This window comes from Cervus canadensis, chromosome 20, assembly GCF_019320065.1.
Source record: "Cervus canadensis isolate Bull #8, Minnesota chromosome 20, ASM1932006v1, whole genome shotgun sequence".
NCBI lineage: Eukaryota > Metazoa > Chordata > Mammalia > Artiodactyla > Cervidae > Cervus > Cervus canadensis.
The window spans coordinates 56298560-56442738 of record NC_057405.1 but is presented as its reverse complement, the minus strand read 5'-3'; the positions used below and the strand labels follow the sequence as shown (position 1 = coordinate 56442738).

The 144179-nt window shown below is 43.3% G+C and overlaps 2 protein-coding genes and 1 long non-coding RNA gene across 10 annotated transcripts in view; all 3 read left to right on the top strand.

The window, feature by feature from the left end:
- Positions 1 to 3509, top strand: part of SEC63 (SEC63 homolog, protein translocation regulator) — an 85831-nt gene extending 82322 nt beyond the window's left edge. For both annotated transcript variants that reach the window (XM_043439023.1, XM_043439022.1), the window contains one exon: positions 1 to 3509. This exon is cut by the window's left edge and continues 204 nt beyond it. The gene's annotated coding sequence lies outside the window, so the exon portion shown is untranslated.
- A 9747-nt stretch (positions 3510 to 13256) lies between these two features.
- Positions 13257 to 16637, top strand: LOC122422502. The gene is made up of 3 exons (XR_006263865.1): positions 13257 to 13641; positions 14124 to 14305; positions 16523 to 16637. It is a non-coding gene; the product is annotated as an uncharacterized LOC122422502 (long non-coding RNA).
- Positions 16638 to 37755: 21118 nt separating this feature from the next.
- On the top strand, positions 37756 to 142277 carry SCML4 (Scm polycomb group protein like 4). Of its 7 annotated transcripts, XM_043439512.1 has the most exons (9): positions 37761 to 37785; positions 38070 to 38162; positions 77512 to 77726; positions 96634 to 96763; positions 99703 to 99903; positions 104853 to 105047; positions 126435 to 126725; positions 133510 to 133655; positions 136152 to 142277. In XM_043439512.1, exons 3-9 carry the CDS (start codon positions 77571 to 77573, stop codon positions 136275 to 136277), a joined length of 1245 nt encoding a protein of 414 aa, XP_043295447.1. In that variant the 5' UTR covers positions 37761 to 37785; positions 38070 to 38162; positions 77512 to 77570; the 3' UTR covers positions 136278 to 142277. The 7 variants fall into 7 exon arrangements, with proteins under 7 accessions (XP_043295449.1, XP_043295447.1, XP_043295445.1 ...); XM_043439514.1 differs by lacking the exon at positions 77512 to 77726 and having other exon boundaries at positions 37756 to 37785; XM_043439510.1 differs by lacking the exons at positions 37761 to 37785; positions 38070 to 38162 and adding an exon at positions 37824 to 38005.
- Positions 142278 to 144179: the final 1902 nt, after the last annotated feature.

Genomic DNA, 144179 nt, shown 5'->3' with positions numbered 1-144179 from the left:
TGTATAATAAACCAAAAGCAGTGCAGAACTGATGTTGAGGGAAGTGTTACTAGAAATGGGCGTGTTACCAAGGCAGTGGTGGTGCCTTGGTACAGTCTGAAAAATGCTTAAGGTTTGTGAAAGCCTTTCAGGTATGGGATGGTGCATTTATTTCATCCGCAAATGATAATAAACCCTTTGTTACAACTGTCCAGAAGTGTGGGCTATGTATTATCTATCATCTATGGTCCCAGTAAAAGTAAAGGTACATGAAAAACAATCTATAAATGAGTGACCTTTCTTTGTTTAGCTTTAGTTTTAACAAACATTAAAGTGTGTATGATAAACACCACAAATGTTTTAAGTAACATCTGCTCAAGTTTTAATGTCTTTATAAGCTCTATTATTCATTTACTGATATTTTGCAGTGATATAAGACTATTTATAATAGCTCCATTCATAGCTTTAAACATTTTATTTTTGCCTATCTTGGTCATAAGTTGGCATTCTGTCACATTCCACATAATCTAGAGGGCTACATTTTGGGATTTTTCCTTTTCTTAATTGCCCAGAGTTACCAGATAGATTATAAAAATGGCTTTTAATGGCTTAAAACATTTTTAAGCCTCTATTTTAGCAGATCAATGCAGGATCTAATTCTTTTTATAAGCTATAGACCTAAAAATGATTGTGGGACCATACGTTCTCTGATGTTGGTGACTTATGTTACTAAACCTTTTTAAAAAGGTCACTATAAAAGCTGAAATACATTCTTAGCTTTTAATCTACCTGACTCTATCAGAAGCCTTTTAAGGTAAAATATAACATGCAAAGGAGGCATTTTTTTGTATTCATTTTGGACTCCTGTCAATAAAATAGAAGTTTGACTCATTTTATGTTTGTAATGGTGTGTCTTTTTACTCCCAGAAAGGGATAATAGGAGAACTCATTCTTTTATTTTTCAACTAAAAATTTAGTAATACTGTCCATGACTGCTAAAGTGACTGCTATTTCTGTGTACTATAGAAAAACCTGTGATTGGGGGGAACTTCCCCCTCACACTCTCCCACAGTACAGCCTGCAAGGATCATGCTTACAAAGAGTAGAAATGTGTACATGATGAAGTATTGAGGTAAAATGAATATTTTTGTTACTAAACACGGAGGAAACATAAGTTTATATTATAGTACTGATGGTAATAATCCTCCCGTATCAAAATCTCCATAGATCCAAGTGCTGTCAGAATACTAATTTGTGGCCTAAACTTGAAAGGTGGCCACTTCCCATGCAGAACTACCACTGGTATTTTGTTACTGCAGTAGTTGGAAATAAAATTTGAAACTTAACCAAAGCATGAATTCTTTTTTTTTTTTTTGGTTCTAAATTTGGGATGTAGTATTTCCTATAATATGGTCAAAGCAGATTTTTTCTCTGGAGCCTTCATTGTTTTTGTTTTAAAAGTGTTAGTGAGACCCTTCCTTGGCAAGCAGGAGTGCCACTGATTCGTTTGTGAGGATTTGTTTCATTTTTTAAGTAGAGGGTAGGTTTAATTTTCAAGTCAGGTTTTGCTGGGAAGCTGCTGGTCACCTAAGTGAGATGGAAGGGAGTGGGCCAGCCAGTAGCATCCAGGGAAAGGAGAGGTTAGAGAAAACTCAGGTGGTGTGAAGGCAAGGGAAATGAGCAAATGAAACAAAGTGTAGTGTGTGCAGTTCTGATTTTCTTGAAAGATACTTTTCAAGAAAAGTACTTATTCTAGTGGCTGTTTTGTCTTATAAAAGAGGTTTTACAAGTTATTCAAACTACTGGCTGCTTTCTCATTTTTAAGACTAGAGGATTTCACAACCTAGTAATTCACCACAATGCTTAAAAATAAAAATAGCATCACCTCATTAGGAAATCCTACTGGTCTGTGTTGCTTTGCCATTTGTGTGATATATATGTACTTGGCAACCAACAACACATTTTCCTCTAATGAGTGCTTTAAGTAAGCTCTTTCCATATTGCCATAGTGAAATGACTGAACTTTCATTTTATCATTCTCTTCTCTCCAGCAAGTCTCTGAACTCTGCATCCCCTCTTTACTTCTCTTGAGATGTAATAACTAATTTACCCTTGTGTGTATTTAATCAAATGAAACTTTCTTTAAGTGTAGTTTCAATTTGGTCCCATCAAGAAACACTGACATTTTGTCAACAGAATAGATGAAAACCATCAGTGTATGTATGTAAAGTGAAAGTGGTTTTTTATGAAATTAAGCCATTGTGTAGTATTTTTATCTTTTTGAATTGGTGAGGTACCTATTAAAAGGTACTCCCCCAGAGGAGACCATCAGTGAAAGTCTTTCAGTTATAAATTTTTGTTGCACAACTTGTTTGAAGCCCTATGTGCATATCTCAGTCTCAAAGTCAGGTGTTTATAGCCTTTAAAAATTAAAAATTTTTTTGTGAATTTTTTTTAAATTAAGGAGTACATGGAATAAGGTTTTCTGTGTAAAACATAACTGTGTTCTCTACCCCAGCTTGCACTGCGTGCTGGAGAAGGATGAGCCTGTCTGGCTGCAGGATCCCCTGCGAGAGGGGAAGCTCAAGTCCTAGGTAGAAGCAGAGCAGGTGGACACCAACCGGCTGATGTGGGAAAGGGGAGCAAGGGTGTGGAGGAATGTGAAGGGGCTCTGAGCATGTAATTCTTGACCACAACATTTATCCAGTCATTTGCTTCAGCCAAGCAAAGACAGATGCTGGAGTGGTCTTTAGCAACAATTGTAATTTCAAACGTAATTCCATGTCGCACATATTTTTCGAGGAGTTGTTCATTGTTCACCACCTGTTTACTGAATTTCAGTGTTTCCAGGTCTGTGATCAGACACCGGGGCTATTAAAAGAATTTATCTTCTTATGGCTCACAGGTGTTAAGTCAGGCAAATGTATAGCAAACTATTTTAATCCGTTTGCATTCTAATGGCCATTGTTTGGAATGCATTTTTTTTGTTTTTCCATTGTAGGCAGAGGAGGGTTTTTTATTTTTAGGTGCTAGCTGTTTGTTGGTTTTGAATGTTTCCTTAAAGCATTTCCTCCTCAAATATTAAACTTCATAGAATCCCCAGTTTAATCTGCCCTATGATAACTGAGACAGCTATCAGTGAACTGTAATGTGACATTTTACCAGCTGCGCAGTGATTAGTCCAATCATGTCTTAAAAAGTTAGCATCAAGCATCTTAACATTTAAACTTGATGCTCAGGCTATTTTGCAAAACTTAAAAAAGCTGTGATCTTGTACATTTTTCTGTAACTAGCTAAAAATTCAAATCTAGCAATCATTGGCATGCTTTAGGGCTGTGGTTTTAGGTGGGGATGTGTACCTCCCAGGAGTATGCAGTAATCAGTCTATTGGGAAAATGTTAAAGTGGTTGTTTGTATTTAATCTCAACCTTTTAAATTTCTATTTTTGTGTGTTTTATAATGTACATAATATATTGTACAATTGTACACTTCTATAATTTATAAATAAATACATTTATTGGCGTATTAGACATTCTTTTCTGATTTCAATGCTTGATCAAATATTTGGATATAATGCTTTAAAGTGTTGCTGTAGTGCCGTTTAACGTGTTGGTATAATGCCATTATTTAAAAATGAAGGTTTGGGGTTTTAGTACTTACCATTTGAGTTCGCAAGATGATGCTCCTTTGCTAGAGTCAAAAGGTCGGCATTCACTGTGTAGCAAAGTGGTTATTTTCTGAGGTGGAACTGAGTAGGTATGCTGACAGGGTTAATAGATGAGCAGAGGGTTCTAAGCAGCTGTCGTCCACAGAATGAATGTGGAACAGGTGAGGGCAGAAGTGCTAGGTGCGGCTTCCAGGGACTTCCAGCAGAGTCTGCAGCTCTGTTCGTGGTCCCTGCAGTCCGTGGCTGCTACAAATGGCAGGTGAGTGTGAGAAGGCTGTCCACTCTTTAGCACTAGATGGTCCAGCACTAACCTGGCAGGCTTGATATGCAAAGGCAGCTGGGTACCTTTTACCTTCGTGAACACCTGAAGTTTATGTTTTAAATTCTGCATAACTGCTGCAGTGGATACCACTTTGTTGTTAAGTTGCCACGTCGTGTCCTCGTCTTTGGGACCCCATGGTCTGTAATGCGCCAGGCTCCTCTGTCCATGGGATTTTCCAGGTAAGAATACTGGAGAGGGTTGCCTTTTCCTTCTCCAGGGGATCTTCCTCACCCAGATATCAAACCCATGTCTCCTGCATTGGCTGGAGGATTCTGTACCCCTGAGCCACCTGGGAAACCCCTGGATACCACAAAGGGTATGAGCAAATTTCAGAAAGAACTTTAAACCACTTTGCTGTAGTTTCTAGCTTGGTTCTGGTAGAGGGCGATAGGGCTATAATTTTCTTTAGCAAAAGAGTGGTTTAGTTTGTGAGACAACCAAAAGTAAAGACAGGCTGTGTAATTTATTTCTATCATCACCTTCTAGGCTTACCTCCTTCCCCCTTAGTGTTTTCTTTCTTATATATGTCTTTTAATATATTAAACTTCTCGGTTTTCTGGCTTGATTCATTGAGCCCCTTTGCAGCAAACTCCAGAAGACAATCCACATTTATTAATTGTGCTAGAATTGTATCAGGTTGTTTGCCTGAGAGAAGTGGGAAGTCGGGTAGGACAAAGAAATCCTTTTATTGTACGAAATTAGTTTTTGGATGGTAAGTGTCAAAAACCATGAAAGGGTCTGACTCTGTGCAAGCTAACACTCTCTGCAGTGTCATGGATGCTGGCAGAAGACAGGAGACCCCCAAGTCAGAGGCATCACAGACGGCTTCCTGTTGTCTAGTTACTCCTCTGTCCCCCAAGTTCCATGGGGCTGATGTGGAGCAGCCCAGGTGGAAGCTGCATATACTGAGGAATTCTGAGCTCAAGAAACCTTCTTTCTAAAGTGTATGCAAGCAAGCTGCCCAAGAGGGAGGTACTCTTTCTTCCAAGGCTGTTCCTTATGCAAATATAAAAGGATAGTTTGGAACAAAAGCAGTGTGCCTCTGCTCACAAGGTTTGCAGAAACATGAGATAGCTATAGAAAATTGTCTCTCAAAAGTTGGAATTCAGATTATATAGTATCTCTACAAAGACATGAGCTTCCCTGATGGTTCAACAGGTAAAGAATCCGCCTGCAATAAAGGAGACACAAGAGACTTGGGTTTGATCTATGGGTCGGGAAGATGCCCTGGATGAGGGGATGGCAACCCACTCCAGTATTCTTGCCTGGAGAATCCTATGGACAGAGGAGCCTAGTGGGCTACACTCCATGGGATCACAGCGTCAGACAGGACTGAAGCGACTGAGCACATGGGGTACTTACTTTCAAACAGAGTGAGTTCTATTTAGTGCAGATTAGGACCAGTGAGACCATCCTCCTTGACAATATACCTCTCACAAATGTTTTATTGTCAAAGATAATTTTATGTTACAGTTGAAGACAGTTTACTTAACATGTGTGCCAACTAAAAGTCCAGAATTTTCCAGATTGAATCCAGAGCAGTGTGACAGTGGAAAAAGAGTGTCTAAAAATGAACACTATAGTTGCTATATATTGTAACCATAAAATCTTCTGATAATTGCCTCTGTTCCTTTCCCCAAAATCTCAGCCCAAAACGTGTGCTCCGCTGACACCCATCCACCTTCTTTCTTAAATCGCACTCTTCGCAACAAACTGAAAGTGTGCCTCCAAGTGAATCTGGATCCTTGTAGAACTGCCATTCCTTTTTCCTAAGATGCTACCCAAGTTCAAGAAGTCTTTGGAGCGTCTTTGATTGAAATAATCGAGGGACCTCTGAAATATTCTTCTGAACAGTTGTGCCGGCATCTGATCATCCTTTGAAAGAATATTTATTTTTTTTTCCTGTGAAAAGTATTTAGAGATGATCCAAATAAATTGGGATGGTAGTCACATTTGCTGATTATTTTGATGAAAAATTAAGCATGAGACTATAATTCAATGAATGAATTTTAAAAATCATGATTTTTATTTAAAGTGCATCTGAGGACTCCCAAGGAGACATTCAGTATTATTACAGGGGTAACTATAGCCTCCCTCATTTTTAAGAATTAATCCACATCTATATCTTTGTAAAGTTAGTCTACTTTATAATCACATCCACAGTGTTTCCAGCTTTTAAATTTCTTGATTCTCTGCCACTTATCTTGCGACTTCAGTTGCCGACATCAGCTTTTCAAATTTTTCCCAAAGCCTACAGTTCCTCTTTTTGACATGACAACACATATATGAGTGAGAGAGAGAAAGGGGAACACTGAGAGGTGCCCCCATTTGAAGGGGAGCAGGGCATCCCTTCCAAGTATCGGAGTTGCAGCTCTCCCCACCAAGTCCCCGTTCAGAACTCCGCAGTTCCTTCACCATCCCAAGGAGGAGATCCTGCTCCACCTACTCCACCCCACTCACCAAGTGCTGATCTGGGTCTATTATCATGGAAATTATAAGGATTAATGCGATTTTCAGCAGGGTGCTCTTGAGAATTGGAGATGAAACTAGTGTTATGACTCACAGCATTATTTCTTTATACACTGAGCCCCCACATCTTTCAAGTCTTCTGACTTAATGACAGGATATCACGCTCAGTGTCAGGAATGACACCTCAGGAGCGGCACATTTCAGATGAGCTTCAGTTTGTATTTTGAGTAGAATTGTGACTGTCTCGGTATGTTGAAGGAATAATTTTTAGAACGAGAAAAAAAATTCATCTCCCTTGGTATGATTTGTAAAGTTTTCTTTGCATTTAGTACTAGGTACTTAACAATCTGATTGAACCAAGTGCCTGCCCACACCTCCCCTCCCTCAACCCCCTCCACAGCCTAATAAAAGAGCCTGGGATATAGGTATGGAAACAAAATCCATGGATTTTTAGTCTTGGCGCTACCTCCATTGGGTGGTATTACAGTGGGAAGTAATGAGTGTACATGCTGAGGCCCTCTGTCTGCAACTCTGCTTTGGAGTAAGTAGCACTCCCATCTGCACCCACCGAGGGCAGGGCATTGACCTGAGGGAGAGACATGGAAACGAAGATGTGGGTAAGAGAAGCGACCCGTCACAGTTGGTGACAGACCTGGAGCTGGGACCCAGGCGCCTTGCCTCACAGGGGCTACGTTGAACAATCCCCATGTCTCAACGCACACCGCTGCTTCCAATAGCAGGGCGTGACTGGAAGCCCATCATTGCCTAGAGGGGAGAGGCAGAGGACAAGCAAACAGTGGACTGTGGTTTACAGCTCTGGGTGCTTGGGATGCAAAGAGAGCAACACAGAGAAAAAGCAAAGATCCCTGGGGACATTCTAGAAGAGGAGAAAGAATGGACAATAAACATAATTGACAGATCATTTATATAGTATCACTGAAGGTGATAGGGCTTCCCAGGGGGCTCAGTGGTAAAGAATCTGCGGCCAGTGCAGGAGACTCAGGACACTCCCGTTCAACCCCTGGGTCAGGAAGATCCTCTGGAGAAGGGAATGGCAACCCACTCCAATATTCTTGCCTGGAGAATCCCCATGGACAGAGGAGCCTGGCGGGCCACAGTCCATGGGGTCACAAAGAGTTGGACATGACTGAGCATGCACGCACACATTGATGGTGATAAGAGTGATGGGAAAAAGAAAGTAGAGAAAAGCAAAGCAGGCAGATGGAAAACAGGTTTTGAATTTTGTGGTCAAGACGGGTCTCATCTCAAAGCTGACATTTGGGCCAAGGAGTGAAGAAGTTAGCCATGCAGATGTTTGCGTGAAGAGTGTTTTAGTCAGGGGGCAAAGCTGACACACAGGCTGTAAGACAGAAGCAGCTGGCAAGCGTGGGGAGCAGCAAAGAGGACATCAAAGTGGCTGGAGCAGAGTCAGGGGAGTAGAGCAGGAGATGAGCTCAGAGAGACGTGGAAGGTCAAGGGCACAGCAGGAAAGGCCTTGAAGGTCGTTTAAGGACTTTGGTTTCTACTTTGAGTGAAGAAAGAGCCACTGCTGGGTTTTGAACAGCGGAGTGACAGGATCTGGCTTATGTCTTCAAAGGATTCCTCTGACTATTGTGTTTAAAAAAAAAACAAATGAAGGAGAGAGGAGTTGAAGTAAGAAGACCAATCAGAAGGTTACTGAAGAGTTCTCCCTGGAATTTTCACATGTGTTATGAGGCAATGGGTAATATACAGACAGACCTCAGAGACTGCAGCCTCGCTCCAGATCACTGCAGCAAAGCAGGTATTGCAACAAAGTGAGTCACAAGGTTTTTTGTTTTTTTTTTTTTTGGTTTCCCAGTGCATATAAAACTTATATTTGCACGTGTGCAATAGCATTATGTCTAAAAAAACATATGTACTTTAATTAAAAATACTTTATTGCTAAAGCACCATCATTTGAGCCTTCAGCGAGTCAATCTTTTTGCAGTAGTAATATCAAAGATTACATTTACAAATCATCACAACAAATATTATAGAGAAAAAGCTTGAAATATGGTGAGAATTATCAAATTGTGACACAAAGACATGAAGTAGGCAAATTCTGTAGAAAAAGGGGCTTGATAGACTTTCTTGAAAGAGAGTTGTCAAAAACTTTCAATTTATAAAAAAAAAGTGCCCAATAAAACTAGGTACGCCTGTATGAAGAAACGGAAGTGTTGGTTGCTCAGTGATGTCCAACTCTTTATGACCTTATGGACTGTAGCCCCACACCTCTGCCCATGGGATTCTCCGGGCAAGAATACTGGCATGGGTGGCCATTCCCTTCTCCGGGGGCTTCCTGAGCCAGGGATTGAACCCGGGTCTCCTGCGTTGCAGGCAGATTCTTTACAGTCTGAGCCGCCAGAGAAGCCTCTATCCCTACGTAGCTCTCCCTTTGTCCAAGTTGGGGCTTCTGTGGGCTGGCAGCCATGTGGAGGTGGGCTGCAGTGTTTGGATTTGGGATGTGCATATTTTGAAGGTAGAAGGTGATCTCTACAAGAGCCGTTTCAGTGGAACAATTGGAGAGAAAAACCCTACTCCAAGCAGGCTTGAAATTCCAAATGGTAGTTATAACAGTGCAGTATTGGGACCAGAGCAGACAAGGAGGCCAATGACTCAGAGTTGGAATCCAGAAACAATCCCACACGTGTGGATAGACTCACACACTTAATATATGTGACAGTTTGGCACTGCAGACAATGGGGGAAAGGAAGGCATTTTCAAAATAGGGTGCTGGGACAATAGGAAATCCATTTGGTTAAAAAAAAAAAGATGCAAGGCTTCTGTCTCATGCTTTGTACAATAATTAATTCCAGGTTGCATGTAAGTCTAAAATTGAAAGGGAAAACAATGAATGCTTTTGAAATATAGGAGAATATATTCATGACCTTAGGGTAGGATACAATAAGCATGTCTAAAAAGGAAAGAAAATTGAGAAACTGAATTATATCCAAATAAAGGACTTCTGTTCAAAGACACAATAAAGAAATGAAGCAGCAAGCCCCATAGTGGGAGAGATATTTGCCACACATGTATTTGACAAAGGACTTGCATTCATATTAAATAAAAAATGCTGACAAAACTGGTAAGAAAAAAAGGCAGATAACTCAATAGGAAAATGGGCAATAGGCTTAAAAAGACACTTTGTGTCACAGACTGGGTTCTTCAGAAGCAGACCATGAGAAAGAGTTTGTGGTATGAGATGTTTATTAAGAATCAAGATGCTTATTGTGAACAAAAGGGAGAAGAAGCAGGTCTGGGAGGAGAAAGGAGCTGAACTTCGAGGCAGGCCCAGCAAAGCCCAGGCTAATCCAGTGGAGGTTGCTCATTGGCGTGTCCTGGGTCCCGTGTCAGGCTGATGCAGCTGTGACTTGCTCAGTCAGAGTGTGAGCTTCCCAGGAAAAGCATGACCTCTGACAAGGTGGTTCTCTGCTGTTGCGGCTGACCCTGAAGAAGCCGCTGGCTGGAGGCTGTCTGGGGACCACACTCCTTGCCGCTGGGCAGTAAGTCCTTCCTGAAGAAGGAGCTGAGTGCCATGTCTCCATATCTACTACAGTTCACAAAACACTGTATCCTAAAGTCCAAAAAGACACACAAAAATATGCTCAAACCCTTTAGCCATCAGGGAATGAAAATAAAAACTACAGTGTGATATCACTACAGACTCACAAGAATGGCAGAAGTTGAAGAGATTGACAATGCCAAGTGATATTGAGGACAACCAGAAATCTCATCTACTCCTGGTAGGCTTGCAACTTTGTAGATTACTATATAAAACAGTTTGCCATTTGTTATTAAACTTGATGGGGCTTCTCAGGTGGCTCAGTGGTAAAGAATCCACCTACCAATTCAGGAGATGCAGGAGACGCTGGTTCAGTCCCTGAGTGGTGAAGATCCCCTGGAGGAGGAAATGGCAACCCACTCTGGTATTCTTGTCTGGGAAATCCCATGGACAGAGGTGCCTGGCGGGCTACAGTCCATAGCGTCGCAAAGAGTGGGACACAACTGAATGATTGGGCATACCCCACTTCCCTCCACACACACTAAACTTGACATGCATAGTCAGTGACCTAGAAATTACACCTTTAGGAATTTATCCAGCAGAAATGCATGCACATATGCACCAGTAGGCATGTACAAGAATGTTCACAGAAGCCATATTCAGAACAGTCCCAAACTAGAAGTAACCTAAATATTGATTGATAATAGAATGGATAAATCAAATTTTCTATGTTTAGACAAAGGTTGAGGTGGGCAGCCTCCAAGATGACCCCCAGTGATGCCTGCTTCCTGGTGCTCACACCCTTGGTGGTCCCCTCCCAGACTGGACCAGGATGATCTGTGTGATCAACAGCTTACAGGAGCAGTGTGTCGCTTCTGAGATTAGGTCACACAAAACAGTGCCGCTTCCATCTTGGGAGCGCCTTCAATCAGTTTTTTTTTTCTCTTGGACTGTTTGCTCTGGGGAATCTATGTCATGAGCAGCCCTATGGAGAGGCCCATGTGGCAACACTCTTGTCAACAGACATGTTAGTGAAAGTGGAAGAGGATCTTCCAAGTCAGACTAAGTCTTCAGCGATTATAATCTCAGGCGACAGCTTAACTGCAGCTACACGAGACACCCAAAGCCAGAATACCCAGGTAAGCCACAAATGATCCCTGACTTTCAGGATGTAGGTGATATAATTAATGCTAGTTTCAACCCACTAAATCTTGGGGTAATTTGTTACACAGCAATAGATAACTAGTACAATGGGGTTTTATAAAGTAATGAAAATAAATGAAATGCAGTCACATTTGTCAACATGGGTGAATTTTACTAACATGATATTGCATGAAAAGAGCCAGGATCAGAATCCATTTTTAAAATTATCCTACTGTTAAAGTTAAAAAACCAGGTAAAACTACAGTGTTGAGGGATGCATGCCTAAAAGGCAAAACAATAAAATAAATCAAGCAAGTGTTGGTCATAAAAGTCAGGGTGGTGGCTACCTTTGGGGGCAGACAGGGAAGTGGGAGGGGGCCTGAGGAAGGCTTCGGTGCTATTTTAGCAAAGATGTTTGCTTCAAATAAATCATTAAGCAGTATGGTTCTATTTTTGCTTCCCCCCCCCCCCTTTTGTATATGTGTTGTATTTCAGGATAAAAAAGGCAAACAGAGAATGGGAGGAGAGAACTGGAGAAAGAGTGCTAACAACTCTTTAGAGGAATATTGTTACAAAAAGACCAAAGGGGAAAAAAAAAGACCAAAGAGAGTAGTGGCTGGAAGAGAAATGAAATAACAATGTGTTTTACGCAGAAGGAAATCATCTACTAGAGCAAAAACTTAAAAGACAAGAGAGGGGAATTGCTGAAGCCAGGTTCTGCAGTAGGCAAGAGGGATGAGCTGGACTGAGTCTGGACTGAGCTGGGTGCCAGCCAGATATAGACGTCTTTATATCTATGTATCTGAGAGAGAGAGGGAGACAGACAGGCATTTTAAGGAATTGGCTCAAACAAGTACAGGCTCAGTTCAGTCAGTTCAATTCAGTCGCTCAGTCATGTCCTACTCTTTGCAACCCCATGGACAGCAGCATGCCAGGCCTCCCTGTCCATCACCAACTCCCAGAGTATACTCAAACTCATGTCCATTGAGTCAATGATGCCATCCAACCATCTCATCCTCTGTACAGGCTGGGCAGGCCCAAAATCACTAGGGTGGCTGCTGGCAGCCTTAGAGACCAGGGAAGGGTTGATGCAGTCGAGTCCAAAGGCAGTGTGGAGGCAGGATTCCCACCTTCCTTGGGGGAAGTCAATCTTTTCCCTTTTGATCTCTTCAACAGATTGGATGAGACCCACTCACATTATGGAGGATAATCTACCTTACTCAGACTCTACTGATCAAACTGGCAATCCTCATTTAAAAACTACCTTTACTGCAACATCCAGACCCATGTTTGAAATATAAGAGTCCTTTGGCCCAGCCAAATTGACACATAAAATTACCACTCACTGTGAAGACTTTGACAGTATTTGTCAACTAACTTGCTTGGGGTGGAGAAGGAGGGAGACAGTCAGTCAGCTGCTAGGACCCCTTGCCTTCAGTTTTCACTAGAACGTCTGCCTCCTGATTTCTCTGTCCGCTTAGAGAACATGCACACAGCACTGTGGGAAGTGGAGAGGATGGAATCATTGTGAGAATTAGGTAAAACAAGGCCCAAGACCTTGATCTTTTTGCGTTTGCAGCAAGAGCCTGAGGATATTATTAATTCTGAGTGAGCAAGATGTCCACTTACATCTTTCTTACACTTTGGCAAGTCTTGTATTTGAAAAGATGGGTTCCTCATCACATTTAACTCAAGTTATTTCAAGTGGTGGGGCTAGCTGAGCATTAAGCTAATACATGCAGAAGTCACGAGCAAAAGTGCTCTCAGAAGTAGTGAGGTTGTTCCTGGGGACTTTTGACCAGGAGCTCAGTTATTCCCTTGCATCTGAAGACCCTGAAAGAGGTGCCTTCGGTTGAAAGGCTCCCTTTCTTCTGCCCTGTCCCGTGAAGCCCTGGCTGCCCCAGGACTCTCCCCCTTCAAGGCAGGCGCTCAGAGCTGGTGCTCCGATTCAGGCGGGAACGGACTCAGAGTGTGCCGCGTGTCCAGCTGCGGCCGCCAGGGGGCGCGAGGAGGCCGAGGAGGAGCCGGGACATCCGGGGCCCCTTCCCCGAGCCCGCGGCCCGAACCTCTGTGGCGGGAACGCCGCTACGGTCCGGCAGCTCCGCCGGCGCCTCACGGCCGCAGGGCAGGGCCCCGCCACGCCCGAGGTCCGGGCGGCCCGGCGGCCCGACCACGACCCCGCTTCCCACTCCCCGGACCGAGTTGCTTCTCCTCGGGCCTCTGGAGGCAAAAGGGAGTCACTGTCGCTTTGATTGTTGGTCTCTCGGATGGTGAGGGCTGGCGCCCTGCCCCGGGCGGTCTGCCCCGCTCCCCGCTGTCCCCAGGACCCAGCCCCTGACCCCTACCCCGAGGGCCGACAGCTTCCTACGGTCATCGCCTCGGAGGAGGGACCCAGTGAATTTTGGGGTCTCTTGCTAGAGCAGGGTTAAAATACAGCCATCCCCCGGGATAAATTCGTTCCTTCGGAGCTGTCAGGGGCCTGGCTTTGGGGCCAGGAACAGGGTTGGCAGACTTAGCACGCACACAAAAGAATGCCAGGTAAATTTGAATTTCTCATAGACAACAGATTATTTCTTTAGGGTGTGTGTCTCGTGCAATATTTGGTACACACTTATACTGAAATGCATTTAACTATATATTTTTATACTACATGTTTAGGAAAATATGCTAAATACATTACATAATATGTATAAACATTATTAATAAATATACATGTATCAGGAATATACATTTGGTATACTAAATGTATATGTGTGTATGTGGGTGTGTTTCTTGTTTCTCTGAAATTTGAATTTGACTGAATGTCCTATAATTTTTCTGGTAACTAGCCAAGAATTAATTTATGTGGAGGGAGGAAGGGAAAGGTGTGTGAAGAATGGAAGAATGTGTGAAGCTCTCAGCACTAGAGATACTCATTTCTGTTCTTTTGAGTGTCTTATCTGTATATTTTAAACTCCACTTGTAAAAACCTGGATAGTTTTTTTCTTTTTTTAATACAATTTCTCTCTGTTTTGTTTCAGGTAAACTCAAGTACAGTTTTGTCTGTGACTTTTCTCCCAAGCCATCAGCTTTCTTAACAGATTTTAAAAAGAAACAACCGATCACTTAGATCATGGAATTCAGCTAAAGCTGCTGCCCTTTATGTCTGTGGAACCTTTCCTTTCAAGAAGCTTAATGTTTTTATATTGTTGTTGTTCAGTTGGTAAGTGGTGTCTGACTCTGCGACCCCATGAACTGCAGTGCGCCAGGCTTCCCTGTCTTTTACTATCTCCCTGAGTTTGCTTAAACTCATGTCCACTGAGTCAGTGATGCTATCCAACCATCTCATCCTCTGTCGTCCCCTTTTCCTCTTGCCCTCAATCTTTCCCAACATCAGGATGTTTTCCAGTGAGTCAGCTCTTTGCATCAGGTGGACAAAGTAAACTTATCTTAATAGGCAAATTTGTGCTTTGTAATTTTGGCAGAGAGGTTTACTTTCTGACTGGAGACCAGACTGAATAGGAACTGTTGGGTGGGGCAGAAATATGGAATTCATGATACCACCTGTACACCACCTTGTACAAAGCCTGGTGGAAGCCTCCTGGAGACCTCACTTCTGGGTAACCATTTTACAACCACTATCCTGTAGGACACACACACATGCACAGTCTGTGTCTGTTACGTTTAGATTTTGGGTCAAAGGACTCAATCCCCTATGAGGGACCAGATCCCTTATGAAATTCCTAGTAACGCTGCTTGGCCCTTGTTGAGCTTATTTCCCTCACTCCGCTGTGGAATCCAGTCCAAAATAGGACTGACTTGGATCTAGATATGCTCTCCTTGGTCCTGACCTGCTTAGTCTGGAAGGAGAGGAAGTCAAGTGTATTTGTTTCCCAGGGTTGCTGTAACAAAGTACCACAAACTGAGTGGCTTCAACAACAGAAATGTATTGTCTCTGTTCTGGAGACTCAATTTTTGAAATCAAGCTGTCAGCAAAGTTGGTTCCTTCTGAGAGCTGTGAGGAAAGGATCACTCCAGGGTCTGTCCTTGGCTCGTAAATGGCATCTTTCCTTGGTGTCTCTTCACACTGTCTCCCCTCTATACACATTAGGGTGGGTTCTAATTCAATATGGACTGGCTGTGTCCAAAGTTTTTTTTTTTTTTCCATTTATTTTTATTAGTTGGAGGCTAATTACTTTACAATATTGTAGTGGTTTTTGTCATACATTGACACGAATCAGCCATGGATTTTTACATGTATTCCCCATCCCGATCCCCCCTCCCACCTCCCTCTCCACCCGATCCCTCTGGGTCTTCCCAGTGCACCAGCCCTAAGCATCTGTCTCATGCATCCAACCTGGGCTGGTGATCTGTTTCACCCTAGATAATATACATGTTTCGATGCTGTTCTCTCGAAATATCCCACCCTCGCCTTCTCCCACAGAGTCTAAAAGTCTGTTCTGTACATCTGTGTCTCTTTTTCTGTTTTGCTTATAGGGTTATCGTTACCATCTTTCTAAATTCCATATATATGTGTTAGTATACTGTATTGGTCTTTATCTTTCTGGCTTACTTCACTCTGTATAATGGGCTCCAGTTTCATCCATCTCATTAGAACTGATTCAAATGAATTCTTTTTAATGGCTGAGTAATATTCCATGGTGTATATGTACCACTGTCTGTGTCGAAAGTTTTTATAGGGATGCCAGTCCATATTGAATTAGAACCCACCCTAATGATGTCACTTTACCCTGATACCTCTATAAAGACCCTATCTCAAATAAGGTCATGTTCTGAGGAACTGGGGGCTAGGATTTCAATATATTTTGTTGTGAGGGACATGGTTCAACCTGTGTGTGTGTGTTAGTCATTCAGTCATGTCTGACTCTTTTTGACCCCATGGGCTGTAGCCCACCAGGCTTCTCTGTCCATGGAATTCTCCAGATAAGAATACTGGAGTAAAAAAAAAAAAAAAAAAAGAATACTGGAGTGAGTAGCCATTCTCTTCTCCAGAGGATCTTCCTGACCCAAGGATCAAACCCGGGTCTCCTGCTGCAGGCAGATTCTTTACCATCTGAGCCACCAGGGAAGCCTCAATTCAACCCATAACACCAAGAAAACCCTGATGAATGAAAGTGCAATTCATTGGTACCTGAAAGATGACTCTGGGGTAGGGGGTCCCATCTATACCTCGATAGCCAGAGTTTTGGCTGCCAGGCTGGAGCTCTGATCAGGAAGCTCCCAGAACCCAGGAAGTGCTGACTTCCTGGGAGAGCCCACTGTTCCCCTCAGATGCTTAAACTTGGTTGGAGAAACCAGCTGAGCTCCTGGCAGGAGAGACGCTTTCCTCTCCACAGTGAGTGTGGTGGAGATGCTCGATCCAGGGAGGGGGTCCTTGTCTTCCCCAGGGCAGAGGCCCACTTGTCTTCTCTCATTGCAGATGGAAACGGGACCCTGAGCAGAGCATCCTCCATGGATTTGTCAATGTGACACCCAAGTTCACTGAGGTGCTGGGAATTGGTCCAAGAAAGAAAAACCAGGGCAGGCATTCAGAGGATTGGAGGTAAAAATTTAATAATGTGTGGTAAATGTTTATCATAATTTGGGTCTCATAAAACCCTGCCTCCCTGGACTGTATCTTCTTACTTTGATGACAGACTCTAATGCAGTGCTGTGTTCTGTTACACAGTTGAAATCTGAAGACTCAAAACAATGCTTTGCCTAATTCTTTCTGAGTATAGTCACTATAGAGTTTCAAACTCAGACTTCGGTCACCTTATTGTTCCATAAGCTTTTAATATTCTAATTAGTAACAGGAAATCTTTCAGGTCAGTGAGAGAATCCCAGTTCCTCCACTGGTTTTTGGAGACAAAAAGAATCCAGTTAATCATTCTGTAGTTTCCAGAGAACTATTACCTGTCCAGTAACTGCTAAGTCCAGAGTGAAAACAGGCTAATAGCACATGAGGTCTCCCAGCATTATTGGTCCCCCTGGGAGTGTCTCCAGGCCCCACCAATGCTAACGTGGTAGTCAGGGCCATCAAGTCCTGCTACATTTGGAGAGATTTTTGCCAACCCCCCTCCCCTAGACCTAATTTTGAATGGTCCTTTTATCCAAAATGAGGTCCTTTGTCTCACTGTGTTGGGGATATGAATTTTCAATTTCCGTAAAATATTAACATATTGAAGGTGCAAAATTTGGCATGTGAACAAATGGGATGGAGAATGGCTTCAGGGAGGAAGTCCCCTTTTTGCGATGGCCAGTGCAATTTGGGGCTTTGGAGGTAGTTTGGAAAATGAATTGGATTCTGTCCTTAAAAATAAAGTTATTTGGCAAAGTGAGGAAGTCTTGATCCAGCAGGGAGCCTTTAATATCCTTCTGCACACCTTTAAAGATGTTAGAAGCTATGACTGCTAATTAGTACCTACAAATCATTTAAATCATCAGTTTCTTGATCCATTGTGAGCACATTAATAATTTCTTCTGTGCATTTTAGGTGAAAAGAGATTTTGGGTAGAAGACTAATTTAATCACTTGTAAACATGGGCACCAGCACCCTTTCTCCTGCCTTCCCTCTTTGGCCTCCTCCTTCAACAACATGTATCCCCATGCTTTTGTGAGTCAGCTCTGCTCCAGAGTACCCACTCACCTTCCCATGAACAACATATGCTTTCTTCCTGTCAGTTCTTCATTTCTTCTTTCTCCTCCTGACACACATTCACACCTGTGTCCCATCACTTAATTGTTCTGTGTCATGGTATACATTTTATTTTTCAATTTTCCTGTCTACCTCTTATCCGCCTGCAATGCAGGAGACCCCGGTCTCCCATCTTACATCTAGCTTTTCTTTAGCAAACACTTACTTGTTTTAGTCTGATACTGTGCTCTTGATTGTGTCTTCTACTCAGTTCGCTATTATTACAATTTTTCTTTTTTTCTGTTGCTTTGGTTTTTCTCTCCCAGGGGTGGAAGTGAAACTGAAAGTCACTCAGTCGTGCCTGGCTCTTTGTGTCCCCATGATCTGTACAGTCCATGGAATTCTCCAGGCCAGAATACTAGAGTGGGTTGCCATGCCCTGCTCCAGAGGATCTTCCCAACCCAGGGATCGATCCCAGGTCTCCCACATTGTGGGTAGATTCTTTACCAGCTGAGCTACAAGAGAAGCCCAAAATACTGGAGTGGGTCATCTATCCCTTCTCCAGCGGATCTTCCCAACCCAGGAATCGAACTGGGGTCTCCTGCATTGCAGGTGGATTCTTTACCAGCTGAGCTATGAGGGAAGCCCTCTCCCAGGGGTGTGGAAACTGAATCGCAGGTGCTGAAGCTGAGCAACATCACCAGCAGCCCTGGTACCAGCAGCCCTGTTGCCATACCTCCCGCGCTCTTCACCAGTGAGCTCTCTAGTTCTTGTGAGAGCAGGTGTGATCAATCCCCGTCCGGCCCCCTCCAGCCTGTTTCCAGAAATTTGGGTGGGTCATTCCCACCTGGCAATATGTTTGGTCTCCTTCCCTGAAGCTGAATGTGCCTACAGGCGTCCTGCTCTTCTCCAGTGCCCCTCTGTAGGGCTCGTGGGGGAACAGCGCAGAAGTCGCCTGCAGGGTTGGTGGGCAGAGCAGGCAGGTTGATGAAGAAACCGGTAAAAGAAGTGTATGGTGTGTGGGGAGTTGTTCTCTTGGATTATTTTGAATAAGACACTTCTCTAATGTCTTGTGCTCAAAAGGCATGTTATTAAAATTGTTAAAATTGCTGCAAAACAGATGCTCCAGGTTTGGTGAAGTCAATTCTGTTTTTTCCTTTTTAAAATTTTGGATTGATGATCTTCTAAAGAGGTACTGAAATGATATTTCTGACTACTCTTTGAGAGTCTCTAGTCTTCCCCAGGGAATGTAATATGCCTTTTCCCCCCTCTGACTGTCTTCAAGATTTCCTTTTCGTCTTTTATTTTCAGCAGTTTGAAAATGATATATCTAGGTATGTTTTTGTTTTCTGCTTGATATTTCTGAGCTTTTGGATTTGTGGTTTGGTGTCTGTTATGAATTTTGAAGAATTCTCAGTCCTTAGTTCTTCCAGTATTTCTTCTGCCTCGTTCTCTCTCTTCTCTTTCTTGTATTTCAATTGCTATATTAGACCACTTTACATTGTCTCATTTTAAATATAAAAACATAGATACATTGTGAGTAAAGGATGAAAAATAAATATGCAAACACTAAAGAAAGCTGGAATAGCTATATTATATTAATATCTGAAAATTTAGACTTTAATATAAGGTATATTGTCAGGGATAAATAGTGATGTTACATAGTGATAAAGGGATCAATCTTCTAAGAAGACATAGCAATCCTAAATATGTGTGTATCTAAGGTAGTGCTTAAAAAGACATGAGGAAAAGACCACTGGAACTGAAAGGAGAAAGAAAAAAAAAGAATGGAGAAAGAGACATCAACAATTGTAGATGGAGACTTCAAGGACTGATAAAAAAAGTAGACAGAAAACATTAGACAAAGAAGATCTGGATAATGTCAATATCGACCAAATTGATATTTATAGAATATTCAGCAAGGGCAGAAAACATTTTTTTTCCAACTGTGCACACAAAATATTCACCAAGGTAGACCATACGGTGGCTCATAAGGAAAACCTTAACAGGTTTAAAAATGGAAACCTCTTCTTGGTTCCTGGAGTTTGGGCCTGTGGGCAGGAGGTGGTGCTGCCTGCAGAGTGTGTATGGCACCCTTGCTGGGCCAGTGGGACGGAGGGCAGGCGGGCAGGTACAAACACATGAAAAGATGCTCAGCAGCACTCACTATCAGAGAAATGCAAATCAAAACCACAGTGAGGTACCATTACACGCCAGTCAGGATGGCTGCCATCCAAAAGTCTACAAGCAATCAATGCTGGAGAGGGTGTGGAGAAAAGGGAACCCTCTTACACTACTGGTGGGAATGCAAACTAGTACAGCCACTATGGAAAACAGTGTGGAGATTTCTTAAAAAACTGGAAATAGAACTGCCATATGACCCAGCAATACCACTTCTGGGCATACACACCGAGGAAACCAGATCTGAAAGAGACACGTGCACCCCAATGTTCATCGCAACACTGTTTATAATAGCCAGGACATGGAAGCAACCTAGATGCCCATCAGCAGACGAGTGGATAAGGAAGCTGTGGTACATATACACCGTGGAATATTACTCAGCCATTAAAAAGAATTCATTTGAATCAGTTCTAATGAGATGGATGAAACTGGAGCCCATTATACAGAGTGAAGTAAGCCAGAAAGATAAAGACCATTACAGTATACTAACACATATATATGGAATTTAGAAAGATGGTAACGATAACCCTATAAGCAAAACAGAAAAAGAGACACAGATGTACAGAACAGACTTTTGGACTCTGTGGGAGAAGGTGAGGGTGGGATGTTTTGAGAGAACAGTATCGAAACATGTATATTATCTGAGTGAAACAGATCACCAGCCCAGGTTGGATGCATGAGACAAGTGCTCAGGGCTGGTGCACTGGGAAGACCCAGAGGGATCGGGTGGAGAGGGAGGTGGGAGGGGGGATCGGGATGGGGAACATATGTAGATCCATGGCTGATTCATGTCAATGTGTGACAAAAACCACTACAATATTGTAAAGTAATTAGCCTCCAACTAATAAAAATAAATGAAAAAAAAAAAAAAAGGAAATCTCACAAAGTATGTCCTTGAAGTATACTAGAATTAAGCCTGTAATCAGTAACAGTAAGATATCTGGAAGATTCCCAAATATTTGGCAATTAAAACACTTCTTTATAATCTATAGGCCTCACAAGGCTAGAGATTTTGGTCTGTTTGTTAAGCTGAGTCGAGAATGGTGCCTGGCACACAGAAGGCACTCATTACATACTGTTGAATGGATGAAGGGAAACATTTCCTGTCATTTCACTTCCCATAAGTTAGGGGAAGGGCATTCCAAAATTAGGAATCTCTGAGCACCTGATATACCAGACAGCTCAAAAAGTGCCTATTTAGTATAAAATCCCTGTAAAAATAGGGGTGTACTAGACACAGAGTGGGTAACCTCAGTTTTTCCAGATCAGGACCCCAAAATAGATCCAACACTGTCTCTGCTTTCAAGGAACTCTTTCCTTCTCACTCAGAGGTAGGATTAGAGTCACTGAACTCTGAATCTAGAAAACTAGATGTTCACAAGTGTTTAATGAATTAGTATCTCTCATTCATTTATTCATCATTTAACAAACATTTATGGAGTACCCATTATGTGACAGGCACTGTTCTAGGCACTACACTGCTCATTGGATCTCTCCAAGAAAACTATTCCAGTGTCCAGCTAGAAAGCAGTGGTTGGTATTCTCCTAAAGAATCTATAATAACACAGAAATTTTTTATTATGTGTAAAAACACCCAATGTGATTGATTAGATTTACTTTAAAAATCTTAAAAAATTTTATTTTATGGTTGGATTTCATTACATATTTTTTTAAAATGCCAACTCTTCTTAGGTGAAAAAAATCGTGCTCCTAGTATTAAGTTCCTCCACTCTCAGAGGCAGAAGATCACTGATCTATTTTCTGTTTTAATGGGCAAGCTTAAAATTTTTTATTTAATGCTTTTTACAGTTAAACTTATGTATGTATGAATATATGTACCTATTGAGAAAGAAATGAAAAAGACAAGTAATTCTGTAAAATTAACATAAAGAATAGTTGTTTCCCGTCCCTGCTCTCCAGTGACAAGTGTTTTCAGCTGTTGTTTCTGATATTTGCCTGAGTTTCTAATTAAACTGCATATAATGCCCTTTCTTGATTATTTTTTTATTTTAGATATAGTCTGTTGATCTCTTTTGTCTGAAGGTGAAGGTTTAGCTTAAAGACCTCATCCCATCTTTTCCTCTTTCCATCCTCCCAGTAAAGTTATGGCATAATATTTAGTGAAATCAATACTTAGTGATAATATTGTTTTGAAAAACTATATATCATTTGAATTGAATCATGTAATGAATTACAGTTACATTTTCTTTGTCTTTCTCTGACTTAATAATTCTCTGTCTCTTTCTCTATTTTTTTAAATTTGTTTTCTTGGTTTTCTAAGTACCTATCACAAATTCATCCCCAAATGATCTGCCAGCACTGATCGTACCTACTGGACACGTGAGACCTGTATGGATGTTCCCAGGCTCTCTGAAGAAGGCGGGTGGGGAGGGCAGTCGAGACTGGTAGTCAACAACCCAGGATAAGCTCCAGAACAGCATTCGGATATACAGATCCCGACGTATGGAGGGACAAAGACCACCTGAGAGATTGGACATATATCACTGTAAGAGTGATGGCTCTGAGAAGTGTGGTGCTCCACAGCTTCCTGGCCCTGCTCATATCCCCACTGAAAATGGAAGAGCATGTGATATTGTGGGGAAGACTGTGCTGTTTGTATCCCAGCAACTCCCCAAACATCCAGGGTTTAGCAAGGCAGACATATAAAGAAATGGCTAATTTTAGGCAGATTTTTGAGTAAACCCTGGGATATGTATTGCTGATTAACATTTCCAGGGGGAAGGAGTGGGAGCTTATGTAGTACAATGTGTATCATGCTTTGTTTCATATGAATTGGTTGTACTAAAATACTGATTAACAGATGTCATCACCTGTCTGTGGAGTCACCACACCTATCTGGGTGATCAAAATTATTAGTGGGAGAGCCCCTCCCATCCCTGACTAAAGAGATGGCTGATGTATGCTGTGGCTGGGGTGGTGCTTGGGAGGTCCAGAGACAGTGAGGGTGCCCCCTGTTGTTGGGAAGTCCTGGGTGGAAAGTCCCTAGGTCTTGTGATATGGTTAGAAGTTTCAGTTCAGTTCATTTCAGTCACTCAGTCGTGTCCGACTCTTTGCGACCCCATGGACTGCAGCACATCAGGCCTCCCTGCCCATCACCAACTCCCAGAGTTTGCCCAAACTTATATCCATTGAGTCAGTGATGCTATCCAACCATCTCATTCTCTGTCGTCCCCTTCTCCCGCAGCCTTCAATCTTTCCCAGCATCAGGGTCTTTTCAAATGAGTCAGCTCTTCACATCAGGTGGCCAAAGTACTGGAGCTTCAGCTTCAACATCAGTCCTTCCAATGAACACCCAGGACTGATCTCCTTTAGGGTGGACTGGTTTGATCTTCTTGCTGTCCAAGAGACTCTCAAGAGTCTTCTCCAACACCACACTTCAAAAGCATCAATTCGTCAGCGCTCAGCTTTCTTCACAGTCCAACTCTCACATCCATACATGACTACTGGAAAAACCATGCCTTGACTAGACGGGCCTTTGTTGGCAAAGTAATGTCTCTGCTTTTTAATATGCTGTCTAGGTTGGTCATAACTTTCCCTCCAAGGAGTAAGCATCTTTTAATTTCATGGCTGCAGTCACCATCTGCAGTGATTTTGGAGCCCAGAAAAATAAAGTCTGACACTGTTTCCACTGTTTCCCCATCTATTTGCTATGAACTGATGAGACGGGATGCCATGATCTTAGTTTTCTGAATGTTGAGCTTGAAGTCAACTTTTTCACTCTCCTCTTTCACTTTCATCAAGAGGCTCTTTAGTTCTTTTTCACTTTCTGCCATAAGGGTGGTATCAACTGCATATCTGAGGTTATTGATATTTCTCCCGGCCATCTTGATTCCAGCTTGTGCTTCATCCAACCCAGTGTTTCTCATGATGCTTAGAAGTTTAGCATCTGAAAATTGGACTTTACCCAAAGTGGTACCTAAAATGCAGTTTTATCAGTTAAGATGTTGATGATGTGGCCTTTAGGTAGGTGAGGGATAAAACAGAATAAGGTGACAGGGCCCTCTTACCTATTGGATTCATTCCTGTGCCAGCTCCAAATCCATCTGTGTGTCTTTAGAGTACTTCTCCTGCTAAAGTATTTTCGAATGAGAGAGCAACAATATTCCGATTAACATATTTTCCAAAACAGCATGATTTCTTAAAAGGATGTATAAATCTTCCTTAAGAAATTTATTCTCTGCTTCTAAAATACATCTTAAGGCAGGGGAACAAAAATTGCTGCAATCAAACTTTACTTAAGATTATTCATGTCAGCAAAATGGTCTAGGAAGCTCCAAAACCCTTGTTTTCCCCAAATACATCCAAATGCAACTAAAAGCTGGCTAAAATAAACTTGCAGGAGAGTGAGGCCAGGAGGGGCGCGTATCTCACTTCTGTGGACCCCTCAAGGGGCATTAGCCTGCCATATTTCTCCTACACTGCCCCTAATTTCTTCTAGTTTCTTTTAGTTTTTTCTCTCTTGACAACATCCTTTGATCTTTCTATTTTCCATTTCTACTCTCATATTTTTAATTCCAAAGATCCTCTTTTATCCTTTTAATGTCTTTTTTTTTTTTTTTTTAAAAACAACCCATTCTCATGTTAGTGATGCAGTATGCTATATTATGTCATCCAGGACATTAATGATAGTTAAAAAAATTTTTTTTTCCTCTGAATTTTGCCTGTTTTCTCTAGATATCATTTCTTCTTGTTTGTTGGTTTTGGTCTCTGCCTTTTATGTTACAGACTCAAATTTAGTGCAGTTCTTATTTATTTTGGCTACACCACATAGCATGTGGGATCTTAGTTCACAGACCATGGATCAAACCTGTACTCCCTGCAGTGGAAGCGTGGAGTCCAAACCACTGGACCGCCAGGGAGTTCCCTAGTGGTCCTTAAAATGTGACTGGAAGCTTTCTGTATATGGGCAGCCTTGTCACTTGTGGGCTTCACTGAAGGGGGATCTTGCTGGGCCGTTCGCGTGAATACCACCTGTCAGGGTGTATAGATCTTTTCTCCCCACGATGTCCTGCCTGGGGGTCTAAGTCTCACTGCAAACGGTCTAATGGCTGAATAGAGTGGGCTCTGAGGGTCCACTGTTAAGAATATGAGTTTTTCTGGATGTGGTTTTGAGTACAGCATCTCTGCCCTCAGTTGGGCCATGTTGAGGGGCCATCACCAGCAGCATGGGAGTGGGGAAGGGGTCTGGTCTTATTCTTAGTCCTCCCTCACTTCCACTTTTGGAGATTCCCAAAGTCTCTAGTTTCAGAGACTTTCATGGTGTGAAGTGTGTACTTCATGGGATCCCTAACTTCAGAATAAACGTTCAGATTTTAGGAGTCCACCAGATCAGTTTCCTCTTGTCCGTTGGTCCATCTGCTTTGCAGCTTCTACAATTTTGTTACTTTTATCTCTTTTTCCTCCTGTTTCTCAAGTATGTTTGTGCCATTTAGATTCCCTTTTCCTTACTATAGCTGTGCATTCATTCTTTCATTCTAGACACTATTCTAACATCTTGATATTATATCAGTTCTAACTCATTTAATCCTCACAACAGTAGTACTATCCCCATTTTACAGATGAGGGAAGTTAAGTAAAGCACAGAGCAGTTGAGTTTCTTGCTGAGAGTGCATATGTGGTCAAGCCAGAATTCTTGTTCCAAGCCACTGAGCATCACATGAAAGTTATATGTTTCTTGTTAAGATTTCTTTTCATTTTAGTTTTTGCTATTCCCGTCTCTTTTAGTGTTCATATGAATATAACTCCCACAAACCAGGGGAAGATGGGCATTCCTCATTTGAGAGTCCCCCAGACTCTCTAGGTTTTGTGTTAGTTCAGGATTGTTCCTGGTTTCGATCACTGGAAGGTCAGTAAAGGACCCATTCCCTGATGGTGCTGCCATGTCCTGTCACTGCCAAAAGCCAGTAGTTCCTGCATCCCCGTAGTGTCCCCGAGCCCTAAGCTGTAGGAGCTCCTTCACTTCTCACCTGGCTATTTTCCCGAGGCTTGCCTACAGCCCCCATGTGGTTCAAGAGAAGATCCCATCCTCCCACCCATTACCTGCAGGCAAGGCCTGGCTTTTATCTCCCATTCCCCAACAGACACACACAGCCGAGGGGCAAACTGCACAGCTAGGCTAAGGAAATCCTAATAGTTCTCAACTCGTTCCTCAAACTGTGAGTTATTCAATCTTGAATATCTCATCTGGCAAGTTGCAATTCCAGGCAACCCTTCCCCTCCAGAAAATCTCTCCTCTTTACTAAAGGATGCAATATGGCTAATTATACACCTAACCTACATGGATCTAGCCCCTTTGCCAGCTGGTTGCCTTTCTGTCCCTTAAATTAAGGATTTTCACATCCAGGGAGGTCCAGAGTCCCACCACTTTGGCTTAACAGTTAACTACTTCTCCAGGCTTAACAGTTGCTAAATCCCTTTGGTATTGGCCCCTGGCTTCTCATGTGCTATCTTGGTTTCACCTACATCAACCGAGGATACAAAACTCAGCCTCATCACCATCTTCTACAAGAACTTCAACCACATCAAGCACGTCACAATTTCTGTGGTCCTTCCTGAAGATCATGTCTGAGAGTGCTGTAGGGCTGAGGGCCTCACGCACAGCGTACAGCGTCCTATTGTCTCTTCACCCCCCTGCCCCTGCTCTTCTCTTCTCCTACCTCTCCCCCTCCCTCCCATCTACTGCTCAGTCATTTCTTGCTAGTTACGGTCCTTTAGCACGCATTGCAGAACATTGCAATTATTCAGTTGTCCAGCTGCCCTCCCCAGGCAGCTGCTGTGCCTGGGAGAAAGCAGAATCCATCCCCCACCTTCTCCAGAGGTGGACTTAAGCCAACCAGCATATGCTAATGGCTGTCATTGGTTCAGAGATGGTGCATGGCCCAGTTCCAGCCAACAAGATGAGAGGGATTCTGACATGAAACTCTAGGAAAGAAACTTCTTAGCTCCTCTGTGGGAGGTACCTTGAGAAGCTCTCTCTTGTGTTGAATGTGAATGGGGAAATATGTAGCCTGGAAACAAGTGGAAGCCATATTGTGAGCGTGCTGAAAGCCAGGCATGGGATGATTCACACCAGGTCTTTGGTTATATTGGGCTTCCCTTGTGGCTCAGCTGGTAAAGAATCTGCCTTCAATGAGGGAGACCTGGGTTTGATTCCTGGGTTGGGAAGATCCCCTGGAGAAGGGAAAGGCTACCCACTCCAGTATTCTGGCCTAGAGAATTCCATGGGCTATACAGTCCTTGGGGTCACAAAGAGTTGGACATGACTGAGCAATTTTCACTTTCACTTTTGGTTATATCACTGAGTTGGGTCAGCTTCACTGAAAACTCACTGGACTCCCTGCCAGTGAATGCTCTTTATTTTAAAGCCAATCTGAGGTTTTGTTTTTGTTTTTTTCTGTTAATGCGACTTTACTTCTCTCTTCCTTCTTATTTGCCCCAGATCCAGTTTTCTGGGTTCAGCTTCTAACACAAGTGGGCTTGTCAAAGACATGGCTCATAGTAAAGTTGGTTATCTTTATAACACACAGAGAATTCATCAACTAGTTGCTTCTTATTCATCAACCAGCTGTTTTTAAATCTAAAGACAGTGCAAAAGTTTAGGCTGCATCATCTCATTCAAGTTCTGTTTCAAGGACAATGTTTGTATTCTTGCCCTTTGGTGACTAAAGGTCCCATCTTGGAGATCTTCCCTCAAGTAAAGGGAGATGGAGCTTCAGATGATCAATGACTTTATTCCAGAAACTGAAACTGCAGGCAACCCATAACAGGCTATTCTCTAAGTGACATTTTTAAAATGTAGCTTCTCTTAGCTGGGCCCCCTGCTATATCCTTCCTACTTTACACACACACACACACACACACACACCCCTTTCTTTAGAAATTGGGTATAGAAGCAGTAACTATTATCAGCTAAATTGCATATATTCCTGTTTTTTTTTTAATTGAAGTATAGTTGATTTACAATGTTATGTTAGTTTCAGGTATACAGCACAGTGATTCAGTTATGTGTGTGTATGTATTTGTGTGTGTGTGTATATATATATATATATATATATATAAATTCTTTTTCAGATTCTTTTCCCTTATAGTTTACTGTAAAATATTGAGTATAGTTCCCTGTGTTATACAGTAGGTCCTTGTGGTTTCAGTTCAGTTCAGTTGCTCAGTTGTGTCTGACTCTTTGCAACCCCTTTGAACGGCAGAATGCGAGGCTTCCCTGTCTGTCACCAACTCCCGAAGTCCACCCAAACCCATGTCCATTGAGTCAGTGATGCCATCCAGCCATCTCATCCTCTGTCGTCCCCTTCTGCCCTCAATCTTTCCCAGCATCAGGGTCTTTTCAAATGAGTCAGCTCTTCACATCAGGTGGCCAAAGTATTGGAGTTTCAGTTTCAACATAAGTCCTACCAATGAACACCCAGGACTGATCTCTTTTAGGATGGACTGGTTGGATCTCCTTGCAGTCCAAGGGATTCCCAAGAGTCTTCTCCAACACCACACTTCAAAAGCATCAATTCGTCGGCGCTCAGCTTTCTTTATAGTCCAACTCTCAGATCCATATATGACCACTGGAAAAACCATGCCTTGACTAGACAGACCTTTGTTGGCAAAGTAATGTCTCTGCTTTTTAATATGCTGTCTAGGTTGGTCATAACTTTCCTTCCAAGGAGTAAGCGTCTTTTAATTTCATGGCTGCAGTCACCATCTGCAGTGATTTTGGAGCCCAGAAAAATAAAGTCTGACACTGTTTCCACTGTTTCCCCATCTATTTGCCATTAAATGATGGGACCAGATACCATGATCTTAGTTTTCTGAATGTTAAGCTTGAAGCCAACTTTTTCACTCTCCTCTTTCACTTTCATCAAGAGGCTCTTTAGTTCTTCTTCGATTTCTGCCACGAGGATGGTGTCATCTGCATATCTGAGGTTATTGATATTTCTCCCGGCCATCTTGATTCCAGCTTGTGCTTCATCCAGCCCAGCATTTCTCATGATGTACTCTGCATATAAGTTAAATAAGCAGGGGGACAATATACAGCCTTGACGTACTCCTTTTCCTATTTGGAACCAGTCTGTTGTTCCATGTCCAGTTCTAACTGTTGCTTCCTGACCTGCATACAGGTTTCTCAAGAGGCAGGTCAGGTGGTCTGGTATTCCCATCTCCTTCAGAATTTTCCACAGTTTATTGTGATCCACATAGTCAAAGGCTTTGGCATAGTCAATAAAGCAGAAATAGATGTTTTTCTGGAACTCTCTTGCTTTTTCGATGATCCAGCGGATGTTGGCAATTTGATCTCTGGTTCCTCTGCCTTTTCTAAAGCCAGCTTGAACATCTGGAAGTTCACGGTTCACGTATTGCTGAAGCCTGGCTTGGGTGGTTTATCTATTTTACATACAGTAATGTGTACGTGTTAATCTCAAACTCCTAATTTGTCCTTCCTCCTGTCTTTTCTCTTTGGTAACCATAAATTTGTTTTCTGTGTCTGTGGGTCTATTTATGTTTTGTGAGTTCATTTGTATCTTTTTTTTTTAGATTCTATATATAAGTCATATCATAGGATATTTGTCTTTCTTTGTCTGGCGTACTTCACTTAGTGTGATAATCTCTAGGTCCATCCATATTCCTGAAAATGGCATTATTTCTTTCTATTTGGCTGAGTAATATTCCATTGTGTGTGTGTATACACCACATCTTCTTTATCCATTCATCTGTTGATGGACAGTTAGGTTGCTTGCGTGTCTTGGCTATTGTAGATATTGCTGCAATGAATATTGGAGTGTGTGTGTCTTTTCCAATTAGAATTTTCTCTAGATATAGGCCCAGGGGTGGGATTGCAGGATGAAATGGTATTAGTAACTCTATTTTTAGTTTTTTAAAGAACTTTCATATTGTTTTCATGGTGGCTGTACCAATTAACATTCCCACCAATAGTGTAGGAGGGTTCCTTTTTCTTCACACCCTCTCCAGCATTTGTTATTTGTAGACTTTTTGATGATAGCCATTGTGACTGGAGGGAGGTGATACCTCATTGTAGTTTGGATTTGGATTAATCTAATTATTAGTGATGTTGAGCATCTTTTCATGTGCCTGCTGGCCATCTGTATGTATTCTTTGGAGAAATGTCTATTTTCATCTTTTTTTTCTATTTTTTAACTGGGTTATTTATTTATTGATTGATTTTGAGCTGTATGAGCTGTTTGTATATTTTGGAAACTAATCCCTTGTAAACATTTGCAAACATTTTCTCCCATTCTGTAGGCTATCTTTTCAATTTTTTACATAGTTTCCTTTGCTATGCAAAAGATTTTAAGTTTAATTAGGTCATTTGTTTATTTTTATTTTTACCTCCATTACTCTGTCTAGGAGATGGATCCAAAAAGATATTGCTGGGATTTATATCAAAGACTCTAGGAGTTTTATAGTATCCAGTCTTACATTTAGGTCTTTAAACCATTTTGAATTTATTTTTGTATATTGTGTGAGAGAATGTTCTAATTTCATTCTTTTACATGGAGCTATTCAGTTTTCCCAGTACCACTTATTGAAGAGACTGTCTTTTCTTCATTGTACATTCCTGCTTGCCTTGTTATAGACTAATTGACCGCAGATGCGTGTTTATGTCTGAAATGTCTATCCTGTTCCATTGGTCTGTGCTTCTGTTTTCATGCCAGTACGATACTGTTTTGTTACTGTCGCTTTCAGTATAATCTGAAATCAGAGAGCCTGATTCTTTCAGCTCTGCTTTTCTTTTTCAAGATTGCTTTGGCTACTCAGGTAAAAAAAAGAGAATATTGCATACACTCTTTACTTTGTTTGAAGTCTCTTTTTCTGTCTTTTTGGAGTATATATACAAATTTCACTGAGGCTTACTTTCTCCAATTCTAGGAGTTTCTCAGCACTCCCACACTGGTTTCTCATATTTAACTTAGGGAAAATATTTTAGGAGGTAAAAAGAAAACTAGAAAATAGCCAAAAGTGTTGGAGAGCACCTGTATGAATTCTGAATAAAAATTAATCAGTTTCAAACAAACATGGTTCAAAGCAGTAATGATCCCAAGGAGATAGCATTTTCAGAACATAGAGGAGGCGGGAGATAGGAAATGGAAGTCATCCATTCAATTTTAACAAATTAAGATTTTTTTTTTTTTTCTGATGGCAGATATCCAAAGTCAATCTTTTTTGGGGTGAGGGAAAGGAAGGAATTGGGTGTAAAGGACTATACTAATATTGATTAAAATTAGGTCACTTTTTTAACCCCCAATTTCTTTTACTCATTAAGCGATAATTATTTGTTGATTTCCTACTACAGACTAGACACATGTTGGGGATTTAGTGGAGAGCAAGCCTACTTCCCTGGCAGCTTACAATGTACAGACTAGTGACCAAAGAAAAAGCTCTGGCTGTTGTCCCCTGCAGCTCTGCTGGCTGTCAGCACACACCGTCTCTGTACCAACCCTGTTACCAGACACTGCCCTTGGGATGAGGGTCGCCAGACTTGCTACCACCAAAACTGCCAGGTCCTGAGACAAATATTTCCACTAAGTCAATCCCTGAATGTCAGCCAAGGCCACAGGCCCAGAGCCACAAAGTCAGAGGCCCCATCTGAAAGGAACTATGTCTTAGGCCCAGGAGAATTGGAATGAGTCACTTTTTCCTTGGATGGGAGTGATTTTAACTTCATTTGATCACCTTTCCCCCCTCCTCAACTCTTTTATCTTTAAAATTTGACTTTACTAAAACAAGACTACATATTATCAGGTCTAAAAGGACCCCATAGATTGTGGAAGCTCTTAGGTATGGAAGGATAAGGAGTCTGCCCCTGATTTTGTGTTAGTTGTGCTGAGCACGATGCATGGGCTCAAAGATATGAGGTGATGATGAAGCTGAGTGGGGGACAGGAGGATAACCTGAATGAGTTGGGTGCAGTCTTCAAGCTTAAAGCACTGGCTGAGGCCATGGCTGAAGGAAGCCTACAACTGCCAGGCAAAGGATTAATTATTATTTCACTGATGAAAAAGAGTTGAGATTTAAGATTTATGAGAATGATAAGCAAATATGCTTGCAGATGTGATAAGAAAAAATTATCACTAATCAACTAATTCACATTAACTTTTTATTACCACAAAAGTAAATCTTCCTTTGTAGAAAATATTAAAAAGAAAGATTAAGAAGATAGAAATTACTCATAATCCTGTCACCAAGTGATCATCACTATTACCATAGTGATGTATTCAGTATTTGCAAATCGTTTTTTTTTTTTTTTTTTCAAAATAAGATTCTATCCTGCATATTCTTTTGTAACTTGTGTGTTTTCATGTCCTGGCCTTCAGTGGCATCCTTTTTGGTGGTTATGTTGTATATTCTATAGTGTGGACTTGTAACTGTTGTTCAGTCACTAAATCATGTCCAGCGTTTTGTGACCCCATGGACTATAGCATGCGGACTTCTCTGTCCTTCACTCCCAGAGTTTGCTCAGATTCATGTCCATTGAGTAGGTGATGCTATCCAACCATCTTATCCTCTATTGCCTCCTTCTCCTTTTGCTGTCAATCTTTTCCAGCATCAGGGTCTTTTCCAGTGAGTCAGCTCTTCACACCAGGTGGCCAGAGTATTGAAGCTTCAGCTTTCGTGTCAATGAATATTCAGCATTCCAATGAATATTCAGGGTTGATTTCCTTTTGGATGGATTGGTTGGATCTCCTTGCTGTTCAGGGGACTCTCAAGAGTCTTCCCCTACATCACAGTTCGAAAGCATCAGTTCTTCAGCACTCAGCCTTCTTTATGGTCTAACTCTAACTCATGTACTTAACAGTACATGACTACTGGAAAAACCATAGCTTTGACTACAGGGACCTTAGTCAACAAATGATGTCTCTGTTTTTTAATACTCTGTCTAGATTTGTTATAGTTTTCCTTCCAAGGAGCAAGCCTCTTCATGATACATTAACTTAATCTCTTTTTATTGGTCACTGAGGTTGTTTCCTGTTTAACCTCACTACAAAGAGCAGTTTTGCTTTTCATTTCCAAAGATTCCTGCTTGTATAGTTTAAACAGATTTCTGGCCCTGTGGAAGGCAGAGCTTTGAATTGAAGAAGTAGCAGTTTGGGGAAACCAAGAAATCTGAGTCTACAAATTGTTTCTCTTGTCTGACTAACCAAGTTAACCATTTGCCTCAACTTCCCCTCTGGCAAAATGTGATCATGAGCCTCATGCCTTCCATAATGCTGAATTTCTCAAATTCTCAGGAACATTTAGGGAAAAGTCTGCTTTGAAAAAGGTGAATAATGTGGAAGTCATGGGACCTCTTGAGTATGGAAATCAGGAGTCCTTTTGTTACTTCAGGGATGGAATCTTGGCCTTTAAAACTTCTCTGTTCTTTCTCCATGCGCTCTCCCCCACTGTCACCACCCCAAATTGACAGTTCAAAGCACTAGTTTATCAGATCTTATTCTCATGAAAGAGAGGGTGCTTTTTCCCTGTTAGTAGTCATGGCCATAGCCACAACCACAACTGAATTCACGTCCAATCCAAAGTATTAGTCTGTCCCAGCCCAGTAGGTAAAGCAATTCATCGGGCTGTAGAACGTCAGGACCATAAGAGACCACAAAGGTGTTCTAGTCTCCTACTCCCATCCCTACATTATAGAGGATGATTTGCCCAATGTTATTTGGTTAATGGCAGAACTGAAACAAGGAGCAGTGCCAGGAGGCTGTGTGACCAGATGACTAAGTACTGTGTCTTTGGGACAAACAGCCTGGGTCAGTCTTGTATCTAACACTTCTGAGCTATGTACTTGAGGAACTTATTTAAAATCCTCAAGTCTCAGTTTCCTTATCTGTAAAATGGGGGTGATACGCATAATACTTACTTCATAGGGTTGCTGTAAATGAGATAATATATGAAAAGGACTGGTACATAATATTTCCCCAGCAAAGGTTGGTTATTATTATGATAACAAGGGTTGTGTTTTCTATAGCACTGATGCCATTGTCCAGGACACAGTCCTAGCTCTTTACCTGATTCTTGTGTTGGAACCACAGCTCTTCACCAGCAGCTGACAGAGGAGGATTACTCTTCAGATAGAGGCTACTCTAAGTAGGTTTGTCCTTTGGAGGCCCTAAAATTAGCCTGCTCCCTCTGGATACTTCTTGCTTACCACAAACCCAGTAGCATTTGTATGGAAACAATGGAGCATGCTGCCTGTGGTCTGAGACAGAAATGTAACCACAGCACTAAAGAAAATTGATAACATGGCAGAGCCTAAGCATCCTGATCGTAGCCCAGGGATGCAGCCCAGGGATGCAGCCCAGGGATGCAGCCCAGGGATGCAGCCCAGGGATGTAGCCCAAGACCTGGAGATACATTAGCTCAGAAGGGCCCCTTTTCTTCCCACTGACCCCTGAGCTTGTCTGCAACCATCCTACCAAATTTCTTTTCTCTTATGTGTTTGACTTAAATTTTTCTTGGAATTAAAGACATGAACTTAATTACTTAAGACCTATAGTCATGGTGGCATAAAGAAAGAAATCCCAGTAAAATTACTGATTTTTTAAAATCTAGCTGCCATTTATCTAGTTTTTTAAAGCAAGTCAAGTTTAGTTAATTTCTATTTTAAGCCTCATTATGTGATTTACCACAATGGTGTGATCACTCACCTAGAGCCAAACATCCTGGAATTTGAAGTCAAGTGGGCCTTAGAAAGCATCACTATGAACAAAGCTAGAGGAGGTGATGGAATTTCAGTTTTTAGCTATTTCAAATCCTGAAAGATGATGCTTTGAAAGTGCTGCACTCAATATGCCAGCAAATTTGGAAAACTCAGCAGTGGCCTCAGGACTGGAAAAGGTCAGTTTTCATTCCAATCCCAAAGAAAGGCAATCCCAAAGAATGCTCAAACTACCGCACAATTGCACTCATCTCACATGCTAGTAAAGTAATGCTCAAAATTCTCCAAGCCAGGCTTCAGCAATACGTGAACCGTGAACTTCCAGATGTTCAAGCTGGTTTTAGAAAAGGCAGAGGAACCAGAGATCAAATTGCCAACATCCGCTGGATCATCAAAAAAGCAAGAGAGTTCCATAAAAACATTTATTTCTGCTTTATTGACTATGCCAAAGCCTTTGACTGTGTGGATCACAATAAACTGTGGAAAATTCTGAAGGAGATGGGAATACCAGACCACCTGACCTGTCTCTTGAGAAACCTGTATGCAGGTCAGAAACCAACAGTTAGAACTGGACATGGAATAACAGACTGGTTCCAAATTGGGAAAGGAGTATGTCAAGGCTGTATATTGTCAACCTGCTTATTTAACTTATATGCAGAGTACATCATGAGAAATGCTGGGCTGGATGAAGCACAAGCTGGAATCAAGATAGCCGGGAGAAATATCAATAACCTCAGATATGCAGATGACACCATCCTCGTGGCAGAAATCGAAGAAGAACTAAAGAGCCTCTTGATGAAAGTGAAAGAGGAGAGTGAAAAAGTTGACTTAAAGCTCAACATTCAGAAAACTAAGATCATGGCATCTGGTCCCATCACTTCATGGGAAATAGATGGGGAAACAGTGGAAACAGTGACAGACTTTATTTTTTGGGATTCCAAAATCACTGCAGACGGTGATTGCAGCCATGAAATTAAAAGATGCTTACGCCTTGGAAGGAAAGTTATGACTAACCTAGATAGCATATTAAAAAGCAGAGACATTACTTTGCCAACAAAGGTCTGTCTGGTCAAGGCTATGGTTTTTCCAGTGGTCATGTATGGATGTGAGAGTTGGACTGTGAAGAAAGCTGAGTGCCGAAAAATTGACGCTTTTGAATTTGTGGTGTTGGAGAAGACTCTTGAGAGTCCCTTGGACTGCAAGGAGATCCAACCAGTCCATCCTAAAGGAGATAAGTCCTGGGTGTTCATTGGAAAGACTGATGCTGAAGCTGAAGCTGAATCTCCAATACTTTGGCCCCCTCATGTGAAGAGTTGACTCATTGGAAAAGACCCTGATGCTGGGAAGGATTGGGGGCAGAAGGAGAAGGGGACGACAGAGGATGAGATGGCTGGATGGCATCATTGACTCGATGGACATGAGTTTGGGTGAACTCCGGGAGTTGGTGATGGACAGGGAGGCCTGGCACGCTGCAATTCATGGGGTCTCAAAGAGTTGGACACGACTGAGCGACTGAACTGAACTGAACTGATGCAATTTACCTTTGATGCCAATGCCTGTATCCCAGACACCCTTGACTTAAGGACAGTTCTTGTGGGCCCCAAGGACCAGAATCACAAACCCTCACAGAGATGGGTAGGACAACTGAAAATTCCTTTATTTCAGGCGGATCCTGCCAAGCCTCTTTCTTCTTTTATTGGATTTGGGAAATAGTCTCGATTATTTAGGAAAATTTTATTTGACTTCTCTGAAGAACCATTTTAAAGTGAAGACTGGTCATCTCAGGCCAACATACTTTGCTGAATGTAGTGTAGGATTATGTTCAAGGCCATGGGCATAAAATACTACCACTGCTGGCCAAACGGAAATCATCCATTGGGTTCTGTTTTCTTTCCTCCTCCTCTTCCTCTCCCCCTACTCTTCCTTCTCCCCCTTCAATGAAATAAACTTGTATTAAATGAGCAAAATGAAAGACCACCAAACTTGCATTTTCCCACACAAAGCAAAACAACAAAATTACATGATTAAGTAAACTAAAGTGGTGAATCTACTTCTTGCTCAATAAGTACAATGCTTTGATTTCAGAAAAATTTAACTTTTTCTATGTTTATAATCTAAGGAGGGAGATTTCTTATTTCTTTCTTATGGGACTCTGGATATATAGTCAGAAAAACCTCAAGTTGTAATTTCAACTTTTCACTCTCAGTAACTGTCCAAGTTGTGGCCTAAATCTTAATTAGCCCTGGTTGATGTTTGGCCCTGGCTAAATTTGCTTGTCACTCACCCCTAGTAGTAAGCCTATGGGTGGTCACATATTAAATGGATGTTTCATTTTGTAGGAAATACTTGGGAATAAAACATCAGGATGGGGTGAAAGAGGTAGGCAATGGGGAGCCTTCCTCCACCTAACAAAGAAAAGAAGAAAAAGTCCCTTTACCAGTATAAATTGATTTGCCACAGAGAATACAATAGGGCATGGAGGGTGAATAGCAACCCTTCTCCTATGTGAGGACCATTCCACCCCATGAGGTCCCTATCATGTTTATGAGTGTAAATCATATTTATACTTCTGCATTTACACACAGGTCCAGGGCCCAGGTCAGTGCCCTATTTAAAAGAACTAACCGTATGTGTTGTATGCAGCTGTATACATATGACCATGGTGTGCTCACCTGTGTAGGCACAGTCTTCTGGCAAATGCAGTCTCCTAAACAATGATGTCATTAGAATAATTCTTTTTGTTTTATTTGTCCAAGGTCAAACATTCACTCTTTCAGATCACCGGTATCTTATAAGCCCGGTGCTGGCTCACGCTGCTGCAGGACTGGGACAAAGAGATGATGTTACAGTCTGGTTTCCATGGCAACAGAGGAGGGGTAATGAAAACCGAAATGTTGGAAACACCCATTCTGACAATTGTAACATAATTCAGGTTATTACAAGGATGTAACTACTAAAGAAGCAGAAGTGTCATTACCTTGCAGCTTGTGTTGGCAAAAAAGCTACACTGCACATTTCTCTAGTTGGGCTGCTAAGAGGAAGGAAACCACACACACACACACACACACATACACACTCGCGCGCCTCGTTTTCTGCATGTAAAATGTGTGTGTTCTTTAAAAGCCAGTGGTTGGCTGGTTTTCCGGACATGATGTGGTTGAAGCTGTCATCGTAATGGAAATTCATTGCTGTAGCTATGGTAAATCGAGTTTTCTGCCTGTGCTGAATGCATTAGTCTAATGAGATGTTTGCAGCCGGAGAGCAGGGCTGCTGGAGACTAACTATGAGCTACTAACACACGGGTGGAAGATTAGCTTTTGCAACACTCGGTTTGCATGTACTGAAAGTCATCTGTCTTCTGAGTCAACATTCCCGGCCTGGTAAAGAACCTGATCAGGGCTCTGGTGCACGAACTGTAGGTAAGGGAGATGCACAATCGGTGGGTGTGCCGCTGACATGGGATCCTTCTCTTTTCACTGTCAGCGTGACAGGTTACCTGTTTCAGATCTCCTGGGTTGCATGTCTACCTTTATGACAAGCACAAGCATCCTGCACTGAAACTGCTGAGGCTGGCAGGTAAACTTTAGTTCCTCCTACTCAAAATACAGTGATTTCTTGGCCAGATCTCAGAAGGGGAAATGTGGTATAGAATTATATAGTTTATCCATTTGGTGTGCATACACTACTTTTACTCTGCATTTGAATATGTAGAGAGTTACTGTTTTTCCCAAATGTGAACTCAGATAATTGGTTCGCTTTTTTCTTTTGGCATGGTGATTTCACTTTTTTTTGTTTTTTAATTATAAAAAATTACAGTATATCTCGGGATAAAATATATTAGCCTAAAATTTAATGTTTATAATCAATATGTGGTGAACACGCAAGAGTGGTTTTTAACATTGAATTTTGTTTTTTGTATCTCAGATGGAATATTTCATACGCCTTTGTGTTGGTTTTTCCTAATCTACCAGGCTAGATGAGAATACTATTTATTGCTAGTTGCTGGTGTTGGTTAGTTTCGGCAAAAAAAAAAAAAAAATACCCAGGTGATTGTGAAGTGTCAGGAACAGTTTACCCAAGTTCAAATACAGAGTCACCTCCTTCCCAGGTGGGGCTTTTTGTGACTTGAATCCAGCAGCATGAAGCTGTCTATCCAGGTTGCTTGCTGAACAGGACAGGACCGTGAATGAGGGTGAGGTGTCAGCTGCAAGGGAATCGTTTGATTGATGGTTCAGGTGCAAAGTCAAAAGTTCTTTCCACTACCTGTCACAGTTTAGGAGAAGAGTTTCTGGGTTCTACAATGATACTCAAGAGGGTCGAGACAATCAGTAGCTTCCTGAGAAAGTGGCTTTGGGGTTAGTTTCAGAAATTGTGGTATTTGAGAAAGTAACCCAGTCACTTCAGAATCCACACATTTGTTGTATACTTTGTTTTTCTTCTTTTTCAGAGGAACCATTTTTGAAAACTGAGAAACATAGTTCTTTTTTTTCCTCATGACTTTTTTTTTTTTTAAAAATAGGCTATTTGGAGTGAAAGCATAAAATAACTTTGAAGGAATTTACAGTGTGGAAAAGTAAACTACCTAGGGTGTAATATTTCTGTGCAGCAATTTTTTGTGGTGTTGTTTGGTAAAACTAGCCTGAGAAAATGAAGCGGGTATTTGAGCAATAGCACTCGGTGAAGATTACCTAGCAAAGCAGTAGTGAATTGTCTAAACTCAAATAAAATGTGAATGTAGAACCTTCGGTTTTAGGGAAGTTGTTTGGTGACTTCACAGTCTCTATCTTTCAAACATATTTGTGACAGATATTTTAAAAAATATGAATGTACTTTCTTTATCTCTGTAAGTTGTGTATGTGGAAAGGCTATGTATTATTTTGGTAAATTTATGTCTGCTTGATTTGTGGAATTATAAGAAAAGTGAAAATTCCACAAACACCCAGTTCTTTTGTGTTTAACATGTTTAAATTTCTTCCCTGTGCCAGTTAAATTACTTTTATTTTGCTGCCAGCGCCCACTGCCCAAAACAGCAACAATAACCGAAACCTAACAAGTAAATGAACAATAATAGAAAGAAAACAAGAATAAATTGCTTTCGGTCATTTATTTGCTTTTGGTGGTGTGTTTTTGAGGCAAGTGAAAACCAGCAGAAGCAGTTTCACTTTCTATAGTTCTCGGTTTCTGGGGTTTGGGGTCGCAGGGGCTCTTCCAGCAGCAGGTAATACAAGCAGTCAAGCTGCTAGAACACAAGCCAGCCCCAGGTACTGTCTCTGCTCTGAAACTTTTGTACTGAAAATTCAAAAAATAATGACTTTTTAAATGTGACATAATGTTTCCTTATAAAAATTCAAGCGATGCCCAAAAGTACAAAGATAGGATTTCTGTTTTTTTAATTTTAAACCTTAATTGATGTGAAAAATCAAAAGCAGAAACCTCTCATATTGTGGCGGCTTTTATGTATTTTTAAACCTCAAGTTTGGACCTTAAACATTTCAACAAGTTTAAGGAAACATTGCTGAAGTGCCCTTTAAACAAGGGATATCCAGAGAGAAATCATCTTTATGCACACGTGGGGAGTTAGATTTTACAGGGTTTGGTAGGTTTGTTTACAGTCTGGCGCGGTGGGCGGACACATCACACATGTTCACTCGTTCTTGAAGACGCTTTAGAGCGAGCGCGGGTCGGGCAGAGGTGAGGCGGGGCTCAGAACTGGCACCCTGGGGCCCCGGGCAGAGCTCCGCGGGTTGAGGTTCCTCCCGAGGCTTTACCCCTGGAAGCCGCAGCGTCACCCCGATGCCAGGTGGCTTACCCCGATCCACCCATCCCGGAGAGAGCAGGAGACGACACCGCCTGGGAACTTAAGAGCCCAGACACCTCCAGTTTCATTCCCTGAGGCTTCTCCTTCACTGAGCCTCTGCCTTTATCTGGGGATGGTGTGGGAGAGAAAAGAAAAGAGATGAGGAAAGACTCTTTTCCATCAAATTATCGAAGGGCATACAATTTGGTCTAATATTTTGGAGATGAAGTTTGTAAAAGCAGTCCCTTTTGGTGTGAGCACATGTGCTTCTTCATTTCTGTGGGCAAATCTGACATTTCTAGGAGAGAACTTTGTGTGAGTGCCCTTTGGACATCTTACTTCTTAATCCTGCAATCTCTCAAAAGGCTTTTTTAAGATTTATGCGATTTTAATGCTTTTGCTGCTTTCAAAGGCAGACAGGTGAGGAGAGGCAAGGGGGATTAAAAACAGCCACTGGGAGAAAAATCAAATGGTTTGGTACCTATATAATGTAACAGAAGCCACCACTGTGTCTAGTAAATTACTCTAAATTTTAATTAATGAGTCACAAAAGCCACACCATAAGCTTTAAAAATTACCCCTTTATCAATAAGGTGATAATTAACTTTCTCTGGAATTAGCAATTCTCTCAGCCCCGGGCAGTATGCAGCCTAGTAAATTCTCTGGAAACTTGCCAATTTTTAACAATTGGTCTTTTGGCAGACCTACTGGATTTTAATTCAAATGTCTATTGTGACATTTTCTAACGTGATTCAGAGACCATTAGGATCACCCAAATTGTGGTAAAATTTCTGAAGTTTGAAACAGTGGCTCAGAGTGTTTGGATTGCCTTTGCATCTGTCGCTTTGTCCTTCTTCATTTTCCTTTTCTACCTTTCCCCGGCGGCCCACCACCCCCGCCCCCAACCCTGAAAGAAAACCTCTGCATTTGCAAGAACGCCACAAGCTAGTCTCTGCTGCAAATCTCTGCTAGAATCTCTGCTGTAAATCTATGTGGTGAAGCCTGCGTTTGTTGGTACGTACAGACCAAGTTCAAGTGTTTGGCTATGAGCCCACGTGGTTCTAAGTGTTTTTCATTGTTGTTGCGTTCATCTCGGTTTCAGTTCTGGCAAGGGTTCGTCCCTCAGTTTGTCTGCAAACTCTCACCCGCGGTTTGTCCGATGCCGAGATTGACTGAGACTGATGAGAGGAGCTGCAGGCCGTTTTAGACGCGCTCAGGGCTGTTTGCAATCTTGCTTATTCTGAGCTATGTGGATTAACGTCTGAGGACACAGAGGAGTCCTGAGCAGCCTGCTCTACGACGAACCCTCCCCCACCACACACTCCCGGGGCTGCTGGTCACTTGCGGTGGCATTCAGGGGCAGCCTGAGGAGGGACGCTACTATCCGGCCGCAGAGGCTGGAAGGCAAGTGGTGATGGGTGTAGATTGCTCCTTCCAGGAGTCAGACCTCTCTCTTCACCCTCTGGGTTCTTTAAACATTAGCATTGGTGGGCTGTTACTTCTCTCAGTCAAGAGGGCTGGATGGATAGGACGGGATGCTGGAGACAAAGCTTCCTGCTGGGTTAAGCTGGCGGTTCTGACGCAGTCAAGAACATTCCTCCGTTGGCAGGGTGGGGAATGGCGAGGAACAACCAGCAGAATTTGTGCATTCTGGAATAAATCAGCATTTTTCAATCTGAAGAGGCACTTTGCCACCACTGAGATAAAACACCTCTTGCTTCTTGCAGTGATTACTTCGTGGACTACTATTTTAGCCCAGAAAGGAATTTATTACCCAGTGGCAGTTCTCACTTTGCATTAAGCTGAAAAGTCATTCTATCGAGTCTGTGTGACACCCTGGGAAACCGGAGTATATTCAGAGATCCACAACGGGGGCTTCCCTGGGATTGCTGTCGTTACTGTTTGACCAGTTGTGATTTATAGAGAATTGTAGAAATGCTTCTTTACCATCCCACCAGCTCAGACACGTTCTCCCTCCCTGAATTTTTATTTGTGGGGAGGCAGGTGTGCATTTCTTTGCAGTCATCAGCTGCATTTATTGATCACGTAAGTGGAAGCTGGTCCCAGTGTTGCTGCTTTTTTTTTTTTTCCCCTTCATGTTAGTACTTTTTAGGAAAGATTGCACCCTCCTTTGAGCCCTCTGGGGAAGGGGTTGGGCTGAGGAGTGGTGGCCTTCCTGTCTCCGTAGGGCATTCAGCACAGAAGCAGAGGAGTGAAGTTGGCTGGTGTGAGAAAATTAATGTGCCAGGGAAAAATAATGTCATCGCTATACTTTGAAAGGTGGTGATGTTGTCTGGTTAGCTCCATGACTGTGACTCAACTTTTGGGAGCTGAATCTTTGGTAACAAAAGCCTTTGCCCTTTTTGTCACTCTGTGCTGACCATTCTAGAGCAAAAGCCCCAATTCTTTGAAAGCAGAAACCTATGGCTGAAATTCATTCTAATGAAATAGACAGCCTTTCATCAAGATGGGCACTAAACTTGGGATCAAATGCTGATCTGGGCAAAGCAAAGGACTGTACGGGTTGGGTCCTAGTCCATCCCAGGGAAAATAGCACTGAACCAAGGTAAAAACCAGGGGAGAGAGCCTGTTTCATCCCTCTTCTAACGAGGATTTGATCATTACCCTCTCTTCCTGTCTCCCTTGGTACAGTTCAGAAAGGATTCAGTAAGAGCCGACAGTAGCTCATGGCTGTCAGCTCACAGAGCTTATGGGTCGTTCGTTTTCTTTGGGAGGGAAAGATTTTCTATGTTCCCTTTCACATTTGTCCACAAGTCATCCTGAGACATGGTTGTTCTGATGAGAAAACCAGGGTGGAACGCCAAGGAGTGTGTTTTTCCCTGGTGTCCCGAGCCAGGCCTTGAGTCCTCTTGCTGGACTGACGTTAACACTCAGCGGCCATGTGTCGGGGTCTGCCTTGAATGCAGCCTTTGAGCAGACCTGGGGCTGGCATCAGGATTTGAATCCTGTTTTGACAGAGTTTTGGTAAAAGAAAAAAGCAAGAATTGAGTAAAACCCAAGGTACAAAACAACTTTGGGGCATTCATGCTTTTTGTTTTGGAGCTGGTAGTTGGAGGTTGTGTTACTTAACTCCTTTGGGTCTAACCATTTCTGAACTATTACAAGCCAGTAGGAATCATTCTCATTCTTTGTGGCCTTCCAGAAAAGAGACTGACCTCTTCTCTTCACAGCCATTAGGATTTAGTGCCCTCACTGTTGGGAAATTATGGTGATGTCACGATTTAATCAAACCATTAGCTTTTAAGTTATGCTCTTTATCCTAAAGTGAATAACTCCTAAATTCACTTTATCCTAAAGTGAATAATAAAATGTTGGGTGAGGCATTGGGTTTCTTGATCAGGAAAGAACTCCACTGTCAGAATGCAATTCTATCATTTTTCAGTCCGGAGAAACCTGTGGTCACTGGTGTGATTCATGCTGTTGCCATTATTGTCTGTGCTGGGGGGCTTTGCTCTGAGATTTGGGGGTCAACAGCCATCTATGCGTTCCAACTTCTATTGACCATTTCCCCTTACAGATGCCAAAAGATACTCAAGCACATTTGATTTCACCCCTTTACAATCTCATTTGCAAAGGTGCTTCAAGTGGAAAGCTGTAGAAAGCTTTAAATTTTGGTGCACATAATTATAAAGCATAGGAACAGTGGGAAAAAAAATCCATCTGGCTCTAATGCCTGAAATCATCACCTACAGTGTGAAAATATAGCCCTTGTATTGAGTGTTTGTAGTGTAATTAATACTAAGTATTTAGCATAAATAATAAGAGCAGACTGTAAGGTGAGACTGTGTTGGTGCCTAATGTGGAAATAGTTAATTGGTCCCACAGTGAGAGGCTGTACAACTGTTTTGTGTTAATGAGACCAAGTGAATATAAACTCTCTCCAGGGAATCGAAGTTAGAAACTGAAGTTGGGGTGCAATATGTGTGGTGGTGTGTGGGGGCCAAAGGTACGCGATGCTTTAAATGGACTGGTCCTTTGTTTCTATTGCCCTCCTTTTAGTTATGAAGTCATTTGGCATGAAGCCAGTAAAGAATAAAGTACCTAAAATTCTCTGATAGCAGAGTAAAGAAAAAGTACATTCAGAAGAGTTTGTCTTTTACACGCATTTCCCTAGAAGCAGCCCAAATCTGCTAGGATCAAGTGTGGAGAAATTGAGTTCCTACTAGTTGGCTTGAGACCAGAGTAGTATAGGATAAACTGGAAGTACAGTCATTAAGGGGCTTCCCGGGTAGCTCGGCTGGTAAAGAATCTGCCTGCAATGTAGAAGACCCCAGTTGGATTCCTGGGTTGGGAAGTTCCACTGGAGAAGGGATAGGCTATCCACTCCACTTCTTGGGCTCCCCTGGTGGCTTAGACAGTAAAGAATCCGCCTGCAATGCGGGAGACCTGGGTTCAATCCCTGGGCTGGGAAGATCCCCTGGAGGAGGGCATGGCAACCCACTCCAGTATTCTTACCTAGAGAATCCCCATGGACAGAAGAGCCTGGCAGGCTACAGTCCATGGGGTCACAAAGAGTCAGACACAACTAAGTGACTAAGCACAGCACAGTACAGTCATTTATGAAAAAAATCTGTTTTTCTTAGACCACTGCTTTTATGACTATACTTGACATTTTCAAGCCCAAGGAAAAAATATTTCCGTGGGACCAAGACTTAGCTGGTCTTTGTAGATTTCCAACAGTGGACAGGGTGGTTTAGGTGGCTTCCTGGACAAAGTTAAGCAGTGCCCAGCTGTCCTTTTGTTGAGATTTCATATATTCTGCTTGTGCACTTGCTAGATTTGGGACAGGATAAGAAGAATTTACACTGAGAATGTGGATCCACTTAAGTCTTGGACCATTTTCCAGCCAGCTCACCCCTCAGTGGAAGCCGGAAGGTTAAAATAATAGCCTAAATAATGATCTTAAGGGAAAAACATCTGACATTTGAAGGGAAGAGTTAAAAGTGAAAACATATACTCTGAGAAGTGGTGTCTAAGTGATCACCAGATTCTTTGATTGAATGGGTTTGAAGGTCTCCCTCCCGGGGCAAGCCTCAGTCTCTCCCCAGTATTTCAGAAGTTGTTGGGAAGGTTACTTGGGATAAGGTACATAAAGTTCAAAGGAGACAGTATATGGAAATGGGCATTATAAACTGTAAAGTGCAGTACAAATGGTAATGTTCTTAGCCTCCTTAATCAATGGAAATTGATCAGAGGCCAGGAAAGAAATTCAGGCAAGGCTTTATTGGGGCCCCTCCTGCAGCAGGAGGGAGCGAGGACAAGTAACAGTTTCCCTTGCTCCCTTCTTACTCCCGGAGGAGGGGTGAGCTGGTTGCTTATATGGGGTGAGCTGTAGGGGGTGTGTCCAGGGGTTGGGCACAGTGGGGTTTGCCCATCCCTTTGGTGATGTTGTGTGCAGGGGCCATACATAGCACCCTGCTTTTGCTTCCAGCAGCTTTCTTTTGCTTCCCACTTTTAAGAAGTGGCAGTTGGATTTTTGGTTTTTCTATCTCATTGTCCATAATTTGCCTCAACTGCACGTGCACATAGCTATTTTCAGTCCCATGTAATTTCTTTGTCTTTTGTTGCTCCAGGAGACATTTGTCCAGGTGCAAGCATGAAGCAAAGGGTGCCAGGTCCCAGCCTATCCCAGTAATAAATGCCTGTTTCCATTTATTGAGCACCATATGCTCAGGGGTGTTGAGAAAAGCACGAAACATGCTTTATCTCATCTGTTTGATTTCACACAGTAAGTCAGTATGGGAGGGGCTGTTTTTACCTCCATTACACAGATAAGGAAACCAAGGCTTAACTTGTTGTGGGTCACATGGCCCTGTGAGCCTTGCCTTCAGTTTTGAAAAGCTGATGAAGCATCCGTGTCTCTCCACCTGTGAGGGTGAAGAGAAAGAGTTCTTCGGTGCCTCAGTGCCAGCTGCTCCTGCTGAGCCTGGCTGGGCTGCTCCTAGGTCCAGCAGGTTCCAAAAAGGAAATGATTCCCTGGTGTTTCCACTTGGAAAGCCATTTTTGATCCAGAGCAAACTTTTTTTTTTTTTTTTAAAGCAGTGGGCTCTCAGGCTTGTCAAACTCAACTCTCTTTTTTATTACAAATACTTTTAAACACACTGTTTACAATCCTGGGCTTCCCTTGTGGCTCAGGTGGTAAAGAATCTGCCTTCAATGCAGGAGACCTGGGTTTGATCCCTGGGTTGGGAAGATCCCCTGGAGAAGGGAAAGGCTACCCACTCCAGTATTCTGGCCTGGAGAATTCCATGGACAGTATAGTCCATGGGGTCGCGAAGAGTCAGACATGACTGAGTGACTTTCACTTACAATCCTGAAGTAAATTTCCCAGATAAGACAACCCTCCCACATTCATAATTTAAGAAAAATCAGCATGATGTCACCTGTGAGGTGAGAAGAGAAATGAAGGCAGCATGACTTGTGATCACTTCCAGCGCAGGTGCCCGGATCTGGATGCTGCCACAGTGATGAGATCAGGTGCGTGACACCTGCCACCCCCAGCGCAGCTGGAACAGTGAATGGGACTGGGCCCTTGGATAGCATGAGCTCACGCTGCTGCCAGGGACAGGATTTTCCGAAGTGGTAAACAACTCTTGGAATTGTGAACAAAACAGAGACGAGTCTTTCCTTGATTTACATGCTGATTGAATGCCTGGGAAATATCATAGCTGAGGAGAAACACATTATGTTTACATGTAAATGAAGTTAGTTCTAGGTTCCGAAAAACAAGGTCTTCCCTTGTGTGACTCTCTAGTGTGACAGTGCTATCTTACGTGGGACAGCTCCGCGCACTCAGCATCCCTGGCGGCCACCCTCCGGTAAAGATCACCCTGCCCCCAGCTGTGGGCCAGGTAAAAGCATCTCCTGCACATTTCTAAAATGCCCCTTCACAAGGGGTGTTATCACCACCACCAAGCACCTGGAGGATCAGAGCCTGCCAAGTTGCCATGCATTTCACTCTCTCCTGCCTCCCCAAACACCTGATTAATTATGGCTTAGAAAGAAGATGGTGCTGTTTTGCCAGCTCCCTACATGATTACTAAGCAGAGCCATCTCAGAGATCATGGTAGGAATCTGGGGGGTAACTGACATCCTGAGAAGATGCTTTCTGGTGAATTTCCTCCAAAAACTGCAGCTTTTAAGCTAAGTGAGAAGACTCTTTCTATTATGTTTCATTTTCCTCCAGAGTGTGAGTAGGTTTTATGGTAAATACAGTATTTTATAAATACCTTTGTAGAATCATCACTGTTTTCCTGGGTTTGCTTAAGCTCATTAATTCTTACTGATTAAAGTGTGTTTTTTTTTTTTACTAGGTATCCACACAATAGCCCTGGAACATACCATTATTCCACTTTACAGACAAGGCTCCCGCATGCACCTCCCACGCCCCCTGAGATTCAGTAGTTTAAGCTCAAGGTCACCCAGTCAGTGGTATATATGGTCTCAAAGCTGACTGTGCCTGACTTCAAACTGATGCCTTTGCTCCAGTGTGACCTAGCTCCTACCTTCGTTCTGGATACATGATACGCTTTTATCCATGATGTGGAAACCTCATGTCTGAGTACTTTCTCCTTCTTTGGTACACAGGAATGGGGTGAAGGAATAAAGATGGCACAGATTCTTTGACATTCCTCCCATGGAGCTGTAGGGGTTCACTCCCTCTCTTTGACTCTGGGCTGTCCTAAATGACGTGCTAGGCTCATAGGATGAGACTTGCAGGACAGAGGCGAAGAGCCTCTGGGACTCTTGAAATGCTCACACTTGGAGTGCTGAGACACCACGCAAGAAACATGACTGCCCCAGGGCTGCCAGGCCATGAGACACTCTGGTGGCCCTGGAGAATAAGACACCCAAGGGGAGAGAGAAAGAGATAGGATACACGGAGCCACTAGACATGCGAGTGAAGATGCCATCCTGGAAGTGGATCTTCCTGTCCCAGCCTCTCCATCTGATGCCTCAAGGATCAGAGACAGACTGCTCAGTTGAGCCTTTCCTAAATTCCTGACCCACAAAATGATGAGACCTACATAATAAGTCACAAGTAGTTTGGAGTAGTTTTTAAGTGTATCCACTTTAAAACACATAGTGATGTCACTCTGTGAGTTGTACTGTGTGTTGTATATTATTTTTGGTGCCTAAGAGAGAAGGGTTTTCCACTTAAAAAGGAGGGTAACATTCACTATAAAATATAGTTGATTTTCCATTTGGTAGGAATTGAAATGAGAGAAGTTTGGTCCATATACAGTTACCATCAGAAGTGTGTGTTTTCAGGGGAGCTATTATTTTAATGTGTGTACTTAATTTTACAGTTAGCTTATATGTTTATATTTTTAGTAAAAATGTTTGATTTAAATATCAATATGACAGAGTTGCATTTTAAAATTCATTTATTTAAATAGGCTGTTTAAAGATTTAGTAGTTATTAGGTAAATATGGTACAGGAGGTATATTATTAGGGTTCTCCAAACAAACAGAACCCAGAGGATAGATAGAGAGATAGACTGATTGGAGATAGAGCTTTATTATAAGGAATTGGCAGGACATTCCCTGGTGGTCCAATAGTTAGGACTTGGCTCTTTCACTGCTATGGCCTGGGTTCAATGCCCAGTTGTGGAACTAAGATTCTGCAAGCCACACAGTGTGGCTCCCTGCCCCTTCCTCCCACTCCCACCTTGGCTCAAATGATTATGGAGGCTGAGAAGTTCCATGATCTCTGGTCAGTAAGCTATAGACCCAAAAGAGACAATAGTAGTTCCAGTCTGAAAGCTGGCTGACTTGAGACCCAAGAGGAGCTGATGTTTCAGTTCAAGTCTGAAGGCAGGAAAAAACCTAATGTCCCAGCTCAAAGGCCATCATGCAGGAAGAGTTCCCTCTTACTTAGCCTTTGTGTTGTGTTCAGGCCTTTACTACCCACATTAGAGGGAACAAATCTGCTTACTGAGTCTACAGAGTCAAATGTTAATCTTATCCAAAAGCATCAGAATAACGTTTGACCAAATTATCTGGTTGTCCTACAGTCCAGTCAAGTTGACAGACAAAATTCACCATCATAGATGTTCAGACATGACAGATATTGCAAAAGTTGTAGCTAAGGATCTAAAGCTGGCTAAGCACTGCACTGTGCCCTGCGCCACCCCTATCGAGGGTCTGAGAGTTTGGAGCTGAAATCCTTGGTGATATTGCTTAGTTTACCTATAGAGGCTGTGATCCTCTGAATCCTCCCCATAATGTGTCTTGGAGAAGTTATTCTTTGGCTTTCAGAGGAGATTTTAGATCAGAGAACGTTTTGTTGGTGATTCTTCTTCTGGGGAGATTTGAGCCACCCTTCAGACTCCCAGCTGTCTTCCTGGGAGTGGCCGTTCCCTGCACCCCCAGCTAGCTGCCCTGTTTTCTGTGGGTGCCTCGGGCCACCCCTGCCAGCTCCTGCACAGAATTGTATGTCACAGGCAGCTTGGTCCTCTGGTAAGAGAGTGTCTACCCTGGCAGTCAGGGTCACTGGACATCCTGTCTCAATATGTAATGTGAAGTCTGGCTCAGTGGTGACAAGGAGCTCAGATGTGATGTATACAACGTGACATCATAGGCGCTATAATAAGTCCATGTCTCATGACCATGACGGGAGTTGGACATTTTCATATGCCCCTCTGGGCTGGGCTTGTTTGGATTATGCTGTGTGACACCATCAATTTCACTTACCCTCTGTCCTCTCTCTGTGAATTTGTGTTCAAACTGCCCTTGGAGGTGGGATGAAAAGTCCTTAGTACAACATTTCTATCTCTTTGACTTCTTTGACTTAGTTTTATAGCAGACCAGAAAATCAGAGGTGGGTACCTCAGTGGGATTGAAGAAGACACATCTTTTTCTCCAGGCGGGTTCCTGTGACTGGAGGTACTCTGGACAGCCCTTACTCACACCAGGTGCTGTAAATCAGCAGAGCCTGTAACTGTCCTCATCCTGTCTTCAGTGTCTGAGAGACAGATGAAACTTTCCACAGTGCATACTGCCCCTCTCAGTAGGACACAAGGCATCCTAATATAATGTCCTGGGAGACATCCTAAGATGCTTTGTGTACCAGTTGGCGGGGGGTGGGGGGGTGGTCTTGAAGATACAGATTCTACTTGAGTGAAAACTACTAATCTACATTTCATCCCTTTAAGTAGATTTTCTTGAACTCTTCAATCTTGTAGTTCCTTCTTATTCTTGAGAGATTAGCCTGTTGAAAATGAAAGATAATTATTGTGGCCTGAATTTGACATGGATGTTCGGACGCATGTGGTTAACAGGCTTTGCTGCAAGGAGACTGAGGTGCTCTTGCTGCAGTGTCTATGACAGTAGCAGGGTCAAACATCCCAAAGAGGTGTTCTTGTTTTCTTTTTTTCCATCCAACTTCTCTAGTACTCTGGGTAAAATATGTCTCCCACAGATGAGTGGGGAGGCTTGCAGCTAGACTGATAAAGCAGGAGGGCGTCATTGAGGGAGATGTGCAAAAGTAAACTGAATTCTGAATATCACGCAACTGGGCTGATGTGATTTGGAGCAATGTGATGCGTGATGTTTGTTTTCCCCTGACACTGTAATTAATTCTAGGAAGCGTTATAGATTGTTAAATTTTAGCAAGCAGGTAATAGAACTGTTCTTTGAAGTAAAATCAGTGGCAACAACCTAGTCATTTTACAGTCATGTGAATGAAAGACAATTACAGTTTGTGGGAACTGTCTCCATCAAGTTTGGAGAACTGTCTCCATCCAATGCAGACAACATCGGCAGGGCAGGGCGGCTTGTTTTTGGCAGGGTGTTGCTGTGAACTCAAATCACAGAGTTGATGTGTGTGCAGGGAAATGGCCAAGCATTTTCCCCATGTAGCCAAGGAGAGTGCTTAACTTGCTTTTCAGATATTCCAGCCAGTGTCCAGCAGGGAATTGTGCTAATAAATATGACAATAACATTGTAATGGGACAAGAAAGGCTGACACAGCATTTAGTTAATTTGTGTTCAGCATTAGCAGGGAGCTTTGCAACCCCTGGGCAATGAAACAGGAGCATACTGGTTGACTGTAGGCATTTTAATTAGAGGTCTTGGGAATATTTCTGTGCTGTTGCAGCTGAGTGAGACCTGGCCCCACAAAGTTTACCCAAGGCGGGCTTTCCTCCTTGCCCTCAGCAGCCATTAAAAGGTCTTACCCAAGGCAAGGGCCTGGGGGAAGGGAGGAAAAAGTTTCTCTGAAGAGAAGGACTCCTGGTGGGCTGGCGTCCAACACCGATTAGCTACTCAGCTGTCAGCACCCAGAGCCCTCGATTTAACCAAGTGGTGGCAAAGATTGACAGAAATGGCTCGACCCCATGATGGGTCCCCAAGCATTTTTAAAAGGTTCTTTTGACTCTTGCTACCTTTTCATAATTTGGCATAAATACAATGCAAGAATAAAGACATTGTAAATCAAAAGCTGTTAGCGCACATGGCCCCTGAAATTTATGGGTATTAAGTAGAAAAAGCTTAGGAACATTTCACCAAATAATTTTCCAATCCCCTAAGGCTCATTTAAATTTCCCTCTTGCTGATGCACGTGCTCTGGCTGCCAGCGATTTATCGCAGAGGAGCACCTGAGCCCTAAGGTGGGGGAAACCAGTTCTTTGCCATCAGACAAGCTGGGCGATTCTTGTAGGGTGAGGTCAAAGCTCTGCCCAGCTGCCAGCACCACATGGGCAAAAAGCCAGGGAACCAAGAGAAGGATATGGCAGCTGCCCTCAGGTCAGTGATTCGGCCTTGAAGATGGATGAGTCAGAGAGATGAAAAGAGGCGATCTAATCACCTCGGCAGTGGCAGGGCTGGGATTCAAATCCTGGATTGCTCAGACATCAATCTCGCATCACAGCCTGAAGTGCAAGGCAGCGGCTGTCCTCAGAGATTTCCCTCAGTGACAAGTCACAGTCACACACACAAAATAGATAACCTCCAACCTAAGGGAGCGGGGGACTGAGGCACCGACCTGAATGGCTCTCTAAGAGAAAGTACAAGAATTGGGTGAAGGCAGGGAGGCCTCCTGAAGGAGGTCATCCTTGAAGGGCAGGAGACTCCCTTCTGGTGCTAGTGGATCTGACTTTGTCTATCTGAATGGCCAGAGTAAGTTTATTCTGTGTGTCTCACTCGTCAAGAAGAGTTCAGTAATTTTTTGTCAAGTTCACTAATTAACTATCATTAACAAACATAAGTAACAACACCAGTTGGTTTCTACTTCACTACTAGCAGTGAGACTTAGTAACCACCATCCAGGGCACAGCTGGGTGGTTCTGCTCCTTATGTTGACCTCTGATGGGCCCACTGCTCTGCAGATATGAACACCTGTATCACAGGTAGCTCTGGAAACAAACAAGGTAAGATGGATATAACACTAGCATAATTGCCTGGCCACAGGGGTGTGCAATAAGTTGAAGCTAATGTGAGTTTGTCTTTTAACACGTGGATTTTCAACTGAGCCCCTGTTCATTGTCTGTGAGGACAAAGTCTCTTTTTGATTGTCCTTCTGAGTTGATAGGGGGCCCTTTAAGTTGATAGCTGCTTGGAAGAAGTAGAGAAGGTAGTAGGCCTAGAACACCCTATGTGTCTCCTGGCCCTATGATAAATCGTATTTTATTCAATGAGTAAGGAAAAGAAAATGAATTTTTCCTTAGATGTTCTTCTGAAGCTGACAGAAATCTGTAGATCAAGAACTCATAACTGTGGGCTTCTCCACATGAATCCCTGGGCTCTCATGCTCTCTGATCCCCAGACAATCCTGGTTCTCCTCAGAGATAACATCTGTCCATTTAAATGCCATTGTTCCTATTATAATTAGGAACATTATATTTTAGAACCAAGCTGACTTCTCATCAGGTCTCCAATATTATAGCTACCATGTGCTCTTAGATCTGAGGACCCATATATGTGAAACTTTACGTCACTCTTCGCTTAGCTAAGTTGGAAATTTTACAGTTTAGGAGAACACAAGGTCAAGTTGAAAATATGGCTTTGGCTGGGTCTGGGCGTAATTGGGGTTTTCAGGTGTAGCTTGGCAGCTTTCATCTAACAGAAACATCAGGGCTCGTAAAATCAGTCCAATGTCAGAGTTTCTAGGTACCGTATTAAATATTCCTGCAGTGGCTGCCATCCTTCACATTTTAGAAAATGAGGGCATGCTAATGGCATGATGTGTTGCTTTAAAGGCCACAGTCTCAATTGTTCTCACAATGAGGGAGAAAAAGCATGCTGTTAAAATAGATGGTATCTGATGTTTTCCCGTCCATTCATATTTTAACATCTAATAGCAGCTCCACATTTTAGGCACTATTCTGGAATACAAGAAAAAGTTAAGTCATGGTCCCAGCCTTCATGGAGCTGATGATACTGGAGGGGTCAGCAAACATTTTCTGTAAAGGGCCAAGATGCCAGATGTTTTAGGACATGGGGCCCTTTTGTTTGCAGCCCCTCAATAGTGCCTTCTCCAAGCCCCTCAACTCTCCAGTCCTCCCTCCCTGCTTTCAGCCTACTGACCCTCACTCCTCACCTTTTGCATACCCAGTGTCTCCTCACCCGAAGGACTGCTGGCAGGATCTCCAGCACAGGTTGATTGTGAGGATGAACCAAGTTGACAGCATAAAGCTCTCACTCAGACCCTAGCTGCCTCCCTTCCTGCCAGAGGAATCTGAGAAAGCAACATCCCTCCCCTCTCCCAGGTTAAATCATTTACCTGTGCCCCACTGCAACCCAAACATCTTCTCCAAGACTACTATCCATACAGTTCTTTCTCTTGAACGTTCTCCCGTCCCTCTGTCCTGTTACACTTTGCCTAGAAACACACTTAGGTCTCCTCTATTTAAAGAGAGATTTAAAGGAGGAGAGTTGAGGAGGAACCGCCTCCGGCCACCATTCCTTTTCTCGTCAATCCAACTGGTCTCCAGCTACCTTAACTTTCCCTTCATCTCTTTGTTAATTTCTGTTTCTTTCTTATATTTCCCCCTCTTAAAGACAGATTGAGCTGTTAGAAAAGGAGGGCTTTAGAGTCAAGCACACTTTCCACATCACCGTTTGTAATGTTACAGAGCCTGGGCAGCTTACATAGCACCAAGAACCTCATCTACAGAATGGGAACAACAATGGGAACAACTCCCTCATGAAGGGATTTATGAGAAGTCAGCCAGGAGATCAGTGAAAGGCACAGAGTCAGCACTTGACATGTGTCAAGTCCCACTCAATAGATCTCTTTCTCCTCTACTAGCTGCTTGAGGAAGGGCAGAGGCCTCTGTCCTTGGGGGGTTAGGGAAGAGGGGGCTGTTTACTGTTCTCAACAATACCTAAAACAGTCTTCTGACTTGGGGACATAGGCCTAGATGATTTTCTTTTATTAATCTTTTCCCCCCATCTTTGTTAAGACTTGGAAGAAAGCAATATAGGATTCAGGTCATGTGAAAATTCATAGGTGCTCAGGTTGATTTCATTAAATAATAAATCTACTCAATATATACTTATTCAGCATGAACTATATGTTCATCCTTATGAAAGGCCTGGGGATGAAAAGTTAGTGCTTGCCTGAGAGAAGCTCTCAGTCTTGTTGGAGGTGCAGAGAAGCGAGCCAGACAAGTCACACACACACGTCATTACCCGGCACTGAGAGGTCTGCTGTAGGAGGAGTTTCTACAAAGTGCCATGGGAGTGTAAGAAGAGGGTGGTCCTCACTGCTGGACAGGTAGGGAGTCTTGACACAAAAATGACCTAAGAAGCTTCTGGAAGGATGACTTTCAGTGTGGCAGGGCAGAGAAGGTAGATGGGAAGGGATTGTCCAAGCGAAACAGTGTGTATAAGACAGTCTGTCTGTAGATCAGGGGGAACATGCTTTGGGTCTGGACTGGAGAGAGACAAGGTGAGAAAGGCAGGCTGAAGGTGTGAGTCTCACCATGATTTTCCTCTAGAAACAAAGAATTAGCTTCCCTATGGAGGGGAAAGTGGACTTCCCCATGTAAATCCAGAGATTGAGCTAGGACCAGGGGAGAGAAATTTCTGGAGGGCAAGGTTCAGCTCAAGATCAAGAAGAATTTGCAATCAGTCATATCTAGCAATGGAGCAGGTTTCTGTAGACCATTCTGTAGACCATGTGTAGACCCGTGGCATATGAGGGCAGCAAGTGTGGGGATTGGCTCCTCTGCCAAACATAGGAGGAATTCATAAATGGGATGAGAGGGAGAGATGAACTTGACCTCCACCCTCACCCAAACCTGCTCAGATGACCAGTGCTGGTTTCACGCTTCAGGCTAGGATGAGAGCAGGGCCTCCTCCTAGGTAAGGGCTGTGTGTCCAGCTCAGCTCTGGATTGCCTCAAGAACCTCAGTTTTGTCACACTTTTTCCTTTTAAGAGATGAGAAAAAGTGGGACAGCTGGATAATATCCTCTGCTAGCAGGAGAAATATGGAGGGCTGGCCAACTTTTAAAATTAAAAGGTTTTATGTGTCTCTGTGTATATACACATATACATAGGTATAAAATATTGTGTTTGGATTCCAATATTAGGTCCTTGGATGCTTCACCAACATATTGCAATTTCAATCTGGCTCCATTTTCTCTGTCTCATTTGTACACCCTTCTGGGTATCCTGCATCTGTAAGGCTGAAATGAAACTTGAGAAGCAGAGCCCTGGACCCCACCTTGCCTTCCCAAGGGGCCTGGCCCCAGGCAATGGTGGGCACTCTGCCAGGGCTTAACTTTGTAGCAGGCTGTTGAGGGTTATTTATTTATTTTAAATTATTTTTTTTGAGTTATACAAGTTGTACACACACATGTTCATGTTTAAAATGAAAACGAGTAAATTGGTACGGAATTCACATAGCTGTGTTCTCCACACAGCAGCCAGAGTGAGTCACATTACTTCTCTGGCTCGGAAATGTCTGGTGATTCTGCATCTCAGAGGAAGAACCAACACTCATAAGTGACCTACAGCGTACTACACTCTCTGGCCCCTTATTCTCTCTTTCACTTCTTTGCCCACCCCTCCCCTCAGACACTCTACACCGAGTATCCTGGCCTTCTCACTGTCCTAGTACACTAAGTACATAATCACTGTGGGCTTCTTGCTGTTTTCTCTGCTTGGTACATTCTTCATTCACGTATCCTCAGGGCTCACTCTCCAAGTTCGAGGTCTCTGCTCAGATATACCTTGATGAGAGTCTTTCCCAGGCCATCAGTATAAAATAGCACCCTAATTGCCATCAGACTTTATCCCCTTTAACCTAACTTATTCGTATAGCATTTATCATTACCTAGCTTATCACATATTTGTTTGTTTGTTTATTGCCTGTCTCTTCCCACTAGAATATAAATTCCATGGCAGCAGTGGCCTTTTGTTGTTATTCATATTATATTCTTAGGGCTCAGAAGTAGGTGCTTGTACAGTAGGCATATAGTAGGTGTTCAATAAATAGTTGCTGAATAAATGATTGAATTAACAAAGATCATAGTAGAAAGTAAAAGATGTCTCTCTTTACCCACTTATGTGCTCAAACCCATTCCACACTTGGCATTGTATTAGCATATACTTCTGGAAACTGTCTTTACATGTGCAAGAATACCTAGAGGCTTCTACTTCCAGTTAGGCTGTAAAAACAATGTGAAATATTTTTGGTCATGGGAAGCAACAAGAAAAAGCTAGAAAAATAAAATCCAAATTTTTCAATGAGACTAGCAAAAAGTTGAAGGATGCAAAGATACCTTGATGAACTATATTCCAGAGAGAAATGAGCCCTTCCTAGGTGTAGCAGAGAGCTCTATCTTCCATACCTAATGGGTGGGCAGGTATAGGTAGATGTAGAAGTAGAAAGTTTCCCCAAGGAGATGCCTTTGAGCCATCTGGAAGGATAACTTTGAGTGCACCAGGCCAGGAAGGGAGGTGGGGGGAAGGGATATCAGGAGTTGAGAATAGTGTGTGCATAGACAGCACTGTGTGGGGACCAGAGAAAGTTTGAGTCTATAATGGAGTAGGCCTGTAAAAGACGGGGAGTTTATAAGAAAAAAACAATTTTGGGATTTTATACAACAGTGTGTGCTGGTAGGAAGCACTAAAGGACCCCTGGGATCAGTCCAAGGTATAAACCACACCAGCAACTTTAGTAGGAAAGATTTAATATAAAGAATTGCTAAGTAAAAGATGGTTAATTACTGAGAGAGGTAAGGAGAACTCTAAAGTAGTAACTGCAGAGAACGGTAACTATCCCTGAAGCTGAAGGATAAGTGATTAATGAAGAAACTTAGAAATTCAGAGGAAGAGGCCCCTGTAAGGCTAGGATTCAGACCTCTGCCTGTGGAGAGAGTGTGTTGACATGTGTTGGAGAGAGCCTGCTTCTGAACCCAAGAACCATCTTTCGTGCTAGGAACACTGCCAGGGCCCCTGCATACTGACCCACTTGCCACCATGTAGAAAAATAAAACACTGGAAGAAGAAAAAGTCTTTCTCTTCCAGATTTGCAATGTCTTTCCAATACCGTCTGTTGACAGGGGCTAGCATCAAGCCAACTGGCAAAGGCGAAACACAGTCTGTAGAATCCAGCCCTGGTATCATGGAATAGAGCAAAGAAAGACACATTTGTTGCTGGGAAGCAATAAATTAATAAGTGGCACAAAAATATATTCATAAAACCTGCAAAAACCCTAATATCATTATCTCCCCCTTTCTAAATTTTTTGGGACAGCACCAGTGGAAGAGTGGCTTGTAGGCAGAGAGAAACCACATAGTTTCAAACATTCTCCTGGTGTTTAAGTTCTGGGGGGCTATACAAGAGTTCAATTCAAAGGTAAACAAAAAATCAAGGAAACTGGTTGGGAGTTGGGCAGATTAATCTAAATAACTTTAGGTAAACTCAGTCTAAATAAAGCTGCACCAGCAGCATTTCAACTCAATTCTAGGTAAACCTGAATAGCTACCTGGCAGAGGAAAGGGCTTGCCACCTGGAAAATAAACAAAAGCAGGCTAAAAATTATGTTCCATTCTCCACTATTTTTCTATACACAATTCTCTGAAGCATAACTTTTAAAGAGAGGGAGAGAAACATGTAAAGAAGCAGAAAAAATGTCACTCATTATTGATAAAAAATATAGATAATAGGAACATATTCTTGGATGAACTCAGTATTAGAGTTATCAGATAAGTATGGATAATTATATAACTGTTATAAATGTAAGGAAAATATATAATGTAAGGAAAGAAATGAATATTTCAGGAAAGACATGAAATAAAAATAAAGACTGAATAATAAAATAAAATATAATAAAATAAAGACTCTGAAATAAAAATAAGTGGAAATTGAAATTCTAGAGCTAAAAAGTAAAATAAAATACAAGATACATTACAAGATAAAATACAAAAATAAAATATAAGACATAAAATACAAGACAAAAAAATAAAATACAAGACATGCTTGGATGACCTTAACAACAGATTAGCCATCGAAGAACAAATGATGAGTGAACTTGAACACAACTAAGAAAGCAAGCAGCTCAAAATTGAAAGGCAAAGGTAAAATAAAATTTGAAAATTAATACAAAATAAAGTAGGAAAAGAGAAATAAAGGACCAGTAGTAAACAAATAGCACGATGGTAGACCCAAAGTCAAATCTTTCAATAATTACATTAAATACAAATGGACCAAATACGTCATACACATAGGCAGTAAACTTTGTCAGATTGTATAATAAAAACAAACCTAGCAAACTGGCCCCCAGAGACACATTTTAAATATAAAACTGAAGATAGGTTACAAGTAAAAGATCAATAAAATATAAATTGCACAAACATTAATCATAAGAAAGATGGAGTGACTATGTTAATATCAGACAAAGTAGACTTAAAAACAATCAATTTTATCAGAAATAGAGATACTCATGAGGATAAAACAATCAAATCATCAAGAAGACATTAAAATCTTAAACGTATCTGTACCTCACCAACAGCCTCAAAGTATATGTTATAAGATCTGTCAGAACTAAAGGGTCAAATTAACAAATTCATAATTAGAGTTGCAGATTTTAAATCTGCACATTCAGGTATAGTTGGTAGAACAACAAGTATAGACAAAATTTATAAAAGTATTTGAATAGCATATCAGCCAAATTAACCTAATTAATATTTATAGAACACTATATCCTACAACTGCAGAATAGTCTTTCTTTTCAGATGTACATAGAACATTCACCAAGATAGACCAAAAGTTGGTCCATAAAATAATAACAAATTTCAAAGGACTGAAGTCATACAGAATGTTTTGAAAGTCAATAACGGAAACATTAGGAAAGTCCTAAATATGTGAAAATAAAAAATATGCTATCAAATAACCATTATGTTAAATAAGAGATTATAAATGAAGTTGTAAAATGTTTTGAACTGATGGAAAATGAAATAACACTACACTTAAGGATAAAATATTGAAAAACTTCTCCCCGACAATCAGGAACAAACCAGTCTATCCTCTTTCACTGTTTATGTACAGTGTTATCCCGGAGATGCCAACTGTTATAACAAGGCAAGAAAACAAAATTTTTAAAAAATTAGAAAGAAATATAATTTTAAATTCACAGACAGCATTGTATATAAAGAAAATCTAAAGGAATGTACAAAAACCTTCCTGTATCTGGTCATTAGAAGTAGTTTACTAGTAGAATACAGAGTCAGTGTGCAAAAGTCAATTGTACTTCCATACAAAAGTAACAATTGGAAAAAGAATCATTCCAATAGCATCAAAAACCAAAGCATATTTAATGATACATTTAATAAAACATATGCATGATATATTTATGTATATTTTGGTGTTTGATGCTACTGGAATGGTTCATTTTCCAATTATTGCTTTTACGTAGAAATACAATTGACTTTTCTACACTGACTATATGTTCTACTAGAAGTAAGCTACTCCAAAATGAGCAGATATCTACACCAAAAAACTACAAAAACATTTCCAAGAAAAACCAAAGAAATTATAAACAAATGGAGAGATATACTCTGTGTACATGTTATAAGACTCCATATTGGTAAAATTTCAATTTTTCCAAAATTGATATATAGATTCAGTGCAACCCCAATCAAAATGCCAGCAGAAATTTCCTTGTGGCCTAATGGTTAGGATTCTGGGCTTTCACTGTTGTGGCCTGGATTCAAACCCCGCTCAGGGAACTGAGAACGTGCAAGCCATGCAGCACAGACAAAAACAAAAAACAAAAAAAACTAGCAGATTTTTTTGTACTTATGTGGAAACTCAAATGTAAATTATGAAATAAACTTGAAAAAGGAAAATGAAGTTGGAGCACTCACATTACCTGATTTTAAAATTTACTATAAAGTTATAGTAACCAAAAGAATTTGGCACTGGCACCAGGATAAACAATTCTGTCAATAACATAAGATACATAGTCCAGAAATAGACTCAAATTATACGGTAAATTGATTTTTGACAAAGGCACCAAAGCAATTCAATGGAGAGAGAAAACCTTTTGAACTAATTGTTTTGGGGATAACTGAATATCTGTATGGGGGAAGAATGAATTCTGAATCTTATCTCACACCAAACACAATTGTTAATTTTATGAATCACAGACCTAAAAGCTATGACCAACCTAGACAGTGTATTTAAAATCAGAGACATTACTTTGCCAACCAAGGTCCATCTAGTCAAAGCTATGGCTTTTCCAGTAGGCATGTATGGATGTGAGAGTTGGACTATAAAGAAAGCTGAGCACTGAAGAATTGATGCTTTTGAACTGTGGTGTTGGAGAAGACTCTTGAGAGTCCCTTGGACTGCAGGGAGATCCAACCAGTCCATCCTAAATGAAATCAATCCTGAATATTCATTGGAAGGACTGATGTTGAAGCTGAAACTCCAATACTTTGGCCACCTGATGTGAAGAAGTGACTCACTAGAAAAGACCCTGATGCTGGGAAAGATTGAAGGCAAGGAGGAGAAGGGGATGACAGAGGATGAGACAGTTGGATGTCATCACTGACTTGATGGACATGGGTCTGAGTAAGCTCTGGGAGTTGGTGATGGACAGGGAGGCCTGGTGTGCTGCAGTCCATGGGATCACAGAGTCAGACACGACTGAGTGACTGAACTGAACTGATAGACCTAAACTGTAATAAGTAAAATCACAAAGCTTCTAAATTAGAAGAAAACAGAAGAATAACTTCACGATCTTGGGGTGAAAAACCATCCCTGGGAGAGGGCACAAAACTCACTAATCAACTAGAAGTTGCTATATTGGACTTCAATGAAAAAAAAAGACAACCAAAATTTCTGCTCATTAAAAGACACTAGTTAGAGAGTAAATAGGCAAGACTGAGAGAAGTTTTGTAGTACAGGTATTTGACAAAGGACTTGTATCTAAAATATATAAAGAACACATGCAGCTCAATAATAAAAAAAGTCAAATAACTCAATAAAATTCAGGCAAAAGACTTGAACATGTACTTTAAACAGAAGATGCGTGAACAGCCAGTATACACATAAAAAAGGTGTTCAACATCTCTACTCATCTAAGAAATGAAGATTAAATGCGGCCCACTACAATGACTGAAATGAAAGAATGACGGCACTGAAAGTGAGGATATGGAAACTCACACTGCTGGCGGAGTGAAGGGGGCACAACCACTCACAGTTGTTTGGCAGTTCCTTACAAAGCTCAGCATAAGCCTATCCCATGGACCAGATATTCCCCTCCTAGGTATTTACCTTAGATAATGAAAACATATGCCCACAAAAGACTTGTACATGAATCTTTCCATCAAAGTTGTTCAAAATAGCTTAAAAACAGAAATAGCCCAAATGTCCATCAACAGGTAAATGGATTAACAGATTGTGGAATATTCATACAACAGGATACTATTCCACAATAAAAAGAAATGAATTATTGATGCATGCAAAAATATGCTTAATGAACTCATGAAACCAGATGCAAAAGAATACATATTGTATAATTCCATTTATATGAAACTCAAGAACAGACAAAACTAACCTATGGTGATAGAAATCAGAGCAATGGTTGGCTTCGGAGGAGTGCAATTGACTGGAAAGAGGCATAAAGGAACTTTCTGAGTTGAAGAAAATGTTCTATATTTTGCTGGGGATATATGAATTACATTGGTATATACATTTGGCAAAACTCATTAAGCTGTACCTTTAAGACCTGTGCATTTCATTGTATATATTTGTATCAGTTAAAACAGATATTTGTACTTGGGAAATTTAAATTTAAAATGGAAAACTTTACTTGCACAAGTTAGTTTGAATGTAAATAAATTCTGATTAAATTACAAAAAGGGCTATCAGGTTTTCTTCTTCCCAGGCGATATAGGAATAAAAATGCCTTAAAGTATAGCAAAAGACTTCTACAGAAATTCATATTCTAGTTAACATGCCACCACCGATGGTAAGATAAAGACTGCTTGTGTTTAGTTATTTAGTCATGTCCGACTCTGTGACCCTTTGGACTGTAGCCTGCCAGGCTCCTCTGTCCATGGGATTTTTTAAGGCAAGAATACTAGAGTGGGTGCCATTTCCTTCTCCAGGGGATCTTCCCGACCCAGGAATTGAATCCAAGTCTCCTGTGTCTCCTGCATTGCAGGCAGATTCTTTACACTGAACCATCAGGGAAGCCCAAATTGATTTCCCCAAATCCAAGATCAATATATAGTACTTGTACCGGTCTGGATAGTGTTCCCCCAAAGTTCATGTCAATGTAGAACTTCAGAATGTGATGTTATTGTCGTTAACTAAAATTCCTAGATCTTTTCCACATAGGAAACCTTTCCTGTCAAATCTCTCCTTTACATCTGTGAATGAAGATTTTAAATATTTCATCTTTTAAAGTTTCTATTTCATTGATTTGGTCTACCTGGCTAGAAAAATTTTGAATCTTAATTCTGTAATGTGTAGCATTAGCTGTTCCTCCCAGATTTGTGTCATCTGCTTTTATTTGATAGGCCTGCTTTCTGGATCCTCATCCATGTCATCAGGGAGAATGTATTAACTATTAATAAAACTAGAGACAAGTAGCATGCCAATGGAGGCAACTGGTAGATTTGGGTTTTCATTAATTATGCAACTTGGAACCTGATTAGTTACAATTCTACCCAAAAGTATTATCCTCTGCTCACATTTACTATCTTGATCCATGAAATAATCTTGGGAACTTTTATCACATACTTGGTGATATCAAGACAGCCCATGGTTATAACATTCCTTACTTCCACCTAATCTCTACTTCCCCATCTCACCCCCTTACACCACCAATAAATCTAGTTAGGTTAACCCTTAAACTTTAAGGGAATTTGCCCTTAGCGAACCAATGTTCCAATGTTAGCGATGATCTCATTCTTTTATAAGAGCTTACCAATTTGTTTAATAATCAGTTTGGTAATGGATTATTCACATCCAGAATTCGAACAGTTTTGAAAATTGGGATAAAATATGCCCCTTTGCTCTTCTAGTACTTCTCTTTCCATGAGTTCTCAGAGATTTCTAATAGTAGCTCTGAGACCCTATGTGTAAATTCTTACTGCCCCAGAGGATGGGTTTGTCTGAGCCTGGAGAGATTGAGCTCATGAAAGTGATGAACTGTTTTCAGTTCTTCTGCCCTGGCCCCAGGCAGCCATCCTCTCTCTTAACTCTGTGTTCTGCCATCTCCAGTTTGAAATCCTTCCCCTTCCCATCCTAAACAGAAGCAAATAGTCCCTGAGCTGTTGTTCCAGTTCACTGTCACTTGTGACCCCTCCAGTCTACTTTAAGCAGTAGGCTAATCCCATCCTTGTTCTTGTTCTGAAAAATAGAAGTTAGCCCAGTGGCACCCGCCCTGTACTCTTCAGCACTTTCTGTCTCTCTTCAGCTCCTTCTGTGTTTTGACTCCTGCTGAGACTTGTCTGCCTGCTTCCCGCAGCAAGTATGCAAGGTTTGTCCCAGAACAGATGCACCTGCCACTGCAGATACTTTTCCATTTGTAGGCTTGTCCCGATCTCCCTTTGTATCTCCAGGACCTAGCACACGTGCTCCGCACCTAGTCAGTTGTAAGTGTTCAATAAATATTCATATAGGTCTGGATTTTCAAAAGATAAATGCTGAAAGCTAATTAAGAATTGATTTAACTGCTGTTGCACAGCCTCAGGAGACCTCTGAGAAGGGGAGAAGATCTGGAAAATTATCCAGGAGGCCCCTGTTTGCTGACTGCTAACCCACTGGAGAGGAGCCAGGATGAAAGTCATTATTTTTTTTCTTTTTTTGACCCTTTCTTTCACAACCCAGCAGCAGAAGGCCACGATTGTGTCACTGTGTGCTCGTCTCCCTCCCTTTCTTTTTATGAGTCAATCAAATCATATTTGCTGAGGGTTCAATGCCTGCAGGGCCCCAGGAGGTCACACTAACTTTACCCAGCCCAGGTACAACATTAATAACATCCTTGATTTCTCTCAGATTGTATGCAAGGATTCCAGACTTTTTGGTCAGACATTTTAAAATGTAACATCTCTCACTCCACCTCCAGCCAGAAGCAAAAAGCCCTGAGAGGTGACACTCCCTTGGGTCTCAATGGCTAACATCTTGTTAACCAGGTGCTGGTTGGGAGAGGTTGTGTCTGGCATAAGACACAGAGTCTCTCTGAGCCGTCACCTGTGTAGGTTTGACAGACTCTTCATCTGTGTAACGGGGGTACATAATAATACTTGCCTTAAAGGCTCCTAGTGAGAATTTAACAAAATAATGCGTGCACATTCAGATGCTTCTTTCATCCATTTACTGAGTCATCTTCTGTTTGTTACCTTGTTGGTCATGTGTGTTACCCTGTCTACCAGGGCCAGCGCCTGCAGCATCGCAGGCACAGATGTGAGGGAAGCAGCCGATAGGGACTGGTGGGACCTGGGATCCCGTGCTCCATGGGTGGTATGTCCCAAGGGAAGCAGGAGTTGCTCGGGGAAAACCTGAACATAAGCTTGGCTGTTGTACCATGGGCTGGCAGGCCTGTTCTGCAGAGGCTTTGTATTTATGATGGCCAGCCACCGCTCCTTACCTGGACCTCAAGTGTGTGCTATGACCACTTCTCCTTCTCCAGTGACCTGCGAGTGTCATCAGGCTCTGAGCCGTCCTGGAAGACTGAGACTGAGAATTTGGCTGTGCTCTGCACACCGCAACATACCAGAGGGGCCCCCTGGAAGGTGGTGTGTGTGTAGACCTGATCCTTGTTCACTGGCCGTGCCGGCTCCTCCTATAAGCCCCGCAATCAAAGAAACACATACGGTCCTTGTACACTGGGAAAGCAAAGCTTTCTGCCAGCAAACACAGAGGACCAAAATCAGTTTTAAGGGCTGTTGCCATTCATCTCTAAAGTACATCTTTCCTTGACTTGCAAAGAGGCGACGGCTTTGGTTCCTGAGTTGTTCTCATATTTGTATTCTGTTGAGTGCTATATTATGCCTAGGTGGAGCCAAGGTGTGTATCTTTCTTAGACAACGAATTCTTCAAGGGCAAACATTGAGTTTCTAAGTCTTGAGACAACTAACAAAGTTTCTTAGATACTTCAGTGTTTTGCGAAGAGTATCATAATGCAGATATCATAGTTATACATTTCTGCACTTGAAGCTGAACAACTGTGTGCTGAAATTTTGTGTGAAAACATTTGTGTTGGAAGGATGCTGTCTAAAGCAGCCCCGTGTGAAATCCTTAAGGAATTCACAACCCTCAAGACTGCTGAGTGGATTCCCACTTCATGAGACATTGATTTAGAGAGTTGTGATTTGTCTTATTATTAAAGCCTTAAGAATCTTTCTGAGCAAAGTATTTTAAAGGAATCTAGGCCTACAGTTCACTTTTATTACAAAACATAGTCTTGAAAGTTTGCTCTGTTGATAAAGATTGAACTAGAAACAACCAAAACACCAAACCACTAGTGCTTTCTTAAAACTAAATGTAAAGTATAAATAGAGAACAAAACAGGAAATCGTGGTTTGCAAAAAAAAAGAAATAGTTGTAGCTGCCCTAAAAAGTTACTTTCCTTACACTATATACTGAGTTCAGAGCCCAAGTGACAGAAATTCACTGGTTCCACCTCCCAGCAGAGACAATGTCTTCCAGTACAAGCTGCCCTACTGCTACTGAAACTATAAAAAGTGAAAAAGTGAAGTCGCTCAGTCGTGTCTGACTCTTTGCGACCCCATGGAATGTAGCCTACCAGGTTCCTCCATCCATGGGATTTTCCAGGCAAGAATACTGGAGTGGGTTACCATTTCCTTCTCCCAGATATCTTCCCGACCCAGGGATTGAACCCAGGTCTCCCGCATTGTAGGCAGACGCTTTACCATCTGAGCCACCAGGGAAGCTCACTGAAACTGTAATAATCCTTTAAAAGTATTTAGATCAGCCCGTAGGTCACAGGCACTGGCCAAATAGGTGTGTTCCTGTATCTCTCCGGTCATCACGTGCTCAGTGAGTTGATTGTGTTGCCTGGTACCACTTCAGCTTTCCCTTTGCGTCAGTGCCGTCTCTTTATAGCCTACAGAGATGTGGAAATGTGTCTGGAAGGGTCAGGTTCCCCCCTTTTCCTTCTAGCAAACTCCATCGCCAGCTCCAGGCATGCCACTCAGGGCTGACCCTGGGAGACAGCTGAAGGAATCTGTGAATTTATGAATGCCCACTGAAATGGCTGCTGGTCCAACCAGTCACATCACTGGGATATTAGGTGTCTGGTCAGTGTGAATGCACACAGCTATGGCACCTGATGAGGGTGGCACCCACAGAATGACTTGTGATTTGTGGTCCTTGAAGAGTCCAAAGCACCTGGCCTGTCCTACCTCCCACATGTCAGTGCAGGTAGCCCCGGCTGCTCAATGGTTGTGCATGGCAGGGCCACTCACTTATTCTTCTCTGCAATAAGAATTTGTAGATGTGCTAATTTATTTTTATTTTTGAATAGAAACGAAATATAAAAGGTAGGAAACAGTATGCAGAGAAAAGTTCCAGTCCCCCTGCTACCAACTTCCAAGAGATGATTGCTGCCATTTTTTAATACTTCCTGAGATATTTTATGCATATAGAAGTGTATATCTATCTATCTATCTATAGATATATGTATGTATGTATGTATGTCGGAGAAGGCAATGGCACCCCACTCCAGTACTCTTGCCTGGAAAATCCCATGGATGGAGGAGCCTGGTAGGCTGCAGTCCATGGGGTCGTGAAGAGTTGGACATGACTGAGCGACTTCACTTTCACTTTTCACTTTTATGCATTGGAGAAGGAAATGGCAACCCACTCCAGTGTTCTTGCCTGGAGAATCCCAGGGATGGGGTCGCACAGAGTAAGACATGACTGAAATGACTTAGCAGTAGCATGTATGTATGTATGTATATCTTCCTCACCTACCATATGATAACAGGCTATCTGTGCTACTATGTAAACTTAAACATTTATCTTGAAGATTATGTGCCCTTATTTTTCTTAACCACAATTCTGCTGACCACAGCAATGGCAGAAAGCATTCTATCACCTCCCTCCTCCACACAACCCAGGGGTTTGCAGCTATGCAGTGCTCCAAGTATGGCAACAGAAAGACAGACTCCATTCTTTGAGATAGCAGGAAAGATGGGAAATTCCCAAAGGAATCTTTCTTACAAAGTTTTGCCTGGTCACTAACTGACCTGCTGTTCCATGTCTGCCTGTAGGGGTCTAACTAGGAAATCTCATTAGTATTTAAGGGCTGGGCATGTCATGCAGGGAAATGGAGGCATAGGGATGGACAGGCCAACCCAGGAGGCTGGACCATTAGCACAGTCCCTGCAGTGGTACTACTGTAGGCTAGAGAGGAGGTGGTGATGCTGGAGGCAGGGCCAGGCCACCTTGCAGAGTGTGGGACTGTGCGGGCCTGTCTAGTGGGAGCTGGAGCCTCAGAGCAGAGGCGGTTTCTGGCAGAGCCTAGCAAAGCAAAGATGGTGGATGATAGAGCCCTTGGCTTCACCCATGCCAACAGCCACCCTCCAAACTCAGACTGGCACCTCCCATTGGGCAAACCCAGCCAGTGGTCAGCTATCATGGCAACCTTGGAAAACCGCTTTGGGTACCAGGCCTCTCATATAGAGAATTACTGGGCAGTGTGAAGGATGGAGCTTGAAGGAGATAGGCCCAGGGCTGGCCCACAGAATTTCCAGAGAGCTGTTTTCTATAAGGATGTCACCTGAAAGGGAAGGAAGCCCTATCAGTGTGGGGAACTTGATTTTTTTAAAAAAGAGATGAACACTTGAAACAAGGAAGTGTGTTTTGCCAAAAATTTTACTTATGTTTTAGGTTCGAAAGATTCATTAACAAAAGAAATCACTCTACACAAAATAAACAATTTCAATATTTAATAGAGGATTATTTGGCTTAATTTCAAAATACAGTCATTAAAAGAAGAGAAATAGAAACAATAGAAAAGAGTTATAGCACATACATCACCAAATCGGGTTGACCAACATCCAGACTTAAACAGCACTCCGAAAGTCCCTTGTTAACAGCAATTGGGAATCCCAATTGGGAAAAGGTTCTGGGCGGTGCAGACACCCCATGGGTGAGACTTGAAATTGCAGTTTGAGGTCTCCTGGTTCTAATCCTAGGCTGCATACTGATATTACCATTAGTTTGCATGTAAAAATGTAGCTCTGATTTACTTTTTATAATGCTGTTTGTTTCACCTTGTGAGTCATAGGATTTCCTTAGACCCCAGGCAGGGTGGGGAGGTGGGGTTGGCCAGACCTCCAGGGGCCCAAGACTTCCAAGACCCACTCCCTTCCTTTCTTTTTAAAGTGCCACCTGACTTACTATGCTTGCAGGCAAGCACAGAATCTGGTCTGTGTCCAGGCAGATCAGAAGCAGGTCAGAGACCTGATCTCCTGCTTCTGAAACCCAAACAAGACTTCCTTCATGTTCATTTCCCTAACAAGGTAGCAGCCAGCACCTTCTGGGCTTGGCCTCTGCATTCCCTTGTTCTCTCAAGTACCTCTTAGGAGCAGCTCTAGGCCAGATGGCCATGTCGGAGTTAGAAGCAAATGTCTCTTCTTCCTGTGCCAGCTGAGGGGACTGGTGAGACTCAGAAAATAGTTGATTGATTTACTGCCTAGTCAGTAAATAATTTGTCACTCTGTAGTGTACCTATCTCTCATGCTTTCAAGTGTTCTAATGTTTTCCCAAACCCTGAAGATCAGGATGTGTGTTTTCCCCACTTTGAGGTGCATATTCTCTGATCTTGCTTCATGTGTCTTTCCTCCTTAAATATATAAATTTTGGCTCTCTATCACCCTGGTTGCTGCACCCTTACTGGATATAAGGAAGGTTCCAGTATTAGCAAGGGAAGAGCTTTTATAAGTTTGGCCAAGGGTGAAATGGATGTGACAGGTTTTAGAATCTGCCCTCTCAGCCAATGACTAGTTACAAGGGAGTGGGAAGGCCCTTCACCTACCCAGCAGCAGAGCTGCAAGTTCTGGCTGTGGGCAAGGAGACACTCATGCCTTGAAGTCTCTATATACTTACTATCTGCATCTAGAAGCTACATGTCTGGGGATTGAGGGAATAAGTCTGCACATTGTAACCCCTCTAAAGACATTTAACAGACTCATCACCTAAGAATGTTCTGTTGAACCCACTTTTTACCTGGTTATTATGTGTGACAACTGGGGCTACCCAGTCCTTTTTGTTCCTAAGTTGGTTCCTATTTTTCCAGAACAAATTGATTTATTTATCATTTCTTTGTATTAGATATGGAAAGACATTTATCATTTCCATGTGTATTTAGACATGGAAAGACAAGGGCATATCAATATGCAATCAATGGAACAAAAATACCTGTAGATAAACCCTCCCACGGCCTTCCCTGGTGGCTCAGTGGTAAAGAACCTGCCTGCCAACACAGGAGATGTGAATTCAATCCCTGGGTGGGGAAGATCCCCTGGAGAAGGTAATGTCAACCCATTCCAGTATTCTTGCCTGGGAAATCCCATGGACAGAGGAGCCTGGCAGGCTACAGTCCATGGCATTGCAAAAGAGTCAGACACAACTTTGTGATTAAATGATGATGGCAACAACAAAACTCCCCTATACTTATTAAAATCAACAAAAGAAATATAAATTATATTTTATTCTATTCTTACTTCTATTGCATTAAAAAAATTATAAATAGAGTTTGGTGCACCTTAGCTTAGTCTTCTGAATATCATAAAGAACTCATAGCCTTTCACAATCTTTCCAATTTACTATATCACCATTTATTATTGTTGATTCGTAAATTGTTACAACTTGCTTCTTTGTCCTCTTAGCAGTCATCCTTGTCTGATAATAATAATATGTTCCAAGCTAATTCTGATCTTTCTCTGTCCCCCAGATACGGAATCAGCTCTCTAAGGAGTGTTGGTTTTATTTTAAGTGGAAAATAGTATCAGAGAGCAAAAAGTGAGTGCTACGAGTGAGTCCACATGAGTGTTGGTTTTGGCTTCTGTTGGCCCCATACTTGTGACAGAACTGGGGGGGAAAATGTATCTTAAGGGAATATACTTTTCCATTTAACGGATTATATTGTCCCACTTCTTATGGCATGAAGCTTTCGTTGGCCAGCAAAGTGTTCTATCATACTGATATGTTTCTACCCAAAATGAAAACATTTGAATGCAGAGCTTTGACCCTAACTGTGGGCCATGAGCCTCAGTGAGATGGCAGCCTCCACAGGTTGCCAGGTGCACTCTGTGGGGGCAACGTTGTACCAGGTGCTTTGAAGTGCAGAATGACAGATGAAAGAAACACAGCCCCTGGCCTCCACGGGTGGGCAGAAATCATTTATGTGCATGAAGCAATGAGAGAATGATATCAACCATCATTTAGTCAGTGCCTGCTGAAACTAGTGGTGCAGGCAAGAGGCAGTAAGAAAGTTGAAAGAAGAGAGAGACCAGTATGCAGAAGGGAAAGTCTCTGAAGCAGAAAGACTTGGGCCACCATGGAGAGCAGCCGAATTTTAGATAGATGGCAAGGCACATCTTAGTTGCTTGAAACCACCTCACATACAGACCTAAACAGCGTGGGGAGCCGTGGCTATTAAGGTGCATATGAGGCTGCTGGTAAAAAAAAAAAAAAAGACACTAGAAATTCTGGCTTATGGTGAATTCAACTGTTGCCCCAGAACAAGAGAAAATAGGATTCTGGTTGTACTTTTAAAGTGACAGTGAGAAAGGGCATGACATTAAGGTCAGGAACCCATCCCACGCAGAAGGAAATAATCTCAAGTCCATTAGGAGGTTAGAGAGCCTTGTAACTACCTCCTCTCATACTTTCAGAAACAGCAGGCAGCCATTGCCCCTGCCTCCAGTCTGGGTGGCCCACCCCTTCTCCAGGGGCCACCAAGCATCTGTTGCCAGTTCTTAGCTTCTTCTGCTTGGAAAAGCCAGGCTCCAATGTCAACTTTTCTGTGCTTCTCCTGCCTCCACTATTTCCAACCCAGTTAAAAGAATGATTTCTTTCATCCCTGATGTTTGCGTGTCATTTAATAGGAAATCTTTGTTATACCCTCTACTCCATGTTTTATTATTGCCTTCTTACTTGTCTGCTTCTCCACAGTGAATATCTGAGATGTGAATTACTTATTCTCATCTGTAATCCAAGTGCCTATGTATAATACTCAACACTCACTGCATATTCAACAGATGTTTGTTGGATAGATTTATAAATGAAAGAGTGAATGAATGAATGGATATGTAACACATGCCTCAGGATTGAATTAGGTGACTCAGTGGCCCCATGGGATTGGTGTGTGCTTTGAATTTGATAATTCCTTGTTCTTTACCTTGGGGAAGCACCATTAGCCAGGATCTATATTTACATGTATTATATTTGCAAGGTTAACAGGGAAACTGTCACCCCCAAATTCATAGACCAGATCTTAGTTTCTCTTGGCTTCAGCTATGATATTTCTAGCCAAGCCTTTTTTTTTTTTTTTTTTTTTTTGAGGGCAGGGGAGTGTAAAGAAGTAGGAGACTTAGGAAACCAGCAGCAAATCTCTTGATTTAATATGTTGCCAGGATTTGACAACTACTTAAGAGGTTATAACTTGGAATTTAGAGACTTGAATGTTATGTTGTTCTAGGGACAGAATCTTTTAATGTTTACTAAAACTCTTTGCTCCAAGATGGCTCCGATTCTGAAGTGAACAGAGGCCATCTGTATTCACTGAAGTCCTCAAGAGAAAGCAGAGAAATTCAGAGGTGTCATATACACCTTGAGATTTTGACAGTTCTCAAATGAGTTATATGATTGGTGATATCAGATTATGTGTCCTTGGCTCAAATGTCCTTGGACAGCATTTGAGGTCTTCGAAGGTCTTTGGAGATGAATGGAAATCTCTGGGCGGAGAGCAGTAACCCAGTAGCCAGCTAGATAGAAGAGCCTGCAGGACGTGGTATCAATGTGGGTAAGGGTGGTGAGCTGGTTCTCTTAGGGGCTCAGCAGAGCACCCCATCCACCATCTGTTTATGGATAGTCTTCTTAGCTCTGAAACAACCTTTTCTGTAATGTTGGTTATAACGTCTTTTTGCCTTTTGTTGCAATTTACTTGAGATGTTAAAGCAGTGGTCAGTGAAGTTCTGTGGCTTTGGAGCCCAAACCATTAGAAAACAAGAAAACAAAGGCCATCGAAAGAAACAAAAGTTTCCAATAGAAACTTTCAGAGAATGAGAATTAGTCACTCATTGTTTATTTTTCCCTTTAAACTGTTTTCCTACCTATGGCTTAAAGTTTTCAAACAATGCAGAATGGTACAAAAAAGAAAGCAAAAACATCTTTCAGTATTCTTTTGCCCAGAGACCACTACTATCAATCTTTTTGACGATTATCTTTCCCAGACCTCTTTCTATGCCTAAGCACGTGCAGATTTATTTCAATCTGTATATATAAAAAGGTTATGAATAGAATCATACTGCAAATGCTACTTTACAGTCTTTGTAGATGCATGTATGTATTAATATATACACACAAGTATTCCATTTTATGAATGTGAAATAATTTACTAAACTGAGGCTGCTTTGAGAGGTGTTTTGATTGTCTTCAGTATTTTACTATTATTAATATAAACAATGTTTGAAGAATATCCTTAGCCTTATATTTTTGTTTTTTCCCCAGATTATCTTCTTAGGACAAATCCTTAGGAGTGATATAGCTAGAATAGGAAGCGTGCATGTATAAAGTTTGTAAATGGTGGTGGTTTGGTCACTAAGCTGTGTCTGACTCTTTGTGACCCCATGGACCGTAGTCCGCCAGGCTCCTCTGTCCATACGGTTTTCCAGGCAAGAATACTGGAGTGGGTGGCCATTTCCTCCTCCAGGGGATCTTCCCAACCCAGGGATCAAACCCGGGTCTCCTGCACTCCAGGCAGATTCTTTATCGACTGAGCTACAGCACAGCAATAAAGTTTGTAAGTGACTTTCAAACTGCCCTCCAGAAAAGTTAGCCAATTTCTAACTCTACCAACAATAAATGGAAATGTCCTCTACACCCTCACCAACATATAGTATTGTCAGAGTTATTCACATTTGTCAGTCTGAAAAATGACAAATGATACCTCAATTTACTTTTTGGGAAATAACCAGTAAAGTTCAGAATCTTTTTTTTTTTTTGTAATAACTGATCATTTATTTCTCTCTCTTTCTTCCTTCTTTCCACCCCCTCTTCCTTCTGTTCTTTTCTTTCTTGCCTTCTCTAACATAGCCTGTGCTTTTTGTGAGTTTTCCATGTCCTTTGCCCATTTTTCTATTGGAGTGTCATTTTTATTTTAATAATTTAAAAGGGTTCTTTATATTAAACTTCTGTTGGTTCCATATGTAGCAAATAGTTTCCTCAGATTTTCATTTATTTTCAACCTTCTCCATGATTTTACTTTTCCTGTATGAAGGCATTTGTGGCCATGTCTATCAGTCTTTCCATGTCCACTTCCCAAGTTTTCCATCATATTTAGAAACTCCTTTCTAATCCCAAGAGTATAAAAATATTGACTTATATTGCCTCCAGCATTTCTTAATATTTCTTTTATTTTTGTATGTATTAGTCTTAGATATCTCTAGGATTTATAAATATAGTAAAATTTTATTGGTTTCTAAGTGCCCTTTGTCCACAAGCCATTTATTGAGCTGTCTCCACTGATATGAAATGATCCTAAATTTCAAACAAATGAAAACTTAATATAAGTTTAATTTCTGGACTAACTTTTCTATTGATCTGATTGCTTATTTCTGTACCAAAACTACTGCCATTTTTACAGTTTTCTCCCATGGACAGAGGAGCCTGGCAAGCTACAGTCCATGGGGTTGCAAAAGAGTCAGACATGACTTAGTGACTAAACAACAGCAAAAAACACATTTTAAGCAACAGAAGGGCAAGTCTGTCCTGAGACTTGTTTTGTCTTTTTTCCCCCCTAAAATCAGTTTGGGTTTTTAATGTGATTGCACTTAATTTATAGAATAATTTAGGTAAAAACTATATTTTTAAAATACTTATTTGTCCAATGATAAACTTTTTCTTTATTCAAGTCTTATTTTGGGGTATAATTATAATTTCAAAAACTATTATTTTTATCAATTGAATCCTTCTACTTCTCATTAACTCTGTATGAAAAATAGTGAAGGGTCTGAACTTTTATCCTTGGCAAGCAAACAAGTTAGCCCACCCTGGTGTCATAAATGTTGGCAGAAAAAAAGATGACTGCTAGATCAGAGGTATTGCAAGTGGTATAATCTTCACATCCCAATCCGCTTCTCTTGTCCAAGTTCCATTGTGAATGCTTTACATGCAATTGTCACAGCTGAGGAATTCTAAGCTTAGGAAACTCTAATGAGAGTTCAAGGTGAGTTTTGTTGAGTTAACCGATGAAGAATGAGAGGACTAAGCCAGAGCAAGAGGAAAGAGCAATGTAGGCAAAGGGAACTATATGTGCAAAGTCCCTGTGATGGGAGGAAGTTTGGAGACTCTAAATAACTGGAAAAATGACCATCATACTGATTCCAATATCTTCTGGCTAATGGTACTGAAGACAGCTAACCTTTTTATTTTTCTCACTGTAAATGATCTGTTTGTTCTGCCCAAATGTTTATAGATTTTTTTCCATTTTCTTTTGGGTGTTCTTTGTTTGTTTTTAGGAATTTTTATTGTTCATTCTTAAAGAAATTTTTTTTAAGACACAGAGAAACTCTTTATGCTTGATGACAGCCTCTTAATATATCTTTGAGTATTTTAGTTTGCTATTAATTTTGACCTTATCCTTAAACATTTGATAAATTATGGTTGTCTATCATCCATAGTTACATTTTCCCTAAAAAATTTGCATCTTGTTTCCACTGTATTCTAATATTGGTACTTAAAAATAAAAGTATTCATATTTGCTATTCTTTTCTTTGTTCATATCTTGGTTTTGGAAAGGGAGATTTGAGGGACCCTGGACTTTTGACACCATCTTTTCCAGAATGTCTGGATTTGTTACTGAAAGGACCATTTTGTAGATGCTTTCCTCCAGTTCTCTGAAATTTATTCCAAGAAGTTATTTTGAGACTCCCCAGTGGTTAAAATAACCTATTTAGTTTTTTAAAACTTTCTGTCCCATTACTTAAAATTGGATTTGTCTCTGTGTTAAAATGGTATATATTTGTAACAAGGAATTGGGGAACAGCATCTTCCTGATTGATGAATGAAATACAACATGTAATCATTCAGGTGTTTTGTGAATTGAGAGGACTATGAGAAGACTCTCTCCAAGTATCTCCCCAGCTACAGAGGTACTTAGTATTCCACTAAAAATACTTCACTGTTGTTCCATTGGCATGAAGTCTGTTGATCAATTTAGTTACCTGGAAAGGTCCTTCATACTCCTGAGATGGATGTGTTTTCTATAGAAGGACTTGGAAAGCAGCACAAATCCTGGTTTTTCCTCCCTCTAGGGAGAGGGAAGTAGAAAAAAAGAATCCAGTTTAAAAGATGACTGTTTTTCCTTAGGAAGTTATGGATAGTTAAGTGTAATTTTGAGTAATACGAATTCTTAGGGTAAAGTACTGATTAGTTTATTACCCTTACTTTAATCTTCAAAACCTATTCGACAAAAGGAGTTTTGTAGGACTTCTCTGGTGGTCCAATGGTTAAGACTTTGCCTTCCAAAGCAGGGGGTGTGGGTTCAATCCCTAGTTGGAGCACTTATTTTAAGTATTTTTAATGCTGAGCATAGTAGTACAAGGGGGAAAGGATTTGTACATGGTGAACAGTTACCCATAGTCCCACCATCTTTGCTATTGCCCACATTTTAGCACATTTCCTTCCACTTTATCACCACATAAAATTTTGCAGAGTTGAGATAACTTTTACCTGAAGTTTGTGTGATGCTTTTTCACTCAACCTCATGTTATTAAAAAGAGTATTGTTAAAGGCTTGTATCTAGCTGATTGTGTTATTCTGTAGATGTATTAGCCATTCCCCCATTGCTTGTTATTGGGCTCTATTCATTTTATTTTTGAGAGTTTGGAAGCTGGATCATGTAAAAATGAACACCTCTGTATGCAAATCTCTGTCCACATTTTGATTGAGGAACATAATCAACTTTAATACAATTGATTTCTACTATTAAATTTATTTCATGGGGGAAAAATGTATAACTGTTTGTTACCCAGTCAAAGGGATAGGAGTGAATGTGAGAAAAACTGGTTGTGTTTATTTAATGCTATTATTATTTCAGTTCAAAGTTGAACTAACTGGGAAGTTGAGGCATATAGATAAAAGTGTCTCCTTGCTGATGACACTATTGGTTGTACTGGTTGCTGGGAATCTGTTGTCCTCTTCACCTAGCCAGTATCCTCCCTACTTCACTATAGTCCCATGGAAATTCACTATCCTTGAAATTATACCAGGAGCCCAAAAGCACTTTAAAAGCTCCAACTAATGCCTGGCTCTCTCCTATTTGGTCTTCCCCTCCCTTAAGGGGTAGGTATGGCCAAAATCACCAAACCGGATCCATGTTTGCCTTGCAAACCAAACAAACACTTCTGTTTTTGTTTTGCTTTGTGTCTGGACTAATTCTTAGCACCTCTTCTGCCTGTGAGCGATTTGTCACTTCCTTCTGTAAGACTGGCACCAGCAGAAATGCAGTCTCAGAGGATCCCGGGGAGAAAGCGAGGCCGACCCCCACTTCACTCGACACCTATGAAGATGGCAGTTCATAACATTTATTCTGCTTCAGCTGGTTCTTTACCAGCAGTGAAGATCCCAAAGAAAAGAGGGCGGAAACCCGGGTACAAGGTATGGCTCCATCATCTCCTTTCTCCAAAGTGGGATTGGGCTGGGGCATGGTGCTTGGACAGACCTCCAACGCAAAGTGTAATGAAAGGTTGGAAGTTGGGTAAAGACAGGGTGAGAAATAAGTTTCTCTTGATGAAGAATGTGACAGACAAGGCTTCATTGTTGCAACATGGCACACAATACATGCTGTTGCTGTCGTGTGCATTTTTACAAGTAGAGAAAGCAAATTACACCAGATGGGGAAAGTTGTAAGGCGAGCAGATTTTAGGGTCATAGCTAAACACACGTTATTAAGCTTCGCATCTCAATTAGCGTTTCAGACACTGAGCTTTCCCCTGACTGTTCTTATGAGGGCGGCTCTGGAAGCCACTTTCCAGAACTCATTTGTCATTAATTTTAGTAGAAGCAGATGATGTTCCTGAGACATTTAAATTAATAATGCGAGCAAGCTAGTGTCAAAGGATGTGAAGAATTTTCCCTAACAGAGCCTCAATAAGGGGACTCATCATGAAAATTCAGGGTGTTAATTCATAGTTTCCTGCTTACAAAAGGTGCTGACGTCAAGTTTGGCTTAAGGAGGCACATCAAGCGAAATGAAAGTCCTGTTACTCTTTCAAGAATTAATGATTTGGCGAGGCTTGAGGGGGTGGAGAATAAATTCTCTGATGTAACTGAAATCACATAAAACAACTCGAACCCGAGGGAGTGCTTCTCCTCCAAGATGTTTTTGAAGAGTCTGCTAGAGAAGAAAGATCACTGAGTTGTTTTCCATGAGCCTTTTGGGCATTAGAAAATGAGCTTCAGACATTTTCCTTTGTCTATTTTTCCTGAAATAAGGGGCTTATGTTTTCACCTTGAGATCTGAATACTCAAACCAAGATGCAAATTGGCAATTAACTCTCATATATTTAGGAAAATGTATGGCAATTATTTCCGGTCAGCAGAAAGACAAAGCTTCTGGAAGGATCGGTTATGAATTCAACCTCTGTCCCTTTGGCTCTCCACAGTTCTTCCAACTGCTGGGAAATAGATGCAGTGGGGTAGGGGGAAGGTGACTCAAAGTTTTTTGGGGGTCACTGGTTTTAGTAAAAGAAGCTTTTATTCGGCCACCTCTTGCAGCAAAGTCTTCCATCACTGGCTCTTTTCCTAACAAAGAGAGCTTCCTTTTTCTCATGGACACACCAGTTCCAGAACTGTCTCTCTGAAGCTGGCCCAGGGCAGGTCTCTCTGCTCAGCTACCTGTACAGTTGCTGGGGTCTGGAAATGGCATCTGGAAGGCTGGAACAGGGCAGCCCTTCTGCATGCTAAGGCCAGGGAGTGAATCTAGGAACTGAAGAAACACACAGAAAACTTTTCTCTCCTATTTGCCCTTTCTCCTGCTCCCCTGGGAGCTGTGACCCAAGAATGAAAATTACCGACAGACACAGCATTTCTGTGGCCAGGAAAAATGGAAATTCACTCCGTGGAATGAGCCCAACTTTGCAGTTTTCCCATCTCTTGAAAAGGGCAGTTTTCAGTGCTCCCAATGCTCAGAGACAACTCAAGGCAGGAAGAAAGTTTTGGGAACACTTAGCTGACACACAGCAGGTGGATCTTACTCCCATGCCTCATAAGGTCTCTTTTTTGAGGATAACAGGCCACCACTCTTCCTTTAGTCCATCTCCCATATATTTGAGGGAATTGTGGGAATTACTTCAGGCCAGCAGCTCCCAGATATCTCCCCAAGCCACGGGCTTCATGTTCTAGGAAAACAGCTCCAAACCAGATGCCAGTCTGCATGAAGTCCTGACCTGTTGATGGTGACAGGAGAAAAATATCTAAGTCTTCACAGACTAAAGGAACATCTTTTATTCTGAAATATCTGCTTCTTGCTATTTTGTTGTTAAAAGTTTATAAAGTGCTGTATGTTGCAAAGGTTTGGTAATCTAAAAAAAATAATGTCCTTACTTGGCAAAATAAAGTTAACAACCTGTTAAGTCTCTCTGATTTTATTTTGGCAGTTTCTTAGACCCTGAAGCCCCATTTTACCATTAACAAAGTGGTTTTAATTGTGGAGAAGTCAACAAGGCAACTGTAAGGTTTGATTTCATTTACCAAATGGCCACTCATTTGGGCAATTTTAACTATCTGGGATACAGTTGAGGAGCCAGAGTTGTTAAAAATAAAAATTCCTGAACAAGTGAAATAAAATTACTTGGTCTATCCTTTAAGATCTTGTACTTTATTACTAAGAAAATGCTTCCAAACCCTCCCTCAGAGTCTATTTACCTTTGTTGTAGACATATTTCTTACAAGTTTGATTATCACAGTTTAATAGCCTTCGATTTAAAGGGGAAGATATTTGGGGAAGATAGCATACACAGCTGGGTACTGAAAGTATAATTATATGATTTCATATTAATAATTTAGAACAATAATATTATCAATGTTATAAAATAATAAATAATATAACTTATTATATCAGTACATTATCATGATATATTTATGTTAGCAATATTATCATCATAAAATGACAAATGTTGAGCCTTTGACAGGCTTTTCCCCAGGAGATTCTGAGGAGGCCCTGTTGTAGCGACTGTATCCCCGGTTTGTGCTCACTGACATTTGCCACTTCCTGCCTAGTGCTGTCCCAAGCGGCTTGGTCAATCACCTCTGTGTCCCAGCACACATGGAAAATCTCTCAGGTCCAAGTATGAGGACAAGCCTCTCCCTTTGAGACCCAAGCACAGCTGAACATGGGCTGTGACATTTTTTTTTTTTTCTCTTTCTTTTTTTAATTTTTTTAAATTATGAAAGTATGATAACACATATACAGACTTGGAAAATACAAAACAAAGTTACATATAGTTCCACTATATATTACAATTACTTTTTAAGTAGATAAATTAATATTTTTAGTTGGAGTTTCAATATCAAACTCTCAAAAAATTAATAGAATGAATATACAGAAAAATGAAGGATATAGTACACCTGAAAAGCACCATGAACCAATTCAACATAATTAACATTTATACAATTTTCACACAACTCTGTAGCTTATTTGATACATCATAGTTTGTACCTCTTACTACCCTGCCTCTATATTGCCCCCTCACTCCTTCCCTTTCCCCACTGGTAATGACCAATTTGTCCTCTGTATCTGTGAATCTTCTTCTTTTTTGTTATGTTTACTTCAATTATTGTATTGTTTATCTCTCTATGTTCATTAAGTCTTCTAGTTCTTTGTTAAATATTCCTTGTATCTTCTCCATCATCTTTATCATTATTCCTCTGAAGTCTTTTTCAGGCAGATTGCCTATCTCCTCTTCACTTAGTTGTTCTTCTGGGAGTTTATCTTGTTCCTTCGTCTGGAACATATTTCTCTGCTGTCTCATCTTGTCTAACTTTCCGTGTTTGTGGTCTCTGTCTGTCAGGCTGCAGATGTGTGGTCCCTCTTGCTTCTAGGGTCTGTCCCCTGGTGGGTGAGGTTGGTCCGGGGTTTGTGCAGACTTCCTGCTGGGAGAGACTGGTGCCTGCCCACTGGTGGGTGGAGCTGGCTCTCACCCCAGTGGTGGGCAGAGCTGTGTCATGGGGTATGTTTAGAGGCAGCTGTGCACTCAGGACAACTTTAGGCCGCTGTTCTGCTGATGGGTGGGGCTGTGTTCCCACCTGTTGGCTGTCTGGTCTGAGGCATTCCAGCGCTGGAGGCTGCAGACTATTGGGTGAGACCAGGTCTGAATGCCAAGATGGCAACCTCTGGAAGAGCTCACACCAATGAATATTCTCTGGGGCCTCCACTAGCAATGTCCTTGCCCCCACAGTGAGCCACAACTGACCCCCACCTCCCCAGAAGACCCTCCAAGGCCTGCAGGTACATCTGGCCCAGGGTCCTATGGAATCTCTAGGTCCCAGTGCACACAAAACCTTGTGTGTGCCCTCCAAGAGTGGAGTCTCTGTTTCCCCCAGTCCTTTGTAGCCCCTGCACTCAGGCCCTGCAGGCCTTCAAAGTTAAATGCTCTGTGGCTCCTCCTCCAATGCCAGACCCTCGGGCTGAAGAGCCTGATGTGGGGCTCAGAACTCTCACTCCTGTGGGAGAACTTGTGTGATAAAATTATTTTCTAGTTTGTGGGTCACCTACCTGGTGGGTATGGGATTTGATTATATCGCAAAAGCACCCCTCCTACTGTTTCACTGTGGCTTTTTCTATGTCTTTGGACGTAGAATATCTTTATCAGCAGGTTCCAGTCTATTTAGTCGATGGTTGCTCAGAAGTTAGTTGTGATTTTTGGTATATTCGTGAGAGGAGGTGAGCTCAAGTCCTTCTACTCCACCACCTTGTCTCTCTCTCACTCCTATCTAAACAGTAAATGCAGCCAACTCTGCCTTCAAAATACATCTAGAATCCAGCCCCTTCTGGTCCAAGCCACCATCACTTCTAGCCTGGATTACTGCAACAGCTTCTGCTGTTGGCCTCTTCAATCCATCCTCAACGTGGCAGCTCTGAGATCCTCAGAAAATAAGGCTTGAACACCTGGAGGCTGTGGCCGAGACAAAGCCAAACATCCTCCGAATCTTAGCTCCTTTTCCGGGGTGTGACATTTAACCCTCTCTCTGTGTCTTGAGAATAACAGGAGCAAATTACAGGCAGAAAAGGAAGAGTCTAACTAGCGGTCAGATGTCAGTGCTCCAGAGTTCATGGGTCAGCCCTCCGCCCAGGGCCCATCTGGCTATGTCTCTTGGCCTAGGTCTGCAGCCACTTTGCTGGGGCATGCTCACTACTGTGAGAGCATCATTTTATGGCCTTATTGCCCCCTTCTCATCCCAGTCAAAGGAAGGAAAAATCTCTTAACATAATTTCTCTTTAAGAGCCATGAAAACAACCTTCCTCGTTATCAAATAGAACATTTACATCTCAGTTTGAAGAATCTGCTGTTGATTTAGGTTGTCAGTTCAGAGACTCCCCAAGGCCAACAGGTAGACTTTCCTCACACTTCATGACTAAGGAGACCATCGAGGTCTTTTTAAAAAGATAAAGAGAGAGGATCTGCTCCAGGGACAAACACTAGCTTCCATTCAGTAGACATAGCTGATTATAATGGTTCCAAATAGCAGAATTTTCAGCTTCTGTGTCTTTATAATTTAAGCAGGAGAAAAAAGTGATGGGTTTTTAGGATAGCCATTTGTCCCCAATACACAATAACAGTAATCAATACTAATAGCAATAATAGTCATGAGTAACACTGAACACTTCTACATTTGAGTCTCTGAGCCTAAGCACTATATATATATGTATTTCTTATATATCCTTGGTAGTTCCATAGTGAGAGGAGTCAGAAAAGTGGCAGGAATTAGGCAGGAATTAATCACGCCCTGCAGTCTGAGGCCACATAACTGTCAGGTCAGGAGCACTCTAAACTCTCAGTAGACTCTTTGCATTATTGTTCAGAGTAATATTTATGTTTCATGATTCAAAAAAGAGTAGATTACTTTGTTCTGTTTAACAAGCTGAGAAAAGTGTAACATGTAGAAAGAACATCATCCCCAAAATATTAAAAACAAATTCAACGGCTGTAACAAAGACTGAGGAACAGTGGCTTAAGGATGATAGAAACTAGTTTTTCTCTCACGTTACCGCCTGGGAAGGCCATCCGGGGCTGCTCTGATGCTTCCACGGTGTTGAGGGCCCAGGCTTCTGTTATATCGTTGCTTCGCTGTCCTAATGGGCTTCCCAAGGGGCGCTAGAGGTAAAGAACCCACCTGCCAATGCAGGAGAGGTAATAGACGTGGGTTTGATTCCTGTTTCAGGAAGATCCTCTGAAGGAGTGCACAGCAACCCACTCCAGTGTTCTTGCCTGGAAAATCCCATGGACGGGGGAGCCAGGCGGGCTACAGTCCATGGGGTCGCACGACTGAGGTGACTACAGCCGTGCTACCGTAAGATACAGTCTCTACTTCATGCTCTGAGGTGGCTCCTCCAGGTCCCACAAGCCGACTAGTCCAGCCAGCAGAATGGGGACAGACGTAGTGGAGGACACACTGTTCCTCCTTAAGGATAAAAGCTTCAAAATTGCACACAATCCTCACGCTTGAACTCACTGGCCAGAACTCACTGAGTCACTTGGCCACACTTAGCTCCACAGGAGGTGAGAAAATGTAGTGCTGAGTGACAAGGTGATGAGCTAAAATTCAGGGATCTCATTAATTAATGAAGAAAGGGGTATGGATATTTGGGAGGAACTAGCAATCCCTGCTAAAAATTTAAAGGACAGTCTTCCATTAACTGGAAAATTAACTTTATAAAGAAAGTAATTTTCTAAAGAACATGGGTAAATACAGCATTTGGTTTTGTTCCTCCTTTTTTATTGTCATCCTTTCCCCACTGAAAAAGTGTGTGTTCTTGACACTGTAACAAGGATGTCAAATTCCCAGAAATCTCAATTATGAGAATGCTCAAGCTGAAAGTAGAAAGGATTTTGTTTATTTCAACACTTATTTAAAGCCTCTTTCTAAAAAGTGTTTTCGTTATAACCGCTGAATGGGTTTCAGTCCTTCTTTGATTATCCAGATCTTGTATTGCCTTGAGAGTCACAGTTATGAACACTAAATGTAGTCTAATAGTATGGAAGGGAAGAATCAACATCTAACTCTTCCTGCGCCTACTTCCCGTCCCTCACCTGCTGACGGTGCTTGTGATGTACCACCTGTGGCCATGAGGGAAATGACTACACGGGCACAAGGCCGGGGCCATTCCCTGGGACTGAACAGTGTGCAGCACCTAGGGCAGGGACCGTCTCTCCTGTGGTTTTGCTGTGACACCCCCACCCCCACCCTAGGGCTGAGCAGTGATCAGAGGTGAGGCTCAGCAGTGGGTCAGGGGCAGTGGTATCCGGTGAATGTTTTCTGATCAGCATTTTGAGTGTAACTCAGAAATGAATGTTAGTTGGTATTTTCACTTATTTTGAGGAGTAATAGAAATGTAAACAATGAAGTTGTACGTTGAAGTTTCACGCATTTGTCAAGGGTGTGATTGACTTTGCTGAATCGGATATCAGTTGGTGAAAACAAAAAGTGTTTGTTTTCACGCTGTTCACGGTGTAATGGCTACAGACAAGGCACACTTTAAGTTTAATTTGCATTTTAAGTATTTTCTCCATTACTCTCTTAAACCTGTGAGTCAACACAACAGTAAATCCAGCCCTATTTGTAGCATTTGCCAATTTCAAAGGTGTAAATATTCCCAACATGGCCAATTTCAAGGCACAAATGTAATGTTCCAGAAGGTGGAGTTGGTAAAAGATGCGCTGCAGTGTCGCTCCTGTTAACTGCATTTCCACACAGATGCAGCAGTAAAATAATTAGAAAGTGGTGATTTTGAGTATCTTGTTGCCTTTGTTTTTTTTTTTTTGCCTTTGTTTTTAATACATTTTATTTAATTAATACTCTGTAAGTATATGCACTTCAATTTTTAATAATTGCTGTGTTTAAACACAGATATTGCAAACAACGTGCAATATTCCTGAAAATTTAACAATCATATCTTGTGAACTGACATAAGCTGCTCCATCTCGCCACTGCTCTGAGCTCTGCTATGGACAGAATGCCTGTAACTGTATGTTCCACCTGCCCCCTCTTATCTGCAGGGCTGACCCCATGCCTGCTGATGCATAGAACTTAGCTGCCTCCCCCATTTCTGTAAGAAACTCAGTCATAGCAATTCACATACCTTTAAGTGTGTGGTCTCTACTAAAGGTTGTCAGGGTCACAGGACAGAGTGGACATTCCATTAAATATTTCACATGGACGGATCTGTTTTTCTGAATTCCACTTTAGCCAGTGGTGGTTATTTTTGTTTTCCTTTTTCTTCCTTCTGTCTCCTGATAACTCATGGAGTACTGGCTTCATCGTCTCCTCTCCAGATCCCCTCTGTCAGGAGGAATTTAAGTCATTCTTTTCAGTCCCACCCAGACAGAATAGTAGCACCGCCACCACCTCCTCCCCCCACCCCTGCCCACTCTGTTGCACTTCACCAGTTTCACTACCTCTCTGGGCCCAGAGGAGAATCTAAACCCAACACAGAATTCATGGGAGAAAGTTCCAGCATCCTCATGTTATTCCCATCCCATTTGCTCCCCTGAAAAACACAAGAGACTACTAGACCATTACCCTCCCATCTCTGAGCATCCTCTTCTATCTTCATTATTATGCAGGCAGTATATCGTATGGGGTAATTTTATTTTCCTTGAGAAGTTTGTGCAAAGATTGGTTAACTGGGATCTCAGATTTGACTGAGGGGCATATTCCCAAAGCAGGTCCCAAGGCTGAAGGATACTGGCCCCTCCATCCCTTGCATGTTTAATCTCTCCCAAGCGAAAGGAGAAAAAGGTGTGGGTAGACTCAGACAGGCTGACTCCTTGAAATGGAATTAGGTCATTGGCCACAAACTTCTTGTTGTTGGAGCTGATTTGCATTTCCAACAGGCAAGTTTTTCTCGACTGAAGTCTGAGGTTAAACACGGTCAGGTATTCAGTTTTCCCTAACCCCGCTTCCTGCATCGATGCAGAACCCTGAGGGAGTTTTGTGTGAAGAAATAGAGCGATCCTAAAACAGCAATGTGTCCCCAGGGAAAGCTATGGGCAGGGACGTGAACAAAGCTATCCTCCAAAGGAGTGAGAGAGGAAAACATGATTAAAAAAAAAAAAAGTGAAGGGAGGGAAAACATGATTTAAAAAAAATAGAACCCAGTATATTAGTTTCCTAGGTCTCCTGCAACAAAATACAACAAACTGGATGACTTAAAAAATAAAAAATTTTAAGAAAATTTTATTTATTTTGAATTGAAATATAGTTGATTTACAATGTTGTGTTAATTTCAGGTATACAGCAAACTGAATCAGTGATATATATATTCTTTCATACATAAGAAAATATTTATTCTATATTATATAATATAGCTATAATATTATATAATAGTATATAATTGTATATCTATTGTAATTGTATATTTTATTATATATAACAACATTAATGTTGTTGTTGTGTTTAGTCACTCAGTCATACCCAACTCTTTGTGACACTTTTGGACTGTAACCCACCAGGCTACTCTATCCATGGGATTTTTCAGGCAGCAATACTGGAGTAGGTTGCCATTTCCTCCTCCAGAAGGATCAACAGGTAAAGAATATGCTTGCAGTGCCGGAGACAAAGGAAACACTGGTTCAGTCCCTGGGTAGAATATATGTGTTTATTGTTTTTCTCTGTTTGACTTACTTCACTTAGTATGATAATCTCTAGGTCCATCTATGTTGCTGCAAAAGGCATTATTTTAATCTTTTAATCTGAATAATATTTCATTGGGTATACATACCACATCTTCTTTATCTATTCATTTGTTGATGGAACAGTAGAAACTTATTGACTCACCGTTCTGCAGGCTGGAAATCAGATCAAGGTCAGCTAGGTTGGTTCTTTCTGAGGGCTGGTAGGGAGGACCTTTTGTAGGTCTCTCTCCTAGCTTCTGGGGGCCTCAAGTGTTCTTTGGCTTGTGAATTGTCTTCCCTCTGTGCATGTTTGTCTCTGTGTCCGAATTTCCCCCTTTTATAAAGACACAGTCATAGTAAATTAGGCCCCAATCTAATGAGCTCATCTTAACTTGATCATCTGCAAAGACCCTATTTCCCAATAAGATCATATTCACTGGTGCTGGGGGTTAGGACTCTAACATCTTTTTTGGGGAGACACATTTTAATCCATAGCATTCAGTGTAATAATCTTTATCTTTTAACTAGACATTTAGTCCATTTATATTTAAAGTAGTTCTTGATAAACTTGGATTTAAATCGATATTTTGTGTATTCTATTCATCCCACTCATTCTGTGTTCCTTTTACCTGTCTTCCTGCCTTCTTTTGGATTTTTAAGTATATAATTCTTTCTTTTCTACTCCTTGAAGTTTAAGCACTACGTTTTCTAGTGTATTACTGATTGCTGTAGAAATTACAGCATGCTTACATAGTAGAGTTTTCTAAAGTTAATCTTACATTTGCTTCTTCCCAGATAATACAAGGACCTTAAAGCACTTTTAACTCGATTTATCACCGTATTTGAATATTATTGTCAACATACATCTTAATTATTTTTTGTTTTTTAATCCCCATAAACAATTATTTTTGTTTTGTAGAGTCATTTCCATTTAGATTCACTTGCACTTACCACTTAAAAATTCTTCATTCCTTTTCACATATCATACATCCTACCTGAAATCACTTTCCATTTGCCTGCAGTACATCTTTTAGAAATCTCTTTTATAGATCCTCTAGTGAGGAATTCTGTTAGCTTTTGTTGTCTAAAAGTACCTTTAGTTCATCTTCACTTTTGGAAAAAAATATTTTTTCTGGGTCTGGTTGTAGAATTCTAGGTTTTTGTTTCCTTGCAGCACACTGAAGATATTATCCTGTTTATCTCCTGGGGTACATTGTTGTAAAGAACTTAGCTATCCATCTGACTTATTGGAGTGTTCCCTCAAATAAGGTTTTGTATTTTTAAGCTAATTTTAAGATTTTTTTCTTTTTCTTCAATATTCTACAATTTCATTCTGTTGTGTCTACCTATGGATTTCTTTTTTATTTATCTTGTTTAGAATTTGTTGGACTTCATGAATCTGTGTATTAGAATTTTCATCAGCTCTGGAAAATTCTAAGCCATTATCTTTTCAAATGTAACTTCTGTTCCATTCTTTCTGAAACTCTAATGTTAAAATGTCTATATTTGCCTTGTCTGTTAACCTTCCTTCCATAGTTTTTGTGTATCTACTTTTTAATGAATTTCTTCTGACATATCGTCTGGCTCACTAATTCATTCTTTAGCTATATTTGTTGTTGTTGTTTAGTCGCTAAGTCATGTCCAACTCTTTGTGACCCCATGGACTATAGCCCACCAGGCGCCTCTGTCCATGGGGTTTCCCAGGCAAGAATACTACAGCAGGTTGTCATTTCCTTCTCCAGGGGATCTTCCCTATCCACAGATTGAAACATGTCTCCTGCCTGGCAGGTGGATTTTTACCCTTGAGTCACCTGGAAGCTATCTTTAGTATGCTGTTAGATCTGTTTATTTAGTTTTTAGTTTTAGTTATTGTATAGAAGTTCAATTTGGTTCTTTTGTAGTTTTGCTGTTATTTTCATAGTTTTCTGTTCTCCAGAGATATTTTCAAACTTGTCTTTTCTATCTTTATATAGAATATCAGAGTTGCTTTTATAATCTCAGTCTGATAATTGAAATATCTTCAGTTTTTCTAGAGTTTGATTGCTGTGTGTTTTTATTGCCCATTCTTGCTTGGTTCCTTGCTTTCTTGTGTGTTTGAGCTGTGTTATTCATTGACTTTGAAAAATTGTTTTGGAGATTTCTTTGAGACATTTCTCCAGTAATGATTTGAGTTTGTTTTTTCAGGTAATCTGGGAGCACTGCCAGATTGGGTAATTTTTAAACTAACTTCACAGCCTAAAGTTTCCTTGGTGACCCAAGTTTTGTGAATTTGGGCTGCAAACCTATGTGAGCTCTGGCTTGTGGCAATATTTTCCCAGGGATTCTGTACACCCCCTCCCCCTGTGTCAAGGCAACTTTCCTGAAAGTCCAGTGTGGGCGTGGTGAAACAGGACAAGTTTACGGCTGGCTCACCCTTACCCAGGGGTTTTAACCCTTTGGGTGAACCCTGGGATCTATGGCAATTCCAAGGCCTAGATTTCACCTGTATTTGGGCCCAATTATTCTTTATATTATATATTGTTAGCCCCTCCTACTTTTACTAATCTTACATTTTATCCATTGTCAGCAGTTGTTTTCAGTTGATCCAAATAGCATAGCTTTCTATATTCCCAGAAACAAAGCTCCAAAGATATTTAGGATGCCACATTTCTTCTAGTCAACATTCAAAATATGGCACTGACACTGGTTTTATCTCAAACTCTTTGTTTTCAAAACTGGTCTAATGCAAGGTACATAAACAACATTATGAGTTGAAAGAGAACTTAGAAACCAACAACCCGGACTTCCCTGGAAGTCCAGTGGTTAAGACTCTGTGCTTCCACTGCAGGGGGCATGGGTTCAATCTCTGATCAGGGGAACTAAGATCCCTCATGCTGTGTGGTGTAGTCAAAAATAAATAAATAAATCCAACAACCCCATCCTCATTTAGGGCTTCCCAGGTGGTGCTAGTGGTAAAGAACCTGCCTGCCAATGCAGGAGACGTAAGAGATGCAAGTTCTGTCCCTGGGTTGGGAAGATCCCCTGGAGAAGGGCATGGCAATCCACTCCAGAATTCTTGCGTGGAGAATCCCATGGACAGAGGAGTCTGACAGGTTACAGTCCATAGGGTTGCAACGAGTTGGACACAACTAAAGCAACTCAGCACTCATACACTCTCATTTAATGGCTTTGGAAGATGAAGCCCAGAGGTATTAAGTGGTTTCCTCAGAGTCCCATGTGAATTGGGGGCAGGACCAGGATTAGAATTCCAGCCTCTCTGAGTCCTGTGTTCTCTTTCCTCCCCTGCAGTTTGTTGGGCAACATGAAATCATGTCAATTCTCAGTGTCCATTTCCCAGATGAGGAAATGTGGATGCTCATCTTCTTTTCATGTCTTCTCCCAGAAGTTCTGCATAGAACCTATCTTGTGGTATTTTGCAGGTTTACTGCTTGAGTAGTAGAGGAGGAATATTTAGAATCTTAGAGACAAGCGAGTCTTCCTCAAAGTTAACTAAGTGAGCAACAAGTAAAATGCTAATGTTTTAAACTAATGTAATAGAAATATATTATCAAAACAAAGTTTATGTGAATAAATCTAGAAGTTATCTTTGCATTTGCATTTTCTCTCTCGCATCACCTTAATTTCAATTCCACAATACACTTGAATCCAACCAATTCTTTGTCTTCACTACTTTTACCCTAGTTCAGCCACCTATGTCTCTTGCCTGCACCATATGATAACCTCCTCAGTAGTGTTCCTTTCTCTATTTTTGTACCACCCCCCCCATCTACTCTCTATATAGCAACCATACTTAACTTTATAAAATAAAAGCTAGGATGTGTTTCTCTGCTTAAAATGCTCTAATTGTTTCCATACCTCTTAGAATAAAATCCAAACTCTTTAATCTGCCTGTATTTATTTACTCAGGCTGCTACAACAAAGTACCACAGTGTGGCTTAAAACAGGAGTTCTGGAGGCTAGAAGTCCAAAACCAAGATATTGGCAGGGACATGCTCTCTCTGCAGGTTCTAGTGGTTCTGAAGGTTCTTGACTCTTCTGAGCTTCTAGTGGTTGTCTGCAATCCTTGGTGTTCCTTAATTGTAGACCTATCACTCCAGTCTCTGCCTCCATTGCCATATGGCATTCTCCCTGTGTGTCTGTGTTTAGATTTCCCTCTTCTTTTAAGGACACAAGTCATTGGTATTAAGGCCCACTCTAACCCAGTGTGGCCTCATCTTAACTTGATTGCATCTGCAAAGACCCTATTTCCCAGTCAAGTCCCATTCACAGGTACTGGGGCTTAGGACTTGAACATGTCTTCTTGAGGGGGACAGGATTCAGTCTACAGCACTGATCTAGAAAGTCCTCATGATTGGGCCCTGACTACCAGGCTAACCTCATCTTACATCCTTCTGCCCTGCTTACAATTCCAGTCACCCTGGCTTCCTTGTACTTTGAAGAAGCCAAGCTTTAGGAGGTTTACACTGACCACTCTGTCTGCTTGGAAGGTTTTTCCCCAGGTTCCCTCTCGTTATTCAGATCTTGAAGTAGGTGTCTTTCCTTATCAGCCTACCCCAGTCACCCAGTTCCCTTTTATCACATCACCATATTTTACCTCTTAAAGTAGCATTTATCACAAAGTGACATTTTTGTTGTGTGTTTCTTGTTTCCCCCTACTATGATACTAGCTCATCAAGAACAATGACCTTATCTCCCCCATTCATAGCTGTATCCTCAGCACCTAGAACAGTTCCCTGCACATAGTAGATGCTCAATGAATATTTGTTGAGTGAATGACTACCTCATGGAATGAATTGTTTTCCCTTTTCAGACTTAGCTTAAATGATGCAACTTGGAAAGAGCAGCTCCTGCGTAAGCAATACTTAGGGACCATTACAAAATGTATTGGGAACATGTTTCTTCAAGGGGATCATGTGCAAGTGGGTCTTCAAAGATTGGGAAGATATGGTCCCAAGTGGGTAGGTGTAGAAAATGTAGATGGGTCCTGGGAGGAAGATGGACAATTCCCTTTCCTGCTGTGGCTACAGGAACAGGAAACTTGGGACTCATTTGTATTTCTGGAATTTCTAATAATAAAAGTATAATACCAGCAGCAATATGATAATAAATGTTTACCGAGTTCTCGCTTTGCACACTTCACATTAGCCCTGTACTAAATGTTTATACTTCATTCTTACCACATCCTTGTGAGAAGCTATCATCCTTACCTTACCGATGAGAAAAGGCAGACTCTGAAGGCTGAGTAGTAAGACTTAGCACAGAGTTAGTGAGCGACTGAGTCGGGTTTTGAACCCAGATCCAACTAGTGCCCCACTGCATGTGCCCACTGCTGTCCTGAACTTAATTGTTTTTGGCTGTGCTGGGCTTTCTCTAGTTGTGGCAAGTGGAGGGTGGGTATTCTCTAGTTGCAGTGCATGGGCTTCTCGTTGTGGCGGCTTCTCTTGTTGGCAGAGCACAAGCTCCAGAGTGCACGGCCTTCAGTAGTTATGTCAGTTAGTTGCCCCACGGCCTGTGGGACCTTCCCAGACCAGGGATCCAACCCTTGTACCCAGCACTGGGCGAATTCTTAACCACTGGACCACCAAGGAAGTCCATGAACTTATTTTTAAGTTTGGCTCTGTTGTTTCATCCTCTGCTGATATGCAGGCAACGTTGGTCGCTCAGTCATGTCCACCTGTTTGCGACCCCATGGACTGTAGCTCGTCAGACTCCTCTGTCCATGTAATTCTCCAGGTAAGAATACAGAGTGGGTTGTCATTCTCTTCTCCAGGGGATCTTCCTTACACAGGGATCAAAGCCGGGCTTCCTGCATTGTGGGCAGATTCTTTACCATCTGAGTCACCAAGGAAGCCTCTACACATGTATATACTTCCCAAATCACATTGCATATCCTTCATTTACCCACCTCTTATTGTCAATCTAACAAATACTGTTTAGTTAGTGCATCTGTTTCTGCCACACTTGCGTATTTCTAGAAAAATACTTGAATTTTACATTCTGACCCCTTCTCCTTTAGCATGCCCTGCCCACACATCTCAGTTTGTAAGTGAATTCCTTCCCAGCTGTTGTCAGTGGTTTTCTATAGCAAATGTCTTAGAGAAGGTCTTCCACTGATGACAGCGGCAACAAGAAACTCTCCAGGCCCTTACTTTGGATCTGTGAATGGAAAAGAAAGATGAGCCGCTCCCAGATTCCCCAGCCCCTTTGGTGGAGGCTCCAGCTGGCAGGGGCCGCCTCTATCCTTCTGCTTCATCCCTTCACTATACTTTAACACAGCAAAGCACAGCCAATGGCAACCAAGCCCTGGCTAAGGAATCGCCACACCCATTTGATTATGGTTTTGAATTTCAGGTAAAGGTGCCAGCGCTGACAGCATCTGTATGGGGCTGTTGGTTTTGAAGGCCAAGGGTTGGCTCTTGTATGTCAGAGCAAGGCGTCCTGGGCAGCAAATCTTCTTCCAGCCTTATGCTGCCAAGAAAGAGGCCTCTTCTTCTTCCTTCCCTTTTGTTTTACCCAGTTTATCCTGCCAGATTCTGTTTTTAAGATTTTTAAAATAAATTATATTTTAGAATAGTTTTAGATTTAGAGAAGAGTTGCAAAGATACAGAGGATTCTCATATACTAGACACCTAGTTCCCCCTATTGTTAACATCTTACATTGTTGTGTTACATATGTCGCAGCTAGTGAATTATTAACAATCAGTTCAGTTCAGTTCAGTTCAGTCACTCAGTCGTGTCCGACTCTTTGAGACCCCATGAATCGCAGCATGCCAGGCCTCCCTGTCCATCACCAACTCCCGGAGTTTACTCAAATTCATGCCAGTCGAGTCGGTGATGCCATCCAGCCATCTCATCCTCTGTCATCCCCTTCTCTTCCTGCCCCCAATCCCTCCCAGCATCAGGGTCTTTTCCAATGAGTCAACTCTTAGCATGAGGTGGCCAAAGTATTGGAGTTTCAGCTTCAGCATCAGTCCTTCCAATGAACACCCAAGACTGATCTCCTTTAGGATGGACTGGTTAGATCTCCTTGCAGTCCAAGGGACTCTCAAGAGTCTTCTCCAATACCACAGTTCAAAAGCATCAATTCTTTGGTGCTCAGCTTTCTTCACAGTCCAATTCTTACATCCATATATGACCACTGGAAAAACCATAGCCTTGACCAGACAAACCTATGTTGGCAAAGTAATGTCTCTGCTTTTTAATATGCTGTCTAGGTTGGTCATAACTTTCCTTCTAAGGAGTAAGCGTCTTTTAATTTCATGGCTGCAATCACCATCTGCAGTGATTTTGGAGCCCCCCAAAATAAAGTCTGACACTGTTTCCACTGTCTCCCCATCTATTTCCCATGAAGTGATGGGACCAGATGCCATGATCTTAGTTTTCTGAATGTTGAGCTTTAAGTCAACTTTTTCACTCTTCTCTTTCACTTTCATCAAGAGTCTTTTTAGTTCATCTTCACTTTCTGCCATAAGGGTGGTGGCATCTGCATATCTGAAGTTATTGATATTTTCTCCCAGCCATCTTGATTCCAGCTTGTGCTTCTTCCAGCCCAGCGTTTCTCATGATGTACTCTGCATATAAGTTAGATAAGCAGGGTGACAGTATACAGCCTTGATGTACTCCTTTTCCTATTTGGAACCAGCCTGTTTTTCCATGTCCAGTTCTCACTGTTGCTTCCTGACCTGATACAGGTTTCTCAAGAGGCAGGTCAGGTGGTCTGGTATTCCCATCTCTTTATTGTTAAATAATATCCCTATTTTAATGAGATTCATTACTTTTTCCCTGTTCTGTTACAGAATTCATCCAGGATACCTCATCACACATTTAGTCATGATGTCTCCTCTGGGCTATGAAAGTTTCTTAGACTTTTGTTGTTTCTGATGACATTGGCAGTTTTGAGGAGTATTGGTCACGTATTCTGTAAGAGCTTCCCTGGTGGCTCAGATGGTAAAGAATCTGCCTGCAATGAGGGAGACCTGGGTTCGATCCCTGGGTCGGGAAGATCCCTTGGAGAAGAGAATGGCAACCCATTCCAGTATTCTTGCCTGGAGAATCCCATGGACAGAAGAACCTGGCAGGCTATAGTCCATGGGGTTGCAAAGAGTCGGACACAACTGAGTGACTAACACTTTCACTTTCATTCTATGAAATATTCTGCAATTTGGGCTGGTTTGAAGTTTATCTCATGATTAGTTTGGGATTATGTTTTTAGAAAAGAGATCTCACAAGTAAGGTGCCATTACCATCATGTCTTATCAAGGGTGCATACTATTGACATGGCTTATCACTGTGGATGGTGACCTGGCTCCCCTAACTGAGGCAGTGTTTGACTGGGTTATCTCCTGTAAAGATACTTTTTCCCCCATTTCCATACTTTCCTCTTCGGAAGGAAGTCATTATGCGTGGCCTACACTCAGGAGTGAGGAGCTATGCTCCACGATAAAATACTTAGAATTTTTATACAGAGATTTGTCTATTCTCCCCATGTATTTACTTAGTCAGTCATTCATTTATGTGAGTATGGAGTCACGGATATTCAATACAGAATTTTTTTTTTTTTTTAATACTTTATCTGTTGCTTGTGTGGCTCCTGGTTTGACCATTGAAACTCTTTCAGATGACTCCTGTGTCCCTGTGACCTACCCCTTTCATTATTTGTGTATGTAGGTGGTTTTTAAATTTAGTACTTTCCTACTTTTTGGCATAGTAAGATGATCCAGGCTCATCTTGTATGTTTCCTGCCCTAGCCCTAGAATCAGCCATTTCTCCAAGGATACCTGGTTTCTTTGATTGAAGAACGGTATTAGAAATCAAGATAGCAGCATTTTGTTTTATTTTATCCATTAAAAAACAAAACAAGCCATTAAAAAGGAAAGCAGCAATGAAAAGCAGTCTAGAGCAGGGTTGAAACACAGGTCAGCAGTGAAGAGGTGAAGTAACTGACTTACTCATATTTTTAGGGTGGAGAACTGAAATTAGAAACTTGTCTGTTGAACCGTGGTACAAAGAGTGATTTGTTGGTGTTGATCCATCATCCAGTCATCTCTCCCTTAATCCATAACAGCAAATTTCAGCTCCTCATTTGTGGTTTCAAGTGAGTGACGTTCAAGGTGGCTGCTTGTCACTACCAAAGAATGCACTCATCTGCACTCGTAGGCTCCACTGCAGGAAACAAACCCTGAGAAGCATTTGGAAGACCAGTTCCTGCTCTTTTCCAGCAAGATCCAGCGTGCTCTGCGAGCAGAAAGCTCAGCAGAGTAGCCAGAGCTTCAGAGCTGCTTACTGGCTGGCTGGCTGGAGAGCCCTGTCACAAGAACCTCAGGAGCGCAGGGGCTCAGGTGGGGAGCTGACCCCACCCTGCATCCTGCCCTCAGGAGGTTTACGGGCTTCAACTCTTCACACCTCTGTGTGACCCACACCCGCTGCCTGACACAGTCATTTCCTGGGCGGCTCCACTGTAAGGACATAGTGCAGAGCTCAGCTCTGGGTGTGATCCAAACTTGAGTCTTGATCATGAAACCGAATCTGAAGTTCAGCTTCCAAAGCAGCACAGTAGAAAGATGTGGAAGCATGATGGAGTACCAGTGGTTAACTGAGCCCAGGAATGAGCCTGGGAAGGTGTAGGGAGCATCTCCAGATTTTTCATTGATTCCATGGGTTCTCTCTTGCAGCTGAAGTCTCGGGTTCTCATGACTCCGTTAGCCCTGTCTCCTCCACGGAGCACACCAGAGCCCGACCTCAGCTCCATCCCTCAGGATGCAGCCACCGTGCCCAGCTTGGCAGCCTCACAGGCTCTCACAGGTAGGTCAGGTGAATGAACTCCAAGGCTGTGATGACTTGCCCACCAGCTAAAGTTCTTTTGTGAACTAGCGAGCCACCACCGAGATGGCTCAGATGAAGGATTATAATGTGTGTCAGCTGGACAACACATAGGATGACCAAATTCTCTGAGAACATCTATTTAAATGTCTCACAGCCTGAATTATTTGCAGTTGGTTTTCAATGCTTCTTGAGTTCAGCTGGTTGCTGTGGGTGGATGGGGACTAGAAAGAGCGGTTGGTGGCCCAGCTTCTTCTCTTCAGAGACAGGTTAACTTTGTACCAATAGTGAGCCTGCTCACCTCGAAGAGTTTATGTCCCTGTGTTTGTGCCTCCAGGTCTCCTAAGGATCCTAATGCCTCCCAGTCCCACCTAATACCATCCAGTCCAGTCAGGGTAGAGCTCTGCCCAGTCTCTCTGATGGAGTGTCCACCAGTGGACCGACAGTTCCATCCCAAGAGTAACGGCAATAGGATGGTCTCTCTCTCTCTCTCTCTTACACACACACAGAGATCCCGCTCATCACAAACCACCTCCAGCCCCATCCCACTTAAATTCCTTGGTGCCCTCCCCTTATTGTAAGGTAAAAACCACACTCTGCAGTATGGCCTACAAGGCCCTGCTCTAGTCTTTAGGGCCCACCATAGGATCATTGCATATTGCCTCTTCCTTTTCCGGAATGATCTTTCCTCTGGTCACCCTCCCTTGTATCTCAGCTCAGGTAGCGGTGGTGATTTAATCGCTCAGTCACGTCCAACTCTTGCGACCCCATGGACTGCAGCCCATCAGCCTCCTCTGTCCATGGAATTTTCCAAGCAAGGATACTGGAGTCGGTAGCCATTTCGTACTCCAGGGGATCTTCCCAACTCAGCGACGGAACCCAGGTCTCCCACATTGCAGGCAGACACTTTACCCTCTGAGCCACCAGAGAAGCCCCATCTCAGCTCAGGTACTTCCCTCAAAAAAGCCTTCACTGACTTTCCTGCCAGGGTTCCCAGGAAGAGCTCTTCTAGCCCCTCCCTAGTGTTTTGGCAGCCAAGGTCCCACATCACTTCCTGTAGTTCTCTGAGTAGATCTATCTCCCCTGCTGGGCCCTAAGCTCTCTGAAGCCAGGGGTCGTGTAGATTTGGTTCACCATTTTCTCTGTAGCACACTACTGCCTGGCGTGAAAGTCCCTTATCAATTCAGTTTTACTGAATCATCTGGGCTTAGCAGGGGAGAAGGCAACCTGGTAGAGTGAAAAGAGCACAGGTCATGACATCAGAAAGACGTGAGTTCAAATCCCACTAATTACACTTTCTGAGCAGCCGCTTCACCACTTTTTACCTCAGTTACTTCATTACCAACAAAGTAATAATATTTAGTTCTCAGGTTTATTTTGAGAATCAAACAAGATAAAGTAGATACAATGCCTGGACTGTATAGTAGCTGCTCGGTAAAAACTAATCTTCAACTTTATTACTGTTTAATCCTTCCAAAGTTCTTTTGGTTTCCTCTTAAAGTCCCTCTTCAACACTCCTCTGCACTAGTGGCCCCCAAGGTAAGATGCTCGTACGTGGGCTGGGGACATGGGGAGACATGAGAGGAGTCATTAACCTGTGGAAGAAAATATGATACCTACTATTAATATTTCTTTTTATATCACCCTTTAAATTTTTCTATTTTTTGGTTGCATTTTAAATGTATGCAATACATTAATGTGGTTGAGAATGTCTATAATCTATAAATAAATTAACACATTTGGGGACACATGCTCAGAAGTTTTTTTTTTTTTTACCAGTATGATGTATTTAAAACTGCAGGAAGGACTCCCATGGTGATCCAGTGGTTAAGAATCCACCTGCCAATGCGAGGGACACATATTCTAATCCTTGGTCCAGGAAGATCCCACATGAGTCAGGGCAACTAAGCCTGTGTGCCACAACTACTGAACCCATGGTCTAAAGCCCATGCTCCACAACAGAAGCCACCACAATGGGAAGCCAGTGTACTGAAACTGGAGGGTAGCCTACATTCAGCAACAAAGACCCAGCACAACCAAAAATAAATTAAATTTTAAAAGAAAAAAAAAAAAAAACCCTAAAACTACAGGGACTTTTGGTTGGGCTTACCTAAATGGACTACTGAGTGTTCATTATGCCTGAAGTTGTTGATAGAATTCTCTTTAGAACTTCATCGAATATATAGTCTTTGGAGTAATTAGCACCAGGTTGATTTTTCTTTTTTTTTAACTGAAGGTTAACAACAACAACGATGGCAAATGTCAAACATTATGTATAGCTTGAGAGCTTCTTTGGGAAGAGGAGGGAAGGTTGTTTTGTTTTTTTTAACTGAAAGATAATTGCTTTACAATGTTGTATTGGTTTCTGCCACACAACACGAAACAGCCATAAGTGTACATCTGTCTCCTCCCTCTTGAGCCTCTCTCCCACTTCCCACTCCATCCCAACCCTTCAGGTCATCACTGAGCACCAGGCTGAGCTCCCTGTGTTATGTAGCAGCTTCCCACCAGCTATCTATTTTACATATGGTAATGCATATGTTTCAGTGCTACTCTCTCAGTTTGCCCAGAGGGAAGATTTTATATGTGTATATTCCCAGCATAGAAATACATTTATACACATGGTCCATAATTGTCTATGATTCAGATTTGAATACATCGGAAGAGACACACTTGTCTGTCTCTTCCCAACCAGGAGGCTGTCTTGAGAGCAAGCCCTGGCAGTTGGAGGTGATTGACTCTCTTGTCTCTTTTACTTGTCAAGTTGGGAAGAATTGGTGCCACTTTGGCCTTTTCAGCTTTCCCAAGACCAGGGCCAAGGGGACATGGCTGTGGCATTCCGCCCCCCGGCCCCGCATACAGGAGCCGCTCCAGGCCTGATGTGCTTCCATGCTGAGGGCTTTGTGGGTCTGTTTCCACAGTCTGCCTCTACATCAACAAGCAAGCCAACGCGGGGCCGTACCTGGAGAGGAGGAAGGTGCAGCAGCTCCCCGAGCACTTTGGGCCTGAGCGGCCATCAGCCGTCCTGCAGCAGGCTGTGCAAGCGTGCATTGACTGTGCCCACCAGCAGAAGCTGGTCTTCTCCCTGGTCAAGCAGGGCTACGGTGGCGAGATGGTGTCAGGTAAGGCCCTGGAGTGGGCTGTATGAGGAGGGCAATGCAGGAGGCCCCGGTTCAATTCCTGGGTTGGGAAGATCCCCTGGAAAAGGGATAGGCCACCTGCTCCAGTATTCTTGGGCTTCCCTGGTATCTCAGACAGTAAAGAATCCACCTGCAATGCAGGAGACCTGGGTTTAATCCCTGGGTTGGGAAGATCCCCTGAAGGAGGGCATGGCAACCTACTCTAGTATTCTTGCCTGGAGAATCCCCACGGACAGAGGAGCCTGGCGGGCTACAGTCCGTGGGGTCGCAGAGAGTCAGACACGCCTGAATGACTAAGCATGGCATCCAGGGGTGTCTCCAAAGAGGACAGCAGCTGAATCAGGCTTGGGGGACTGCGGCCAGGGTCTGTCCCCATCTGCTGGGCTCCAGGGGCCTTAAATGAGCCTGTGTGCCAAAGGGGCTTGAGGAGAAGAGGCTCCCGGATCTGGGTAAAAAGACTGGACATCTGAATCCTCTCCCTTGACTTGCCCCTTTCTCTCATCTCCACTTCCAGCTCATCAATAAATCCTATTGTTCTAACTTCAAAATACATTCAGAATCCAGCCATTTTTCATGACCCACAGTAACCACTTTGGTTCTTTCCACATCTAAGCCAGATCATGCCTCTCCTCTGCTCCAAATCCTCAACAGTTCTCATGTCACTCCCAGAAAAACCTCACATCCTTACAAGGGCTCCCAGGCCCCATGTGACCTGGCTCTGGTCACTTCTCTCTCTCTCTTTTTTTTTTTTTTGGTCACTTTTCTTAAGTCCCCCACTTGACTCTTTCCACAGTGGCTTCCTTCTTATGTCCTCCAACCATGCTCCTCCTGCCTCAGGACCTTTACACCTGCTGTTCTCTCTTTCTGGAATGTTGTGTCTCCAACTGTCCATGTGACTTGCTTCTAGACTTCCTTCAGATTTATACTCAAATGCCACCTTCTCAAAAATCCCTTTCCTGACTACCCTGTCTGACATATCAGCCCTTGTCACTATTTATTCTCCCTTCCTCCATTTCATTCCTTTTTCATAACACTTGTCACTGTGCAGGGAAGTGGGGAAAGTTCCTGGTCTCAACCTATCTCACAGGATATGTTTTTGCTTTTATTTAACAAGAGCTCAATCCCACCTCCCATTGTCAGCACACTCCTCCAGTTTCCATCCCGACTGAACAGCATCCAGAGGGAGGGAAAGTTGTCACCACAAGGCAGAGGCAGACTTTGCAGCTCTGCCCTCTTCAGATGTTCCCCCGACAGAGACTCTGTCTGTCTTCTCCACGTCTACAGTGGTTGTCACCACCTGCCCTTAAGCCCTGGGAGCTCCAGACCTTTGCAAGATGCTTTGAACCCAAGAGGAGAGCCTGGTGTCTTCTCTGGCCCAGCATCATGGACACAGCCTTCATATCACCAGGCGAAAGGGAGACAGCTTTCCAGCCACAGGGCAGTATAGGTGACCCTGCTGGCTGGCTAAGAGAGGGTTCGAGAGAGGGGCCTCTAATGTGGCTGTGTCCTGTAAAACCAAAGCATGAGTGTTTTACTGGACAATCCCCAGGGCTTGCAGAGCAGCTTCACCAGCTCATCCTGACTCATACCTCCTTCTGGAGCTCCCTCTGAGCAGGAAGCTGGGTCTGTCTTGCTGGTAACTGATTAAAACAGAACTTGGCGAGGTCTGGGTGCATGTGTCTGACCTGGGGTGACTTCTAAGAGACTCCAGCCAATGTGGGCAGAAGACAGGAGGAAGAAGAACTGCATCAAGAGGGATCCAAGAGGAGAGTCCCACTGTTAGACCTCTGAGGGCTCCTTGGCTGCTCTTTCCTGATCTGAGAGCCAAGTTCTTGAACCTGGACTGCCCTCTGAGGTTGAAAGCCTTGTCCTTTTCCTGGCTAAACAGCAGAGCTCAAGACGCAGACCAGTGCTCAGAGAAAGCTCTTCCTGCACTCTGTGACCCTCCCTCTTGAGTGAATCCCACCCAGGTTCTCTGTGGCCCTGCCCTCTGTGCTGGGAGAGCAGACCCCTAACTCCCTGGTCTGCTGCTCAGCCCTTCTGTGGCCTCAGGGGCCTCAGCACTGGCGAGGAGGTTCTGCAGAGCCTGGCACCAACGCCCGAGCAGGCAGAACCCTGCCAAGTTTCCCTTGGCAGAGGGATTCCCAGGAAGGCCAGAGTGGAGTGCCTGGTCTTGGAGAATGCAGTGGCACTGAGGAGCCTCCTCCTTGAGGCTGTGAAGCAGCACAGTGGTCTTCGACATTTCTGGTGGTGATGTGGAAACCCAGCAAGGTGACGATTGCTCCAAGGTGGTTTAGGGAGGGGCTTAAGGAGAAACACCCAGACTCCCCCACTCTCCACCTAGAACCTGAGCCTTCAGACACTGCTTTTTAAACATCCCCGTGGGCACAACTTGTAGAAAATGCTGACACTAGTGCAGGCATCATGGACCCGAAGAACTCTAACTGCCATGGTTGGGCCTCGGGCCACCCCAGAGGCTGAGGGGATCCATGTCACAGTACCACGGCCCATTCCTAGCACACCTGTTGGGGTGCTCTGCCTTAGCCATGTTCTCCCAGAGGGCTGGCTATTGTGATCTCACATATTACACGTCTGCTTCCAGGAGGTGGGATTTTTCCCACTGTGAGCTTCCAGGAATATCTGGAAATGTGTACACGCTGATCTAAGGCACAGGCCTGATGCCCCAGACCCTCCTGCTGTGTGGTCAGTCTCCATCTCACATAGTCTTTTAAGGTATGGGAGGTGAGCAGCAGTGCCCGCCCCCTCCCCACCCCCCACACCTCCCCCGCAAGAGGGAATTTCCAGCATGTCCCAGAGGTCAAGATCCTCCTTACTGAGCACCTCGGCAGCTCTCTGCTCACTCTCCCAATCAGAGTCATTATTATGGAGTATTAAAGTGACAGGCAAGTGCCACTTAGAGGCCACAGGAGCTGGAAAAAACACTCCAGGCTTCCTCAGTTTCCTCATCTACATTATGGGATCATAACCTTCTTCCCACTGTCCTCACAGGACAGTCAGATGGCATAAATGAGGTGATAGACATGAAAGCTCTTGTTAAATTATAAAAAGTTACACAAAAGAAATGTTTCTTTTTATTTCTAATTTAAATGGGTGTATGTGTGTGTGTGTGACAGTTTGTTTTTCAGTTTTGAAATCACAGTTAGCTCTGGTCGCCCTGTCCCAGCCCTTGCAGTGTGCTAGCCTTTGGGATCAAGACTATAAAAGTCCAGGCTAGCTTCCACATGTGGGCACGGAAGGCAGAGCCTGGGGGAGGAGGGGAGCGGAATGTCCTGCTGGGGATCTTCTCATGTGTTCCCCACACTGGAGCTGGTGTGTGAGCTTCCTGTGGCAACAGCATTCTGTGAGGAGGATTACACAAAGAAACAAGTTCTCAGTTGGAGGAACTGGGTGTTTCTTCAAAATTCTGGTAGCCCTAGAGAAATTGAGTGTGATCTAGCATCACTGCAGAGAGAACACCGTTGGAGTTCTTTTATAAAGACTCCTCCCCGGAAGGCTGAATGAACCCTGAACACTGGGTTAGAGTTGGACACCTCAGTATGAACTCGTTTTTATTTGAATACACATATATATCTAGATATGGGCTTCCCGGTGGCATGACGAATCTGCTTGCAGTGCAGGAGATGTGGGTTCAGTCCTGGGTCGAGAAGATACCCTGGATGAAGGCATAGCAACCCATTCCAGTATTCTTGCTGGGAAAATCCGGTGGACAGAGGAGCCTGGCAGGCTATAGTTCATAGGGTTGCAAAGAGTCAGACACTACTGAAGGGACTGACCACACACATGCACACACATGCGCACACGCACACACACACACACACACACATCTAGATACAGACATCTATCAAGACCCACCTTTGATCCATGTCTGTTTATCTAGAGTTGCTTAAAGAGTGAGGGTGTGTCATAGGGATGCAGGAGTTAATCTGCAATCTCCCAAAAGATAAAAACTGGAGTAATTTAGCAGTAAAATAAATAACATAGTATTGGACAACCCGCAGTACAAAATAAATATATTGAGTCTACACTGATATTAATGAATAAGCAAATAAACAAGTGGAGGAGAAGGGACAAGTCTTCCTTATGGAAGAATTTCAGATTATATAGGGACTGTTCCCCCTTCAGGAGGTAGAGCTTAATCCCTCCATTGCCCTTGAATGTGGGTAGGACCGTGTGACTTATTTCCCAGGAACAGAATATGAAGAATACAGTGGAGAAACATAGCAAACACTTTCTTGGCCAGGAGATGAAGGTTAACATCCCAGATGTCATGCATCTATCTGATGCAAGGAGAAGGGCACTTTGCCTCTGCAGTCTTCCTTCTCAAAAACTCATGTGCAAGTGAGTGTTAGTTGCCCACTTGTGTCGAACTCTTTACGACCCCTTGGAGTGTAGCCCACCAGCCTCCTCTGTCCATGGAATTCTCCAGGCAAGAATACTGGAGTGGGTTGTCATTCTCTTCTGTAGGGGATCTTCCCAACCCAGGGATCGAACCACAGTCTCCTGCATTGCAGGTGGATTCTTTACTGTCTGAGCCATCAGGAAAGCCCCCCAAAAACCATAACCCCAGTCAAATCTTGAGAAAGATGTCAAACAAACCAAATTGAGGAACATTTGACAAACTACGTGATCAGTACTCTTCAAGACTGTCAAGATCACGAAAAACAAGGAAAGACTGAGAAACAGTCATAGACCCGAGGATACCAAGTTCACGCAACATGTACAGCCAGTGTGATCTCCTGAATGAGATCCTGGAACTGAAACAGGATGTTAGTGAAAAAACAGGTGCAATCCAAACAAAACTTGGTTTAAAGCACAGCAGAACTGACCACACCAAGCCCTGTCCCCCAGGGCTGACGGGCGTGTGGCTTTCTCCAGGGTCCTGCTCTGAGTAGCTGTGTCTGCTTTTCCAGTCTCTGCCTCCTTTGATGGGAAGCAGCACTTGCGGAGCCTGCCTGTGGTGAATAGCGTCGGGTACGTCCTCCGCTTCCTCACCAAGCTGTGCCGAAGCCTCCTATGTGACGACCTCTTCAGCCACCAGCCCTTCCCCAGGGGCACCAGCGCCTCTGACAATGCCCTGGAGAGCCAGGAAGGCAGGATGGAGTCAGGTAGGCTTTTGCGGTCTGTCCTCTGGGGCCTGCAGGTGGTTCCAGGTGTCCCCGCCCTCCCAGGGCAGATGAGGCTGCCACTGAGGGGGCTCCTGGGAACTCTAGGAGCTAGAGGTTCCCTCCCTCTGCTAGAGGTTCATGAGCTGCCCCTCTGGGCATCTGAGACACAGCGAGAGCCAGCTAGGACCAAGGACACCTCGATGGTCCCCACCCAGGCTGCAGTGGAAGAGATGGCTCCAGCTGGTGAGAGCTGACATTGTAACTTTTAGGCCTATGTTTTTAGAATGTAGACACTGAGACCGCATCACTCGTAGTGAGTGATCTTTTTTCTTCTCCTCTAATTAAGACTCTTGGGCATTTATTCATCATTGTCGAATAATTGAAGGACTACTAAGCTAAGTAACAAAGAAATCCTGAAGGAACAAGGGCTAATGAACTGATTATGTTGGTCCTGTCTGGGGGTCTCAGGTTCCTACCCAGGTCAATAAAAAATGTAATAGAGTGTCTATCATGGCAGGAATTTGACCTGGCCATGAGTCATATATGTCCTCCAGTGAGACTTAGTGTTTCTCCCTCATCACAGGACAGAAGGTATCCCAGGGGCTGAATGCCTTTTGTACCACCAGCCCCAGAATAGCTCAGTGTAGGAAAGTGGTTGGTGGGAAGGGCAAGTCCACATGGACAAACTTGCCACACCACTGTCTGCCCAATGGGCTAGGTGCCAGTGGGAGCTGCTCATCCCCCACATAGTGGCCCTGAGTTATGGACTTGCAAAAAGTTGAACATGAGTCCAGATTCTAGATTTCAGGTTTCAAGGATGAGCAGGCATGTTGCCTTTTTCCTTTCTCTGGAATCAGTGTTGTTGATACATAAAGAACACATAGATAGTGAAACTGAAATCTAGCCATTATGTCATTCTGCAAACATTTGCTGACCCTTTTCCTGCTCCAAGTACCTTGTGAGAGAGACCCTGTCTTAGAATAAGGCAAATATGTGAGCTTAGGAAGTTTTTGAGGTATTGAGTGACCAGTGTGAATAATGAAAAAACCAATACATTTGCAGTTATGTGCTCACAGGCAGGTTTATAGAGTTCAGCAGAAGGATACTTATAATCAGAGTGGCTATATTTTAAGCCTAGGAGGACATCAGGAAAGATTCTTAGCATAGATTTTTCTCATATAATGTCAAGAACCTTGTCTATAATTTTACTCTAAACTCTGAGACCTGGGAAACAGGAAAAAATCTGGCCTTTACAAAGAAAGGTACCTAATTAAATATAGCCTGTGTGAGCAGATGCTATACACTTCTGTGTTTACTTGATGTCTCTATATATCTGAACTTAGGAAAGTCTTCTCATGTCTCTGGGCCTCAGTTTCCTGTGTGAAATGAGGGGTTGAGTTGCTCATGTATAACCTTCTGGTTCTGACAGTCTATGAATCTGGCCTCTCCTATAAACCTTGGTTGACTCAGAAACATATTGTAAAGCTAATGTATCTTCCAATGAAACTTGCAATGAGAACAGCAGATGACTGATTTCATTTGACAAACTCTTAAGTCATTGTTACATTGAATAAGCAATGACCTATGGGACATAATCATAAAGTCATAGAGCTCATGTCTCCCATTCTCCTTGAAATAAATGTCACCTGTGAGACCACTTATTCCCTGTCCATGGATGAAATTTAGGGCAGATCTCCTGCCTTTCCTGGCTACTTTCAGAAAACAAAATATTCTTTAGTGAATAGTTAATATGCAGGTCAGTGTGATCATCAAACTTTAAATTTCACTCAAAGATGTAACTATTCCCCATTCCCAGCACAGTCCTGCTTTGGGCCAGTTGCCTGCAGCAGCAAATGAAGGTATGGTTGGCTTCTCTTCACCTCCTACCTGTTGCTGTTGCTGCTGCTGCTAAGTCACTTCAGTCGTGTCCAACTCTGTGGGACCCCACAGATGGCAGCCCACCAGGCTCCCCCGTCCCTGGGATTCTCCAGGCAAGAACACTGGAGTGGGTTGCCATTTCCTTCTCCAATGCATGACAGTGAAAAGGGAAAGTGAAGCCGCTCAGTCATGTCTGATTCTTAGCGACCCCATGGACTACAGCCTAGCAGGCTCCTCTGTCCATGGGATTTTCCAAGCAAGAGAACTGGAGTGGGTTGCCATTGCCTTCTCCCACCTCCTGCCTAGTCCTCTGTTTTTGCCCCTTCTGTATGAAGCTAACAGTGATTCCAAATCCTTCCTGATCAGAGTGAGGGAAGGAGGAGAGACAAGAGGTAGGAGAGTTTTTGCTTGACTAATCCCACTGGGAGCTGGCATGGGGCCCCTTGGTTCTAGTGGATGTTTCAAGCTGATTCTTCATCCTGTGGGCTCTTGCTGTTATTGTTCAGTCGCTTAAGTCGTGTCCAGCTCTTTGCGACCCCGTGAACTGCAGCACTCCAGGCTTGCCTGTCCTTCACTGTCTCCCTGAGTTTGCTCAAACTCATGTCCATTGAGTCAGTGATGCCATCCAACCATCTCATCCTGTATCGTCCCCTTCTCCTCTTCACCTCTATCTGTCCCAGCATCAGAGACTTTTCCAATGAGTCAGCTGTTCACATCAGGTGCCCCAAGTATTGGAGTTTCAGCTTCAGCATAAGTCCTTCCAATGAATATTCAGGGTTGATTTCCTTTAGGACTAACTGGTTTGATCTCCTTACTGTCCAAGGGACTTTCAAGAGTCTTCTCCGGCACCACAGTTTGAAAGCATCAATTCTTTAGTGCTCAGTCTTCTTTATGGCCCAACTCTCACACACATACATGACTTCTGGAAAAACCATAGCTTTAACTATATGGACCTTTGTTGGCAGAGTAATGTCTCTGCTTTTTAATATGCTGTCTAGGTTGGTCATAGCTCTTCTTCCAAGGAGGAAGCATCTTCTAATTTCGTAGCTGCAGTCGCTATCCGCATTGATTTTGGAGCCCAAGAAAATGAAATCTGACACTGTTTCCATGGGTCCTTTGGAGATTCCCCCATCTCTCATCTGCATGTTCCTTTGTCAAAGACAAAGGTAACTCGTCTCTGGCTGGTCATTTACAGTTCTTCCCACAGCCTCAAGGCATCTGCAGGTAAATCTCTGGCTTCTCTCTCCTGAGGCCCCCTGTGACTCCAGATAGTCCCGTAGAAAGGATCTAAGCTAATCTCACTTCAGATCTGGTCTCTTAGAAACACTCACACATCCTTTGCCCAAACAAATCTAGGGCATGCAGGCTGATCTCTGCAGCCACCTCTCCTTTGTTCTTCCATCAGACATTTTTTCTCATGGAGATGAAACAATAATACTTTCTGTCTCTTGAGCTCCAGGGTCAGAGATCAAGCTATCCACAGGGCCACACTGAAGCCCATGGGAACACGTGGGACAGTTTTTTCTCCACAATTCATCTTCTATTCACCCTGCGTTTCAACCTCTGCAGCTGTGCAGGCTGCACGTGGGTGGTCCTCTACAACTGTAAAACTGGCTTCCCACAACCCCCATCTCTTTTTGCAAGATTTCCACACTTGACTCTCGTATGGGGAGCCTACTGTCTTGCAACTTCAGCTAAAACTAAAACCAAAATAGTTTCATTTTAACATCCTGTCCCAGGAACCCCGCTCCAGCTTTCCTTTCGTGATCATTGAGGAACCCCTTGCCTTGGTTTCCACCATATTCTCTCCCCTTCCAAACTCACCATGCTGAGTGAAGTTCCTGTCTTTTTCCTGGAAGTAGCCGCCTTGTTTCTTCCCTTGACTGGGGCAAGTATTTCTACCTAAAGCTGATTTCCTTCCTAGTTGTCTTGGCTTTGGAAGCAATGACTTCAGTTGTCATCAAGAACCTTTCCCCAGCCCATGGATGCTTTGAAAAAATGAATTGCTCCAGATCAACCAACTTTGTGGAAATTGCTCCTCATGCCCTAGGTGTTACAGGACCAAGTGCTGTGTCTAGGGGCTTCAGGAAGGGTGGAAGAAGCAGCGATGGCATGGTAGGCTCTGAGCAGCCCCCTGGCACATGTCTCTCCTACCTGTCTGCGTGGGGCCTAGGATGATACCATTAAAGAGTTTGCCTTGAGAATAAGACATTGCCTCTTTAGGACTGCCTTGTCAAAGTTCCCTTGTGTGTGTGCTAAGTCACTTCAGTCATGTCCAACTCTATGACCCTATGGACTGTAGCCCACTAGGCTCCTCTGTCAATGGGATTCTTAAGGCAAGAATACTGAAATGGGTTGCCATGCCCTTCTCCAGGGGATCTTCCTGGCCCAAGGATCAAACCTGTGTCTCTTATGTTTCCTGCATTGGCAGGTGAGTTCTTTACCACTAGTGCCACCTGGGAAGCCCCAAAGTTCCCTTAAAGGATAACATATCAAGTTATTATTACCTTGGATGAGGAATTAGTTTATTACCCACTTTCCCACCAATGTGGCAAGAAAGGCACGTGTATTTATGAGGGAAGGGCTGGAGGTCTTTGTTGACTTAAGGCTTCGTATCCATGTCATTCCTAAACAAGATCATATAGTCTTGAACTCATTTGAACCAGATCCTGCTCTGCCTCAAGGTTGTTCATTCAAAGCTGGAGTGTTCCAGGCTTGGTGCCACACAGTTAGAGGGTTTGTTAGCATTCATTAGAGCATTTCCAGAAGACAGTACATCAGACAGTTAAGAAAATACAAAGCCAGGACACACAAGGAACTGTCAAAGAAACTAAGATGTTTGTGGTTTTAAAAAGAAAAGGATGATTTGGGGAAGAAATGATTTTCTGTTCTAGGATGTGACAGCAGGTCACATGGATTTGTTCTTTATGGTCCTGAAGATATACTTAATTAACCTTCAAGTCTTGTCACTCAAATTCTGGTCAGGGAGTATCACCATCAGCTGAGAAACAAAAAGCTCAACAGCCCTCCCTCACTCCTTCGCAACAGATCCTAGGCATTTAAAGACACATTAAAGTTTGAGAAGTATGTATGTAACAAATACTCTCCCAGGTAGAGGACTTGGCAACTGAATAACAAAATGGAACTCTCAGAAGAGGGCTCCCTCGGGAGTCAGGTGGCGTTGACTTTGTAAAGAACTTCTTTGAAAAGTCAAAACTATTTAGAAGTAGATGGAGCTTCTTGGATGATGTGATCTCCTCTTTACTGGTGACAAAAGAAGATGTCCACTTGTCAGGGCCATCAGGCTGAACTTGGACATCTAGAGGATGTAAGAGCAAGATGTCCTCCCTGGTCCCTTCCAAGCTGAGAGTCACAGCTGGGAGTGGCAGAAAACAGCCGCAGACAGTAAGAGGTGAGGGCCCCCAGGAGCCCTGTGGTTGGATCCCCCAGAAGGGAAGATGAGTATACCAAGGTAGAAGGGCTCATAGCGGAGCAGAGAGTGTGCTTCTTCCAAATCTCTTCCTCAGAGCTTTCAAATATAAACTCTCTCACCAAATGACCTTTCTCTTGTGTTCAGGGAAAACCAGCTTCAGACCCACTCAGCTGCCTGAATTCAGTCTGGACCGTGGAGTTCTTGGCTTGAGATTGGGAAGTTCAGTCATTTTCCTCTATGTCTGTTAACTGATAGCCAAATGTTCATGTTATCAGGTGGAGAGCAGTTCTCTGGGTGCTTTAGGAAAGTGGAAGCAAAAAGATGGATTTGATAACATTTTTGGTTCTGGATTTGGATTTGATAACAATTTTACTTTACCTTTGAATGGTGGCTTCCCTGGTGGCTCAGAGGGTAAAGCGTCTGCCTGCAATGTGGAAGACCTGGGTTCGATCCCCGGGTCGGAAAGATCCCCTGGAGAAAGAAATGGCAACCCACTCCAGTACTCTTGCCTGGAAAATGCTGTGGATGGAGGAGCCTGGTAGGCTACAGTCTATCAGTGGGATTGCGGAGAGTCGTAAACGACTGAGCAACTTCACTTTGAATGTTGGGGGAAAAGGGTCTCAGTTATAAGTAAGCTTTAGCCAGTGCTTCTCCTCTTTGACTGTGCCCTGGACCCACCCGGGCATCTTGATGAAATATGGACTCTGGCTCAGGATGGCTGGAGTGGGCTGAGAGCCTGTGTTTCTGACAGGCTCCCAGGGGATGTCCTGTGCCATTGCTGCTTAGGAACACAAGGAATGAGAAGGTGTGTGCTGATGGAGTCCTACTCACAGAGGGAAATTTATGTCAGGTTTTCAGTAAAATACACCTGTCTACTCTAGGGTGCTGCCGCCCTGTAGAAGCATTGACGCTGAGGATGAGTTGGGTGAGCTGTCCATGGGTGTGAGGGGGCAGAGTTGTCGGGCAAAGTGGCAGAGGTGAAAATGCCGGTGAGAAGGTTTGCAGTGCTGGGGAAGAAGGTGAAAGAAAGAAAAGAATGATGACTGGCACATTTCTCAGTGTGGCCCGACCTGCCCTGGCAGGAGGGTCTCTGTTGCCTTCCTGGCTTCCCAGAATCCCTAGAAAACCCTAGGGATCCATTCTCTCAGACCCTTGTCTGCACAGCATTCCTGGCTCTTAATTCTGCCTTATACCGCTAGAGTCCGGGTCCAGACCTCAACTCCCCAGGTAGACTTGAGGGCGGGGACTTGAGGACAGCCTGAAACATAAGTCCACAGTAAACATTTTACTGTCTCCAATTCAGTGTGACATAACAGAACGAACTGTGCTCACCAAGCGTTGGGGAGATCTTCTTTGGAAACCACAAATGTGATAGCTGAAGTCTTTTGCGAGATCTCATTTAGTGATTGGTTTCCTGCCTTCTGAAGGTTTGACTTGATGGGAACAAATTGTTTACTTTTTGTTGAGGAGCCTTTTTGATACACAAATGGTGAGGGTGGGAAATGAGGAAGGCCTTGATTCTTGACTCTTTTTATTTTCTTCCTTGGCTGGTGGTCTTGGAGACAGGCACCAGAAAACTCTTGGAGTAACAGACATGCACAGTACCTTCTGCATACCCAGCATCTAGAAATCAAATCTGCTTCCTTGTTGAACTACAAATTTGTCTAATGTAATAGCTCTTCAAAAGAATGACTATCCGGAGAATATCTCTTTCCAAAAGGTTGTTTATTTCTAAAAGGCAATAGAGCGGTACCAAGTGGCATGAGTTCCATAATATAGAAACATCCATATGGTCAGACAGCAAATGTTTTCTGAGTTCCCTCTACTTGTGATGCCTGCAGAGCTGAGGCCATTTGTTCAAAGCCAACCGGAAAGGGAGCAGCGAGGTAGAAACTGAACCCAGGTCTCCTCCCTGGCACTTTGCTTTTCCTCCCAAGCCTATTGATAGGGCCCCATTACCCAACACCCCCTGAGTGGGGTATATGTCCTGTTTCCTGGCTCAGAAGTGTGACCACACAAAGTGGATGTTCACAAGTGGCTTGTGGTACCCTTGTGTCTCTTCTTCTAGCAAAGATGTAAATGAACAAAACAAACACCAATGCCCACTTAGCAAAATCTAGGCAGAATCTGAACTCTCGGTTGATCAGTTATCCTTTCTCTTTCTGGGTTAATATCTTGGCCGCAAGTGTCTTATCCTTATTCTCGTGCCCTAGTTGCATCGTTGCTGGATGACATCCACAGGACAGGCAAAACCTATCATCCCAGACACCAGGAGAACTTCCTCATCCCTACAGAATACACACAAAGTGGCCTGCTCCCCCAATACTAGGCATGGTTTGCTTGCTCAGTCACTCAGTCGTGTCCAACTCTTTGTGACCCCTTGGACTGTAGCCCACCAGGCTCCTCTGTCCATGGGATTTCCCAGTCAGGAATACTGGAGTGGGTTGCCATTTCCTACTACAGAGGATCTTCCAGACCCAGGGATCAAACCAGTGTCTCTTGCATCTCCTGCATTGGCAAGTGGATTCTTTACCACTGAGCCACCTGGGAAGCCCCAGGCATGGTTTGACCCAGTATTTTAAATAATATAAGAAGTGATGGGGTTACAAAAAGAGAAATGAAGGAAGGCATGTGCAGGCCAATGATCAGAATATTTCAGAGCTGTGTTCATCCTGTTATAGCCACAGGCCATGTGAGCACAATGAGCGATTTGATTTTCAAGTCATGTGTTGAAATTGGGGTCATTTGGAAGGAGAGAAGAGTATCAGTGCCAAGCTCAGTTTTAAAGAATCTTTGAGAGAGTTTTGATGGACACGTGAAAAGGAGAATGTCCAGGACTTCTTTGGCAGGCCTGTGGTTAAGACTCTGTACTTCCAATGCAAGGGGCATAGATTCAATCTCTGGTCAAGGAAGTGCCATATGCCACAGGAAAAAAAAAGAATGTCCACAAGTTCTGCAGTAAATACAAAGTCCTTCCTGTATTTTTAGACAGATAGGTCCAGGAGAAGCCCAGCCAGAGCTCTTAGAGTATGGGAGAGGGAGCGATTGCCAGAGTAGAATTCCTGATCTTAATTCTGCTTGTATGCCTGTATGAGTCCATTTAGGAAAAGCTATTTATTCTATTTTCAATGATATCATTCATGAAAGTATACTGTCTGTACTTTTTATTTATTTTTTTAATTTATTTTTATTAGTTGGAGGCTAATTACTTTACAATATTGTAGTGGTTTTTGCCATACATTGACATGAATCAGCCATGGATTTACATGTGCTCTCCATTCCGATCCCCCCTCCCGCCTCCCTCTCCGTCCCATCCCTCTGGGTCTTCCCGGTGCACCAGCCCTGAGCACTTGTCTCATGCATCCAACCTGGGCTGGTGATCTGTTTCACCCTTGATAGTATACTCGTTTCAATGCTGTTCTCTCAGAACATCCCACCCTCGCCTTCTCCCACAGAGTCTAAAAGTCTGTTCTGTACATCTGTGTCTCTTTTTCTGTTTTGCATATAGGGTTATCGTTACCATCTTTTTAAATTCCATATATATGCGTTAGTATACTGTATTGGTCTTTATTTTTCTGGCTTACTTCACTCTGTATAATGGGCTCCAGTTTTATCCATCTCATTAGAACTGATTCAAATGAATTCTTTTTAATGGCTGAGTAATATTCCATGGTGTATATGTACCACAGCTTCCTTATCCATTCGTCTGCTTGGACGAATGGTTGCTTCCATGTCCTGGCTATTATAAACAGTGCTGTGATGAACATTGGGATACACGTGTCTCTTTCAGATCTGGTTTCCTCAGTGTGTATGCCCAGGAGTGGGGTTGCTGGGTGTCTGTACTTTTTAAAACACTGAGCTAAAAGGGAAAAATGTAACCTCTAAGTAAAACACTGGGTTTTGTAGAATCTGAAATAGATTTTTACAATGTTCAGCAATTTATTGAATTCTTTTGCATTATAAGGCTTAGGTTCTCTTTCAAATCCTACAGATATTGAGGAAGCACAAAGATTCAATAATTATTGGTTAAATGAATGAATGAATGTTCCAATTAAGTTGTTGGAACCTTCCAAGGTATTTTACTTATTTACTTGGCTGCACCAGGTCTTAGTTGCGACACACGGGATCTTCGATCTTTGTTGAGGCATGCAGTCTCTTTTAGTTTTGGCCTGTGGGATCTTTAGATGCAGCGGGCGAACTCTTAGTTACGCCATGTAGAATCTAGTTCCCTGACCAGGGATGGACCCCAGCCCCCTGCATTGGTAGCACAGAGTCTTAATCACTGGACCACCAAGGAAGTCACTCAAGGTACTTCCAATATGAGATAAATAACCCAGTATTGAATCATGTTGACCAATTTGGTAATATTTTAATGTTAAAGTGAAACAAAAAGAAATGAAGATAATGCTCCTCTTTCAAGGTCACAAATAAAGTCATGTTGTGGATTAAAGACACCCAAGACTTGAGGAGCAGAATGATGATGGTTGTAAATCCCTAATAGGCTTTCTCCTGTTTGGGAGAGCTCTTGCTAAGAGGGAGTAAGGAGGAGAAAAAGAGGCTGTCAAAAAAGAGGTGGTGTAGACTCTTTCTTCCCATAAGGCTAGCCTCAGGAATTATCCAAAAGATACCCCTACCCCAGCCCCATGCCTCTCTTCAAATAACAAAATCTACTGGAAATCTTTTCCTTTGTTCCATGAAGCTAACCATCCTTCAGGTGACACCCCTACCCATTAGCTCCCCATGAGCCACTCTTAAACTGGAGATCATGCTGGGGACATCTGGGTCAGCTGCAGAAGGCCTTCTGTGACTCTGGCAGGCCTGTCCAAAGAGGCTCCTGCCTGTGATGTAAGAGTATGTGAGATGTGGCCATCCCCAAATCTCCAGGGCCCATAGGAGCTGTAACTGGAGACTATCTTTTGGGCTGCTCCTCTGGACCTGTACCCTCTGTGGTGGGTTCTAAGGTAATAGCTGCAGGTTATCCACACTAGTATCTACTGACCATGTATTAGAACTAGGAATAAAATGCTAAACCTTGTCAAGAGGAATTGAAGCAACTTTGGAAACCAGTAATCTTCTAAGATAAACTCCACAGACTTTTAGTGGGTCATTTCTGGGTCTCAGACATAAGTAGCAAACCCTTTGATTATGGGAGAAAAAAAAAGAATCCAATAAACTCCCTGACAGAGAATTAGATATTCTATAGCATATACATCCTAACTGCTATTGAATTAATAATTGTAACTTCTAACCTAGATATGCAGAGTTAAGAGGAATGTATTATTCCTTTCCCACTTGTATTATTTATATATTGCTGTGTGACAAATTACCCTAAAATTTAGTGGCTTAAAATAACATATATCATCTTACAGTTTCTGTGATCGGGAATTCAGGTGCAGCTTGACCGTGTTCCCCAGCTGTGGGTCTCTCGCAAGATGGCAAGCACCTCAGAGCTTGGCTAAGGAAGGACCCACTCCCTAGCTCATTCATGTGGTTGTGGGCAGGATTCCGCTTCCCACGAGCCATTGATTCCTTGCCACATAGGCCCGTCCACAGAGATGCTCACAACATGGCAGCCTGCTTCGCCCACTTGAGAAATACTGGAACGCTTTCCTAAAAGTCAGGATGTCCATTTGGAACCGGAATTTGCATGGTGTCCTCTATTCCAGGGACTCCAGCATTTTCCTGATTAAGGGTCACTCTAAGTTTCCCCAGTTTCCTATGAAAGACCCAGAAGTTGTTGAAGGAACAGAGCTTGATGGCAGAAGGCCCCCCACTCTCCAGAGCCCTCCCTTCCTCCTGGAAATTCCTATAAGCCTCCGGGTGGAGGCTTTGGCAAAGCTGCAAAGAAAAGACTACAGAGAGGGAACCTGCTCTCCTCTGCAGACTCAAAAGGCATTCACTGTTCTAAAGCGGCCGACGTTGGGCAAAACTGCCTTTGGGCAAAATTTCCACGAGAGGAGATCTTAAATCATAAAGAACAAAGTCTCAGGCAAACCAGCAACACTAGAAAGGACTAAGGAAGTTCAGGTGTCAGGCATTAAAATTACGGTTGCTTTCTGTACATCTCATTAGGGAGGAAAAGTATAAATGTACTTGAATGGACCTGAGGGGAGTCATAAGGTGGATTCTGAGGGCTGAGCGATCTGAACTTAGAGACAAGCTTGAAGGGAAAATCTATACTGGCTAGAGACCAAGTTAATGGAAAATTTAATTGAGGCGAATGAAAGGCCAAGCCTCATAGGTGGTGCAGCCCAGTGCCCTTTGAACCAGGGAGGCTGGGGCAAGAGGCCGCAGAGGGCCCTGAGGGAAAACGCGGTGAGCTTATCTGAGCAAGAACAAGGGGCGGGACCGAGCTGAAGAGAAGGAAACCTGCAGACCTCCGTGAGAACCTCAGCGAAGGGCGGCAGGAAGGCAGAGAGGAAATCTGGGGGTTGCTGACACCACGCAGTCCCTCAGAGGTCCCCCCCGGCTCCCACAGCACTGAGCACGTGCCGGGCGCCTGCGTGTGTGAGGCACCTGGTGGAGAGACGCAGCCGCTCAAGGTAGGAAGCCAGGTGTCTGAGCCGGGGCGGGCAGCCCTACCGGGACCTGCCCCCTTTCCTCTTTCTGCTTCTCTCCTTGCAGGTCTCTTTCTCTGCTTTTCAGAGCTTGCTGGCTGTGCTGCTTAGGTGGTGGCATCTGGTTAAGCAGAGGGGGATAGTTACCACACCGTTCATCAAGAGGCGGTGAAATCAGGCCGACTGTATTACTTCCTCTTCTAATCTGGGGTTCAGGGCTAGGGATCCGTGGTGCTGCCATCTCATTAAGCAGCAGAGCCAAGGCGTTCACTGGACACTGATCCCGTGGTCTGACCTTCCTGCCAGCCTGGGCAGAGTTGTGTGGCCGGCTGGGCTGGGCAGACCTGCTGGCAATCAATCTGCCAGGAGCAGAGATGACTGAAGAAAGGGTTCACTCTGTGCAGCTGTTCCTTCAGCTGGAAAGTTGTGACTAATGTGGGGAAATAAGATGGGGAATGGAGGGTGAGTGTGTGTGCGAGAGAGAGAGAGAGAGAGAGAGAGAGAAAGAGATAGAGAGGGGCTGGGGAGAGAGAGAACTATTTAGTGCTGGGAAGAACAGGGTCTGAGACTGGGATGTAGGGTTATTATTGCATGTAGAGATACTATTTGAAAATAATTTTGCAGATCGTGGTGTCGCCACTTTTCATGGCTTTGTTTGGTTAGAGAATCCAAGTAAAGTGCCATGAAAATACTTTAAATAAATTAAATAGTCCAAACTCACTTAACTGTGAGCAGTTGGGTCTTGTGTCCTACGTGAAAATGGGCCAGCACCCCCTAAAGGAACTCCCTGGCCACTACCTCTGCTCTTGGACTTTCTCTCCTGGCTCTTGGCTTTCTCCCTCCTGTCCCTCTGCCTCTTCTTGCTTCTCCTCAGAGGTTCTCCACATTCCACGCACTCAGTTGACCCAGAAATTCAGCAGGCTGGGCCGTGCTGGGTGTCTGGGAAGCTGAGGATGCAGGGGCATTCCCCGCCCCCCGACCCCGCCCCAGCCTCCGCAGGGGTGCAGAGGGAGGAGTCACCACTCCTCAGACCCTAGAACTGTGTTCCCTGAATGAGGAGGCTTAGACCTGGTGCAGATTCAGGAGCAAAGGGGTATCCTTTGAGGCTGAGTAGGTTTGAACTCTTCTGGAATATTCTTTGGGCTTCCAAGGTGACTCAGTGGTAAAGAATCCGCCTGCCAATGCAGCAGACATGGGTTTAATCCCTAGGTCGGGAAGATCCCCTGGAGGAGGAAATGGCAATCCACTCCAGTATTCTTCCCTGGAGAATTCCATGCACAGAGTAGCCTGGCGGGCTACAGTCTCAGTTCAGTTCAGTCGCTCAAGCATGTCCGACTCTTTGCGACCCCATGGACTGCAGCTCACCAGGCTTCCCTGTCCATTACCAACTCCCCGAGCTTGCTCAAACTCGTGTCCATCAAGTTGGTGATGCTGTTCAACCATCTTATCCTCTGTCATCCCCATCTCCTCCTGCCTTCAATCCTTCCCAGCATCAGTCTTTTTCAATGAGTCACTTCTTCGCATCAGGTGGCCAAAGTATTGGAGTTCCAGCTTCAGCTTCAGTCCATCCAATGAATATTCAGGGCTGATTTCCTTTAGGATGGACTGGTTGGATCTCCTTGCAGTCCAAGGGACTCTCAAGAGTCTTCTCCAACACCACAGTTCAAAAGCATCAATTCTTTGGCACTCATCTTTCTTTATAGTCCAACTCTCACATCCATATATGACTACTGGAAAAGCTTTAGCTTTGACTAGACAGACCTTTGTTGGCAAAATAATGTTTCTGCTTTTCAATATGTTGTCTAGGTTGGTCATAACTTTCCTTCCAAGGAGTAAGCGTCTTTTAATTTCATGGCTGCAGTCACCATCTGCAGTGATTTTGGAGCCCAAAAAAATAAAGTCTGTCACTGTTTCCACTGTTTCCCCATCTATTCGCCCTGAAGTGATGGGACCGGATGCCATGATCTTAGTTTTCTGAATGTTGAGCTTTAAGCCAACTTTTTTACTCTCCTCTTTCACTTTCATCAAGAGGCTCTTCAATTCTTTGATTTCTGCCATAAGTGTGGTGTCATCTGCGTATCTGAGGTTATTGATATTTCTCCCAGCAATCTTGATTCAAGCTTGTGCTTCATCCAGCCTGGCGTTTTGCGTGATGTACTCTGCATATAAGTTAAATAAGCAGGGTCCCTGATGTACTCTTTCCCTGATTTGGAACCAGTCTGTTGTTCCATGTCCGGTTCTAACTGTTGGTTCTTGTCCTGCATACAGTTTTCTCAGGAGTCAGGTAAGGTGGTCTGGTATTCCCATCTCTTTAGGAATTTTCCAGTTTGTTGTGATCGACACAATCAAAGGCTTTGGCGTAGTCAATAAAGCAGAAATCTTTCTTATCTTCATTACCCCCACCATAGTTTGGTCTCAGGGCTACAGTCTATGGGTCTATGGAGTCGCAAATAGTCAGACACCACTGAGCGACTGAGCACACATGGAGTGTGCAGAGGATTCTTCAGGCTAACAGGCAGACTTTTTATGTAGCAGCTGGGAGAAACCGTAGTCCACAGATGAGCCAAGGCGAAAAAGGCACACCAGTCTCTTGAAAGTTCCCAAGACACCAAATCCTGAAAATGTGGCAGGCTTCTGTGAGAGCCATTTGTGCCTGTGCCTTTCTAGTTAAGCACACTCTTGTGATCGTACAAAAGCAGATCAGTCCTTTTTCGGGAGGAAAGGCTTAATGATTTACAAGTGGCATCCTTGGTGTCCTGGATAGAGGCAGGGCTTATAGAAGAGAAGTACATTAAGTGCCTCTTGTTCACCCTACTGTGCGGGTGTCCACAGCGATGAAACAGCTTTAGCTAGAGGCTGGGTTGTTGCCTCCTGTTTAATGAGAGCTGCCAGGGTGAGAAGACAAATCATTTCAGATGAGAAGGAATTTTCTCTCTCATCTCATCTGGGAGAAAAGGACCAGGAATGTGTTAATCTGTCAGCCCTCTGGTTTGCCATGAGTCTGGGTGCGGGAACCGGATCTTCACAAAGTACTCTCGCCAGACAATCCCAGGTCTGCTGGCCCCATCTGGTGTTCACTCCCCAGTCATCCGAAAAACTGCTTGAAAAGTGTAGTTCTGTCTCCAAGGATAGGTTTGGTCCTTCTTCTTTTTCAAATAGTCATTTTGTAACAAACAGTTCATGAGCCACACTTCATTAAATTCTTAAACTACTAGAAGTTCTGCTTACCTGTAATTCATCTTCCCTGTATGATGGATGGCTTAATGGTTTTAAGAGTATAAACTGTATGTATCCAGCAGTCATCTTTTTAACTGAAGCAATAGGAACTGGGGTTAGATATAAGGAAAAAGTTTTAGGCAGTGAAGTTTGTGGCATAATGACCTAACTGTGAGGAGACTGTAAAATCTCTTTGGGCAAGCTTTTAAATAAGAGGCTCAGCTATTTACTTTGTTTTCCTGTTCAAACACCACCCCTGCCTGAAGAGAGAATTTGGAGTGAGCTCAAGGCATTCCTCCGTTAATTTACCACCTTTGCAATTTTTGCTTTGTTTGAGGAAACCTATAGAAGTATTTACTCAAGATATTCCTTTAAGTGGATTCGTTTCTTTTAACCTTAGCTTTTAGTCATCTCAAGCAGTGCTACCTTATCAGTGGAAACATAGTTTGATGGGTTAATTATATTTTATTGCTGTACAGTAAAATACATGACCATAAAAAGATAACATTCACCAGTTTTTGAGTCTTCCAAAAAGAAACATGTTCAAGTCCTAACTGCAGATACTTGTGAAAGGGACTTTCTTTGGAAATAGGGTCTTTGCAGTAATCCAGTTGTGATGAGGTCACACTGGATGATGGGTGCCAATCCAGTGACTGGTGTCCTTATAAGAAATTTGGACACAGATTCAGACGCAGAGGGACAATGCCATGTGACAAGAGAGGCAGAGGTTGGAGTGCTGTGTCTGCAGCCAGGGAACACCATGGATCGCTGGCTGTCACCAGAAGCAGGTAGAGGCAAAAAAGGATCTTTTTCTAGAGCCTTCGGAGAGCATGACCCTGCAAACACCTTGATTTCAGACTTGTAGCCTCCAGAACTAGGAGAGAATAGATTTCTGTTGTTCGAAGTAACAAGATTTGTAGTAATTTCTGCAGCCTTAGGAAACGAATACACCTAAGTACCACCAAGAATCAGCCCCTGGTGGGCCAGTGGGACGCATTTTAACACTTGAGGAAATGTTGGGCAAGGTGTTCAGTGGGGTCCTTTTCAGTCCTGTGGTTGAAAGGTGGCCTTCACTGGATCCGTTATTTCTACCCTCCGGTGTGATGTGTCAGCACCCCTATCTGTAAAGGTGAGGAAAGGCTGTTTTAATTGGGCTGGAGCAGATGCATCTCTTCAATTCTGCATTGCACCCTGGTGTGTGCGCCTGACCGTGCTGCTCTCTCCCGGGCTTCCCGGGAGCTGCAGGCTGTGCAGGACCGTGTCTGAGGCTTAGTGATCCGTCTCCACGGCTGTCCACCTGACCGCCTTCAGAGTCACTGGCACAGCCTTTGCAGGTAGAGGGCTATTGTTTGACGCTCTCTCAAGTCAGTTTTACTTTATGATGACTTCATTTGGATCATAGCCCAGAAGCTGACTTTTATTACCTTTGATCTCACCCATGGTTGTCAGCAGTTTTTAAACCAATACAGTCCACATTCCCTTGTTCCGCATCTCCACACGTTGTCATAGGAGAACAATATTCCATCTGCATCTGTATTTTTCAGCCATAGTGCAGACTGGTGAATTATCTGCATTTACTACTGTAGATTGTTAGACTTCCATAGGCATATTTAATTTGGATTTGAAATATTTAACAAACAGAATAAATGTTTTAGAGTTTTTCATTGTTTGTCACGCATCTGCATGAAGAATTCATATTTAGTTCTTTATAATCTGAATTTTAATGCATCTTCTCTGTAATAGCAGCCTTTGTGCCCAAATGTCTACTTAATAAATATTTATTGAGCACCTTCTGTATGCCAAGCACCATGCCAGACACTATGAGTAGCTTCCTCACATACATCAAAGCACCTGCCACTGGGGACACAGAAAGGATTAGTATCCCAGACGAGGAATACTTTCCAATAAAGGGAATGGAATGGCAGCCTTGCTGCTGACTGGCTAGGAATGTGCTGGCCATATTAGTAGGTTCTCAAAAATGTTTATCTTCCTCTTCAGCACTCCATTCAGGAAGCAGCCTAGTACATAGCTTCATAGCCAGCTCCTTCCTGCTGATGTCTTCTGACCAGGAGGGATGATGAAATGGAGGCCATCCAGGCAGAGGTGCGGAGTTCCAGGTTCCTGCAGACCTCTTGCAGGACTGCATTAGCCACAAAACGTGAGCAGAGGGCACGCGTGCCTACCCTTTGCTTCTCACGTCCCTGTGTGCTAGTGGCCCAGCAGTGTCAGACTTGACTGCATAGCACTCTCAAGAATGTGAGAGTGCTCAGCCAAACACTGAGGCCTCTGCAATAAGTTTTTAAAAATAGCTGTATTGAGGTATCATTCATATATCATACAATTCACCCATTTAAACTCAACAGCTCTAGTATAGTCACAGATTTGTGCAGCTCTCACCTCAGTTGCAGAACATTTTCCACACCTCAAACACAGAACACCCCTTAGCTAGGACCCCCAGCCCCACCCCGCCCCTGCAATCCCCCGGTCCTAAGCAACCACTAATCTACTTTTTTGTTTCTATAGATTTGCCCATCCTGGACATTTCATACAAATGAAATCATTGAATATGTGATCTTCTGTGGCTTGGTTTCTTTATTTAGCATAATATTTCAAGCTTCATTCACACTGTAGCATGGATCAATACTTCATCCCTTTTATGCCTGCATAATATTCTGCTGTATGGATATGCCATGTTTTGTTTATCTATTCATCAGCTGATAGTTATTTGGGTTGTTTCCACATTTGGCTCTTATGAATAGTGCTTCTGTAAACCTTCATGTATAAGTTTTTGTGTGGAAATTTCATTTCTCTTGGAAATATATATACCTAGGAATAGAATTGCTGGGTCATATGGTGAACTTATTTTTAACCATTTGAGAAAGAGCCAGGATGTTTCCAAAGCGGTTGTACCATTTTACATTCCCACCAGCAGTGTGTGAGCGTCCCAGTTTTCTCTGTGTGTGTGTGCTGTTGTGTCTGACTCTGCAACCCCATGGACTGCAGCATTGCAGGCTCTTCTGCCCTCCACTATCTTCTGGAGTTTCCTCAAATTCATGTCCATTGAGTCAGTGATGCTATCTAACCGTCTCATCCTCTGCCACCCCCCTACTCCTTTTGCCTTCAATCTTTCTCAGCATCAGGGTCTTTTCTAATGAGTCAGCTCTTCGCATCTGGTGGCCAAAGTAGTGGAATTTCAGCATCAGTCCTTCCAATGAATATTTAGGGTTGATTTCCTTTAGGATTGACTAGTTGGATCTCCTTGCAGTAAAAGGGACTCTCAAGAGTCTTCTCCAGCACCACAATTCAAAAGCATCAATTCTTCAGCACTCAGCTTTCTTTATGGTCCATCTCTCACATCTGTACATGACTACTGGAAAAACCATAGCTTAAAGTACAATTGATGTTTACATATTTTGTATCCTGTAACTTTGCTGAATTCGTCTCTTAATTTCAATAGTGTTTTATTGGATTCCTTAGAATTTTCTACATAAACAGATAGTTTTAATTTTTCCTTCCCAAATTAGATGCCTTTTCTTTTCCTTACCTATTTGCCTTGGCTGGAACCTCTAACTCAGTGTTTAATAGAAGTAGCACGAATAGAGACATCTTTGTGTTGTTCCTGATTTTAGGAGAAAAAGTGTCCCGTCTCTCACCATTAACTATAATGTTAAGTGTAGGGCATTTTGTGGAATGCCCCTTTTTTCAGTTGAAGGAAGTTCCCTTTCATTCCTAGTGTGTTGAGTGTTTTTCTCATGAAAAAGTGTTGGATTTTGTCAAATGCTTTTTATGCATCTATTGAGATAATCATATGATCTTTGGTTTTCATTCTATCAGTGTTGTATATTACATTACTGGACATCGTCATGTATTACAGTAATGGATGATGTCTTGTATTACATTAATTGATTTTCAGATGTTCAACCAACCCTGCATCCCTGAAACAAATCCTACTTGACCATGATGTATAAGTTATTCTGTATGTTATGGATTTGTTTTGCTAGTATATTGTTGAGAATTTTTGTATCCATATTAATAAGACTTTGATCTCTAGTTTTCCTGTGATGTCTTTGTCTAGTTTTGGTATCAGGGTATTGGTGTTCTCATAGAATGAGTTGGGAAATATTCCCTCCTTATATTAGTCTGCCCGGCTTCCATAATAGAAACCTCATACTCGGTGGCTTTGACTTTATTTTCTCATGGTTCTGGATGTTAGAAGTCTGAGATCCAGGTGTCATCAGGGTTAGTTTCTAGTGATACCACTCTTCCTGGCTAGTGGGCAGCCACTTTCTCTGTGTCCTCACATTGCCTCTTTGTGCATGTATATGAAGAGGGAGACACACTCATGTCTCTTCCTCTTATCAGTACTTTCTTTTTAATCAGTCCTATTGGGTTGACGTCCTACCCTTAAGACCTTAATTAACCTCAGTTATCTCATTATGGCCCCTCTCTCCAAGTATAGTTGCCTGGGGATGCTAGAGCTTCAACATATGAATATTTGAGGGGGACACAATTCAGTCCATAGCACTCCATTTTTATTTTTTGCAAGACTTTGTGAAGAACTGATTTTAATTTTTCTTTAGATGCTTTGTAGAATTAATTTCTGAAGCCATTTAAGTCTGGGGTTCCTTTGTTTTTTGATTACTATTTGATCTCTTTACTTGCTTTAGGTCGATTCAGATTGTCTATTTCTTTCTGTCAGTTTGTCCATTTCTTCTAATTTACCTAGTTATTGGCAATAATTATTTGTAATATTTTTAATAATCCATTTTATTTCTTTGAGATTGGTGTTAATGTCATCTCTTTCATTTCTGAATCTAGTAATTTGAGTCTTCTCTCTCTCTTTTTTTTTTGTCAACCTAGCTAAAAAAGTTTGTCAATTTTGTTGATCTTTTCAAAGAGTCAGGCTTTGGTTTCATTGATTTTCTCTATTTTTCTGTCCTCTAATTAATTTCTGCTTCAGTCTTTATTATTTTCTTCCTTGTGCTTGTTTTAGGTTTGGTTTGTCCTCCTCTACCCCAGTATTTTATTGAGGAAGATTAGGTTATTAATTTAATATTTTTCTTTTTAAATATAAATATTAACAGATATAAATTTGCTCTAGGCACTGCACTGCTTTAGCTGTATTCCATATGCAGTGGTTTTTATTTCTAGGCAAGCTCCATATGCGTCCCCATATGTGAGAAGACCTGCTAGTTGCCCTAATTAAATCAAGTCTTTATGTTTTAATACCTATATTGTGGGAGTAATCCATACTGGTTTACTGAAGAAGACATCTGGATCTCGTAGCCCCAGATGTGCTTACTTATTGCCAACCTTGGGGGATCCGTTGGTTTTTCTTATTCTAGTCACTTTGGGGATGTCCATATCTGTTTTTATCATGTGTAGTATTTGGATGGTTATTGATGGGGTTATAGATATGATCTTGTCTAGGGTCAAGAAGAAAAGGAATTGCTGGAATAGTTTCTTCCTCTTTCTATCCCTGTAATTCCTCTAGGTCTTGTCTTTCCACACAAAACAAAACACCCACACCATTTGAATAGCTCACAGATAGAGTTCAACAGGCTGTAAGAATGAGCTTTAAAAGTGTAGAAAGTCCTTATCTACTTGGGTGAGAGAGCTGAGGAGGAGGTTGGCAGGCTCTTCAGGCCCTCTACTCTCTGTACCTTAGATGGGCTCTTTCTCTCTTATCTGCAGGGTTTGGGGAGGACCATGGGGCCATCCAGATCATCATTTATGTCCCTAGTTTGTTCACCTTAGTGGGAGATTAGTGCCCTCATGGGTACTGGGACTGAAGGTGTGGGGAGGAAGCACCGTCACAGCTGTACCAGAACGCAGGCCAAAGTTGTTTCTCCTGACTCTGGGACACCGTGACTCTGGCTTGATATCTCCCAGGAATCTTGGGCCAGGTGAGGAAGGCAGTGGTTAATGGGTGAAAGAAGAGGGAACTGGGAGATTCCAACAAGCTGGCAGAGACTCCTGGAGGAGCAGAGCCATAGAGGGAGAAAGACTTTTGTTTGAATTTTATTTACACGTCATCAATAACCAAGATGATCCCATTTTCCTTGGGACACGAAGGGTCGCATGTCCTAATCCCTGCTAAAGTCTGCTTTGTTGGTGAGCAGGTGTCATTCTGCTGAGAGCTGAGCTACTGGGGTGTATGCCTCGGGGTCCATTCCTTCTCCTCTGTCGTTCCCACACACAGTGGCACCCGTGCTGCTGGGGAAAGATTCTCCAAGACCCAGAGCCCGGTGGCCTCTTGACTGCTCTCTAACCTCTGCTTCTCTGCTCTGCCTTCTTGCCTAGCAAAAACAGTGAGCACCGAGAAGTGCCTGGTGAACCCTGTGAGCATGAACCGCTACGGCCTGGACCCCTCCTCCCCCACCTTTAGCCACAGGAGCTCCCTGCCCACCTCCTCTTCGCTGTACCGCAAGCGGCAGAACTCTGGAGACGGCCACCTTGGGGGTGGCTCAGCCACCACAGTCGGTGGTCCCCGCACCAGCCCCATGTCCTCCGGAGGCCCCTCGGCACCTGGGCTGCGGCCTCCTGGCTCCAGCCCCAAGAGGAACGGGACCTCTCTTGAAGGAAACAGATGTGGTAATGTAACGCGTGGGCTGGCTTCCCCATGACCTGACCTCTTCTGCCCTTGCCCTGAGACCACAGAGTACAGAGAGACTGAGGACTGTGGCTGTTTGAATGTGGGAACACAGGGAAATTAGACGTTTCCACAACCCCCTTTGTGGATTTTTGTTGTTCTTGAAGGCAGCTGACTTCAACCTTTGACCTCAAGCAAAGACAATGGTGTATGAGAGTAGGCTAAACTGTAGGAATAAGTAGAATCCAAAATGTACAGTGGCTCAGCTACAATGGAAGTGTTTCTAGTTGGTGTGTGTATCACAATTCAGAGACCCAGGATCATCCGTCTTGTGGCTCTGCTGTCCCCTGTGGCCTCCGTGCCCCATGCATCTAGCAGGTGGATTGAGTCGGTAACTAGCAGTTTTCGGCCGCTGCTGATTAGAAACGTTCCTTCCTGCTGCCTGTTTCCTCCTGTGGCGCTTTGCCTCCTCATCTCTCGTACTTCCTCCCTTCCATCTCATAGCAGGAGCCAAGCTCTCAGCTTCATGAGGTCTTTCACTCCAATTCGAATCCTCTGAAGCCCCAGGAAAGCAGCCTGTCTGAGGCATAGCCTAAATAGCTATGTATTGAGCACCTACTATGGGCCAGACACTCTCCACACAGTATTTATGACTTTTATGAGTTATAAATGAGCCACCAGGGAAGCCCTATTATTATATCAGGTGTATATTATTATTGTAGGCATTATTAGATTCAATTTACAGACAAAGCACGTGAAGATCAACAGAAGGTCAGACAAGCATTGAGCCAGGATTTGACTTCAGCTGGCTCCAAAGCTGGCTTTCAAAACTATGCCTGGGATTTTCACATGCTCAGTGAGCTTCAATGGGTCCCTCTGAGGTTCTAGCAGAAGGCTGGAGGGGATGGGAGCAGACAGGACTCCAACACCACCCTCTTTAACCAGGGCCTCTTCACATTTGCGAAGTGGGGTTCTTCATTTGTGTAGCTTGAATAGCGCTTGTGCAACTAAACACATGTGGAAACCATAGAGGTAAACCATGCTAAACTGAATGGCAGTAGATTAAAATAGGAGAGAAACTCCTGGCCTCCTTACCCATTTGTCACCTAGCAGCCAGCTCAGGTGCCGCCGCAGACCCTCTGGAGGGCTATTAAGTTTTCCCTCTGCCCAAAGAAGTGCTTGGTATTGCTCTGAAATTGCATCCCAAGTGAAAGCAGTCGGTATTAAGAAATCATATTTCTTTAGGAGGGTTTGACCCAAGTCATAAAACTGGAAGGGACCTAGAAATGGATTTTCCTCCATGGTGCTAACCTTAATGGTTTAAACCTGCAGAAATCAGAAACTGGTATGAGACTGTGTGAGAAGGTAGGTATCAATGATGTGACAGACTTCTCAGTCCTTTCCCTCACGTGAATACTTACCCTGGCCTACTACTGTCTTGATATATTGTCTCTGCCCATGGACTCAAGGGATGTATTCACAGGACATATTTTCCTGTTTTTTGCTGATACTCAGGTGAAAATCTGAGAGCTCACCTGTGTCTCTCATCCAAGATATAATCACTAAGAACTAGTAATATAAAGAGGTTTTGGATAACAGGAGATGCTGTAGAATTCCCAACTGCAAGTGTGTCTAAGCTTCAGAATTGAAGTGACTTCAACATTGTTCTTACCTTACCATTTACATGCTTTCCATGGGTTCAAGTTTGATCTATAGGGTATGGCCTTGGGTGGTGCATAGAGAATGATTCAACCAGAAAAAGAAGAATAGGAACGGCACTCTATGTGGGGCAGGGGGTAAAGTGAATGAAGGTATAGTAGGGCTTATTCATTCTGAGGGATGAGAAGAGTTTGTGCAGGGACACGGACAGAATTCATGCTGGGAAATTTGGGGTTCAAATCAAGCAGATTGGGCTTCCTTTACTCTGTGGAAATCAGACATTTCTGAACAGGGACGTGAGATGGTGGCCACAGAACTCAGGAATATGACTCTACTGGCCACTATGGAATGATGTGTAACAATGAGACTAGCAGCTACCTTTGACTAATTCTTCCTGCTTAATGCTTCACATTATCCCATTTAATCCTCACAGTGTGGTAGGTATTTGACTGTGGAGGCAACTAAGACTCAGAGGGATGTTGGGCAATCCTGGCCAGCACGCACTCATGGGGCACAATATGCTTGTCTAAGGTCTGAGGGTGGAGCTGTGAGCAAGACAGACATGGGCCCTGTTCTCGGACGGTCTCCAATTGCAGAGAGACAGACGGTTAACAAACAAAACTGAGGGGCCTCTTTTGGAAGCCGATGGGCTTCCCTTCAGGATGCTTGTCATCAGGCTCCAGCCCAAAGCCACAGAATCACATGATTCTTACCATACTCTTGGGAAACAGGATGGAGAACCTGAAGCCCACAAAGAATAAGATGATCAGGTCCAGGAAAGAGTTGGAAACCTGGCCACAGACTCTCATTCACTGTGCTTTGCACACCGACACGCTGATAAGGCTTCAGAGGTGTGAGAAGGTAGGGCCTTCATGTTGCCCAGGACAGGCTGTGGTTTGAGGGGACCTTGGCGATCCTTCCCAACTCCTCATTTCCCAGCAGAGAAGCACAGAGACACTCGCACAGTGGTGGGTGGAGGGGCCTCTGATTCCTGGCTCATTGATCCTTCTCTTCTTTCATTGGACTCTATCATGAGCTAAAAAGTGTCCTCTGGATTAAGAGTGAGCAAAAGGAAATTATGCATGTGCTTGTGGGCTTGTGTGAGACAGAGCGTCACACAGGCAGCCACAGGCGGACCGGGCCGTGAAGGTGTCCGGGATTACTTTAGATGGATTCATAGTCATTCCATTCCTGGTAGGTGTGAATTCAGCATTAGAAATAGCCACCATCCTATATCCATTCACAGCTGGGTTTCACTCACACATGTCTCCAGCAGCACCCAGGGGACAGACCCGACCGCGCACCAAATTCTCCAACTAGAGAATGCTCCCCTTTCACAAAGGCAATCGGCGAGTGCTTTGCACACTCTGTTCTTTTAGGAACAAGAATTTTTTTGTATCCATCATGTCTGACCACTGTGCAGTCACATCTGCCTAGACTGGCTGTGTCAGCCCAGACCCATGTGTCTTCCTGACAGCCTGACAGCAGCTGGAGGGACTGTGTGGTTATTATCTTTGTGTGAGCATGGCAGAGGCTGGAAAGCTCCCTCTCTCCCTCCTAGAGCTAGTTCGCTTTGGATCCCGAGCTGGTCTCTAGGTATGACAGCTTCCTGCTACTCTCCGTCTTGCGTGACTCTAAGGCCCCTCAGAGAGGAAACATGAAAATGCCCACAGCTAGGACCCAGGTGCCAGGAGCAGAGCCACTTTCCCTCCACACTCATCGCCTGGAGAGCCTCACCCTAAAGACAAGCCAGACCCCTTGCTCAACCCCATGGCTGTGGCTCACGGAGAGAGCCTTTCCCTGGCCTTGCTCAGAGCACCTTAGGCTCCCATGGATGGTGTTGTGAGTCGGTCTGGTGTTTTCCCTTCCTGTCAAACATGGGAAATTAGATTTGACCTCTGCTCTGATCACTCTAAAAATCATTCTTGGCACTGAAGGCTTCCCGCCTTTGTAATCAGAGCATCTATTATCACCCTGATTACTGCCGACACTCCGATGGGGCAGGCTCCAAAGGCAAATGTGATTTCCGTGGTTCCTCCTCCCCTTGTTGAGTGCAGATGTCCTTAAATGCAATGAAATCATCTCTAATAAGCATGCATCCGCATTCAGACAGCCCTGGGGTGCATTAACATTTTCCTGGCAAAATGCACCCCCCACCTTATGCCAGATCACCTAAGGGGACCCTTTCAGGTCTAGCAAGGGAAAGGCAGGGAAAATCTCAAAGAAAATCCAATTCTCAACCAAACCATTGTATTGAGGATAGACACGGAAATGTGATAATGTACTTTTCTCAGCACCAATGCAGAGCTGTGCCTTTCTCAAGCACATTGAAAAGAGGAGGAAAAAAGAGACAGCAGAAAACTGCTGCACCCTGAGATTAAAGAACATAAATGGAAAAGAAGTCTTCTCAACTACGAACTTAGAATTACTCTGTAGGGAAGCTGCTTCATTGTTCAGAGCCTGAAAATAAGATTAAGGATTACACACACAAAGCTTTTGTGTAAATTACTAATACTGTTTTTGTGAAGTGTATTGATTTGTTTTATATTCATTGAACCCATATTACAAATATATTTGCTTGGAGCCATGGAGGAGTCAACGATTATAAACCCTGTAATGAGAGGATTCTGGGCTTCCCAGGTGGCGCTAGTGGTAAAGAACCTGCCTGCCAATGCAGGAGATGTAACAGACATTGATTTGATCCCTAGGTTGAGAAGATCCTCTGGAGGAGGGCATGGCAACCCACTCTAGTATTCTTGCCTGGAGAATCCTGTGGACGGAGGAGTTTGGCTGGCTACCATCCATGGGGTTGCAAAGAGTTGGACACGACTGAAGTGACTCAGCATGCATGCATACTATGAGAGGATTACATTTTTCACCAAACTCTTAGCCTAGGACCTGGTACAGAAGAGATGCTCATTAGGTGTCTATGGATGACTAGGGGGAAGATGAAAAAGATCATCCTCAAGAATTTAAAAGATAACTGGAGGTTACAAGCAAGCACATGCATAATGGTAAGACCTGGTACAGAAGAGATGCTCATTAGGTGTCTGTGGATGACTAGGGGGAAGATGAAAAAGATCATCCTCAAGAATTTAAAAGATAGCTGGAGGTTACAGGCAAGCACATGCATAATGGTAATACTCAGCAGAATGTGGAGAGCATCTTTTTTTTTTTTTTTTTTTGTCTGACTCTTTGAGACCCCATGGAGCCTACTGGGCTCCTCCAGCCATGGGATTTTCCAGGCAAGAGTACTGGAGTGGGTTGCCATTTCCTTCTCCATGGAGAGCATCTTTAAGAGAAGAACAAACAAAGATTTGGGGGTTAAAAGTAGAGGAAGGTGACATCCAGATGGCAGGACACGGAAACGCTGCCTGTGAAGGGGTCTACCTGGGCTTTGATGACTAGTAGAACTTCTTTGGAAAGGAGGGAGGATAAACACCTTAAGAAGAGATGGCAAGAATACACAGAAGAACTATACAAAAAAGATCTTCATGACCCAGACAATCACAATGGTCTGATCACTCATCTAGAGCCAGACATCCTGGAATTCGAAGTCAAGTGGGCCTTAGAAAGCATTACTACAAACAAAGCTAGTGGAGTTGATGGAATTCTAGCTGAGTTATTTCAAATTCTAAAAGATGATGCTGTTAAAGTGCTGAACTCAATATGCCAGCAAATTTGGAAAACTCAACAGTGGCCACAGGACTGGGAAAGGTCAGTTTTCTTTCCAATCTCAAAGAAGGGCAATGCCAAAAATGTTCAAACTACTGCACAATTTTGCACTCATCTCACATGCTAGCAAGCTTGTGCTCCATATCCTTCAAGCTAGGCTTCAACAGTACATGAACCAAGAATTTCCTGATGTACAAGCTGGATTTCAAAAAGGCAGAGATCAAATTGCCAACATCCATTGGATCATAGAAAAAGCAAGAGAATTTCAGAAAAACATCTGCTTCATTGATTAAACTAAAGCCTTTGACTGTGTGGATCACAGCAAACTGTGGAGAATTCTTAAAAAGATGGGAATATCAGACCACCTTACCTGCCTCCTGAGAAACCTGTATGCAGGTCAAGAAGTAGCAGTTAGAACCGGACATGTAACAACAAACTGGTTCAAAATTGGGAAACGACTACGTCAAGGTTGTTTATTGTCACCCTGCTTATTTAACTTATATGCAGAGTACATCATGTGAAATGCCAGGCTGGATGAATCTCGTGCTATAATCAGCAGGGATGGAAGAGAGGAGATCCTTGTGAGAGGCATCCTTTTAAGAGCTTCAGAATAATTAAATTCGAGGAGCAAATAAAAGACAGGAGAGATCACTGAGGTTTCAGAAGCATGAAGAGGAGATGCTGCTTCTAGGGAAAGAGGATGGATTAGTTTGGGACATGCCAAAAAAAAACCACCACCCCCAAATATTGCCTAAATACTGACTCCCTATTCTCTTCCTCCTTCACTGATCCTGCACCTTTTAATCTGCCCTGGGGGAAAAGCATTTATGCCACAATGCAACTCATGTCCCTGACCAGCATGGACCAGGCACAGGACCAGGCTCCTGTTGTCCAGGAACCCCGTCTAGTGGGGAGGTTGGAGTGAGCGCTTCAGCAGAACCGAGGGCTGGGGAGGTGCTCAGCGTGGGCGCAGGGTACGGACCTCTCACAGACAGGGCTTCCAAGACCATGGCAGTAGAGACCCAGGACAAGCACCGAAATGTGCCCTCCATCCTACCATGTCATCTCAGGGTGATGCCAGTGAAGTCACATAGGACCTGATGTCACTTTGGCATCACAGCACTCCAGAAGCCTATCATAGGGAGCATTCTCTAGCCACCAAGGCCTGGGTCATGGGAGGCTCGGGGTCCACGGAGACAGAAGTGACCAGGAGGGGTCTCTGAAGTCTAACATGGGTCAGCGTTTCCCCTGCTGGAGGAAATCCCTCTTCTAGTGCTCTCCTCTGTATAGACGTGGGGGTGGGGGCTGCCTCTGGGGGCCTCATTCTGTCACAGGAGATCACTCAGGCCACCTTGGACTCAAGGGCCAGGCAAGGGGGCAGGCGGCAGCAGGTAGGCATCGAGCCCAAAGGCCGCAGTCTAACGGCCTCTCTCTCTGTGCTCTCCCCTCCAGCCTCAAACCTTCCTCCGGACAGGCAGGATGCCCGGCAGCCGAGGAGCAGGAACCCTTCCAGCTGGTCGGTGGAGGATGTGGTCTGGTTCCTGAAGGACGCAGACCCGCAGGCCCTGGGGCCCCATGTGGAGCTCTTCCGGAAGCATGTATGCACCGTGGGGGCCTTGGGGGTGGGGTCCGGGAGCTGTGGGGTGGGGAGCGTCTGCACTACACCCTGGGGGTGCCACTCGAGGGAGGCCAGAGGGGACCACAGGTTTCTCAGAGCAGAACAGCCACTTAGTCTTACTCTGAAGGCACGTTTGTCCCACCTGTGCCCTCACTTGGCCTTTGTCAGGAGTCCTGTTTTCTCGGCCGTCTATTTGTGCATTCAGCAAACATTGGTAACACACCTACAACGTGCCAGCAAACTAACAGTGCCTATTCTTAAGCTGCTTTGAGGATTAAATGAAAAAATGCACATAAAGCGTGTAGCACGATGCCTGGCTTGAAGATGGCCTTTGGTTAGCAGGTATTTGTATCGGAGATTCTAAAATATATAAAGATGGTAAATTTTTTTCAGTGGTAATAATTAGTATTTTATCTGCCAAGCCTACTGTGTCATGGTTACAATTGTTGCCGTAACCAGTTACCACAAATGTAGTAACTTAAAACCACAGAAATTTATAATCTTGCAATTCAGTGGGTCAGAAGTCTGACAGGGGTCTCTCTAAGAGAAGACCATGGTGTTGGTGGGGCTGACATCTTTCTGGAAGCTTTAGGGAGAATTCATTTCCTTGCCTTTTCAGCATCGAGATCCACCTTCATTCTTGGCTCCTACCTCCCCGTCTTCATCCTTGGAGCCAACAATACCAAGCTAAGTCCTTCTCAAGCTGCCAGCTCTTTGGTTCTTTCTTCTGATTTCTTCCTCCACTTCTGAGGACTGTGTGATTGCATTGTCTCCCTCCCTCCCTGATAATCCAGGACATTCTTCCTATTTTAAATGTAGCTGGTTAAGTAGCTTAATTCCATCTGCAGCCTTAATTACCCTTTGCCAGTTAACCTACCATATTCACAGCTTCCAGGGACTAGGACGTAGACCTCCCATGTGAAGGAGAGGAAGCATTCTACCAGCCTTACCATTTTTTTTTTTTCTCCTCTTTTATTTGAAATGAAGATCACAAAAATCATACACTCAGACCTGGAGAGGATCGTCATCTAACCCAACACTTATATTTTATTAGGGATATATTTGACCTCAGCTAACAGTGGGGCGTTGAGAGCAAGGACCACAGAGGGATGATGTTTAGACAGATCTGAGGGAGGACTCTGGTTCCTTTCCAGCATGACAGGAGTCAGCAGAAGTCTAGGCAGTGGGTAAAGAGAGAACATTAGGCCATGAGGCCCCTGGGAGGGTTCACAGATGAGCTTTGCCATGCTACCAAGGACATGTGGTGTGAGTGACACAGAGTAGGTGCTTCTCTGGCTGAATGGCTGGTTGGTTAGAGGAACAGAAGGGGCTGATAACACTTGAAGTTATGTGAGTCCTGTGCTGTGCCTCTTCTTCCCAGCTGAGCACCTAAAATCTCCACCCTTTCTCTCTAGTGTTCTGAAAGTAGCACTATAGATAAAGGAGGAAGCCCAGCCGTACTAAGTTTGTAAATTCAACATGCAATCTGGATGGGTTACCATTTTCAGAGATGAATGGGAGCAATTTCAGGACCTCAAGGATTGGCTTCCCCTTAGTATGTGTTTGTGCTAAACCCTCGGATGAAGCAGGTGCATTCTTTAGTTGTGTGCCACCTAGTATTATTGATAGGGTCAAAAAGCACCTGAAATCCCTTTTAGACTGTCATTAGCAATTTGATAACCAGCTGAAAGCTGGTGGGCTTACCAAAAAAAGAAACCAGCGATTAGGATGATGAATGGAAGTCAGGCCCTTATACCAGCACCTGGAATGGGAAGGGAACCACTAGTTTCAGGGTCTCATGAGATGATACTTTGTCTTAGTCAGTCCAGGCTGCTGTAACAAAGTACCATAGACTGAGTGGCTTATGAACAATGGCCATTCATTTCTCAGTTCTGGAGGCTGGAAGTCCCAGGTCGGGTTGCCATCAAGTTCGGCTTTCAGTGAGAGCCCCCTTTCAGGTTTTGGACTGCTGTCTTCTCATTTCACGAGGACACTAATCCCATTCAAGAAGGCTCCACCCTCATGGCCTATGTACTTCTCAAACTCACACCTCCAAACACCATTGCTTGAGGGTTAGGATTTCAACATATGGATTTGGGGAGCAGGTGGGGAGGACACATTCAGTCCACTGAAGCTTTCTTGCTTCTTCAGCCCTAGATTGGGTAAAGTGGTAAACATATGCATGGTATTGGGAATATGGCTGGGATTAGGTTAGATTCCTTCTATCAGGAGAGAGCAGTAATATGAAAGATCCAGTGTATCAAATGACCCCAGGGAGAATGTGGGATGAGGAGCACATAGCATTTGTGGGCTTTCATTTATTTCTTCAAGATACTGCCATGGGACTAGGAGAATATACATCTAAGTAAATCCATATTCCCTTACCTTATTTCCTGACCATACTCTTAACCGTGGCCACTATTTGATTACTTTGACCACCTCCTGGGTTTTCTCTTTTCTCATCCTGTTCCACCAGGAGATTGATGGCAATGCCCTCTTATTGCTGAAGAGTGACATGATCATGAAATACTTGGGCCTGAAGCTGGGGCCTGCGCTGAAACTCTGCTACCATATTGATAAACTGAAGAAAGACAAGTTCTGAAGGTGTTTAAAAGATACAAGCAAAGTCCAGACAGCAGAATCTCCAGACCATCTGCCTTACCAACATCACCACCATCACAAGGACTCCCTTCTGAAAAAGAACTGTCACAAAGACTTGGTCTTTTTTTTTTTTTTTTAATAAAATTTGTAGGTCTTGACCTTTTAAAAAATTCAACATGGCCCTTTTGAAAGGTCCCTTTGTTTTAATGATTTGCCAAAAAATTAACAAAAAAAATGCCCATTATTTTTAACATTCCTAGTTGGTTGGTTCCTCTTAGGGTAGGTCCTGTTTCTATAATGAGAGTTTGGGGAACCGAAGGCTATCACCCAAGGAGGACCTCGGAGATTTCCAAGCATGTGGGAAGAACCTTTGTCCCTGCAAGCTCTGTGGGGATGCCCACCACAGCAGCCCCCCATCTTTAACTCTGACCTGGAGACCTATCATTGTGAACCTTGCTTGATTCAGCTCTGGAAGCTGTCTTCTGAGGATAAATGCCTCACCTTGCACTATCCGGAAAACTTGAATTCTTTTGCTCTCTGAAAGAGAAGAAGAAAAAGAATCTTTTCTATCAATACCTAGTTATCTGAAGTACTGTGTTGTCCCACTAGGGGGCAGACTGCCAATGTAATTTCAGGACCCTCACTGCAGCAGCCTGATACTCAGTATCCAGTGGATGAATTAGGGTTTCTGGGAACAAGATCTAGCCTACACAGACACAGAGAATTTATTCCACAGTCAGGACCACAGATTGCAATGTGGGAAGAAACCGTCTTCTAGAAGGTTCTTGTTCATAACCAGTCATTATCGACTGCCTGAGATGCACAAGCAGCAAAGGCAAAAATTTGGAAGCACGTTCTTCCCAGATGGGGCTTTGGAGTCCCTTCCCTTCCAGAGTCCTTACTGAGGTGTCGATGTATTGGCGCGCCAGAGACTCTTAGTAACATTTAACCACAGCGTTTCTTTCAAAAAGAAAAAAGATGCCTCAACTAAGCTTTGAAATCAGAAGGTGTTGATTTCTAGTCACACTGTGGGATTATATAGCTGTATCTGTGGCTAATTTTAATAATAATAGCATGTACACAGACATGCTATTATTGGGTTTAATTCAATTTACAAATCGGTTTTCCTTTCTCACTCTGGAATAATAGAAAAAAATTGATTTCTACCCCTTTGCAGCTGTGTCCAGGGAAGGGCAATGAACCCACAATTTACTAGGCAGAAGGGCAGCCGCATCTCCATTCTTCTTATCTTTTCCTTTCTCTCTTTTCCTGTCTCCTTTTTACTTCCTCTCTCACTGAATAGGGAACACATCTTCAAAATGAATTCACCTTTGCCATGGGCATATCCTCTTCTGTAAAAAAGAAAAAAGAAAAAAAATCCATATTGTTGGACGTGAGGAGATGAATGCTAGACTTTGTGTTCCCTGGGAGGGGGAGGATCAACGATAACTCCAGACCTCCCTTGGCCCAATGCAGAGCAGAAAGGGCACACCATCCTCAGGACACAGCCTGGACAGGTGTCTCACTGGTGAGCAGGAGCCTCTCACCCCTCTGTTAGGACTTCCCTGGTGGCTCAGTGGCAAAGAACCCACCTGCCAATGCAGGAGATGCAGGTTCGATCCCTGGGTCGGAAGATCCTCTAGAGAAGGAAATGGCAACCCACTGCAGTATTCTTGTCTGAAAAATCACATGGATAAAATCCCTAAGAAGCCTCCCATGCCATGCTCTTAGACCCATTTTAATGAGTGATATTTGAGAAAGCACATCAGAGCAGAATCCTTTTTAGACAAACAGTGGCTGACTTAAAGTGTGACAGAGAAGGGACAAAGGAGAACGTACAGGACAGAGGAGAATGTCCTAAAACTGCCCACGAAACTGAGCTTGAGTTATCAGGCTATGGAAGAGTTGAATGTCTGTCAGTTCCGGCTGCTGACTAAACTATCCTGAATCAGGCCTTGGGACAGTGTCTTCAAGATTTTGAAGCAATAAATTGACTCTGTTCCTCTAAGTTTGCTCATTGTGACGTGCTCACAGCTGGTCTGGAATTAAATAGTCTCCCTCAGAAAACCATGGGGAGTGTATATATTCAGAACAGCCAGTATGAAAGCAGTGAGATCCAGAAAAATTCCACAACAACCCATGTTCCTCACTCCAAGCCCTCTGAGACTTGCGGTGCCTCTTCCATCAACGTATGCCCCGTACGCTGTTGTTGTTTAGTCGCTAAGTCATGTCCAGCTCTTTTATGACTCCATGGACTGTAGCCTGCCAGGCTCCTCTGTCCATGGGAATTCCCAGGCAAGAATACTGGAATAGGTTATCATTTCCTTCTCCAGGGGATCTTCCCAACCCAGGGATCGAACCCGAATCTCCTGCACTGGCAGCCAGGTTCTTTACTACTGAGTCACCTGGGAAGCCCTGTACCTCATACAGAGACTTTCAAAACTTTCTACCATTCTTGCTAGTGCTTCCCTTGGCACAAAAATACCAACATTGGTGCCACCAAGTGAAAATCATCCTCAGAAAATATCGAGGAGATACTTGGAGTTTTCAGGGGAGAGAGATTTTCCCATCTTGAGGAGAAAACTGGGTCCATGTTCATGTGGATCTGTTCTCACAGAGGTGCTGTCTTATTTTGCTTTAAACTTTAAGCAGGACAGATTGCTGCAGCCATGATATTTAAGGTTTGACTTTTTAAAAATCTCATTACTCTTAAAATGAATGCTGCCACATCAGAGAATAACCCAGGGAGGAAATTCTTCCTTGCCTGTTTTTACACTGAAATGCAATTAGCCGGCCAAATTATTGTCGCCAATCCTGCAATTATAATTAATTTTCACCCTTTTCAAAAATCTTGTCAAACCAGGCAGATAAATAGCTTAGCAAATGTAAAACATGCCGGGCCATCTCCTCTACATGGACCTTACCGAGTCAGGCCATGTGTATCACTCTAATCTGAATGGGAGCTTATTTGGGGGGAGGCCTTGCACTTGTACAGATGTGGTACTTGTTATTCCATGGCAGTAGCTTCGCTTCAGGTTGTGGTGAATAATGATAGAGTTTTGCATAATTTCAAATTAGAGTGTGTGTGCGCGCGGGCGTGTGCGTTCATGTTCGAAACATTTCCAATTATACTTGTCTGTTAAACACTTAAAAAAAAATCTTAGACAATTTTATTGCCTAAGGCATTTAAAATATTTTATAAAGCACATTATTCCTTTTGTGAAGATTTTAGGTGAAAGATGTGCATTTCATGTGTGTATGTGTCTGTGGGTACGCGCGTGCACGCACTCAGGCACATGCGTGCTTCCTGGCAGCGCAGTGGGAAGAGCCTTTGAAAGTGGCTGGGAATGTATCAGCTCTTGCATTTGCTTTGTTTCTAATGCCTTCCCAGTTTCGTAGCACTGAGGTAGGACCCACCCCAGGCAGCAGGGTGCACCCTGGAGGCAGCTGGGGGCCGGCGCTGGGATTCTAGACCTGCCCGCTGTCAGGCGCTGACTGGGCCCGCCCAGCCAGCCCAGGCTCTGCTCCCCATGACTTGAGAGGACAGGCCTCGCCAGCGGGCCCACTAGGCGGGCAATGGGCATCCTGAGCGCCTGGTGCGGTGCCCGCCACGGCTCCACGCACTCCCGTCATTTGTCGTCAGCAGGGCTATCTGCTGTTTTCCTTTACAGCAGGAGAAAGGAATGGGACGCTCCTCAAGAGAAACAAAGAGGATAGTAAAATACACTGGGAAGGAAGACCGAGCTGAGGTTGGTGTATGTGAGGAGGAAACAGCAGGAGAGGAAGCCAAAAGTGACTTAGAAAGCGGAGAACACCTCTTCTAACAGGCCCAACTCTTTCAGCTACAATTACCTATTTTTGTATTTATGTGCTGTATGGAATATGGAATACTTCTCTTTTTTAATTAAAATTATTTTTTTATTACTTTCTGAGATGGTTTTAAGGAAAATTTTATTATAGCTCTGAAGATGATTGGAAATGCCCAGAAGTGACCAGGGACTCAAATTTAGTCATTGTCAGAAGTTCTTGAAAGACGGAGACACTTTGTTTTCTTTCTAAAGAACCAGACAGGTTTCCATCCATGTGAGAAGGTGAGTTGTGATGTTTGCTCTGACCGGTGCTTTTTCAGCTCTTCTCTGATGGGCTTAGAGGAGGAGGAGAGACTCATTTTCCCCCCTTACACCTCAGATAACAAGACAGAAGAAGGGGAAGGAGGAGATGATTTTTGGTCAGGGAGAGGGATGAACGCCTGTCTGTGGGCGAGGTTTATCTGTAGTCACTAACACACTCCAAGAAGTAACACAGTCCTGCTGTAGTCTTGCCGCATGCCGCAGCCCCAGTGGCAGGAGAAGGCTGCGCTGAGCCCCGCAGATGGTCAGCCATCTAGCGGTGCAGAGAGTCCCGCTCCCAGCTCGTGACGTCACCCCAGTGGCTCCTCTCACGTGACTCCCCGCCACACTGCCCCGGGAAGAGGGCTGGGAGCCCCCGCTTCCAGGGTGCCCTTCCCTCCAACCTTTATCCTAATCGAAGACGATTCCTTCACGGGCAATTGGAAGCTGGAATTTTTTGGAAATGTAGCGTTTACTTGAAAGAGAATCGTTCTTATTTATTGCCACCAGTTAAATATTATGGAAACATGTCTGCTAACAATTTGCTTTGTGTAATTTGTTCTAATGCTAATAAGCAACAGCTGGGACACTTCCTGTGGTGAATTCCTTTGTGGTTACAGTGGTATTATCACACACGGACTTCACCAAATCGCTGAACTTGAGAAGAACACTCACTCCGGCTCTCCCAGGCTGCAGGAAATTCCCCGCACTTAGAAGCAGTTCTGGGCAAGGCATTTTTTTTTTTAGAGGAGGTTGTGCTTTTGCTTCACTCCCTGCTCCTGAAGAGGGCTGCAGAACGGTGCTCTTCAAGTCCCACCTAGAGAGCCTGGGATTCTCCTCCCTCTCAGCCATGAGCTTGATCTCCTCCGGAGGAAACACAGCAAGCAGAGCTAAAGAGTGACACCTTCCTCCAGGTCCGTGCACGGTGCCCAGAGTGAATACAGAGTAAAGAGTGAAAAAGGCAGTGGAAGGTGGTCTTCTGTCCACCTCGTGCGGGCTGTGCCTTCCCCACCGGGCTTCCATCAGCAGACGAGGCCCAAGAGGGGTGGCGATGCGTCCAAGAGCCAGGAGCTGCTCAGAAGAGGAGGAGGTGATGACAGCAGACAGTGTGGGCATCTTCCCTCCGAAGGGTCTAGACGCACCACTCAGACTTTCTCCGGGCTGCCAGCCCACCGTTCTCCACTCTGTAGCTCCACCGCAGGACCTGAGCCTTTGTGCTGTTTCCTCATATCAGATTTTTGTTGTAAAGGCCAACACAAACGCCTCCTATTGGATTCTGGAACATAACCAAAGCCTTGCTTCTCCACTATGAAGTGAGCCTTGCTCTCTATGAAACAGCAGACCCTCGCTGGGTGTCGTTTTACAGTAAGCATATGTGACCGGAGGCTACCTCCACCACAAATGTAGCATCCTTAAACCTCAGGTGGGCCCCACCTCCCCCTCCAGTGCTGGAATGCCTTTCCTACACCCCTGAGAAACAGCTCTGCCTGACCACTTCCCATTAGGGGGAGTTGAGTCCCATAGGAAGTGGCTTATTTCTCTGTTGGACAGCTCTGGTTGTGAAAACGTTATTTCTCAGGGAGACACAGATGTCTGTGAATCAGACACAGACGTTTGAGACGAAGCCAACTCTGCAATCTTTCTCTTTTCAACAGAGCTTGTCCGTGCAGTAACCACACCTATAATACAAATTAACATTGGCAAGTAGGCCCCAGCCCCACTACATTAGCGTAGAAGAGTAGACACTGTGTATGAATGGGGGACTCAGATAGGTCATGGCCATCAGATTCATCAGGCCTGTCAGGAAAAACTATCGAAATTCTTGCGGCCTCACACACACAGAAAAGGGTGTCTTGGGAGAATCTTTAGTGTAGTTGTAAATCTGGCTGTGGTCATATAAGCATGTGAGTTATAAAAGATTGCATGAAAAAAATCTGTAAGTCCATGTTCCTCAATAACTGGAAAAGACTTGGAGGTCCTATCTCTTAATTGTACTCGCTGGTGATATAATAAACTAAAGAAGCTTTAGTTTAGCCAAAAACAAGTTATAATTGATGACAGAAAAGTAAACATGGTCTGTTGTGAATTTAAGCAAGAGTGATGGAGTTTATGACGCCAAGCCCAAGTGGATTTCGTGCTTGTGTGTGTGCATGCCCTGACGACTGTGTATTTGTGAGTTAGTGTGATAAGAGGTGGGGATTGGGGAAGGTATGAGGAGAGACTGCAAAAGGGAGCTTTTGCTTTCTAGAGCATTCTTATTCAGGAGAACTATCTAGCAACGATTTAGAAATCAGATCCCAAAGTAACATGTAGTTTATGTAGTTTGCTTAGATAAAATTCTGAATAATGGAACAGATTCTCTGAAAATATTTAAAACTTGGTATTTGGAAAAAGTAGCTACCATCCAGCACCTTGCCTTGTGGCACCTGCCGTATAAAAGTTACCTCATTAACATTCATCCGCTGAAGGAAGGAGTGCTTGACTAATTTCCGTATTTTATTCAAAAAGTCACTGATTTCCTTTTTGGACACCATGTCTTTACTGAAAGGAGAAGTGCTGAAGAGAGGAGGCCAAAAGAAGAGCTGAGGCCTTTCGTCTCCTCTAGTTCCCCAAACGCTCAGGGAGGTCAACCCCCCAGCTGTGGACTCCTCACTCCTCTTTTCATCTTAGGATCTCACATTCTCACTGGCCTATCAGAGAATAACAATAGATTCTTTCCAGCTTTACTATTAAGACATCTTTTCCTTCTCAGTCCACGATGGCTCTCAGCTCTGAGTAGGGTTTCCGTGGGCCGGTTAGTCACCCAGGGGCAGTCAGGGTCCCCGGGAGTCCGAGGGCATGTCCCCTGAGCCCTGTGCTCCCAGTGCCTTGCTCACCGTGGAGAGGGCAGGTCAGCAGAGCCAGCAAGCCCCCCACAAGCCACTCTGTCATCTCTTGATGGTGGCCCGGCTGGGAAGGCGCACCCTGCAGGAGGTGGGTAGGAGACCACCTTCTCCTGCCCTTTTCACTCTTCACCCGTCTTCACCCCTTGAGAGCCGATTTGGAGAGATCAGGGGCTTCTTTTTTCTCTCCCACATAGTTACACAGGAGCATTGATTATAGAACCACGTGACTGACTTTCTTTTTCCACAACCACACCAAATTTTGGAGTGTTTCACTTTCAAAGAAATCAGCTCAAAAGCCTGAGCATCTGTCCCAAGGATGTTGTCATTGCTTAGAATATTTCTAGTGCATCTCTTTTGGGGTCATCTTTAGAAGCTAGAACACATTCTTTTCAAAGTGGAAAGCCCATTATCATCACTGGAGGGTGGATTCTTTTTTCTTTTTGATGTCAAAGGCATTGGGGTCATGTCTGCACAGCAGCGCAGCTGATCCACTTGAGATGTCAAAAAGTGTGTCTCTATACTCATCAGTCTGTCTTTTCCTCATGTTTCCTTACTGGATGCAGATGGTCTGAACAATAACAGACACAACTCATTGTTAACTTGAATATATCAGTATAAGGAGCTGTACTGCAGAGACTGCTTTGGCGAGCAACATCACCTGGATGAACATTCAACATGTTCATTGTAAAGCTCGTTTGTCGTTCGCCCCTGTATCTCTAGGCATTGTAAGCTCAGGATATTGTGAGTGTCCTACAACCCCAAATAGCAGGGGAACTTGGAGGAAGAAGCCTTGGGGGACACCTGGACAGCTCATCTCCAGGGGGAGCCTTCTCCCAGTGGTTCTCACCACTCTGGAGGCAGATTACGGTGCAGTGCGATGAAGCCAGCCCTCCAAGCTGCCTCATGCCC

Coding starts and splice junctions, on each gene's coding strand:
- SCML4 (XM_043439512.1), top strand. CDS start 77,571: ATGCAGTCTCAGAGGATCCCGGGGAGAAAGCGAGGCCGACCCCCACTT. Junction 126,726..133,509: donor TCTTGAAGGAAACAGATGTG/GTAATGTAACGC, acceptor TCTCCCCTCCAG/CCTCAAACCTTCCTCCGGAC. Junction 133,656..136,151: donor TGGAGCTCTTCCGGAAGCAT/GTATGCACCGTG, acceptor CTGTTCCACCAG/GAGATTGATGGCAATGCCCT.